Below are 144179 nucleotides of genomic sequence, written 5' to 3'. Positions count from 1 at the left end.
AACACTTCCCTGGATCTACATCCCCAGCGGGCAGAGGCCCCAGTAGGCTAATTCAGCATCTCCTCGTGAGTCCCCTTTGAAATTACTCCCAAGGACTACAGGCTGATCCTTCACTACTGCAGGGTCTGCCCAGGAGAGGAAACACTGTCTCTGCATGGATCTTCAGGGTCTGTTGGTAGGGCCCTAAGTTGGACCTGTAAGAAATCATTATGTCCACTGAGGGATGACATGAGTCAATGGCATGAGATGTCTGTGGGGTTGGGAAGGGGTGTGTGTTTTATTCAGGGCAGGAAGCACGGGGAAAGGCAGGCTACAACGTGAGAAACAATCAGCCACAAGGGAGGGGTTGACCAAGAGGAACGACCATGTCAACTGTGTTACTGTCCCGTCATTCTCCTGAACCCAGAATGGAAACTTCCAAGTGCTCTTCATGAGCTTACGTTTATTAGAAAACTATTCCTGGGTGTTAAAGGTTGTTTTCTAATGAAAATATACATAATAAAAAAAAAAGGAAATGAATGAACCTTGTCAATCTTTTCCTCTCCTTCTGCAACACACACTGTGAAACATACCTCCTTCCTTGTTTGTTTACTGCCATTCCTGATCAATAAAATCTCTTTCTTTCTGGTCATGACCCACACAGGGCCCCATACAGTAAACTTTCATCTTCTGCCTACGCATCAGAGGACGTATGGGATTTGAAAAGAAGTATGTATTAGTGTACATAACACAGTGTGTTAGCACTTCAACTTATCATTTGTTTGTGGCATTAAACAGCAAAAATCATTTGCCAAACATCACTGTAAGGTTCGTGTGTAGTGCCTTCCCTGTGTGCAAGGGAGAACCTCGAGGCAACCACGGTAAGTACAGGCAAGCACCAAAAAAACACTGCTGTTTTCAGAGTACCTGCTCTGGGGTCCTGGGTCCCTCCCAGGGGAAATACAGAGCTGCCCTTGACAACACTCAGCTCCCATCTAAGCAGTACTAGAGTCAGCCCTTACTCCAGGGTTTATCTTCTGCAAATGACTGTGTGAACTTCAAGACACAGGGAACGCAGAGAGTGAGCGTGCACAGAGCGTCCTGAAATTGCCATGGTAGGAAGGTAGTGGTAAAGTGCTGGGCTAGATCCGCAGCTCCTCTCCTCAGTGCTGGGCACATGACAGCAAGGTGTACCCCAGGACACCTTTTGAGGCTGACCCTTGTTTCTGTGGTGCTCACTGAATGCCTGGAACATGGCTTTTTCACATGATGGGCCCAGCAGCCCAGCACAACCACCTGCACACCCTTCCGCTCTCAGGAGGAAAGCGGGGGCAGTGTTTCACCAGCCAAACACAGGGGCTCACAGAAGATGGTCTCAAGAAGCTCTGAAGGCTATTCTTTCTGCTGAACAGTCTCAGAACTTTCCCATGGTTGCATATGCAAGAATCCTGCCTTGGAGAGAAACTGGAGATACAGGCAGAGTCCATTCCTCTCCCTTACCCTGGAAACCAGATAAATCCTTTTCTTCTCTACTTTTTTTTTTTTTTTGTATAGTCAGTGGACCAATAAGTCCATGGAAATACACAGAGAAACAGAGAGGTAGAAAGGAAAAGTGGAGATAAAGAAATGGGCAGGACAAGGAGCTAATTTGAAAGAAACAGCTGTGTTAATTGGAAATGGAGGACAAAAAACGAGCAGCAGGGATACGACAGGAGGAGCAGGGACTGAGGACAGGAGATAGAGAGCAGGGATAGTACTGTCAGAGTAAAGGGAGACTTGTGGTGTGAAGAGGCTGGTGGCAGCTTTTGATTACTGCAGCATTAACACCAGAGAAAAGAGGACAGGTGGGCCCTAAGAGCATCCTCCAGGAAAGAGGAAGGAGCTATGAAACACTGGTAGACTAGACTTCATGGAATTCTCCCCAGCCAGCCTTTTCATGAGTCCAGGACCTAGACTGGGTCTCTCACATACTGCAACTGAAAAGCAACCCTTTTGTTAGATTATATCCCCCAATCAGCAAAAAACGGCATCACCCATGCTATGTAAACACAAAGTACCACACACATCATCTCACCTGTAACTCATTTATTCTGCACAAGGAGTATTATTCTTGATTCAAGGAGGTCTCCAAGGGTTTCTTTTATTCTGTGCTAAAAAACCATATAAAGCATATTGTGCTCTGTACCTGCCTAGTCCAAAGGTGATTTCCTACACCAGCCAGGCAGGGCTCTGCTACAACACACTCTGGTCTTAGCCAGCTCGGCAGATTTCAGGAGAACAGGGATGCTGAAACACCAGGTTGCTCTAGAAAGATAGAAGGTTGTCTGTAAAGGTTTGAGTGATACTGCAGCCTGGATTCCCTCACACACAGACAGGAGTGTTACCAAAACATTGGGATCTGAGCTCAAGCTGCAAAATTCACAACAGAATTGCAAAAATCACAGGCTTGAGAGTAAAAGAATTTCAGGCAGGCTGATGGCAGGAAGAGTTTTTAACCACTGGGAACATGTAACTATTTTGGTTTAGAAAAGGGTGAAAATTTCAAAACCCAACCTACAGTGAATGTAGGTGTATCTGCATGGGAAACATACTGACCTGAATCTTAAAGACAAAACGATCTGTCTGGAGAACTTCAAACAGCAAACCCTGTCTCCCATCCAGAAGTTACTGGCTACTTCCAAAAGCAATTCGACAGCTGTCTGATCGACATCCAGAGGATGCCAATCCCTGACGATGGCAAACTGTGTCTGCAAGTGCAGTGATAACATTCCCAATGTAATACAGGTCTATCAGACAACTGGTTTATTAATTTTGAACAAGATCACCTAAGGGTCTGACATAAACCTGACTGAAATCAGCAGGATGTTTCCTCAGGCTCGAGAAGGCACATGGTATCCGGACTGTGCCCTCGAAGCACTTTTGTGCTCCCAGCTCCTCAGTACCAGCACCTTCTGGTTTGACAGCCCAGAGACAAAAGCACAGGAGAGCATTTCTGCAAGGCCAACCAAGTCAATCTTGCTGCTGTGTTTACAAAAGTCACCATTTTTAGCATCCACCACCAAAAAAGCCTCATCTCCCCATCATGAATTAGTAGCTGTTCATTTCTTTAAAAACAGCTTTGTGTTAAAGTTTGCATGAATCTGCACACCTATGGCCAGTCATGCTTACAGTTGTAAATATATTCCTGTGTAAGATGGCACTAAAACTGCTATGGGCACAGACATAATTAGTGCAAGGCAAGCCCAGGATGTGCACCAGCCATGTGCTGATGACTTCTGATGTGCATGGTCCTACCGCCCAGCTTTGGCATCAGCCAAAGTGGAAAATTAGTGAGCTGCCTTGTATCTGCAGGGGAAAACAGCCTGCTCACAGGCAGGTATGGTAGATTAGCTGAAACACTGGGAGTTCCTTACTCAGACCGGTTACTCACAAACCTGTAAACAAGGCCTAACATCCCCCAGAACAGCCACTAGTAGCCCCACGCGTCCAGGGAAGACACGGTCAGAGCTACACATCTTACAGGGAATAATTCAAATATTCCCTTCCCTCTCATCCTGCATTAAGCTGGGAGCAAGAAGAAATGATTACTTAAAGAGTGCCCTGGTTATTTAATGTACCAGGTAGCAAGAGACGTGCATAAACTCATTTATTTTATGTATTTTTGAATGCCTGCAGCCTTCCCTAGTTTGTGGTCTCTGTAAACTTTACAGCCACTAAAGACTTGTCATCCTTTGGAGCAGCCTCAGGTCAGAGCATAATGGATCATTTCCAGGGCTATAGCAGAGTAAAGGCAGGCTGAATCATTTCACTGGATTCCCACCTTCATGTGCAATACACGTGCTTGTCCTTTCAACCCAGGTAGCCTTTCATGGTGGTGAAAGACACCAGATCTGGAGTGGTTTCTGTTCACAGCACATGGAGTGTCCCTGGAATGTATGTCTGTCCTCGATCTCCAGTAAGAACTTCTACAAGTTGAGTAAGGCTTATTTCAACCTGCCTATGTAGGCATTTAGTGTAGGCATCTACAGCTATGGCTCACCCAACTTCATACATCCAAAAGCCACTTCTAAAATTCTAAGATGTGTTAGTACTATCATCAGAAAAAAACAGGTACCTTCTAGGAATTACTCATTCCAGTTGTGTTCAGAACCAAACTGCCTGCACAGTTGCCTAGAGTGATTGGAGATGCTTGGCTCCAGCATCTCAGTTTTAAATTGATGCCCAACTCTAATGTCAGGAGAAAAGCACCCACACCTCTTTGCATGCACATATTGAGTAGCCAGCAGTAGAAACAGTCATCTCTCCCCCGACTTTATTAGAGGAAGTAAGTTAAGCTGCCCAGGCTGAGTACAAGAAGTGGTCCCCAGAACATTGGCAATTTCACTCATCTTACTGGAAAAGGGAGAAGGAACTTAGGGGATTTGTGAGGCTTGTCTATCATCCACAGTCATTATGAGGCTCCAGCCACCAAATATCTTGGCCCTGCCGTTAACAGTGCTTATGGCCTACAGGTCATGACACCTGTTGCTTGCAACCATCTCCAGTTCTCAAGTTTTCCTCTGAATTTGCAAAACAGATTAAGTAATTCAGGGTGCTCAATTCAGGGGAGTTTTTGAATTGGAATCCAAAAATACTGTTCCCTTTTCCCAAAACCAAGAAATTCCTTCCGAGGCAAACTTAGAGCCCTCAAACTACTGCTGCTTCCTGAAAATTCAGGCCTGAATTTATAAACTCCATGGGAAAATGTATTTAAACAGCAAACTGCAAGGCTGTGACTGAAGCTTGGTGAAAAACCTGTTCTCTAAACAGCAAGGCAGCTAGTCCTACCACTGTCACCATTTGTGGCTGGTGATACTGCAGAGACCTCTAATCCTTACAGTGCATATTGTATCAGAAGCATCTTTCAGAGCTTTGGGGAACTATTTGTTTTCTTGCTTAAAGCCTGCAGGGGAGAGGAAAAAAATCCTGAAGAAAAACAACAGAAAAGGGAACGTAGGGAGAGACTGAGCACTCAGGAAAAGTGGACAAAGTACAGTCACCATTGTCAAGAAGCTGGCCTGACGGAAAGAACAGCCTCCTGCTAACAGACAGCCCCAGGATTAGAAATCATCCCTGAAAGTGTTTAACATTTAACTAAGGTATTTGCTTTCCAGTCAAAGCAAACAAGAAGCATAGAGGTGCGTTGAGGCTTTAAAACACTTTTTGCAAGGTTGAAGGAGGTCAGGGGATCAACAAGCCAAAGCTGTTGGTGCCCATTATATTTTCCAAAGTAAATGACCTATGAAATGGAATCACCCATGACCCCTCACAAGCAATTGATGTTTTATAGGGAGAGCTCCACATCCAGGAGACCTTCTTTGAACTGCATTTCTCAGCTACTGAAACAGCAGTGCTTCTCTCCCATCGCTTGACCTGCAGCCGGGTCTCAGTCTCCCCTTCTGGAAGGCCAAGACTTGCTATTCTTCTGCAGAGCAGGGGCAGATGTCACTTCCCATTAGCACTGTGTTCCCCCCAGTAAGTGGGCCACCAGGCCTGAGCTCACAAGCATCAGCAACTATGAGGGAGATCACCCATATACCTCATACAGACACCATCAAAGAGGATCAACAACCCTGTCCCTTGTCCTGGGCTTGGCTTGAACCCATCCTGTTAGACTAACAGTACATCCCAGGAGGCACTAGAAACATTCACAGTACATTTCTGAGCACACTGCTTCTGAGCATGTGTAAAAAAATCCCATTGTTTTACTTCTCTGGAAAAAAATCCACTGTTGCCTTTGGCATCTGTCTCCACACTTCTTCCTGGGCTTGTGGTAGTGGTATCTGCTGCTGTTACTGAGATTATTCAACTGTCTAGCATTTTGATTTAATCAACTAGGGGAAAAAAAACCTGTTCCAAATTCTATTAATAACTAGCAGCCAACTCCCTCCTTCCCTCCCTCCCCAAATTCCTACAGAAGGAGGATCACAGGCAGATCCCTGCAAGCACAAGCTCGCAGCCTGACTGGATCAATAACATCCACGGAGCCAGAGATTTGCAAAGAACTCTGGGTAATTAATCTTCCAGGGAAAGACAATCTTAATTAAGAAAAGCCAAGCTGTTCTTTTCCAAACCTTTTGATTAATAAAGTCACAGTATTGGTTTGGCTGATGATTTTGGTCTAAATTGTAATAGGTTTTGTGTTCGTACCAAATGTTTTGAAAGCAACCACACAGACAGCAGCAGAGTCTTCAACCAGCAGCCAGAGATGTAAACTCTTTGCCTTCCTGACACCTCATTAAAGGTGAATGATCTCATCATTTACAGTAGCCTCAGTACTCGGGAGAAGCACTGGCTTCACAGCTTGGATGGACAGGGTCATGGTGAGGTTGGCTCCACCCTCATGTCAAGGGGGCTACTGTTGGGATAAGGTGTTGACTCTCCCTCTCCTTCTCAGACACAGCATCCAGGACAAAAGGTTTCCTCAGAAGGCCAAAGCTCCTGCTTTCACATGCCATTTAGGGAATCCTGGAAACATCATTTGGAAGCAAAGGCACCTTGCCAGCACCCATGTGAGGCTGCAAACAACCATTTGGATGTGAACAGTTGTACAATTCACTCCAAAGTTCCCAAAGCAGCTCTTGTCATGAGTCCTCCCCAGACACCACATCAAGATTTAGGAGCACAGTGTATATTTCAGAGACATGGGATTTAAGCTCTTTGTTCTTATGGTTCTACTTCAAACTCCTCATTTCATGTGTGACAAGTATCTATGAGAACACCTGCACTAGTATGCTCATGTCCTTTCTCTGGTGCTGATGCCAAATGGTACAGATTCACCTGAGTCCAAACTCTTATTCCTCAGGGCAAAAAAGGCCAAAGGGTGGCCACATCCAAACTGTCTATTAATCCTGACCTGTGTTAACTCCTGAACCATGCCTGGGCCAAAAGCATGTCAAAAGCTATACAATATCTTATGAAGGAAGCTCCAGTGTCAGAGACTATTTCCTGGGCATCTATTCATGATGGAGGACATGTCTCAAACCACTTTGATAGGTATTTTCAGAAAGACCAAAAAAATGGCCCCTGAAGTGACCCTATTCCCCAACAAGGACTTGGACAAGTTGGACAAGACCTTCTTGCAGCAATTAGCACATCCAGCCTTGAGGGCCTAAGAAGATGTGTTCTTTTTATTTCCCTAAGGTAAGAAGGCTCTTTTGGTCTGTGAAAAACATGACAGTTCATCACATTTCTGTCTTGACATGGCACAAAGAGCCAGGAGACCAGAAAGTTCAGGACAAAATGTTTCTGGAGGCACTGATTGAGTCGCAAAGAAATTCCAAAGAATTTCAAAGGCAAGTTTAATCTCTTCAGCCCTGCTCATCTTTGCAGGTCACACTCTACTCACCTATCTGAAGCCAAGTATGGCCTACATATTTATTGGCAAAGACTAGCGTTTTCCCTGATGGTATCCTGGATACAGGGTAATTATGGTAGGCTGATGAAAATCATTTAACTCCTGCTATGGGGACAGCATGATGGCAGCTAGATTAAAGATGTCCTTTATAAACCGTCACAGAGCAAGAGAACATGATAATGAATGAGTTAATTACACCAGCATTTGAGGTTGATACTACCCATCTGCCGCTTTGATTAATTAAAACTCTGACGGACGACAATGAGGCCCTTCTCAGGTCTGAAAGCAATTAATTGCCAAAGTCCTCAATAAATCTTAACAGCATCGCTGACTGTACTGGCAGAAGAGACCACTTTGAACAGCCCCAGAACAGAGGCAGCGAAGCAGATTATGGAGTTTGAAGCATCCCCAGCATGATGCATTAATCTTTTGATGCAACACTGGGAGCTGGGGCCTAGTAATTTTAACATTGAATTTAATCTCCTTCTCACACCCCTTTCTTTCCTTCTTCCCTCTCAAGATCAGAGGAAGGGAGAGTCTCAGCAAAGGAGATGACTTGCTGCGTGGATTGTTAAAATGATATCAGTTCTTTCTGTCCTTTGTCTGGACTTTCTGAGCTGTAATGAATGGGTTAAAGTGTTTGCTCTTGAGCATCTGTTCTCCTCAGACCAGCTGAAACCAGTGCTGACAAAAAGGAGTTTTGGAAATGCAACGGGGAAACAAACTCTTCCAATGCTTTCTCTGTTCAGCATGCAAAGAATGACAAAAAGCAAGAGCAGTTGCCCAGAATCTGGTGGCAAATCAAATCCCCCAATGGCACAAGCCAAGGTAAGTCTCTAGTGCTGAGCTGGAGACTGAGAGACCAGGCACAGATTGTGGGGTTCAGGAGCAAAGGCAAGGCATAGAGAAGATGAAGGGGATCAAAGGACTTCCTGCTGTGAGAAATCCTAGGATCCAGAACCACTTTCCGAGGTAAAGAAAAAGGGGAAAGTCCTAGTGCACAGCTGAGAGAAAAAAATATTGTCCTTCTACTGCAGGAAAAAATGGCCACAGCCAGCAGAGAGGGGATAAATCAGTGCTTTCCACTTTTCACCTTCTGTCTAGGCTGAGCATGAGTCTCACAAACAAAGCCCAGGTAGGAGACAATGGTGTTTTTGGGGAACACCATGAAAGATCACTTTCTTTAGCAGCAAACTGGGTCAGAGATCAACACACCATCCTTGGAGCCAGTACAGCTCAAACACATAGAGACCTTGCACTTCGAGGTGCTGCTTTTTCAAAGGTATGGGGGCGGGGGGAAAAGCCTTTCCTTCCATTTTTATCCTACTTATGCATTGTTAAGCAGCTCTCGCATTTCACCTCGAACAGCTACAATTTGGAACTAAAGCTTCTTCATACCCCAGATCCAAGACAATGATTAATAACAATTATCAGCAGCGATTAGCTAATACGACCATAATACAACAATCCCACTGCCTGCCAGTCAATTGCAGGCATCAGTGCATTGAAGCATGACAGCTGTTCTCATTAAACACTGCCTCGCTCCTCCGGGCAAGAGGAGAATCCTCTTCACAGCAGCAGCCTCACCGAGCATCGTGATGCAGGCGGCAGCTTCCCATGCTGGAATGGGGCATTCAGACATGTCGGACTCAATACAGAGATCATCGCTCTGTGAGTATATCCCAGGCACGTGGCTTTCCCTCATTGCTGGGTCTTTACATCAGTAATTGAAGGAGAACCATGGATGAAAGGGTTAAAAACTGGGGTAACTGCGGAGGACAACAGGGTGGGTTTACTTGCAGGGGTCCCATTTTAAATTAGAAAAGCTGGTTCTTCCAGTGTTGCTAAAGGGTTTGCTATGGAAGGGAACTTGTAACACGCAAGTGTGATAAACAACAGACCCCTCTTCCAGTTGCAGAACAAGAGGAAACTAGTCAAGGAAGGAAATGGACCTGAAAGGGGGGTGAGTAGGAAGGCACTTTCCAACAGATTAAGTGGCCATTTGCAAATACTAATAACTCTTTGTCTCCATCTAAACAAAGGAGAATGAGAGGCAGATGCCACATACCTACCTAGATTTCCCTGGAGAAGAACAGAAGAGAAATTAGGACAGACCAGATGTTCAAGAATTAAAATTTCTGAATAGCAACCCAAACACACAAGGAGCTGGTAGTGCTCAGGTGAGCTCCAGCTGCCTCAAGGTGTGTCTGTATCATGCAGTTGAGAAGCATGCAGATCTGCCCTAAGCATCTCAAAAAGCCAGCTAGGTCAGAGTCATGCAAGTATCTCTTCAGAGCACTGCGCTCCCCTGAGCCCAAAGGGTGAGAAGAGGCTAATGTTCTGCCAGTGCATTTTAAGCCATCTTTGGGAAGCAGATAAGGCGACATGTCTCTGCGGATTAGTTGACGTGACAGATATGTACAGACGTGTGCATCCACTGTGGAGTGAATCCATCATTCAACCTAAGATTTGGGTCAGATTTTCTGAATCCACCTGCAACTCAACTAAAGATCACTCAAAGAAACAGAGGTATGAGGACAGGGCAGGGTGAATGCCTTTTTTCACAGGTTTCTTTTCTAACCCTTCCAAGTAGCATGCACATAACTCATGTTGCTCTCCAAAAATCCTTTCCCTGTCACCTAACCCAAAAAGGCTGCACATTCTGGGAGGCAACTGAGAAACCTCTCTCCAAGGGCTCCAAGGGCAGGGATTTTTGTGTCCCAGTTTTAGTGTTAAGTCTATTTTAATGCCAGTTAGAAAAAAACACCTTCTTTTAACAATGCTAAAGCCTTACAGCATACTGCAAGAAGAACCATCGTCCCAGGCTCTCAGCAGTGTTTGGCCATGGAAAACAGGAATGGAATGTGGGTATAACTTCAGCTTTTAATTTCTTTCTTACCACTATCATTTCCAGGTAAGCCTCAGAGTTATTTTTATCCTCTGTACAGGCCAGGTGCTACAGAAGAACGTGGTGGAACCTGCCACACTGCAAAACAAGTGTCATATTGAATTAGCGATTCTCTACTACATCTCGGTCCTGTTCCTCCACAAAGAGACATGTAGTAGATGTGCGATGGAAAGAAACCCGTATCACTTTCTAACTCTTATTTTATAAGCCAACTAATACCTCCACAGCAGCATTGTCACAGACAGTCAAGAGAAGCACTAATTAGACTGGCACATTAGACACTTGTTAATTACATTCTCAGTTCTCAATGTCAGGAGAGCGTCTCGTCGGTACCTTTAGAAGGTGTGAGAGGAGGGAGAGGGGGAAAGAAAAACAGCTCTTCTCTGATGCTGTGTAGTCTAACCAGATATGGCACCGTAGTTGCCTTACCCTGGTCACAGACCAACATATGGGTATGCAGATGGACCGACATTACCATGGGAATGGACAAAATAAGCATCTTTCTGCTGAAGTCAATGAGTCTGTATATAAACCAGGAAAAAGAAACCCCAAAATGCAACACCTACTCCTAGCATTTCGATCTTGGTCAGGGATCTGCATCCACAGGCTTTCCAAATATTAACACATGTCTGGAGTTGAGCATTCGGTTTGATCCAGATCAGCTGGTAAGAACTCAGTTCAGGAGACAAAAACACCATCTAGGTATGAAGGAATTAGAGCTAATATTTCTGATTCAGGCTCAGCTCCAACTTGAACTGATTTCTCCCTCACCCATGTAATATCTTTTAATAATTTCCCCCCCACACCAAAAAAAAAAAAATTATTACCTTTTCTCACCTCTCCATCTCATGTACCTGACAGGGCATCTTCACAGCTCTTTCAGAGGTTGTCTCTGAGCCAAATATCCCTTTTGAAGCACAGAAAGTGGAAGGGTGGCTGTCCAAGAAAGTGTAAAAGATGTGTTGAAACTACCAAAAGGGTCAAGAACTGGCCATTGAGTTTTTCCTCAAACAAGGGAGGACTGAAAGGAAGATGAATCTCGGACTAGAGTCAGCATTCCTCTCACACAAAACCTGAACAAAGCAAAGGGTGTATCAGCCACGACAACAAGCTCACGCACTGAGCATCACTGAAAGATGCAGTTTAAGTCCTGCTCAAAGCTCTTCACAGACAGTTGACCTGAGCCACGTGCTGTGGGGGTAAAGGTTGATCCCACAGCAGGACTAAAAGTAGAACCCAGAAGCCCTAATGACAAATATCTCCAGTTAACTACCAGCACATAAAATACGGCTGCTAGCACGTAAGATCTTTGATCTGCTTTCTTATGCTTTGTTTTGCCAGGTAGAAAGCAAGACCAACTCCAACACCACATTTCTGCTTTGTCTTCTCCACCAGCCAGGCGGCAGCAGACAGCAAATAGCACACGAACAACCTCTTCCACCAAAATCCTTGTGTCTGGAGCCTTCTTGAAAGCTCCCACGGAATTAGGCGTAAATAGATCATTAGATTCCTTTGATAGTTTTGGAAATGTTCTTTTAGACATCTATAAAAGCCATCAAGGGAGCACCAGCCTAGTTGAAAGGGAGTATGTTAGTTCCCTTTGGAGTGAGGATCACAGGCATGAGACAGCAAACCCCTGCACGCTGGGCTATGGCAGTCACCAGGGAGCAGCTGTAGGGACATGCCCCGAGCAGAGAGCGACACAGGCCTGCTGTACCTATTGCTTTTTAAACTGCTGCATCTTTCCTCAGCGTGAAGGGTCACACCCCCCTTGGTTGGCTTTTGCTGACACAGCAATCCACTTAAGATGCTTTACAAAGGATCGGTGGGCCTGCCTTGAATAAAAATGAGACATTTGTTCTTTCTCCATTGATAGCATGGGGGGAAAGCTGCCCTTTCCCCAGATTCAAGACTTTGCATTACCCTCAGCCAATCCATGCCTGTGAAGGGGAGGAAAGTATTGCTCTGTTTTACAGGGCAAAAGAAACCCCTTAATATGTCCCATCCTCTTCCTTCCACGCCCTAGCATGCAAGCAAAAGTTCATGCAGTGACAGATTTCTAGCTGGAGAGGCAATGATTGGAACATTTGCTCTGTCTTCTCCCACCCCTTACCTCCTTTGGCCAATGATGAGTTTCCCAGAAAGCTATCCATAGCACCGATTTGAAGGCTTAAGGACACAGGAAAATCCACACATTTCCTCAGTATTCTGATGTAAACTGTCAGAGCAGGGAATCAGCTCTCTCCATGTCTGCTGCTGTTACTGCCTTTAATTATGTGACCTGGAGCAAATCACTTAACTACACACTATAAACCTCAAAACCCAGTCAAAAAGGTTACTGCCAGTCCACCAAAGTGCAGTGAGATCATCAGAAGAAAAGTGGTGCTGATTAAAAGCAGACCTGCCAGAGTTCAAGCACTGTCTGCTTGAACTCTTAGGGGTGTTACTGCAGACAGATGTATGCCATAAATATCAGAATTTTTCTGGCTATGTCAACTGTCCCTCACAGTGACAGCCCAGATTTAACAAGGGGGGGCAGGAAACTTTCAAACTGCAGCTCATAGCAATTTGCTATGCCACCCCTTCTATGAGTGCTTAGATAGCAGCAACAAGAAGAGCTGGTAGAAAAGTTTGGCCTATATTAGGCTCAATAAGATTAGACTGGAGAGTTCCTGAAGGCTGGATTTTGACAGGAGACAACAGGACAACACACAGGCCCATTCTGAACCCACAGAGACACACCTGCTACCAGGAACAGCAAGGGTATTTTTGGAATCGTTCAGAATCCACCTTTTGGCATGTCTGCCTTGTCATGCTCCTCCTCATCCTCCCACACTTTCTCTACCTTCTCTCCCTCCCTGTGGTGCAGGTAAGGACTGGAGCTTTGCATCATTGGTACCCCTGAAGGAACAAGGTTTTCCAGCTGCCCCTTTCTGCAGCTTTCCACTGAGAAACCAGCTCTGGAAAGCATTTGCTGGTAGAGCAAAGCCCACTGCTAAACACAGTGACCCCAGAGAAAGGGTTCTGGAGGTGGCCCAGTTGCTTGTCTTACAATTCAAATGGACCTTAAAAAGCTCCTTGAAGCTTTTGTCACCACATATGATGTTGGGTCAGGTATGACTCTGCATCAGTGGCACACAGGAAGATGTGTCACCAGCATCACTTCCTCACTGGCTTTGCCTTGCCCAGTTCAAGTGTGCAGAACCAGTCCAGAAAGGTCTGAGGCAAGGGCACATCTTTGCGAGCTTAGAACCCTGCCTGAAGATGCGCCCTCTCCTGACAGGTATGGCTGGAGTAACAGTTGCACAGGATGACTGTGCTGAAGTTGTGGTGTTTCAGGTCCCCACTGTTGTTTCTAACACTGAGTTGTGTACAAGCCAACTTGGTGCCAACTTGGTTTTCTTAGTGTACCAGACCACCACCTCGCTCTCTGCTCAATCAACCAAGTGCAGGTGCTCTCTCAGTTGCACCACACAAATCAGACACAGCTCCTTCCAGCCAACCCAGTGACCCCAGAAGCCTGGTGGCATGGGCATAGCTCAATGCCATCCCCTTTGCTGAGCAGGAGGAGCCAGTATCAGATGAGCTGGCTGGAGCTTTTGCTTCAGGATCAACATCCTGTGTTGACTTCTCTGCGGCCTGCACTAGCTTTCAGTCTTGAAAGCTTACATGGGTGATGCTCTTTCCTTCCTCCTGCTGATCTACAGATCAATATGAACCTCTTTATTCATCTAATTATAGCTGCAGGGGGCTCTTCACAGCTCAAGTACATTTGTCTCCCTGTGATGTTAATACAATCAGGCACAAAGATCACTTCATTAAAAGATCATCTATGCTTGATCTTATTCGAGCTATAAAAATCACTCCTTTGTCATACAAACTGCATGGTGAAAAGTGCAAAGCTGGATGAGTCGCTTTAGCCCAGGGAGCGGAGTTCAGCTCCACAGAGCAGCTGGAAGAGGAGCTGTCACCAAGAAACACAGCGCTTCCACCACGATTCAGATGGAGCTACAGGCATCACGCTCCGAGCCCCAGTCAGACGTCTACTAAAGCCCCAAAGCAGCCAGTATTTACACACTGGTTTACAACACCGCTGCCTGCCCTGTGCTCGAGTTGGTGGGATGGGTATGTGAGCACCCCTCAAAGCCAGCCCACAGAGGTGACTGACTATAACCTGGCTGGGTTTGCAAAGTGAGGAGCCAGGTTGCAGCTCTCATGTCCTTCCTAGCTGCTGGTGGGAAGGACAAGCCTCCAGCAAAGCAACAGTCCCACAGGAAAGCAGCAGCAGTCTTCACCACCTCAGTCGGATCCAGGAAAGATGCCTATCTGTGCCCACTGCACAGATAAATGGGCACCCTGCAGTCAGGTACAGGGAGGAAATGAGAAGTAGCTTGAATGTAAGGTGATAGAGTATCTGTGGCAGAACCCAGAACAGACTCTTAACTCTCTTGTACTGTAAAATGACATCCTTTTCATGCTTTCAGTCCATCCCCCTCTGCCTTTCTATTACATATCCCCCCGAAATGCAAAAGGCAGGGTTTGCTTATTTGGGCTGCGGTCAGACAGGCACCAGCCTCAAAGCAAAGGGGCTCTTTCCTAAGCAGCTGATTCCTTTGAGGTGATGTTGCTGGCAACTGAGGCTGTCCCAGCAAATGCAGCTCGAGGTTGGTACTTAGTAATTGTCTGACAGATGCAGCTTCCACCCATTCCCTGGTGGATATCACCCTTACACAGAAGCAGCAAGGACTAAGATTTAAGATTAACAGCCAAGAGGAATCAAGCAGAGGAAGGATTTGAATTTGAGACTCCGGTATTGCTAGAAAATGCTTTAACATTTTGACTAGGACAGGCAAGAAGGGGGTAGGGAAAGAGCACGATCAGCCTGTCTCCACTAGGGTTTTTTTCAGATCTAACCTATTTTCTCAGACATCATCTGAGGACACCTACCCTCGGGCCTGTGGGTGAAGAACACTTCCTTTGTTAATTCTGCAAGGAAAGTGATGCAGCCTTGGGACACTGCAGCACGCGCACAGAAACTACGGGCAGAGCACAGCCTTTGCTGCTGACTGCGTCCTGGTCCAAAGGCAACATCTTCAAAATCCTCCACAACAGCAAACCCTGCCCGGCCAACATCTATATTTCTACCAGTACTGACCCAGCTGCGTGGATAATGCCTCTCTACGTTTTAAATCACTCAGCTGAAAAAGGGGAGCAACAACGTTCTTTTGAAAACCTCGGGGTGAAAGTCAGCTATTACGGCCACCGAGTTATTGATAAACACACAAAGTGTCCTGAAGTCCTTTTAGCAGATTCTCACTGAAGAATGAAACCAAACCCACCTGTAAGTGCTGGAAATTCAGCAGCATGGGCAAACCTGAAGCCTTCATTCATCATTCATAGTCATTTCTGGAATTGAATTAACCACATACGCTTAACACGGGAAGCGCTCGTATAGCGGCATCATAGTGCCAATCCTTCTCACCTAATGGGCCAGAACGATATCCTGGAAGTACTGACCACAAGAAAATTCACAGAGAGATAATTATAGGTCACCAGGTTGACACTTACCCCAGAAAGCAGAGCTGTACAGCAGGAACAAGATTAAAAACTATAATGGAGCATCCTGGCACTAAAGAAGACAAATTGGCACGAGGTCTGCCGCACACAACTGCAAAGAACAGTGGTTTGAACTCTCTCAGTACCCTGCTGGGGAGGAGAATTTAGAAAAGCCATTAAGGCAGAAGGATTCAAGGCATCTCATTCCCACCCCTGGGAGTCAGAATCAGATGGCAGGTTCCTGCAATCAGTAGTTTTTCCTCCCAAACCTGGAAATGGAGCAGACAGCGCTGAATTCAGCTCAAGGGAAAAGGTGACAATAAAGCACGGCAGCAAAAGAGGCTCGAGGGAGCAGCTGTGGTATTGGAACTGGAAACAGCCAAAAAGGTAAAAGTGAGAGTAAGTGGGTGAAGCTGGATGGACACTTGAAAACCAAACAGCCAAGTTCTGAACTGCTTTGTTGGCAGCACACATGGCACACAGAGGAGGCAGGGAAACACACGGAGAAGGCATGGTGCACAGGAGGAGACGGGAAAAGAAAAGTTATGGTATGTCTGTGTGGGCTCCCCTCCCCAGAATCCATCACATCTTGGCTTCCCGCTGCCCAGCAAGGTGGTGATGGTTACAGCAGGAGCCTCCATATGCACAAACCAGCTGCTGCTGCTTGTGCCACATGACACCACTGACCCCGCACTCCCAAACGCCCGGGCAGAAGCGGTGTGGCAGCAGCTGTGCAAGGGGCCTAACGCGCTGACCATAACAGGCAGGCAGCAGTCCCACATCACCCGTGAGGGAGGAAAGAGAAGACATTAGAGGCAGCACACAGAGCCAGGCCGGCTCACTCCCAGCCCACCTCCGCCAGTTTGGAGTGATGGCATTTCCCTGCCTCTTCACATTAAAGCATTAAAGCCTGGAGCTGCTCAAACACCAGCCAGCAAAGCCACTGTCACTCAACAAATTGCTTCTCCTTTAAAACCTCCCAGAGAAGCATCACCCCATTGAAGGGGCTGCTTTGTTGTCTGTTCCCTGTACAAGAGGAGAAGTACATGAGCACATTTCGCGCCCAAAGGCCTGCTGAGCTAGAGATAATTGAGACTGTATCTCTGAGTTCCATTAGTAAACATAAAATACGCATTTCCTCCCAGGGTATTAACAGTCAGCTGGTCAGCAAATGAGGCTGTTAATGATCTCAGGGCATCACTAAAGAAATAAAAGTCATACACTCAGCCTGTGGTACCTCATAAACCACTCAGTACTTCTTACCCTGGATTACACCGACATGCAAAGACAGGGGAAGGGTATCACCCACCCTTTTCACGTTTTAAAAATTAATGGTGAGGATATCAGTATTTCTGTTCTGTGCTGCTATGGAGCCCCGTGCTTGCATCTGAACACCTCTCATGTACATTCCCATGTCCACAGGCATTATAGACCCCATAGAGTCAACCTTTCCCAAAGGAAGTGAAGAAGAAACTAAGAACCTGACATGGGTCACCAAAAAGTTCCCACTCTATCAAACTCATGAAAGCCAACTGCACAGGGAGCGAAGGCTGCTTACATTGTTCTGATAAACCTTTTTCTATACGCTAGTCTTGTCTTGCTGGGAGGACTAGCTTCCCAGGGGTGGCTGTGCAGGCAGGCAGGCATGCCAGCCATCATAGTGGCAGCAGGCCATCAGCACCATGGGACAAAGCTACGGGGTTCCTCAGTCCCGACACCTCACCCTGCACCCCCGTAACTACACCTGTGGTACAGACAGGCCAGATGCACCTTTTAAGGCTTCTACAGCAATGCTAAGGAGTGGCAAACTTGCCTTGAATCAGCCAATGGATAATGGAGCTGTCTTGTCCAGAAAGCACCACTACTTATAAGCGTCCGATGGATTAGAGAGAGTGTTGTGACTTGCTGTTGCACAATGCCCTAAGTAAGCAATGCAAGCCTCAGTAACCATTGTTAAAAGCATCCCATTAGGGGACTGCAGCTCTAGGACACAAGAGTGTCACCTAAAAACAGCTAATGTGCATTAATACAAGCTGGTTCATACATTACAAATATTGACAAGCTCCATGCATAGCAGCTACAAGAGTTCCCGATCACCGAGTAGGATTTTGATGCACAGTTAAATCCTGAAAGCCATGCAAAGTCCAAGAAATCATCGTTTTTTGAGGTAGTACTGTGTTCCTTAGGGCCTCTGTGTGTCCATTTAAATGAATCCTAAGGGAATATGCTTGTTGATATCATTTGCACACTTCTCATAGCAAATAATGTGCCCTCATCTATTCAATTTCCTCCCTCCTTGTCTTGAAGCACTATTTTTTCAGCTAATCTCTGATCCCGAACTGTGCAGATGTGCTTTGAGTCACTTTTCCTTTCTTGTCTCTCAGTTCCCTTGCTGCCTTTAACTCATGCAGGGAGCAATGCACGCTACACAGACATGGCTGGCTTGCTGAGTACCCAACAAACGCCCAAGGGTGCGTAGAGGAACAACATTCTCAGCAGTCGTGCAAGCTTCCCTGTGCCCCAGTGCCAGATCACTTTGTAGCTGGTGATTTTGCCTTAGTATCCTCTGCACATTCATCACTATCCAGAGGAAAACTGGTGCTGCCCAAGGTAACTGTGGTGCAGTGAAGACATCGACTTCTGTCCCGTCAGCTGGTTTCATGCCATCTCTGAAAGTACATGGGAAATCTTTGGAGACTTCACAAAATCTGTGTACAGAGTAGACTAAGGACATGAGTAAGCTATTGTCAGATGCATTTGCTCTTCTAAGATTTGGACAGTGAGGTTGAGTGTTTCTCTAAAGCCAAACAAAATACAGAATTGCAGTTTTGATCATTCTGCAGCTAATTGGAGAATCACAGCAGCTTATCTTCTTCTGTCCCACCTATCTTATGGGTTTCAATCTTGAAGCTTTTGCTGTCTGGCCTAGAGTAATTTCCAGGAACAGACACTGGCAACCTAAAGGCCAAATCCTATCACATGGAAATTCCCATTGAAAAACTTTAGTTAAGCTTGATAAAGAGACAGTTTGCTTTGTGTACCTAATACACACTTCTCCATGCAGCTGGGATCTGCCCCTCAATTCTCTTTATCCCACAGTAAATCTCTGCAACAACCTGCAGCTCTTCTGTGAAGAACTAGATTCTGCAGAGTCATCTTCCCTTGCAGAATACGCAGCTGTCCAGAAGGTGAACCTGGACCTGCCTTCCAGCACACTCACTCTGTAACACACATGTAAGGATCTGGTTCCCTTGATCTCCAGAGGCTCCCCTGGGTACGTATGGCTCTTGTGTTTTGAGTTACAAGGGACCCGTGGTAGGGAAAGGTCATTCCCACATGTTTTTTTCTGCCTTCACGTTTGTTCTTTTTCACTTGTCCTCTATCTCACTGTTCTTACACCTGAGTCATCACCAGTTTCAGAGTAATGGGGATTATGTACAATCTCACACGTAAACCTTCAGCTGCGAGTCATTCAGATGCTAAAGCCTCTGTTGCTCCCATCTCCTGAGGCCTGCAGAGAAATCTCGGCTGGACAAGCTACAACCCAATTACATATTGTCCTGCTGGACTAACCCTATTCTTTCTACATTGATTTTGTCACTGCTGCCTGAAGGGAACTCTGTGACTATTTGCATTTTTAAATAGGTCAGTGTGTGTGTGTGTGTCTGGGAGAACAATAAGTAAATGTTCATTATGTAAAACAGCTCATTCTTTCTGGATTGTGAAGAGATATAGGAAGGCTGTTCTTGCCAATAAGCAGCTTTGAAACCTCATCTGTTTCCTTTCTTTGCTTTTGAAAGTCATTAAGTGGAATAAGGGATCCTCCATCTCTCCAGAATACCTCAGTCTTTGTCTGTTTAATGTCTGTCTCTCACATATTCCTGCTGCCTGAGAGACACTTAATGGAATTCCCATTACTCCACTTCTCCTCAAGACCAATGATCACGTTCTTTTCATGTCCCAGGGAGCATCACAATAAACTTACTTTTTGACTTCATTTACTCCCTACCTCCTTCCCAATCTTTGGCTATAAAACCTCTGCACTTGCATATCCTCTCTATATGAAGTCTCATCCAGCCAAAGTCCCACAAAAGTCTTTCAGCTGCCTTCTCAGTGAGATACCATGAGTAAACCACTTTCCCCAATTGCAAAGGGAGGGTAATCAAGAGGCAAAGAGATTAAGTGGCCCCAAATGAGTCTTCAGCAGAGCTAGGAATAAAATCGTACTGCTGTTCTCCTCCACTACTGAACTGGAAGACTAGCTCTCTCTTTCTCAAGACAATGAACAATTTTTAAATGAAACTGTGGGGGGGACAGCCTGCTTCTCTGATTCTTTAACTTACAGGTTGGTTCAGTGTTACTACATCACCAAGAGACTCTACCTGTTAAAGAACATACCTTGTCTGGAGTACCTTCTTCATCTCCCAAGAATCCTGAAGACCAGATCTTCTTAGAAAGTTTTGAATCATCCCTTTTGATAGCGCCACAGACCCCTTACAAACAATGTGCAATGAATCCAACCAGCTGTGATACAAATGGTCCATCTAAGTGCAGATGTCCTCAAGTTTTTCTTGTTTGCTAGCAAATTACTAAAGACAGAAGCCTTCCCACCTTTTTGTTCCTTCAAGAGCTTTCTGCAGTAAGTGCATATGCTTCTGTGTGTAACGCCTGCAAAGCACAACCCATACCCAAGAAACATGGCTTAATAAGCTACAGATCACACAGACAGCTCTGCTACTTCCAGTGGTAGAACACTGGCAGGAGAAAGTTCATTAAACATATGCAACTTCCATATCACTAAAAATGCTTTCTTCCCCAAGCTCCTGTGTCTCCTTTCCTCCCTTTCCTTAGGGAGAAGAATATACCAGCTGGCTGATGTTATCTTTGATAAACTCCACAAGAAAACAAAGTGAATCAGTAAGTTTAAGCTCTAGAGGATGATCAAAATATTAGTCACTGGTGGGAGTCAGATGATATACAAACTTGTATGCTGCTCAGCACGGTGTTGTGAAAGGTGGATTGATATTGTTTATGCCAAGCTCTTCCTGGAGAGTATGCAGACTTCCAAACCTTGGTGCCAAACTGAAACATGGCACCTGTTGTGATACTGTGGTTGGGAACTGCTCAAGGTTCACAAGGAATACTAGAAGACCAGATGCCAAGTACCAAAGGAGGACAACAAGGAAAAGCTGCTTACCCATTCAGATGAGGGCTTTCCATGCTGGCCTACTTGGGATAAAAAAAAAAAAAACTGCTGTTTTTTCTCCCCTCCTTTTATAAAGTAAAAGGTCCCTAAGCATCCTGATAGAGCTGCTGTAATCCCCGTGATAAGACAACATGGTGAGGTGGCTACATGCTATTCCTTCACATTGCATGTGTACCTCACGCAGTGGGGAGAGAGTATTTGTCATCTGATTACTGCCCTTAGGAGGCTGGGGAAGGAATTCTCCTACATTTGAGCCATACAAAACTCCAGTAGTCAGGGATTACAGCTATTTTACCTTAATTTACCTAGCACTATGCCTGATCCACCTGCTTTAGGCAAAAATACCTGCACCACAGTTGGTCTCCTTAGGGACTTGTGCTCCCTTTATGCGTTGTCTCAGAGAGCAGATAGAAAATGTTTCTAGTTATACCCTACATTGGAGGTATGCCTGTTTCCTGTTAGTGTCTTGAAAGCTGCAAGATTCGCTCCCTTCGGAAGAAGAGGAAATGACAGTTATTACTGCCCATTATTGCACATCAAAATAGGAAGAAAGGATGAGACAGGGTTGGAACTCAGTAAAAAATAAGGATGAAAGAAAAGTCCTTCAGTTTGATACATTGAAAGCAACATTCAATAGATTTCTACAGTCCACCTACCAATTCCATCACAGACTCGCCAGACTCTTGCAGGAGTCCATACAGCTGACTTGGTGCATACAGAAGAATCAGTACACTGGTAAACACATGCAGAACCAAACTGATGTCCTTTTTAGCATTGTGAAGCAATTCTTAATTTGGCAACAGCAAAAAGCACTGTGAGTACCTCAGGCTGCTGGTAAAAGAGGTGCTTTTGATGGTCAATAGCTGAGCATTGTACTGGTGAGGCACCAGAAGGAACAAGATTCATTTCCCTGTGCCTTAGTCACACTGGCTTCACCAAGTTATTGGGAAGAAGCAGCAGGTTACTTTCTGTCCAACTTAAATGACTGAAGTACAGTAAGTGTGTGCAGGGAGAAGTCAGATGTTTCACAGTACTTAGCTCACAGATGCACTAAAATTACGTCAGGTCTATAAAAACTAGAGGAAGGGGCAGGTTTTCTAGCTCTTGTCTAGTTCTTTTATTTTTATAAATGCAAGTATTATTTCAAACCAGCAAGAGGGTGAGTCGGGGAATAGAGAGGGACACTAATCTTTCCACTTATCTAATCCTGCTGCACATAAAAATATAGTCAAACATTAAGCTTTCTTTGCAGTTAAAAACCATTACTTTCCAGGTAATGTTCTGAAAGTAAAGAATATCTCTGCATCTATGCAAAATTTTTATGCAGAGTTCAATTTGGTTTTTCATCCTGTGGGAAAGGTAAGAGGTTAAAAATCACAGCCTTGACTTTTTAAACCTATCTACTTGAGTTCATATCAGACTAAGACAGTATTACAAAATGAGACTTCACCTATTCTGGTTTCCTTTACTTTTCTTAGTATGTGGTCATATATTTTTCTAAAACTTTCAGGTTCACTTGCAAGAAACTAAGAGCACAAACCAATGCAGAGCTTCTCCCAAAGCTGCTTGGCAGAATATTTATGTAGCTCACCAAGGGACCACTCTGCCTTCATGCAGTGCCCAGAAATGCTATGTACATACACTCCACCTCCAAGAAAGACAAGGAGCCTCTTTCAGAAGTCCATGCTGCGTTTCCAATGGTGGGGCTTCCAAAGAAAACTTACAAAGAAAATTCTTTTCTATGCAGGAGTTCTTCAAAGAATTTAGAATAATAATCTTTTTAACTTGGATCTCAGAAGAAGGATGAGAAAATGTCAGAGGTTTTCTACAGCCAACACTTCCTCTTGTCAATGCTGCCACATGCTGCACTCCATGTTGTCTAATGCTGTACAAGTACCAAGGAAAGAGGCATGAAGACAGAAGGGAAAAGGAAGCAAGACTGAAAGTTTGACAAAAATAAGTTTTCCCCTGTCACAAATCAACAGCTAAAGTTAACTGTTTATTTCATGGCAGGGTGGAACAAAATGGAAACAGCTCTATTGCAGAAGAGGAATATCCACCAGTATATCTGCAAGTTTAACAAATACAAGGCAAACACTTCCTCTTTCCACATCACACCCAACCCAACTAAGATCACAAGGGAACTCCTCCCATACCTTCTATATTCTGACTTGTGGTAGTGGCAAGCGGCCTCATCCTAAGAGCAGGATCTGCTATAGTAAGCAATATGCAAATGGAGAATATAATATGGGCTCTTTCTGCAGAATTTGCAGCCTAAACAACCTCTCCAGTCTTCCACAGATGACTGTGAATTTCCTTCCTCATGTGGACCCTGCCCCAACACCACACAGACAATTCTGCCAAAACAAAGCCATCAGGAAGAGTTAGGAGGAAATCTACCCAGGCAACTAAGAGACCAGAGTGCAGCAGAACAGATCTCCTCTCATTTAGTGATTTTGATGGTGTGTGTCATACTTTCCTGCCACACTGCAAGGAGAGAGATGGAGCCTGGCTTCCAGAACTCCCCCAAGAGGCTGACACACTGCTGACCCGACAGTTCATTTCAAGCCAACCTAGTATCCCACAAACCACAAGCTTTCACCTATGCAACATTTGGAAGTTATCTTCCCCTACTTCTGTGACATTTCCACAACTGTCCAAGAGCACAAATTGGGTTTCTGAGTACAAAAATGAATGAGACAAGACTTGAGAACTGCGTTAAAGAGTCAGCAAACCCCACTAAGTGACAGGGCAGCCCACTTCATTAGCAGAAGCAATACATCTTACCTGCTTACACATTCTCAGTACACTGTTACTGGAAGAGCTTCTTTCTCCTCTATGGCTCCCAAAACCAGTATTTTGTCCTCTCTGGAGTATTTCATGCTATGACATCAGCTTCCTCCCATATTAGTTACACTTCCTGGTATAAAACCTCTGGATACCTTCCACCTCCCAAAAATCTTCTCATCCTCATTTAGAAGAGGAATGTGGAAGGAAGAGGACCTGCAGACTCGGCAATACATGATACTGCTGATGTGATGTGATGTGCTGATCAGCCTGCTGGCTGGTACCCGCAGCTGCCAGAACAGTCCAGTGGGAAAAAGCACTGAACTTTTCATTTTTCATTCCTTTCCCTTTCACCTCTTCCCATCATCAACTTTCACAAAATCTTTTAAAACATAATGCTGAAATCATTACCCCTCCCCAAAAGCTGACTGATACTGCCCAGTGAGATAAAGACGTATCAGAGCAGCAGATTAACAGAAAGACAACAATCATAAGCTTTGATCTCTCAGCAAACAAGGATAACCATACCCCCCCATACAATTAGCACCCAAGGAACTTTCCAGATAGGCATTCCTTCCAGGGTAAAAAGAAAATAAATCAGTAACATATAACAAAGTCACAGCCATTATTTTTTTCTTTTCTTTAGACAGGTTGGTAATTTCTCTGGCTGTGAAGTACAGGACAGGGGATGTTCTGCTGCTTGCAAGGAAACAGATTTGCGTGGCATTTTCTGCATCTCTGCCTTTGAAGTGGGTGCTCTGTTGCTTCTGAAGACTGGCCAGTATTGCGACTCAGAACAAGTATCCTCCATGTTAGTAACTAGGTCAGACTTTGTAACCAAAAATGTGAGTCAGGCTAAGGGAAAGTCCTCTTCCAGACATTTAATAAGAACATGAGAGGTGGCCCTTTGCCAAAGAACAAGTAAAAATCAGGTTCCCATCTGATAGACTCTTAGCATAAGACATATCACAAGCTTCTGATGACCAATACCCATGGGGCTGGACAGAATGAAAGACACTTCGCTTGCCTTCTAAGAATTTGCTTTAATTTATTTTAATTAGGCCTTATAAATTCCCATTCCCCTCTTCAGTACTAGTAACTCAGTTACCTTACTGAGCCCAAACATGCAGTACAGGTAACAGGAAGATCAATGAAGTAATACTCCATGAACTAAATGTTTATTGCTGGACAGAAGCAATAATCTCTTCTTCAGAAGAAACAGAAAGCCCAAATCCTTACTTTGATTTGCAAGGTAATACTGTCTGGTCTTAACCAAGGCTCCTCATAATCTTTACCAAATAGTAAAAATTATTTGGTAGGGGGTGGGGATGTTTTATTCTTTACAAACTCTAAACCTCACAAGTAATTACACTTGGCTTCTGTGGAGGGATTTTGGTATTTAGCATTTGCATCGCATGCCCAGAAAAGGGTTTTTCATAGGCTCTCTTAGGTACTGCATCAGTAGTTAATCATCTGACTAGAGCAAACATAGTTCTGAAGAAAACAAAAGAAAATTTATAATATTTTATTAATCAATTTATTTAATAAAATGTAAAAACAAACCCCAGCCATTGCTATACTCTATAAATTGGCCTTAAAAGACATACAAAACATTGATAGACCAAATATTTCTTATTTACAGTTCCAAAAAATATCTTCTGGTGATAAATGCTCTAAATGGCTGTAAAGATCACTTACTCCTGCCATCGGCATTTGAGAATCCTTTTCTAAGACTGCATGTACTCAACCAGGATAGGATGCAAGAGAGGAGGTCGCTGTGTAGGGGCAAAAAGCAATTGCTGTTTCCCACATGGGAGCTGTTCTTCAGCATAAAATGCAGATATTAAAAAATATTTTTTGATTACAGCTCATGATTTTTTCTTTTTTATGCTCTTAATACCATTTTGTACAGTACATTTATACGTTTGCAATAATGAAAGAAGAGCTTTTAAAGGAATGAATCTGGTTGTAACAAACACATTAGCGTCTCTGCAGATCTGTAATCAAATTTGAGCATCTCTAAGCTGTATTTGATTGCTTTGGATTGCTCTGTGTAGACAGCACTCTGTTTTGGTTACCGGTGTTAACTATTATCAGTTCTCTATCATAGCTGTCAGTGTACAGCTTTCCTGGATTCCTCTGCTCCGTGCTAGCAGTTACCTGCAGTGTATGAAATGGGGATACAATCAATTCATTCATCCTTTTAGCATCAGGTGTATCGACAGTAACTGCACTACTTAAAGTCTAAAAAATGAAACAGGAAAATCTCCAGAGACAGAGACTGTTGAGCTGCTGCTGAGCTGACAGGACAGAGTACCTGTAGTACAGACACAACCCTTATTTGAGTACTGTGTGGCAAAACCAGCAGATTTGGCTTTGCTGTGTTATTTTGGATTCTGTTCTGTATTTTAAACTATTACTTTGTGTCTCCCTGGTCCAGAATTTTTACCTATAACATTTGAGGTGGGTTTTTTCTCCCCCTTTTTTTTTAATAGGAAAAAAGCATGAAAATACTTTTTCCTTGTGTAACAATAATGCTATGGAGTTACCTCCTCTAAAGATTCAGCATTACCTGGTAACCTCACTGTGACATTTCTATTTTCCTTCCCAGGCAAGGTAACAAGAACTCCAGGTGCCAGTGCAGATTCTCATTAAATTTAGTAGTGTTTAGCTGAAAGCAAAACCAAGGATAAGCTAGATTCAGTGTACTAAAGAGAAAAAAAAAAAAGAAGAGATGCCTTAAAGGTATCATTACTTCGCAAATACTTCAGATTATTTCAATCTTCTGTTCTAGTTTTGAAACGTCAGATGACATCCATATCAACTGGAAATGTCCCTGGGCACTTCTGCGTTGTTCAAGGAAATAAAAATGGATATACTGTCTTCTCATTAGCATCCTGTTTTGTGCCCCATCTCACAGGGGCATCTCTTCCAAAACTTTGCTTGTACAGTTGTCATGTATCACCCAGTCACATCATGTCCAGCTGCAAATAGAAGAAACACATTTGGGTGAGTTCAAGCTATTTCTTATGTGTGTTTAGTGCTTAGAAAAAGTAAATTCAGAAATCCTTATCGTGTAACATAAGTGGGCTCCACAGAAATTAGTATTAAGCTGCTATAAAGTACAAAACCAAACAAAAAAAATCTCTTATCTGCACATAATCACATGTGCAATTTATAGATTTATAAAAGAAATCTGCCTGCTATTGAAGCTGCTTTAAAACTGTCTACACTATCAGCTTAAACCTTGGAGACAGATTTGTAATGACTCAGCCTGTAAAAAAATGGATAAAATATTTATTAAAAAAGCTCTTGAAATTTTAGCTAGCCTACATAGAGAAGGTTAATTGAGAAGATTAAAGCATCTTTTTAAAAATTATTTTCAGTTTTCAACCCACATATATAGCTATTCTAGATCTACAAGCTTTGTTAAATGCTATTATAGTAAATTATAACAATCTGTTATCAAATGAGCAGTCTCACTGGCTCCTTTGAAACACTCTAAAGGACATGTTCAACTTATGTAAACAACCATGTTACTACATAACATAGTATTTGCCATCATGAAATTACACACCTGGTTATGTTTTACAATGGCAAGTAAGTAATTTCATGCGGCTCTTTCCTGACCCCATTTCTTAGGTGTTTTCTAAGCTCTGATCTACTGCTTTAAGAAGCACTTGCTGCTCTCTCCCTGCACCTTTCAGTTACTGTTTAATTCTACAGTCACATCATGTCTGTATGGTACTCACCAAATCATCCACATCACCACCTTCATCTGTGGGAGGCAGAGTTTCATTTTTCTTTTCTTTCGGAGCCAAGAACTGAAAATACAAATGTATTTATATAGGGTACTGACAAAACTCAGACACTTAGTGATAAATGAATAGAATGTCTCCTTTGCATATCAAAAGAAATCCACTTGTAACTAAAAATTAAGTCTGCTCTGGTTTCCACCCTCAAAAATCTTCTTGAAGTACAGGAAATTTCATAAGATTTCATTTTAAAGGACTTTATGGTGAGATGTGTTGAGTAACAGGCAAAAGAAAATGGTTCTTCAGACAACATACTGTTAAGCTGCAGAACACCCTGGAATAAGGATGCTGCAAATATTAGTCCCTAGTCTCATGAGGAGATGGGGTAAGCTCATAGAAGACAAATCCTTTGAGGTCTAAATCCACAGAAAAAACCTCAAGCACAAGAAACACTTGACACATCAGTGCCTGAAGCCTGGGACTGTGCACTTCTCCCTGCCCATCTGTTATTGTCCACTGTCAACCATGGGATTCTGGGCCAGATGGAAGTTTTGTGTGTTACAGTATGACCATGCCTATGTACCTAAAAAAAGAAATTTTAAAAGTAATATTGCTTGCAGCTACAAAATGCTAAAAGGCCACAAACATCCCCCCCCACTGACATGAATACACACGTAAGCCAACCCATGGCTTGTTTAGGAAAGTTCTTCAGTGCGACATTCTAGGTCTGTGTGGAACTTAGAAGTTTCCCATTTAATTCAATTAACATTTAACAAATGAACAAAGACATGAATTTAAAAAAACCCACTCAAACACTCAAGATGGTTAGAATGCCAGTCTTTAAAAATAGAAAATGCATTACGTAAAATTCTATTGCCGTAGCTGCTGATACAACTCACCATATGCCCTTCACTAAAAGCGTGGCATAGAGAAACAGAAGATAAAGGTAAGTTGCTCAGATGCTATAACAACTGAAATCAAACACACAGGCAATATCTGAAGTACAGCCACCTCCAAATTATTTTTTTTCCTTAGCCTAACAGTGGAGGAAAAAAATTATCTACACCAGTAGGAAAAGATACAAATTTTTTTTACTTTTCCCTAAAATGTATGCAGTTTTAGTTTTACAAGTTTTAGTTACTGTTGCTTTACCAATATCTTTATTATAAAATAATAAATTTTCTTTTACTTATTAGAATGCCCAGAACAAGTACACTGAGTCAGGAACAACCCTGCCCCACATAAAAATTTGGCTTTAAAAGCTGTGGAGGAAGAAAAGCTGCATTCCATGACTTTGAGTTCCATCATCTTTAATTCAGAATCAACTTTGCTATAATACTAGATGATGAAAGAGAACAGCTAGTTTGAACAAAAACCCTGCTATAAATAGTGGCTATAAATACCTGTTCAGAGTTTAGGTAACTCTTTTGTGCAAACAGCAGGCTCCTGAAAGCAAGCTACTGTTTACCTGAGCACTTCAACTCTTAACAGCCCTGGAGGCTGTGGAAAAGGACACGAGATCCCTATCTAAAAATTCTACCAATCTCTGAGGCAATAGACTTGTACTGGAAAAGCTTAAGTGTTATCTAAATAAAATGTTCTGAGCAACAGTGACAGCTTTAGACAAGGGGTAAGACACTGAAGTTTCCTGCTGCATCCTGTATGTGGGAAAGTACCAGATACTGTATCGACTAGGATTGAAAGCAAATACACCAAAGACAACCTCTGCCCAGCTGTCTCACTACCCAAAGGTCAGACCTTCCCTACATCCTAAGCAGCAACATCCAAGATGAAAGTAGAAAGCTCACTCCACAGACAACACTCGTGTTTTAACACACAGGCTTCAACTTCTGCAGCTGCAAAAAAAAAAATAATTTAGAAGGTCACTGGGCCAGAAGGAATTAGAATTTTGAGATGCTGTATGTCTGTGTATCTTTTTTTGCTGGAAAAGTTCTCAATCTAGTAGTAATATAAAGCACATCCAATGAAAATTAAAAGCTAATGACATTGTCAGCTCTGAAAGGCTTTTTGTGCCAGATCAAATTTTATTTTATCCCGTTATTTGAGTCAAATAGAAATGGTATTTCTGAAAGTAGCACATTTTTCAAAGTTTTCAAAATTAGCTTTCCCACACTAAATTAGGTAAAGAAAGCTAAAAGCTACAAAAATTGTATGATGATAATTTGCAGTAAATTGAAACTTGAAGTTTCCATCAAATGCTGAAAATCCAAAGTTGGGTTTCTTTTCAGAAAATCTGCTTTACATTTATGCAAAAGCAAATTACATATAATAGTTGTGCTGGAATCCATTATCTTCCCCAAAGCAACCAGAAAATGCACTTGACATCTCTGCTCCTTTAACCTATCATCCTCTAAAAAAAGTATCTTCACTATTACAGGGAGAAAAAAACCTGACAACCAACCCTACCTAAACCCATTTTTCTCCCTGGTCGGGAAACATGCATGGACAACCTGGCTCAATCAAAAAGAAATGTTTTGTGTGTTGCCTCTCTAATAAGCAGCCTTGTAATTCTCACTTTCTCCTTCAAACAGCAACCCTATAAACCTGAAATCTTATATCCAAAACAGTCCTGAAACTGCTACCAGCTAGTGATATGCACACAAGAGAGAAGTCTTTGTGTCACGTAGGGCCAGATGGTCAATCTCTCGACCTACACACCTGCATGTGACCTATCACAGAGGTGAAGAAAAATTACTCTGTTGTGTGATATTTTAAAAGATCCAACATAACCCATCAGTGAAGGGTATCACCTGCAGTATAGAAAACAAATGAACCATTTTTGGAAACTACTATAGACCTCAGAAAGTGCTGGGTTTGCATCACACAGGAAACGTGTGGCAGAGTTTAACTGGATGAGAGAGGACTAGATTTTATAGCAGCTCCATAACCTCGTGAGATTTTACTCCAAGAACATGAAGTCTTCCAGTTTAAGAAAAAAGTCATATACACCCTCTACAGACGACAGCAAATCAGGGTTCTGGTTCTACGTCTAGAGAGTGTGTGGGCAGACGGTTATCTACTGAATAACTAGGACTGCCAACTGCCTAGTTAGCAGAGAGATGCAACCCATTTATTCCCAAACCCAAGGTTTAACTGTCACGTTACAGAACTGTTGCAGAGCTGATTTCATACAATCTCTCTTATTCCCCTATTTGAAAGGGAAGTTATGGCTGTTGTAGGACCTTCAAACAATCACAAAAGAATTTTGTGTATTGTGACATCTGTCTGATTGTAGAATAATGTTAAAACAGTAAAGTTATTTTGAAGTCAGTCTACAAATGCTTTGCTCCAGCTTACCCTGGCAGCTGTATATCTAATCCTTGGTACTCTGTGATTTGTGCTGCATTCCTCTGCAGGCACAGTATTTTTTAGCAACCACAAGCTCATGGTTAAGGCAACAATATGCTATAAGGTCTTTGTGGCTAGTAGGGATTTCCTTATGGAATAAGGACTGTTTCATACAGCATTAGCACATTTTGAGGTAGTTTCAGACAAGAAAGCCAAGTTCTCAAGCAGCACATAGTCTCAGGAAGTTTCCAAGCAAATTCATAGCATTCAGAGTTCATAATAAAAACTGATAACTCTTCAAAACCACCGCTGGGGGAAAAAAGTTGCTCTATACAATTATGTGTGATGAGAAACAGCCAGTAGGTCCTTCATGTCTAGAAAAAAACATCATAATCTGTCATTTGTACCCTGCACATGTGCTTTGCTTTCTGGACTCTCAGTTTGTTAGCTTTTCATTTTCATGACATTTCTGTGCCTTCTTCACCTTGAGGTAAATTGTTACAGATGAAAAAAGCAGCTTCTAAAATACAGCCTTTTACACACTCCTTAATTTACTCACAGAGAACTTACTTCTACCCCCTTCTGGTTATTGCTAATGTAAGGCCTGGAAGTTGCAGAAATCAATGTGGCACCTTTTAGAAAAGCTGCTTCCCTGCAAAGTACTTTTGAGATTTTAACCACAGGTCTACCTTGAAGGGTCTGTAATACAAAGATCTTCTTTCTCCTAAACTAATGAAAATCATGGCTAGCAGCCTGATACAAGAATGCCCATCTTACTGTCTCCACCCAAATACAATTTTTGGCAGCAACTCTAAATTCTGCTTTCAAACAGAAGACACCATTCTGCCTGTTAGAACTGACTCCTTTATAACTGTGACATCCTTCACTCATCAGTGCAGTTACTGACGTGTTATATTTCTGTACAGAGAATACCTGAAAATACTCAGAAACTTTTCAAAAGGATCTAGTATGATCACCAATAATAAAAGCAGCAGCATCTGTGATGCCCATCCATCAACAAGAGCTGTATAATGTGGAAAACACCGATATTGTTGCATGCATGGTGAAAACTAGCTATAACAACTTTGAATTGCTAGAGTTCACAATGCCTTTACGCAAAGATGGTCCTGATTTCTGAACTCGTGTGCTAACAATGAAATAACAGTTCTATGAAACTCAAATAATGAACTTGCATAGTTAAATAGCCTAGTTCTGTTCCACTACACTGAGTTTCTCAAGTTCCTATTCTTTGTAGAGAATATTCAGACAGTGATGCCAACACATGCTACTTTCCAAAGACCAATTAAGGCAAAATGCTATGGTACATGCTAGGGAATTATTTTTGCTTCGATTGAGGCAATTTCAACTGTGTGAAAAAAGGACACACTTACTCCTTCATACGGATCCTATTTCATTCACCTAAAGCTTTATACACATAAGAAAGAATCTTTTGTTTCATAGCGTGGACTTTATACAACTAGATGCTCATTAAAAAGCCCATACCTTTTCAGCCTCTTCACTAGTCACCAAACTTCCCCCTGCTTCATCCTTAGTGATCAAAGAAATTCTGTCTAAAAAAAGAAAAAAAAAAAGAGAGAAAAGATATAAAAATATCATTAGAAGGTTTCCCAAAAACACGTTTAATGTTAGAAATGAAAAAAGTCTTCCAAATTCCAATTTCTGAATGTGTCATCATCACCAGCAAAAATAAAAAAACATTGCTCAAAGGAAAATGTGACTTGCATAAATGAGTCAACTGTGATACAAAAATAAATTAATGAGCATATTCATAAGCTTGTGGAAGTATCCATTTAGGAAACCGCTAATATTATGACAATCAAACTAATGAGACACTGAAATCATAGATCACAGATGAAATACTGAAAATCTATCAGAAATTACACTTTTAGTCATTCACAGCATGCTCTTAGGTCCTTAATAGCCTTAGAGAAATTAACTCCTAACATATAAACACTTGTGCTGTGACTACTTCAGTCTGACTACCAAAGTGCTGGTCCTGCCCCCACTTTGCTCCTTGGTTGTGCCTGCACCACTACCCTGTGCAGTGACCCTCCCAGTAAACCCCCCCCCCCCCCCCCAAAACCACCTCAGTTTTTACCTCAATACTTTTTCCACTTGGCTACATGCACACTTATGCCTGAATAAAGCAGCTGCAGGTGTGACAGCAAAGAACAGCAGGCCTGTAAAGGTTTCAGCAGCAGCAGCACAAGTGTAATGCCACCTAAATGTGCCCAAAGCGCTATATAGCAGGGTTTCATGAGGCAAGTGAACCTGTCAAACAGATCTGCCTTGCTTCTGAGCCACTAGTAACTCATTAACTCACATCCATCCTCTTTTGGTGACTGCAGTTACTCATGACAAAGCCCAGTGCCTGTGCCACATCTGGTAGAAAAGAGGGGATGGGTCATGTGGAATGAAGCAGGAACAAAAGGACTTTTGCTTTCGGCAGCAGCAAGCAAAAAGCAATTTCAGCTACCTAATGAGAGCAGCTAGCTTATGCATAAAGCATCATGATTTTATCATCTTCACACAAGATGATAATCTATTTTGTATGAAAGTATCATCATTGTTCAATTTGTAATTTTTTTCTTTCCCCTCAAAAATCTAACCCAGTTTGTTGAAAACTCTGGTTCTTACCAGCTAAACATTATTGAAACAGCATTCTAACATGGCTTTGGAAGATGCAAGTTTCCTACTTTCAAAGTTTGTTTGGTTTTGTCTTTCCAAATTTCTTCAGAGAATGTTCCCCACAATGCTACTGAAAGTAATATTCGTTCAGTGTTGCCTTGTGCTGTTGTTTTGGGTTGCTGTACCAATTCCCATCTTGTAGTTTGAAAACACTGGATGAAGTAGATATTACAGTGTGTCTGCAGTTTGTCACTTTGAAAGGCACTATGCAAAAGCATATCACATCTTATTGCATGACCACTTAAGAGATACAGCTGGGCATTTAGTAGAGTTTCTTAGCACTGGTTCCAATTAAATGCAAGAGTATGACATAAAGGTTTTGAGGGTTTTTTTTAAGTCCATGGTGTTTCATATTTGTGAAAGTGTTTATTTATCACTTGCATAGTCTCTGAATGTCTTCTGGAGTCACACTGCATTGCATCTCCCAGTTCAGTCACAGGTAGATGTCATATTACCACAAATTCTGTCCTTTGAATTGTTCAAACACAAAATGATCAGCCACATTACAATGCTTTCCATGCCTTTTTTGAAGCTTAACATGGATGAATCTTTTTATATTTCTCCTGCGTGGGTTTCTTCTGTTTGTTTGGAAATTCAACTGAAATCATATCTCCTCCTTCCCCTGTAACATTTGTCTCTCTTCTTCCACAATTAAGTTGCCATTTCAACAACACTTGGTAAGGAATTGTGAATACCGCAAATAAAAACCATTAGTGCAAAAAAAAATTGCATTTTATTTATTATTTTTATTTTGAAAATGCTGTCCTGGGGTTAATTTAAGTGTTGCACTGCTAACAAAGCTTTCTCTTACATAATGGATTAATATAACTAGAAATACTGCCCCCTTTCCTGCCCCCAAATGCCATCCTACCTTGTACCATGATCTCCCAGAAATCAGCTAAGCCTTTATCTTCCACCTTTGATTTCAGGGCTTGCAGAAAACCATTAAAGCACTGCACCTTGGACAGCTGGAAAAAAAAAAAAAGCAGTGATGATACCTGAGAAATATTAGAGCAGCTTACTAAAGAGCACAGCAAACTTAAGTCATTCAACATAGTGAACACTAAATTCAGTAGATACCTTGGTTTTTATCTCCACAAAAACATGAAGGGTTCTAAGGAGAGGCAAGAGACACAAAAACTGCCTTCAGAAAGCTAGAAAGACTTTCTCATAACCAGATTTGTGAAGAAATTTGTTGGTTTGCTTATTTTTCTTTTACCAGCATCTGGTACCAGGCCATGTGTTTTTATTTCTAAAAGCAAACAAACAGTAGAAAATAATACCAGAGGAGCTAGCTCCTATTCTAGTAAGAATAAAGAAACATAAAATGCAAATGCATGTCTAAACTTTCAAAGAGCATAACAGAAATTTAATCTACAAATCAATTCTTTTTCCTGTAGCAAGAAATTACCAAGTTTCTAATATAGCAAACAGGCCCATCATGTGATTAATTTGGAAAAGATGAGAGCTTTCACATATGAACATTACCTTTATGGCCTCTTCTCTGAAAGCTCTAATACAATTGATCCCTTTCATGTAGTACTGTGAACCTTTATTTTCCAGGAACTGATCGATGCGGTTTATCAGCTGCTGACTCACTGAAAGACAAGGAGAAAGAAAGAAAGAAAGAAATCAAAGAATGCAAAATTTCAAGGAAAGGAAAAAACATTTCCTTTACATCTCTATTCCACAGGCATGGGGTTAATCATACCCACACTGCCTCAAGCTACTAAAGTCGATAATTGTTATCTAAGCTACTGACAATTGCTTCCGTCTCTCTGGAAAACCTAGATACCGTAGGAAGGAACCCAAGCATGGCCAAGGAAGAAGTCTTTCCATGAAAGCCAAGAAAAAAAAATAATCACTCCCTTAGCTTGTTTGATAGAAAGTAAACCCACAACATTTGGGATCCTAAAGTTGAGGGAGGTTATGTTCTACAACACAAAGCACATCCCCTAAACATCCTTCGAAATACACGCATGTTCCAATGAAAGTGTTAAATCTACAAAGAAGGTGTAATAACATTAAAACAACAGCTGTAGGGGGATTGCAGTTAAAAGACTAGTTTGTTATTGACAGTTGAGTATATCTTGTGTCTGTACAGGTAGTTTGATGAGTTTTCATCAGGGCAATGCTGTTTATAATTATGGAAATAAGGATTATAAACTGTGCGTCTGACAGAGAAGCTGAGGCAAACAGTGAGACTCATACCAAGGGGAACACCAGTTTCACCCCCACTGTTGAGCTCCTAAAAGTTAAGCAGCTGTAAAACACCACAAATGTGACAAGTGAAAATGCCACCAAGAACTCTGCAAGCCAAATGAAATTCTGCTGGATTTTAGTACTTTATTTTCTTCACGTTTAATTACAGGTGAGGAATTGTCCTATTTTACCCTCTGGCAGACACCTCTAGCCTGGGAAAAGGCAAATGGGAAGAGCATACGACAGTGATCTATTAACTCTGAAGCACTGTGAAAAGGATAAATAAGCAGTGGTAGTCCACTGCCTCTCTCAAAACAAGAGCCAACAGTTGGGTTAAGAGCAAATGAAAAATGACCACCTCTTCAAACAAAAACCGTTAAGCTCTTTACCACAGGCTGCTGTGGGATGCTAGAAGTCTTAACAGCTTCAAAAAATAAATCTTGAGAAAACTTAGAATTCTTAATAGAGGAAATTTATCAATAGAGATTAAAGATGACGTTGCCACTGAGAAAGAGTATGCGGGAAAGCATTCTGGACAGGTCACAGCATCAGCTTGTCCTGTTCCTGTACTGTTAATGATGGCTTACTGGATTATAGCAGAACCTCAAGCCTGACCTATAGACTTCCCTGTGTTCAGAAGGTACAGGCATAGAAATCACTGCCACTATTTCATCCATGGAAACAGCAACATGTGCCAGAGTGACTGAAGAGACAAGGATAAGTCAACACACCGAGAAGAGGACATCATTTAAATACCGTATTCCGCTCTGCTCAATGCAGGCATATGAAGTACTAGCTGTTATATTTACTTTCCATAAAACGACTAACTGAACTGAATCTGAAGGACATCATCTCTGAAAAGCGAAACAATATGTTTGATACCTTCCCACCAGCTTTTGACTCCACAGAGCTTCTAGAAAAGGAGGCGGATACTGTTCTGTCCAACATCAGCTACCACCCAAGAAAGCGTGATGGAATGCCTACTGCTCCAGAGGTGATCAGCTCCATTTTTATTTATTTTACCAGTAGCTGACAAACTAAAATGAAATCTTACTACTTAAGCTCCCCAAGTTAAGTCAGTCCATTTTTTTCATGGTTAACGATTTTCTCATTAAATGTTCTAATTTCTTACGAATTGCCCTAATAAAAGCAAGTCCTGCTGGTATTTTCAGTGGTGTTGGTGGTTTTTTTTAAACGCAGCCTTTTCATTGATGTGTTAAATTAAAACCCCAGGCACTACAAGGGTGCAATAAAAGTCTTTATTGTCAGAATGATTCCAGCACACTGTTTGAATTATCAGGCACTCTACTACTTTTGCATTTAATTTTTTTAAAATCCCTTTCCATTTGATTGCACTGGCAGGCATCAGAAGAAAAGACTTTTTCTTGCTACTACTGACTGTGAGCTGCCTCCTCTTGAAATCTGTAGTAAGGAATGAAAAAACCCTACGATGTTTTACTAGGCACTGAAAACCCATAAGATATGCAGGAAACGGGTTACATGGCAACAACGTTTTAAGTCAAGTTCTTCTAACATGTTGAAACAGCTTGGCTAAAATCAGTTTTGTACACTGGGTCCCCCCTTCAACAACAGGCCAGTGACTAATTAATCTAATACAGATAAAATTCCTATGTGCTGAGTAGACTACCAAATTACTTCAGGGGGCAAAGACAATACCAGAGATGGCAGATCAGGATTGCAACTGGAAGTTCTTTGAAGTGGATTCCATTCCTTTAAACTTCTAGATCTGAGAATTTTCTTCCCTTCCCATTCCCTGCTTTTCCATTAGTGGGAAACTTTGGCTTTTTGAGTGCTGCAAAAAAGTTGATCACTTTTGCAAACTGGCATGCTGTGCATAAAGACCCAGTTCTAACATCAGCATTCTGTGTCTGATGTGTCCCAGACAAATCTCAAGCACTGAGGTAGTGCAGGTCTGAGATCTACAAACTGACAGACTGCGTAAGAATAACCTTTTTCTTCTCTCCCAAACCCCTTCTTTCCCTCATACGTTTAAGTAAAATGAGCTAATGAACTTCCACATCTTGCACAAACTGGAATTCCAGCACTACTAACCACCACGTCCCATAGGTCATCTCAACAAATTTTAACCTCCTGCTTCCTCCTGCTACTGTACCTCATATTCTAGGTAACAAACACAGTGAATAAAGGACGGTAAACTACAGGTTAAAAAAACCATCCCAAACATGTTTAAATAGAAGATCTTTCATTTCTAAAAGAATTTAATTGCTTCCCCACTGGCATTTAGACACATTCTCTACACTAAATACATTCAGCAGTCCTGTTGCTTCTCGTGAAGCATGTCATGAACAATTATATCCACTTGTTATCTCTGAGTATTTACAGTACTAAAGTATAGTTGTATTTTTGTGTTTGTTCAGTTCAGTTCTTGGTCTGGATTACTAGGCCAACCAGATTACAGAACAATAATAGATAAAAATGACTTATTGTTCAAGTTCAGTTCCTCGAGGATGGTTTTTTTTCCCCTCCCCTCAAAAAATCTATCTGGTTAAAACCCAGTTATTTATGTAGATGAAAAAGTGCTACTGTTACCAATGTTTTGATTTATCCACTGGTGGTGGTGATGATTCGTATTAAAGAAAATCAGTTAAACCACCTAATAATTAAACTCCTGCTCTCTAAGTACCATCTTTTTATAACTGAAAAAGAAGATAGTCTATCCGAATGGGAAATTGTCCTAATTTTTAAGAACTTGATCATTAAGAAAAGAAATAAGGATTTTAGGATCAAGAGCTGTTGATCTACTCCAGTGTCATAAAAGGTGATGTTCAGTTTTGAAAGTTTCTCTCAATGGCCTGTGGGTATGGATCACAATGATTTAGGTTGGTTGTCTAAAGGACACATAGTCCAAATACCCACTTGAAAACAGGATCACTGTAGGTGAGGAGGCTCAGTGCTCCACAGACTTGAGTTCCAAGCAGCTCCAAACATGGAGAGTCTCGAAGTTCCCAGGGCCCCTTTTTCCATGTTTGACTACCACCACTGTGATTTTTAATTTTTTTCCCTGTAACATCTAATCCAAATTCTGTTTGTTGCAACTCCGAGCTTTGCCTCTCCCCGAGTCACTATGCCCTTCAAAGATGAATCTGGCTTCATCTTCCCTGTGAAGCAGACGTACAGAAAACTTCAAAGTGATTTTATATACTCAAGTATTTGGTTTGCAAATAGTCTTCTAATGACTGAATCGTTTTCATCAAACCAGCCATTGCATTTAGCCTACCTAGCAGTAGAGCATGAAATACACAAAAACATCCAGTAAGATAACAACGCAGGAGAACTGCAATGACATATGCCAACAAAAAGTGAAAGTAAGTAAAAGGAAGGTAGTTAACTCTGCACATTTCTACAAAAATTTTGCAATAAAGCATCATCCTTGTTGCAACTTTCTAATAAATAAATTCCCATTGAAAATCTCTTCTACACAATTCTTTTTTGCATACGAAGCATCCAGTACAAAACCAGTGTTCTACATCTTACTTAAGAAGCTACCTACATGCCATGGCAAAAACGTGATGCCTCAAGGCACAACCAAATATCTGCTGAAATCTACATGTGCAATTACTGATTTCTAACTTTATTTTTCTAGAAATGCCTAAGAATAAAAATATTAACAAATGTGTCAAATATAAACATGAGTGGTTGGTACAATTTGTCTTTGGACATTTTTTCTTATGTCCAGAGACTGTACAGTTGTCAGTACGGATTTCTCTCTTCATGACAACCAGTAAAATTAAAAAACCCCACAAAAAACTACAGGACTTCAGGCACCATGTTTCCAGAAAGGAGTCCTGTAAGATATGATGCCATCTGGCCTATAAACTTGCATTAGAAATTATACAAAGCAAAGAAAATACTATGTATGTGTCAGTATCTTTTTTTACCCCCCATTAAACCATCCTACCTTCTACAGAAGCCAATGAAAACACAACACCCCGTATCAGACACCTTCTGCTCTGCAGAAATGCAGACATGAATGAAAATCTATAAACAGCCAAACAGGATGACCTGGTAGACATGTGGCTACTCCTCTGGCATTACTAAGATGGCAAGTGATCTCTGTATTTGAGCTTTCTCTGCAGCCACAGCAACGAAGAAACTCATTGTATCCCCTCGGGAGTAATGATTAGATTCCACACAGGCAAACTAATCTATTTTATTTGCATTCATTGACAAAAATGTCAGAAGCTGTTATTAGAAGACTGCTCTTTGTGATGACTATGCACTTGTAACCTGCTCAAAATAAGACCTGCATAAAATGACATCTCTCTGGCCATGAATACAAACAAGAAAGTAAAGATATCTGGAGGGAAAACACAACACTAGCTACATGAGCAATCAACATTAACCAGTAAATTGACACCATGACACACAACTCATCACATAAGCTGTTAAGTGGGTCCCTACTGTAATAAACTACACAGATGTCAATTAAAAACAAAGTTGATTACTGCTTCAGGATTGAGTTGCCAGTCTCAGAAAGCCTATCCCTGAGACTCTTGTCAATTTGAAACGCTTAGCTTTCTTCTTTAAAAAAATAAATAAATAAAAGCATTTACACATTAGTGACCCAGTTCCCACTCACAGCAAATGCATCATTTCCCCTGCTCTTGTCTGTTGTGGGACACGGGACCAAACACAGGCTGGCTAACTTGCAGTTAGGCTTCTCCTATGAATGTCTTAAACCCCATTCACCAAATCCCAGTGAGGTCACTGCAGGAAATGCACTGGTACTTCCTACAAGCCATTTTTTAAAAATATAATTTCCCCTTGTCATACTTTGGTCTTGGTAACTTTATTATTATAGTGAGAGACTTACCGACTGAACATGTGTGTCATTAATCTGCAGCTTAATTAAAAAGCCACTGTCAGTATTTAAAGTACAATACTCTCTATTTCTACAACTTTCCTAACTACAAAAAAGCAAACTCCCAGTCAAGCAGCTGAAAGGCCTTTCTCCTCCCTGTGGAGGGACTCTTGCTATTTTGTTTTAAAATGAGAGTAGGACCTATTTAGTTTGCAAGACAACACTGAATGCTCTTTTTATGCAAGAGACAAACAAATCAGGATCCAATCTAGCAGCTCACGTGTCTGCATCACGGCAGATAAAACATACTTTATTTATTTTTAAAATAATTACATATTTGAACGCCAGATATTATCCTTTCCTGCAAAGACACTTCCGTGTTCTAGCACAGGCAAAATAGGTTTCATCATTCAGTATGATATAAAATTATACTAAATTATATTAAAAAAAACCCTCAGAACCACTGAATAGTTTTAAGGCTGAATTTACTACTTATATAACCAGAATGCAATACAGCAAGGCATTAAAAACATGCCTGTAATGTTTTATGTATTAAGCTACCTACAAGTCTGTAAAGCAGAAAAAGGATTATTTTTTCTTCCACATAATATGCAAAGCATGTTTTTATTTATAGTGGCTTCATGTCTCCTTTAAATGGGTGACTGCACTACATTCTGTCTAACTACACCTCATAATTACAGAGGAGACCTCTCATAAAATAAAAGCAGATTGCTTAAAATTTCAAAAGCTATCCAAACATATACTGCAGTTATCTCCAGCACAGCTACCAAGTGGACGTATTTAAGCACACTCTACTTAAGCCATCTTCAAGGGTAATCACTATACTTATTTCTGCCTTAAAGCCTTTCTACATGATAAAGTTAATTACCATTATAAAGTAGTCAACTGTTTCAGAGTTTCTGCATTCTAGTATCTTGTACAATGCTTTTTAAGTGCACCCTGTTATCTGAGATTTGAGAACACAGTAACAAATATTTTTTTCAATAAACAATTTCTTCTGGATCTAATGTAAAATCCATGTATAAAGCTGGCTGGTTTACAGGTCTGGAAATTCTGGAGAGAAATAGCTATGCTGGCTTTAACAGAACGTATCGTAAATCAATACACTACTCACCACATTCCTCAAACCATTCCAAAAGGACCAAAGGCTGGTTGAAACACTCAGTATCTCACTCCAGCCCCTCCACAATTTTTTCTTTAAAGAAAAATGCTACATAAGTGACTATTCAGCAGATGAGGTTTATCTTGCTAGAACCTTCAAACCAGCCTTTAAAAGGAAAAAGGACCTCATCTGTCTTGTGCATTCTGTTTAATATGTGTCTTGAATATCTGTAGAGCTATTCTAGTAGGGAATCATCATACAAACAGTCATTTCTTTGCATTTTCAGACTTGGAGCATGCAAGACAGTGGCTGACCTGTGCTTTGTACTCTTCCTCGCCTCTGCATGAAAACCCTGTCTTGCCCTACTCTGAGAATAGCTTCAGTGCACACAAAGAGTCACAGACTGCCTGCTTATTACACCCTAAATTCACCCATGCTTTCTTTTGCTCACAACAAGCAGTAAGAAGCTATCTTTGCATGCAAAGATTTAAAATGCCAGTCATCAGATTCTTATTCCTTCATAGCACAAAGTAAACAGCAGAAGACAGGTTTTTCACACTGTGTGCAGCCAACAGCCCTCCATTTCAAGCCAGAAAGATACCATGAAGCCGGATGAGAAGATGATGCCCAGTCTGAACGAGGCAGGCAGCTGGTACCAAGGGATCTTCTGTCAGAATCACCCAATGAGTTGCTCAGATGCCTCAATGTAGCTGCCTATTGCCATCTGACACAAACAGTTAACTGAGACTTTCAAATGGGGAAGGAAAATTTTGCCTGGGGAATGATGAGTGACACCTTTCTTAGTGCTGAGTGGCACTGGAAGCTAGGCAGTGAACTGTAGAGCATCTCACACAGACAAATGGACTGCATTTACTGAACCTTGAAGATGCTACCAAACATAATTAAGATAGATAAAAGTTGCTTACCATCTTTGAAGTCAGCATTTTCCCGTCTCACCAGAATTCGGAAATCTTCTGCTGGGTTAACACTGCCAACCTACAAAAGGTCCAAAAATGATATGATCATCTGCCAAGATCCACCTCTTTCCTCTTGTGAGCCAACAAGAATCTTTAAGTTTGTTTATTTTCATATGGAAGCAGAAGTTCCACATTTCTCTGCACGTAGACTGATAAAATAGAAGTCTCACAGTGTGTGTTAACACACAGTACTCCTAGCAAAGGTTAGTTATGACATGAGCAAGATGAACATACAGACACTATGCCACACTCTCATAAGCCAACCATACTCTCTGGGGTTTAGAGGTCAGCCTGAATTATACTCTGCTTCTATCTCCTAGTTCAGCTTTGAGACTCTGTAGCACAGACCTCTCACTGATCTTGACAGACACTTAATGAGGAACGGGAGCTCCCAGACAAGTGAGTATGGAATCATTGGTTTGCCCCTCCAATAGGAAACTCAGAATCAAAAGCTTGTTCTCAGTTCATCTACCCTTTCTGGCCCAGCCTAACATCTTAAACCTGAAGCTCTTAATGGGCATACAAGTACAGAAAATTTTACAAAGGAACTAAAAACCAGGTGAAATATAAAGAAGCACTTGCTGAAAAATGCAGTAACAATGTAAAACATTACCTCTCAGGAATCAAAATTATCTGAAATTTATTTGAAAATGTTATGTTTTGCAGTGAAAATTAAATATTCAGTGTTTTAATAAGCTGGATTGTACTCTGTGTTTCTATTAAATATGGCATTGTCACTTTTCAGGAAAAATCCTAAGTGCATATTACAGGTATAAAATATTTAAATGTTTTTAGATTTTAATTTTTTTTTTTAATTCTCAATCATGCATTTTAAAAACCAACCTTAAAAGATAATTTGAAAACAAGTGAAGTTACCTCATTTAATATTAAATCACCTTCTTTCCTGTAACCCAAATAAAGGAAGGTGCACAGCTATGATACAAGTGTCTTTTACCCATGCACAGGGTACCTGGAATTTAAATGTTTAACCTATTAACCTAAAATGAAACATAATAAATGAAGCACAACAATACCTCTGATTAAATACAGGGAGGTAATTTCACGTTGCAGATGATATGAAAGAGAGCAAGAACAAAATTCAACCACTGAACCCCAAATCTGAAATTTTGTTTTCTTCAGATCCTCAGGCTCTACAGTGCTAGACAGCAGGGCAGAATTTAGCTGACGGAATTAAACTATCCAGGACTGACAGAAACTTGTGCTAACATACACCCAAAGGAAGATACAGTTGTCTTTACAATCTCTAGCAGTCTGCAATCTAGAAGTAGACAATATTTTAGTCAGGTTTCAGCTAAAGCCTGTCCTGTTTTCAGGAATACTGTGAGAAAAACTAATCTTCCCCTTTAACAATCAGATTGCTTACAGAGGTGACACTGCCTTCAGCAAGTTTTATGATGCTAAAGACACCTTCATCATCTTCAAGTTTTGGTTTCTTAGGGTTGAGTCCATCTTCAATGCTGCAAATAAGGACAAAAATGAATATAAACACCTAAACTGTCCAGCCTAAGTAGAGAGTCAGTAAATCAATGAAATGTAGACTGAACACACGTCATTTTACAACTGTTCCCAATTTAACACTAACACATACCTCATTTATTCCCCGGGGCTCCACAAAACAGGCAGTAGAAACAGACAAGAAACTTTATCTTAGCATAAAGCAAAGGCACTCCTTGTTGAAGGAGCTCATTTCAGGTTGGAATTTGTTCATACCCATCTCCACCTTTCTAAATACATATTATCACCAGTCACTTTATTTGCAACCCATATATTGAGTTAACCTTGATAATTTACAGTATATTACATGACATTTGGTATTCTCACTGGATCTTCTATACATGAAACAGGAATGAAACTTAACATTTAAGTACAAAATTCATTTAGTCTTCAAAAATTACCTGCTAGTTCCTGTCTTGAATTGATAGCTACTACAAAACCTGTTTACACAGCGGCTTTTAGTCTAACGACCCATACTCTCTATCACAAGAGCCTTATAAATTCCACTTACTGCAGTAAAAACCTGCTAGACAAACACCAATTAAGTATGTAAAAACTCTCTTAGGACATTTCAAACTAAAACTCAAAATTATATCAAAAGCCTATTTGTTATTTTTAAAAGGTGAATTGTGATTTTAGGCTACTTTCTAGCTTTGCCCTCACAGGTAACATATACCAAGGTGTACATTCAAGACAGGGATGTAACTGTAACATTTAACATGTCAAACTTGAGCATATCTTGGCAAGAGAAGAAAATCCAGCTGATCACAAAAAAGGAAGAAAATTAGACACCCTGTTCTGTGTCACTTAAGGTGACAGATACTGACACAAAAGAATCCATTTCAGCTCAAGAATGACTGAAAGCTACTGAGCAATCTAAATGGGAGTATCTGTGTTTGAGGGATCCCAAACCAAACTAAGAAGTTAGTTATTAAAAATTTTACTATTGCAGTAGAAAGAAGGAACCGCTTGATGATGTAGGGACACAGCCAGAGATCCTGGACTAGATGCCAATTCACATTCTACAAGGTTAGAACTGATCTGAAAAATCATACTGCCTGTTACAGAACCAATCAACTACTAGAAAGACCTTGTACAATCTTTCTTTCTATTTTCTATAGCACACTCCGCCCCTACTTTACAATCAGTGTCTCTCCTGCTTTGTTTCAGCAGTCTTCTTTGTCCTTTACTTAATTTTGTCACTACTGAAATGAAATCCCCTCTCCTCAGCAACTCCTGTCATCCAACATAACCTTACTTATCACTCCAGGAGAAATGATGACTTTGGTTATGCCGCAGGACAAGGAGAGGTTACTTTGCTTCATTCCCAACTCTGATGACTTTCTGGCTGACCTTGAACAAGTTGCTTGATTGTTCTGGACAGCCAATATGCCTGTCTGCAAAATGGAGGAACCGATACTGATCTAACACCAGTGTTAGATAGTTTAGAACTATTTGAATCAGAATTCTTGTATATTGACCTGGCTTGATGAAAGGTGCAAAGAGCAATGAAAAAATCTCTTTTAGAATATTTTTCCCCAAAGGTATTTTCCACTTGATTGCAATGTCTTGAAATCTTTTTCTTCCTGTATTATTTCTACTGATTCAAAATGCTTTGAGATTGGAGGAAGGAGAAGAACATAAATGATGATGCTGGATTTAACTGCTTAGGACCAAATCTATAGATGTCATTAATCAGAGCAGAACAGCAGAAACTAATGAATCCATACCCATTTACAGCAGCCAAGGGTCTGACATTTAGAATCTGTTAGTGGTAAAGCACTGATTAGCCGTATTTTTAAACTGTAAAACATGCAGCCACTATTTGAGAAAAATTAACAAATTACGAGTTTAATTTGAAACACCCACTTCTACATTCATATAGAAGCAGCTCACATGCTGCAAACCTGGATGAGATAGAGAAATAGAGAAAACGGGGCACAGAGCAAGGACATGAGAATTTAATCAGTATGAATTTAGAGACACACTAAGACAAGACAGGCACACACAGCAATGAACAAAATAAAAAGCTAGGTGTTTCCCAGTCTGTATACAGAAACACAGTCATTATTTCAGAGCAGTAATGTAAGAAGTCCTACGTCATGTCTTCCCAAAGATAACACGCTGAGAAGCCTCCAGCCAACACAAGGTAAAGACACGGTTAAGCAAGGTCTCAAAATGGCTCAAATACGTTCCCAGCACTGAAAGGACTGAGCTAAAATGACAAAAGGTGGAGAAGGAGCTAACGGAACTCTCCAACATCCCAGAGGGTACACTAATTATATAATGGGCATTCAATAAATTAAGCTCTAAGAAGCAAATTTTGTTTGGGCAAATGGAGTTGGCTGGGGTGACAGTACCAATGCAAGAGCAATTAAGCATTAATTCTTCGTATGTGCAGTATAAATAAGCACAGTAGATGTAATAACAAAAAGTAACAAAGAAATTGTATCTCAAAAACTATTCAGACAATAGATACTCCAGGGAAAATCTGTAATGGTTTGATTTTTCAAGACATCCACATTTATTGCACAGCAGATAATAACAAAGTCGCTTTTCTTTTGATTTGGTATTCAAAATGAAAGTTACAGAACAACCTAAACAGAGCATGCTGAGAAGAAAGACTGATCTTTCCAGCTAATTTAAAGCTCCACAGCATTGATTCTAAACTAAACTGGACCCACTGTCGTTCCTACTTGAACCATTTTGTAACTGCCAGTAGGACAAACTGTCCAGGAGACGAAGACCCGAGTTACCTGTTTGGATACCAAAGGCGATTCTGTTTTTAGCGGCAGGTTGAACAAAAAATCTCCTGAGGTCCCTTTCAACCTGAAGGATTCTATCATTTTGTGATAACAGACACGAGGAAGCTACAAGACTGGTTCCTGGTAAGACCTGTCCCACAGTAGTAAGATCACCACTATTCACAAAATACCCCAGACGTACCATAGCGCCACAACATTCTCCACTCATCAGTGTTTTTTTCATCATGTAACTTATTGATCATAGGTTCAAAAGACTCTGAGCCTGTTACTTCCAGCAAAAACAATCTGAAGTTTAAAAAAATTCATAATACATCTCCAACTTACTTGTCTTTGAAGATGTCTTGAGCAGTCTTCTCTTCTTTTTTCTTGGAAACTTCCTTTAGGGGGAAAAGTGCTTTTACTTTTTCAAGAGGAGCCTGACACCTTTCTTTTACCACATGGGGCATCTCCAGCATCTCTAAAAGGTGCTGTTCAATGGGTGGCAATGGATCATTGGGGTGAAAAGCCTTATGCTGCAAACACTGTAAGAAACAGATTGAGAAAAATAAAAAAATCCAACTTTCTGTTTACATGCTTTTAATGAAAATTATTAGGAAAATTCCAGGAATGAAGCTATTCAGGTTTTTAACTTTGCTTTACCTTTGAAATGCAATTCTACCTTTAAAATACAGTTCTCTTATAAAGCAATTACATGGGAGAGGTTTCTGTACACTCAAAAATTAGGCAACGAGTTATATACCCCAACCATATATTCCAGTTACTGTCACAGTTTGTTGTCCCTCAAAGAAAATATTTCTTTGTCAATAAAACTCAGTACGCATACAAGAGACATTTTCCCTAGTTTAAGAGCAAAGGGAAAGAGGAAAGTTAAACATGCACAGATGAGGCTCAGAATAGATGTATGGTTTTGAAAATCAGCTTTGAAAAGAGTGAGGGAATGAAGGGGCTTGACAGACATACATCAAAGCTGGAACAGATGGTAGGACCTACAGAGGAGAAGGCTTTTTCACCAGAATGTAAGGAGAGTGCACACAGTCAGGGAGCCAGGCAGAGAGAGGGAGATGAGGTTAATGAAGGATGAGGTAGACTACAGAAATTCCATTAAGAATTTCAAAACCAAAAGTGAGTATCTCTTGGATTCTGTGAAGAGTGGGAGAGCAGTACGGGTGTATGTGTATGTGCATATATATACACACCCAAGTACCAGTGCGTGCACATACATACATAAAAACATGATATATGTGGGAAAGCAATTTTTCCAAGCCCATTGTACCAGGTGAATTAGATAAAAGGATGAAGGTAACTACTCTGTAAACTAGCTATATAGCAGAGATTTTTCCTTCCTGTTGGCTGTCAGATAAGACATTAATCTAAAAAACAAAACCAAACAAAAAAAAAATCCCTCTGTTCATGCTGAAAAGTTGCCAATAAAGAAAATCCAGACCATATGTTACACATCAATACTGATGTGTTTTCATGGTGCCATTAAGATTCCAATCCATATTAGAGCATAATTTCAAAAGGAGGCAGTCATACAAGGCTACTGATTTGGAAACACTTCTAATGATTTAAGACATAGTTATTTTGAAAGAGAATAAAAATGTTGCTGGAAGCTGCAGTAATGGCTCTTGTGATACAAAAACCCAATATTAAAACAACATTAGGGGATTGAATTAATCTCACAAAGAAAAACAAAACAAAACAAACCAACCCAAAACCCGCCAACCCTAAGACCCCTGCTGTGAACATGTTTCTCAGGCTTTTACATCTGACATCTCTATGTGTGCAGCTGCAAGAGCTGAGACTGAGTAGCCACAGTCTCCATTTGTTCCTGTTCTTATAGAATCATAGAATCCTAGAATGTGTAAGGTTGGAAGGGACCTTTAGAGGTCATCTAGTCCAACCCCCCTGCAGTAAGCAGGGACATCTTCACCAGATCAGGTCACTCAGAGCCCCATCAAGCCTGACCTTGAATATCTCCAGGGGCGGGTCCTCCACTACATCTCTAGGCAACCTCTTCCAGTGATCCACCACCCTCATACTGAAGAAACTTTTCCTAACATCCAACCTAAATCCCCCCCTTTTCAAGTTTAAAACCGTTACCCCTTGGTCCTACTGCTACATGCCCTCGTGAACAGTTCTTCCCCAGCTTCTTTAGAGTAGATGATGACCTCTGAAACATGAGATGGCAGGTAACACCAAAAGTCAGGTGCCACATGGAGATGAAGTTGAACAGATTTAACCCAAAGTTTCTAATTCTTTTAACCTTGCTGCTTCTTCTTTCTGTGCCCAGCAGGAAGCACTCCTACCTTCACTGGCTAGCACGCAACCCAAACCGCCACTGGCTTCCTGACTCAACATTCTATTCATGTTGTCAGCAATGTACTAGCTCCTCCTTGCTCTTCCTAATTTTCTTACATTTCCAGCCTGGAAAATTAGCCAGCTTTCAGGAAGCGTGATCACACTAAGATACTGATTGATGGATGTAATTAAGTGAGCTTTTCACATACTAACTCTGTGATAAGCAATGCCATAAATGCATGAATAGACAGGAATTCACTGCAATAAAGTATCTGCCTTCTTCCCTTCCATGCAACCTCTAGGAATGCACTTTTGCAAGAACACGATTTAGCAAATCTATAAATCTTACAGGAATGTATTAGGATTTAAAACCTTAGCTGAACCTGTCTGCTGTATCTAAAAGATACAGTCTATACCAGTCCTCTACTCACTCTGCACACCCACTATCATCATGTACCTATGATCTCTGAATCAAGAACTTTCCAAAGGCTTTTTTTACATAAATTGGACAATTCTGCATACACTAGTTAGCTAGCTCTACAGTGTTAAAGTCTGTGTGAACTGAATCCCAACACAAGTGTCTTTGAGTTCAGTTTACACCTAGTTTGTGATAATTCCAAAATAACCTTCCCACAGATCCACTACATTCAACCACAGGCAAGATTACCTGTTGGTGACAGCCCTTACAGAGTCCTGAGAGCTACCTCCTGTCCCCTCACTGCTCTGCTTTTTGAAAGAATAGTCCAACCACTTACAAACAAGCTCAGACCTTCACAGTTGCTTGCATGTGGTCCATCAAAAGTCATTCCAACATATTTAGATGAAGGCTCTACAGCTGGATCCCACAAACTATGTGATGCTGCAGGCCACTGTCCCACAGGTCTGTCTTGGTACAGAGCAATCACTGTTTAGCAATTTGTTTATTTGGGTACCACATATAATGTACTGCATTCTCCAAATGTCTTATGTACTTCAAATGCCAGTAATTAGGAGGAACAACTTAATGATGTTCAAAGTCTGCCACAACAAAAAGCTATGGAAGTTCACTTAGGTTTTTCTGGAAGCAAGGAATAAAAGTTGAAACTCTGGATATTCCTCATCTTCCACTCCAGCAAGCATTAACAACTCCTTTCCACCCACTCTGTCATTTCCTGATGCCTACCACTACTTCCAGAGATATAATTTAGCTTGATGTTTCTGTTTAAATTCTGGCTCTTGTCACTTATCATTCCAAATATCTTCATGAAGCAACAGAGCAAGGAAATGAAGGGGGAGTTCATCCTTTCTTCAGTGTTATTTTTCCAAATCATCTATAGGTCCTGTTCAGCCAAATCAATTTACTGGCTACATTCAAAAGATGATGTGCAATTTTTTCTTCATAGTTCTTAGGAAACCAGCAGCACCACTTGGTCTAAGAGCAAAACATTAAGAATCTGAAACATGTTTGCAGCAAAGGAGAGAATCTTTCTGCATCTTACAGGGGTTAATAGGAGTTTTGTGACCAAGACAAAATAATTGGGGCTGTGCATGGGCAAAAGAAAGCACTAAAAGAACTGGCAATATATGACTATATAAACAGCAGGCACTGTGGACAGGAACTGTACATTACCTAGTACACTGAAACAGTCAATAAATACTGTTTTTGCACCAGTACCATTCGCCCTCACAAAGCCTGTTATGCTCTAAGGAAACCAGTGAGTTATGCAGTTACTCTATTATAGCAGCACTTAAGCTGCTGGGACAACAGCATCATACTGTTTCACAAGATAAATGGCACACCTTAAGAAACATCTCTGTTGATAGGCAACATCCGCTGAACCAAAAGGATACAGAACTGTATCTAGCAAAATACAAGAGGAAATTCAATCCCCCATGTGTTTAATTTACAAGCAAACCCCACATTTCTTTTGTAATACCCAAGCTCTACAATCCTTCCTAAAATACAAGTCATGCAGAGGTCAATCCATTTCAAGCTCTTGCCCAGCAATAACTTTCTACTGACCAAATCTTGCATTCAGTCACACACTGTCTTGTCAATATGACTGGCTGAATTTGAAGGGAACACTGAGTTCTTCAGGTGTCAATCAGAGTAGGATTTGAAGCCAGTGGGCTTAGATGTGTTCCTGAAACATAAACATGACCTTCAGATCCTTTGCTTTGTGACAATACTGAGGCAGCATGGCTTTTGGAAGCTAGGGTAAATTTTCTTAATTTAAAAAAGCAAAACCCATCTTCTTCCTACTTGTAAACTGCAAAAAGTTCATTTGGAATTGTTGAGACTGGTATTATAGCATCCATGTTCATCCTTTTTCGATCAGTTTTCAGAGTGGAGTCACGCACTCTGAAAATCTCCATGGCACTGTATATAACAATTCCACAGCTGCATAAATTGCATCATAATTTTCCTTATTTTTGAATTTGCTGTGTCATTTTTTTTTTTGAACACTTGCATTCCAATGTATAATTAAGTCTCTCATCCTCACAGTTGCAATGAAAATCTTCATGATATGAAAGGAATGTAAATCAAAATGTAGACAGCTTGATACAATCACTGCACAAAGTGTGAACTGTTCTGCTTGCTTGTAAAATGCGTCAGCTCAGACACTCGAATGGAGTATTTTAAGTGTCAGCAATGTTAACCATTTACTCCTGATCAAGTTCACCTCAGACTGACCTGTTCTGAAACCACTGCTAAATTCAACAATGCACAGAAAAGGATTAGGTGGGACACAAAAGGAGGAGCTAAAAAGATCCCAAGTTTTCAGTCCATTTCTGTCTTGCCCAGAAGCCAAAGACTGAGTCTATAAATACACTAAGTTCCTGGCAGTACAGTGTTGAGACACCCAAGCAAGTTTTAACTTGCCTAGTCTAAGTGGCCGTGGGTATCACTGATACTGTTGCAGCCACCTCAGCACAATATCCCTTGATTCTGGGAAAATGGAAATTTGAAGACTAAAATCTCTGTCAGGGACAACACAGAAACCACTGACTCCCATATACCTAAATGCAAAAGAATTTATATTCCCATCTTTACAATGCAGATCTTTCCAATGTGAATCAGAAAAAGACAGAAAAGTGAAAAGTCTTAACAAAACACAGATTTTAAAAATGCCAGATAGTTCATCTTACCTGATACAACCTCTGAAAATGAGGGTTTGGGATTTTGCTGGGCTTAAACAGGTCCTTAAAAGTTCCTCCATCACCATCTTCATAAATCAAATTCATAGAATCGATCAAAGAGTCAACAGCAGATAACTGATCCGCTACAGCAGCAATTACATATGAAGAAAAATTAAATACACTTGCAGATGGATGCATTTGTTGAAACAATTTATAAATGAAGATTCACTTCACAATGCTATTTTGACCAAGTCATTGCATGCCACAGAATACATGACAGCTATAAACATGCTGATAAAGAATACGGATAATGGACACAGTAATAAAACCCCTGCTTTATTTAAGGACTACAATATAAAGTCATAAAACCTTTAGGTTTTTTTTCCCTTGAGACCTCAATTATTGCTGCCTTTCTACTTCCATTTTTCTTCTTTTTCAAGATGTTTTTATTTGCAACAGAAGGTTTATAGGCCACTTAGAAAATGAAGAGAACAGTTGGCTTGAAAAACTAAATGGCACAATATAAATTTTAAAAGTTATGATTGCAAATTAACACAGTTCACAATAGGCAACTATTGCTTTGGTAAAACAGGTTTTAGATTTGTTCTCAAACTGCTGATTACATGCAAGAAAATAGAAACTGTTTCAGAAACAACTCAGCATGCTTTATATCCCCTGACGTGCAGATGCCCATTCAATGGATCTCGTAACAAATTAAAGAAGTGGGAGTGGATTTTAAACTGCATCCCCTTACGCTCATTGCTGTGCAAAGTTCTCACAACAGTGAGTCAAGCTTCGTATGGCTGCGTGTTCTATGGCTCTCCAAAGACAGCCTCCATCAGAGTCTGGACACTGGGAAGAGCACGCTTTAAAATGCAACACAGTGCAGAAAATGCAGTCCTTGCCTTTGGACACTATATTAACAGATCATACTGCAACCTGTCTACAGGACAAACTTTGTATGAATAGAGCTGATGCCTCTATTCTAATTCTGGCTAGCTAATCACATATTGTAGCTCCCATGAGGTCTGGCCATTTAGTCTCACAAATGAGTTCAAAGATCAAAGGGTATGAAGGACTAAATCTCAGATGTCTATCATAAAGATCCTGGGAGACTATTAACACCATAACCCGAGCCAGAAGTCATTTAACAGGGAAGTTTTAAAAGACTGCCTGCAAACCACAAGTCTGCTCAGCTGGCAAAGCTGACAAAGTTTTGATACAGGCTTTACACTTCAAGATGACATCACCATAATGTATTCCCAAAGGGATGTGGGGTTTTTTTTGTAAGCCAAAATAATGTCAAAGCTTATGTTTTCATTGGAAAGACAAATATTCTAGCTCTTGTAGAGTGTCTTAAAGCAAAGTAGGTTACTTTGTCAGGTTGCCCAGCAAAGGACTATCTTACCTGTAGGAATGCATTTTTTATTATTTTTCAAGGATGAAAATATGTATGGTCTTAAGTCTTCCATGTAGGGTAGTTGCACATAAATAAGACACTGAAGAAGACAAAAGAAGAAAGAAACAACTGAGCCTGAAATAAAAAAATCCTAAAAGTATCCCAAAGTGCCCTACCAGGGCAATATAAACATAAGAAAAATCCAAAGGTCTAATATCTGTGCACATCAAAATACTTAAATAAAATATTTACAGCAACACAGTTTTAAACACAAAAAGGCACAACATTATATTTTAGCATATTGATGGCTACACTTGTTTTTCTGCTGGTGGAATAAAGGACATCTGATCCCTTTTTCTTGTGCAGAGCCAAGCTTTAAATACCCCAACGTGCCAATGTATGGGAAGTTTTATCATCATTTACTGTTTTTCTTTCAAAGTCAAAAGTTGGTCCTGTTTTGAGGGTTTTTTTAAACACTCTCAACCTAATTTTTTCTTTATTTAAATACCTCCTCCAGTTCATACCACCCTAAATAATTCCTTTCCATCCTTTATGTTTATACCCTTCAAAAGTCTAAAGATTATTATGTCCGCCCCCACCTTCGTCATTGCTTAGCCATGCTATACATATTTAGCTCTTTCAATAGTCTCTCATAAGTAAAATCAGTGGAAACATATGCTGCAAAAATTCTGACATACTGTGTTGCTTCTGGGTCTCTCCTAATTAAAAAAAAAAATTCAAATACAATTCTACTGTGTACAGAACTTTTTCTTTTTTTTTTCCCTAAAACACAGGTTTCATTTTTTTTAAATATCTTTTTCAAGTAAAGAAATATATTACAGTCTTCCTAACTCTCATATGATTTTAAACAACAGCTTTAAATGATGTGAGCTCGTCCCCATAGTTGCAGTTGAGGTGGAAACCTAATGACAACAGCATTGTTGATGCCACACCAACTATCCAAGTCAACGTTTTGAAAACTGCAGTTTAAGAATATTAAAGAATACAGCATAACTTTGGATTGTAAGCAGAGAGGTACATAGTAACACAGCAAGTAACACGGTGGTAACATTACATAACTGTGATTACACTATTTCTAGATACCAAAAAAAATCTGAGATCTCCAGGATAACAAAATTATATAATTACTACGCTATTGAAATAAAAGTTAGCACTATTTAAATCTGTAATACAGAGGATGCTAATAGAAACATATGGCATATTTTTTTTCCATGTTTTTTCTAGGGAATTTTCTTTAAACTATTTATTACATCCTTGTCCTAAGATTTGGTACCATGTCCTAAAATCATTCTGAAAAGTCACATTGGTTTCCTGTGGTATTACACAACAATGCAAATTAAAATAGAATCATAGGGGTTGGAAGGGACCTCGAGAGACCATGGGGTCCAACCCTCCTGCCAAAGCAGCTCCCCAGCTCATATTGCACAGGGAGGCGTCCAGACGGGTCCTGAATATCTCCAGAGATGGAGACTCCACCACCTCCCTGGGCAGCCTGTCCCAGGGCTCTGTCACCCTCACTGTGAAAAAGTTCCTTCGAGTGTTGGTGTGGAACTTCCTGTGTTCCAACTTGCAGCCATTGCCCCTTGTCTTGTCTCCACAGACCATGCTTCAAAGATAGTCATTTACTAATTGGTATTTTTAAAGCACCAATATGTAAACTCTCTACAGAATGGTAAGAGTGAAAAAATTACCTCATATGCATCCTTAATATATGGAAATGCTACCCCGACTTGTGGGTTGCATCTTCTATCATAAGCATAACGCACTATAGCTACCACATCCAACTCATCCAATGCACGAACAAGGGCAGAAAAAGCAACTGCTGCATTCTGGAGAAGAAAGAAAGGGAAAAAAAAAAGTCTTGAGAGTTATAAAAGTTCTCCTTACTCTGCTGAAATACATATTTCACAGTTATTTCAACAGCACTGATTTAGTCAAGACTAGTTACCATTTCAGCTATAATGGCAACACAAGCATTTTTCATGTTCAAAAAACAAAGGAGCAGGAAAGTCAAATCTCATCACAATGGTGGATCCACTCAAAGCTGAGCAAACTTTAGATCCAGTACATTCTACCTCTTCCACTAGGTGTGGAGAGCTCAGAAGTATTATGAGAGAAAGAAAGGCAGGGAAGTCAAACATCTCAGAGCACTACAGTGAGGATTTTACCTCTTAATATTTAAAAAAAAATTGGAGGTCTGTTTTAAATAACACAGTGATAGTGCATGCTGCTGCTCTGCAAGAGGATAGACTTAAGCACCAATTCCAGGTTTCCTGCGCCTTTGCACAAACATAATTTACTAGTTTCTCATTATTCATGAGGTAGAGTATTCATGTGGGGTTTAATCCAACTTCTTTTCTTCCAAATAGACAATGGAAGAAGACTTCTGTAAGCTGCATTAAGAATATCTGTTTTATTAACACAGAAAGAAGGGACAGTTTCAAGCACCACTACTATTCTTTTCTGTTCCACAGCAAACACCTTCAGCATTAAGCTGTAATTCACCTTACCTCATCATCTTTTGCCGCAAAGACCTTCAGAACCTGGTTGCCCATATAGTAATGCCTCTGGATCTACAGATTCAAACAGTCAAGAGTTAGCCTGATTAAAACTAAGTACCATTAAAGTGCCTGGACCCATGAAATTATTAAACAACTAATACATTATTCCAGTGAGATACCACAAAATTTTAATTACAGGATATTAACTTCTGTGGACAGTATGTGTTTCATATCTAATATCACCCAATATCATTATTCAGTCATATTCACTTTCCTACTGATGGGCAGGAATGAAAGACTATGATACTCACAGCTGTTACCAGTCTGAATAATACCACAGCAATTCACAAGTCAATATGGAAACCCACAGGAGTTAACTGAAGACCTAAACCTAAATGTCACCACTTCAATGCTATTCAATTTTCCTAGCAAAGACAGGTCAAAAGGAGCTGAAAAAAGTCACATCCTAATCAATAAAGCTACTTCAACAGCATCCTGGAGTATATATACAGCTGTACCAGCAAAGGACAACAACTTTGATAGCAGTTTATGCTCTTCACAAACACAGCTGACCCAAAAAACTCAATGAACCCGTTTCATTAAGGGGCATTGCTGGAATAGCCGGAGCTACAGAGGCAGAGACGCACACCCAGAGAAACACTGCAATAGAGGAAAGCCTGTCACAGAGACTGCACACTGCTATGAACGCTGGTTAAAGTGACCTTTCTCTGTTAAAGAAAAATCCCTTCAAATTACACTGCCTCCAAACTAACTTGAGAGTTCCATTAGTTAGTAAATTACAGCAACAACTTGCAGCAGAGCAGATCTTTTTAATGCATCACAGCACAACTCTCCAACTCCAATTATTCTACCTGCAATTACTCTTTACTGTTCAGACTTTAAAAGCTCAGGAAGTTTTATGTTCAGAATATTACAAATATCTAGATGTGTGTATCACTACACCTTTTTTTGTTTAGGGAAAAAAAGTCCCTTTGTAATATTTTCAAGTATTATTTCTTGATTTACATGGCATTGCTTATAAATTAAAAATCAAAGTATAAGCGGCCTCTGATCTTCTTTCCTGAGGGATGTGAACTACACAGAAAAATAGTATGAGGTGGTTCTGTGGTTCTATTCCCTCTTTAATTATGTATTTGGAGCTGTTCCAGTTTCTCTGGTTAATAATAAATTATCTTTTCTCCAAAGTTTTTAAAAGAAACAATTTAATATAAAACATATATTTGAATAATGTCAGTATTATGATTCCAAACAATAAAATTCAGGAGCCAAAACATAAGGCAAGCATGGGTCTTGAAAATCCCAGCTGTAGTTTAAAGCTTCCTGATGTCATTACCTACAAAGTATAATTTTAATCCTGCCATCATATCTGAATAATAACTGAGGTCTATGCAACTACTATTGAGCATAATGACTCATGCTCCTAGTTACAGGACCAAAGCACACTTTAAGATGTAATTCCTACATGTTATGAAATCTACAGACAAGAGAAGCACATAATAAAAATTATTGAAAGCAATAAATATATTGTGCATTGAAAAAATACAAACCCAGTTTGTTAATTCTTTGAGGCATATTTATGTGACTCACAAGCATTGCTATAACTAATTATATTCCTACAGTTAATTATTAACTATGTAGTTTTTTTTTATTTTAAAGTATTACCACACTATATGATCAATGGCTGCAAAAAAAAAAAAAATCCATGCCAAATAAGAGTTCACTTACAGGGGCACAATGCTTCTCATCAGCTTTCCTCCCAGTTTCTCTTTTCAATAAAAGCTATGCTCCAGCATGAGAAAACACTGCACATCTTACAGAATTAAATGAAGTCAGTAAGACCCAGCTGCGGGCTAGTAATGCATGAAAAGATGCAAGAAATTGTCTTGTTGAACCACTGGGTTCAGACACATTTCCCTTGTTACACCCAGTTTCTACAAGATTTAGCAGTCCCTAACACCTCTTTGCCCTGGCCGATTTAGGGCATATAAGCTCAAGCATGATATGTTTCCTCAATCAATCACTTTCAGTGCTCAAACTCCTGTGTTGCTTTATGTCCTGAACATCCTCAAGAAGCAAACAGGTTACAGTTCCCATTTAGGTTGGCTTCTCTTTTCAATAATTTAACGTTAATAAGATTCAGTTAACAAGATGCTTTGGACCACCGCACTGCAGTAGCCTAAGGGCATATCCAGTGACATGCAGGGGCCTGTGCCACCTGTACTATAAAGTGAAAATATGTTTAGTTACATCCACTTGGGAGTAAGCTCCCACAGATGCTTCCTATTTCATGAGGATCTTCCATCATATGAAGTTCCTCTGCCTTTGCCAAGGGTTCTATTTTGTTCAGGCAGCAGGACATTTCAAAGAAGCGTGTGAGGGCTGAGAGCTCTCAGAACAGAAGGGAGAGAGCTGCCCTACCATTTCCTTTCAGGTCTGAGGAGTGAACAGGACTGGGTCCAGTCCAAGAGTAAAGTTTCAGTCACCCTGTGAAATAACCCACAGAAGAAAGAGTGAGAGCAGCTTAACATTTCTCCTCATGTATTGTGTTTCAAGAAGGGTTTGTTAAGCCTTTTCCTAAGGCTTTCCTGATGCACAAGTGCTGAATTTTCTGCAGGAAATCACCTTGTGCTGGATAGCTTTTATTAAGGTACTTACTCAATGTCAGTTTCTTACAACTTCCAGGTAAAATGAATTACACAGTTAATGCCACAAGTACAGGCAAGTGCATACAAACACCAAGCATCTCATTGAAATATCGAGATTTTTTGAACAAGGTTATCTTCATCTCAGTTCTATGAAGTCTTCACCACATTTAGGTTTTGTTATAGTAGAAACAAGTATTAAGTCACAGCTCATAAGCTAATGCTTATGGAAAGGAGAATGAATGCAGACAATCCACAGACTTTCTTTAACATTTATTTAATGTTGAGGAGCAGGCTGCTTCTGTTGAACACGCTCACACATAGACAAAGCCAGAAAGGCTTCTGCATAACCCAAACAGAAGACAGACCACCTTCTGTTGCAGACCTGTCATCACTACCTAAGTTAATGAGGTGTAATGAAGCTAAAATCCCCCTGTCTGCACTCTGCAGAGAAGCGAGTTCAATGGCTCTTGCTTCACTTGAGGGCCCAATGGCCACATTTACAAGTGTGTCTCCTATACAAGACTACAGACTGTTTACAGGTACTAGAACCAGTAAGTAATGTTAGTTAAGTCCTGTATACGCAACTGCAGGTGCCTCATTCCCAATACTGGAACCCAGTACAACACCTCAACTGTGGCGAATTCAAACTGAAATAAATTGTCTTGAACAACCCTGGAAGCTGAATGGGAAAAAGTTTAGTTCTGTACCTGTGAGGATCTGCTGAACCCCAAAACAGAAAAACACTTCCCTTCTGTTTTGTATTTCATTTGCTCTTCATCTTCCTTGGAAAAAGGGACTATATCACTCCCATAGCGAAACCCTGGAGAACAAGAGGAGAGCATCTGGTAAGCATATGGGCCTACAACTCCAACACCCAAATTAGCTCTCTGAATATTTTAACAACGCATGCATGCCCCACAGCTACACTCCACACACACTCATCAAACTACTTTCCCTGTTAACAAAAAAATCCCACACCCCATAGACACATTTTGAACTTCACAAACAGCAGCTACACTCCTCATACATCATTTTATGTAACACAGCTAACCTCAGAGAGCAGGAAAGAAAATAAGGGAACTGAACATCTTGCCCAAGGTTATGCTCACAGAATAATTTGTGTGAATTATTATCAGAATGGATTTCAGCACATACACTGCAACACTCCCTGCAAATGCAACACAAAAGCCCCTAAACATACCATAAATCATGGACAGGGAACGATACCAGAAGGGATTCAGAGAACAAAATGTATTAATGATGGAAGTGAGATACACCCTCATGTACAGTGGAACACCAAAACACTCCTGCATGCAGAAGTGGTCTTTCTATACATTTCTGTGGTTTACTTCCCATGCCTTACATTACTGGGATATCTCCACAAAACAGGAAGCTGTTGGTTTCTCAGTGGTACCATCTGTTCCAACTGCTTATTCCCCCACCTCAAGCTACACTATCCTCCCTGTAACATCACCACTTCATTATACTGTCACAGAGCAAAGATGATATCCTCAGGTGTGAAGAAAGCAGAGGAAGAGAGGTAAATCCTGCATGAAAAACCTATATGCAGACACATCTTCCTGGAAGCTGAAAAGCAAACACACAGGCAGAATGTAAGAAGTATGGGTGCTTCAAATGCAAAAATATTGTTCTATTATGACATTTCTCAAAACATCCACAAAAGTCCATGAGGCATTAGCAGCTCTTTAACTGCAAGAAATACCACAGCACTGACAGAAAAAATTTTGTTGATACTGAACTGTTCATTGCTTCTTTTTCCCCACAACCACTCACCACCTTAGGCAGTCAGGACACCTTAGAGAATGGTCACAAGTGTCTCAAATATATTCACTATAAAAAGTGGTTTTGGTATTTTTATTTTACTAAGTTTTGAACCTAAACCAAACAGACTATTCACTTTTTCTTTAAAGAAACATAGAACATCAGACTGTTCTAGGGACATTTTTATCTGCTACTGCTACAAAACACCTATGATTGCTACAATTGAAATAGGTTAAAAAAATACAGTATTTATCTTAATTTTCCCATTAATTTTATTCATTTGACAGCACTTTCTATACTGTTATCTGAATGGTTCTGTCCTTTATAGTTCATACACTTGCCCTACTTTTGTGGGATTGAAACAGTAAAGCAAAGAACCAAAATACATCTATAGAATTGCAAAACAATTAAATGTATTTGCTTAACTCCATTTTTAAAAAGTAGATTATTTTATACTGTTTCTGGGGTCTTTGGTCTGCTAAGGAATTTAACTCAGAAAGAAGCTGACGGTTATAAAAGAAGTATTCTGCATACCACTAATTCACACTGAATCTGTTAAGGGATTTAAACAAAGCTAACAATCTTGAACACTAAGCCTTCCTTCAATGGCTTCATCTTCCCAGTTGCAGAATATCCAGAGCTGTTGCTTATCTGGAAAAAAGTGTTATGAAAGCATTCATGTTATCAGCACAACTGGAGATTTGGAAACAGAAGAGAGGTAGCAGCACTACGCACTAAAGAGCTGTAGTCTTCCACAGAATACAGTATTGGAAGCTGCAGTGCCTTCCAAGTTCCACCTGCTGGTCTTATTCCTATTACTGGCAAAAGTAAGAATTTAAAAAATCCATGAAGACAAAGAGCCTCACCTAACCACCTCAGTGTTCCATCAGCCTACAGAGCTTACATTTTCCAAGTATAAAACTAAAAAGCACTTAGGTGATTTAAGTGTAAGCCATTATATTTGGTTTGTCTTTAGGGTGCACATAAAGAAATTATACCTTGAATAGTATCATCTTTCTGAACCTCTGTCTCATCATCATCATTCAAGCAGTAAACAGTTTCTTTCTGCACATCATCTTTTCTGAGGGTTTTCGCATCCACAACTGTCCACATTTTTTTCACCTTCTCTTCTGTGACCTTATATTAGAATTGAAAGAAAAGGAACGTTGAAAATTTCAGTGGGATCCAGAGTGCTTACCAGAACATGCAAAAAATTCTTAGACCAAGTGCTGCATTACTTTGCCAAGAAGGGATTAGTGATGACAGGCCAAATACACACCCCTTATGGCTACCACAGTGCTTTCAGCACACTGTTTCATCTACAGGAGACCTAACCCCTGAACTATAACATTCTGACTGCATACCTGTGTTGGTTATTCATTCAAGCCATGGGCTAAGTCATTCCTAGTCCTTGAGTCTTGAGTGAGGGTAACACATGACTTACTATGCATTTTACTTACTCTACCTTTTGACAAAGGATTGTTATTTGTTAAAGATACAAGAATACTCAATACTCATTCAGCTTGTTTACCCAGGTTTTGCACCAAGCTTGCTACACTACAGTATAAAAATCCCCTATCTTAGTTACTGCAACTTCCCTAAAAGGCAGAAAAAGATCTCAGCTGCGTTGTGGGGCTGGGAGTGGAAGGAAGGAAGGAATAAATATCTGTAATGAGTGAGTACTTGTCAACTACAGAGAAACAAAAATGCCTCCTTCTCTCTGTAGTTAAGCAAAGCTGATGGCATACTTAGTGAACAAGGAGAAAAATGGAGAACTGGGCAGAAAACAGAAAAGATGCAATCAATTACGTCAGTATGTCTCATAAGCCTATTCCTAGCTCTGACCCAACTGCTGTATGACCACAGGCTAGGCATTTGGGTCATGTTGCTTATTCCCCCAAATTTCATTTATTTTGTGTGCAAACACCTTTGGGAGGGGACCCTTACTGCATATTTGTACAGGTCTGGCACAGTATCCTAACCAAAAAACCCCAAATTATTAATATGTATAAATAGAAAGCTGGCAGCAGAGATCTCTTTCAAGGCTAGTACGTCTATCTCTCAAAAATCAGATATATTTGAACTTCCTGAAACCTTGCAATACTGGCCAGACTTAGTCTTATGTTCAAATAGCAAACCAGTTAATTCCCATGTCACCAGATCCACCAATGCTGCCACAATTACTTATTCAATATCTGGAATTTTGCACATCTTCCTGTGTTTAAGTACTCTCATTTCTTCCTAGTGCTGTTTGAAGGATCCATATAAAGTGTAAGGGAAACACACCATGCACAAGCTCTGCTGAACAGTCTAACGCAAACAAGCTGAAAAAAATATACCTTTTTTCCCCAAGTCTGAAGTAACAATAGATGCAATTCAAAACAATAGCTGGTAAAACATTTACACCCACCATTTTACATACACATGTGCACAATTCCTCTCTCACGCCTAGGGCTTAAGAAATATATATTAAGTCTCATTGAGCTGCAGACATATCACTGATGCCAAATGGAAAGCTTCACACAAGCACAGCCTTCTTAATCAGGTTCATCAACTTCAACACCACTAAGTGTCACAGCGTAGATAGCAATTACTTCTATTTCTGTATGTTGTGAATTTTAGTTCTTTAACATGTGTACAATATGGTGAAGTTAAGAGTTGCTGTGGGAACCACAGTTTTAGATGCACTGGCGTCTATGCACATAAAATCTCTACGATAATTATTTTGGATGTTGTTTTATTTTCTTAGCTTTAAGGAAAATCATGCAGCTGCACTTAACTTGCTGCCAAAATATACCAAAAGACATGATTTCATGCACTTACTGATTTGTAGGCCAGAATCCTTATAGACAAATTAGAACCAATAGTGAGCTGGCAGGGCCAAGCCATAGGTCTTCTTTCTATTTTCTTAAACATCGAAAGACGCTCCAGGCTCTCTCTAAATGAAGGAATGGGGAAAACACAAATGAACTCTGGTGAACTGTAATATTTTATTACAGACAATATGCTCTCTTCAAGGAGAAGCAGGAGTCCGATTGTTTCAGTTTAGACTGCATAAAGCACCAGAAAACAAGCTGTATGAATAATCTCATCATTAAGTATTGTCAGAAAAGAGAATTAAAAAAAGAGGTGGTAAAGTAGATTATTCCTATCTCAAGCCTTTGTGATGGTGTGACATTAGGGCTTAAAGGCAATATGTCTTTATGTGATGGAACTACACAATTGCTTATTAAGTATTTTCCATTTATCTGTGCTCACCCAATTAGGGCATACAGTTAACTGAACAACTCACATTAGAAAAGGCCTCACTAAGTGGTAAAATGTTTTCTGCAGTAAAGGTGAAGAAAGGAAAGATCCCATTTCAATTAACAGGATTTTGTTTGTGTGGTAATTAACTTTTGACAGTTGTTTTGGCTTTTTTTTTAATACAGTACTAATGAACTCATTATTTTCAGGGCATTCTGTCAGAATGAATCCAGTTACTCTGAGTATTTCTAGCAAGTTCATAAAGCATGATAAAAGGATCCGTAATGATTTTCTACTAAAGACTGTTAACATAATTACACAACTTTAAACAACGGGGGCCAAAAATTAAAAATATGCAATAAAAAGTAATTTATAATATATTATTGTGAAATCAAATACTCTTGCACCCAAGAACAGCTTTCAGCTAATAGCAATCGTATCAGCTATTTTGCTGATTCCAGCACAGAGCAAGTGGTCGTGATTCTTTTTTAATGCATGATAAGGCAAAGATAAAAGAGTGTTGACCTCACCTTTTTCACATGATGATAAAACCCAAAAATCTACCTCTCTCTTGATTAAAGCACTTGTCTGGCAGAAACTAAGATCAAATCCTAAAAACATTCATACAGCATTCAACTTGGTGTTCTACTTTTCAACTTCCTTAGGATAAGCAGGGTTTTCTTGAAAATTGTAAGAAAAGCACAATGAAAGCAAAAAACACACTGGGATTTTAATGAGATAAATGCTGCTTTTCTGTTTGTTTGTTTGTTTTCCTTAGGGAAAGGAAGGAAGGGAGGGAGGAAAAATTACTTTTTCTGGCAATAGACACATCAATATTGGATATTTAAAAAGAACTTGTTACTACATCATTATAGCTACTGGAACACAAACATTCAAGGATGAATGCAAAGATCAAATACCTCATTTAAGATCAATTAACTCAATCCTTTAATTTCTTATATTTACAGAAGAAAAATGCTCCCTGTTATTGAATAAGACTCAGCCAATAAAATCCTAGCAAATGCACATTTCAACTTGTATTTTAAAAACATATTTCTATCCCTTTCCAGTCCCTTCCCCCAAAACCAGAGGCAGCAGAAGTATCTACCATCAGACAGTCAGGACATTAAACCCTAAAACAATACAACAAAATTCCCTCTCTTAGTTTCCTGTCATGACTAATTTATTTTCACCAGAGTTGAAATATTTTTACCAGCAGGAATAATGAACATAGGAAAACAGAGAGTGTATCTGAGTTGGTAAATTATCATGACAGATTTGCGAGGCTAACTTCTTAAAGCTTGATAAGCAACTTAACTGCATCTAAAACCTCACATATTCCTAAACAGCTTTAATCTATTAGCCAAATGCCTATTTAACTGAAGATTTTGGATTTCCCCTGAAAGCATGGCACAAAGACAGATAATACAGCAGCAAGAGCCTGTGATAAAATAAAAAAGGGGCCAAGCTACACAGCAGCTTCATGCATATGGATTATCCTAAAGGATAAATGGGGGCAGAAAGACACTGCTTTTCTGTGCAGTCTGCTGAGGCAATGGCAAAGCCTGCTTTTTCTCTAAAGATTCAGACTGCTCTGTTGACTAGTGTGGAATACACACACAGTGATGCAAGTTTCTTCACTAATCCAATACTAATGCTCAACCATCAGCCTAAGTGGCTGCTGAGGTGCAAAGCAGATCAGTTGGGCAGTGTGAGGGAAGGAAATCCAACAAAGAAAACGATGAATAATGGCATGTTAACCTCACCTAAAAATTATATTTGTGATCACATTAGAATCACAGAATCATAGAACATATTGAGTTACAGCTGTGGTCTACTAAGTTTCCTGAAAAACACGTTGTCTAAAAGGTGACACTTCATAACTGTAAAACAGAACTACCAAGACAATAAAATCAGACTTTTATAAGGTGTGTTTTGCTTGTTTCCCAACTGAGACACCACATATGTGGAAAAGTCTTGGCTAGATTATTAGCTACAGTTTCAGAGAAACATGTATATTTTTATCCTATCACTGGATAAACATGAAGTGAAAAGCCGTCTCTCAATTCTTGCATTAGGAACACTGCTAAAAACATACCTTGCTTGGCACAGTAGTCTGTGACTAAAGAGCAGAATCCAACAAACAACATTACTCAAAACATTTGCATGAGTTTGATAAACTGGTGAGCTAAGGAAGTCTGAGACCAAGGAACAAAGACTACCATTAAAAGCAAATGTTCTACCTATACTGTCGCTAATTCCAACTCTCTCCAAAATATGCTTTTGAAATCTCATTTATAGACTTCCCTCTCCCCCAAATCCACCAAAGAAGAAAGAAAACTCATTTTTTTCCATTAAATACAAATAATGAGAATTTATTTTCTACTGAAAGATGTACACTTTTCTACCTATTCTAATGCCACTGAAGGAGCTGATTGAAATGGACTGAGTATATGGTAGTTGTAAAATTCACTGACTTAGTGAAACTGGAAGCCAAGGGACTGATTACTTAACCCATTGCATCTTTTGGAGAAGAAATCAGAAAGTAAATGTACAGTGTAATAAAGAGGAATAGCCAAGTTTTACCTGAAAGTGTAAATTTCTTCCAGGCCTCCTACTTCATCCAAAGTATACATCATTTTCCTCACCACATCTACACCTTTCTTCTGTTGCACAGTTAAACCCTTTCTGGGAAAAGAGTTTCTGTGCATTTGAGAATGCCCACTGGCACTTGTACCTCCACCTCCATCATCAACATCCACTGGAAACGGCAGGCTAAAGACACAAGCAGAAGCAGTTAGTTTGACTTTCTTCTTAATTAAAATAACCAACCAAAACAAAGAATTTTATCAGGATCAACAATTTTCATCTAGCCACAATCAGATGTCAGAACTTCAGGGCTTGAAAAACATATGAAGTAGTATTTTAGGGTAACTTGGCATTGGTAACAGCTTGACCATAGAGTTGCACCCGTTCTGGGCATCAGAATTGTAGGGGTTGGAAGGGACCTCAAGAGATCACAGAGTCCAACCCCCAAATCATACATAAATAAAGACATCTGCATACAGAAAGAGATTAGGGAGTAAAGACAATGATGATTAGAAAACAAGATCTATGAAAAAAGACTGAACACATAAAGCCTGTTGAGAAGGGAGTCAGAGGGCAAGTCAGTCTTAAATGTAAAAGGTTGTTGCAGAAAGGAAGGGAACAATTGGTTCTTCATTTTCAGCCTGCACTCAAATTACATCATGGAGTCAGGTCAGATATTCAAAAAACAGATAAAGGCACTTCAAACCGTAATCCCTAAAACCAACTGCCTGAGGAGACAGAAGAGTCCCCATCACTGGAAATCTTTTCTATAAAGATTAGACAAGCGCCGCTCAGCCATGACATACATACAACTGGTCCAGTCTGAAGTAGGGGATTGCTCTAGATGACTTGTTAAAGGCCATTCCAGGCCTGTGATTCTGTATCAGCTCAAATGCCAGCGAATGGGACTAGCTCTGCAGTAGTGCTATCAGGTATTCCTGGAATAAATGTGACACTTTGATATTTTAATAGCTTACACCACCAGGTGAATTTCTTACTGAAGATGTCACATGTTCCTGCACTTCCAGAGTCGGATTTAAAAATTTAGCCAGGGGTTACAGATAAAATGATTTTGCTGCTCTTCAAAATGTAACAGTTAACTAAGTATAATAACCACAGAAGAGAGAGATGTGCAAGATCCTCTACTTTGTTGCCTGACAAAGCCTGCAGATTTTTCAAACCTTCTGTCTGATCCAATTTTGAATGAATCACATGGTACCTTTTACCACATTTTCACAAAGTAGAAGAATTTTTGCATTGTATTCTGTTTTCAAAAAAGCAGCCTACAGATCACTACCTTACTTTCACCTCATTAGTTCTCACTAAACTCATCTGTGGAGCAACGTATAATAAGCAGAGTTAACAATATGCATAACAATGTCACATACAGCAGAATTAAGATCAAATCAGCAGTGTTTGGTACCTTTTTAAGAAGCAGCAACCACTGGCAAATAGAGCTGTTATGAGAGCAAAAAGCTTCAACCCTCTGATACATAAAAGTTAGATTACTTTCATTATACAGTGCTTTGAGACTCCTGTGAGGATAACCATATAATACCTGAAGCTACACAGTGCTCAGCATGTGCTTGGCACTTGGTAACAGGGAGGAAAAGCAACTATCTGCTGTAAGTTACAACCTAATCAATCAACAGAGAGATGTAAGAGATGGGTCCATGGACAAGTATCCTGAATATTTTACATTTTTACATCTATTTCTCAAAACATTTGCTCTTGTGGCTGGGAGACAGAGTGTGAATCTGCAGCTAATGCTGTAAGAGCAACATTTCCCTAGTGCTTCTATTAGCCATGGGGCTTCTCCTTTGTTACGTTACAGCCAAAGAACACGTAAACTATCAGAAATCTCACGGAATGAAACTGCAATGTTAACTTGTGGTGGTAACATCTGTGCTAGTCTGCACAAGCACATACTACAGGTACAGAGACAAGGTAGCAGGGGCTAAATACAAGGTCTCTGAAATACCTACTTTGGCTGGCAGCATGTACCCACGTTCACGTGCTGTATTTTCACTGCCTGCAGTGCCAACGCTAGCTCAAATAAGCCAGAAGGGTCATATCAAAGCATGCTGCAAGCATTACCTTCCCCTGCTGCACGCTTGAGAGTAGTCTGATGTTTTTTGATTCAGCCTCTCCCAAGCTTCTGCCACTGTTTCCTACCTAACCCCTCTGCTACCTTGCAGGCAGGTCCACAAATGGCTTTAATGAATTCTAACAAGCTGACAACATTGCTCCTTACTGAACACTGGATCTCGGTGAAATTAAACATTAAAATGGTCAGAAGTGATACTGAGGCTTTAACTTTCTCTTGTGAAACTATTTGTTATAACAGCAAACATTAACATTCACCAAAAATTTTGCTTTTAAACTCCTACTAGAAGGCCTAGAGCTTCATATGTTTCCATCGTGTGCAACAGCTAATGCAAATCTTTGCACCACCATCAGGTCTTCAGATGCCTATACCAGGACAGCCAAGGGATTCCTGTCATGACACTGAAGGCGTGGCTTCCATTTGCCACTTCTATTTGCCAAGCCCATCACTATGAATTTAACCCTTCTCTTCAGACTTGCTTTCCTACTGACACCAGAACTGGGCTACAAACATCTGCAACCATATTGTTTCTTCCCAGTAACTCCCTTCCTTAAAAGGATCCAGGATGTTGCTGACAAAACCACTGTTTCTGAGGCTGTTCCCAGCTCATTGCTTCCCAGCTCTCTGCCTACATAGACATTTTGTCTCCTGGTTTAGGTTTTGGCTCTAGCCATCCTCCTTCTGTGTATTTGCATATCACTCAATCAAGGGGATTTGGTTCACAATTGGAATTCATAGCATGAGTAATTGATATAAGTGCTTACAACAATCATATTGCATACTGGTACATGTCTATAGAAACAATACTTCAACAGATCACCAGCTCTTTCAAGATCATTATTAAGAAATAATAATGATTTCCATTTAAAAAATGGCACACTGTAGCAGCCACTTCCATACTCACAAGAACTGAAGTGAAATTCCTGTTTTCTTCAAGTTATCAATGATAATTCCCAGTTGATCCTCACTCACAGGACTACTCAGGTCTGTGAACAGTTCAATGTGTCTCTTCTCATATTTCTTTCCTCTTAAATTAGAAAAAACCCCACATTTACTGATATTGGAAATATTATCTATAAGCCCTTTTACTAATTCTTTACTTACAAAACTGAAGCTTTACCAAAGTACTATGTTTGCAAAAAAAGGGAAACAAACTTACTAAGTAAAAGTTGTTCTATCATTGATCATTTTAATTATGGTAAAATTTTTACCTTTTTATGATTCCCTCTACTTACTCCTACCCCTAAAATTGAGGGCTGTAGCCCTGTGACTGTGTAAATCACTAAACATATCTAAATGAATGGACTCTGCCAATTTTCACCAATGTAGATCAAATGCTTAAACAATATGTTGGGTTGTTTATTGATTGTACTGGATGTTTCCTTTGCAGCTCTAATGTTGTCCTTGTAAAAATGGAAAACATATTTTGAATTACTGCTGCTGGCAGGGGTTCTATCTTAGTAACGAATTCACTAGATTCATTAGATAACGTGGACTTTAAAGCCTACTTAATACACTAAGAAGCAGTAACATGAAGCATCAGAAAGTTCTGTCAGCTACAGAACAAAATTCACTTAAACTGATAGAGTTTGTATCTGGATATGCAAGCATAAGGGTGTGTTTACTGAACTTTTTACCCGGTATTATTTTTTCAACTGAAGGTAAACTCTGTATCAGAGTTTGGTGCATACAACCACTTACCCACAAGATAACAAGAGCAGTTGCTCTGCAAGTATTCAAGGCTATACTGCCATGAATACAGTGATTTTAATTCACATCTCAGTTTTAACCATTACATTGATACAGCTTTCCACATCGATTAGGCTTTATTCATAAAAATACAAATTGTATCACCAAGTCTAGTTTCTGTGTTCACAATTACATCACACAATCTTTTTAACAACATGTTAAATCTCTGTTTTGAGAGGAAGTAAGTTTATCTTCCCTTCCCCAGACCATCAGTTCACTGTTAGTCACATTTCTAGTCTTAAATACATTCACTGACAACTGTGTAACACTTAAGCCAGCATTTCCTATCAGGAAAACAGTGCTTTGTTTTCCTACTGCACGTTTATCTCTCACAGCCTGTGTATTTACCAACAGCCACCTTATTTCCCACAGCCTTTAATTTGCTAGGCTGAACAAACTCACATTTCCAGTTTTGTTTGGGTTTGGTTTTTCCTTTGTAAGATATGCCATCACCCCTGTACATTTGGTAGCTCTTTTCTATGCATTTTAACATCTGAATTAATGCTTTTTGAAAACAGATCACAAGAAATGCAACACTAAGTGAAGCCTCTGTGCCTTGTATAATAGCTTTAATATTCCCATGAATCTACTGCAAAGTTCCCAGTTGCATCAGAAAGCTCTGATTGTCTGCAAAAGCTAGATGCCTCCTGGGGATTCTTCAAGGACAGATTCATGTAGTGTGTTGTTTGTTTTTAATGGTTGTTTTTTTAAAAAACCATATTTTTCATATATATACAATGCTAGGAATGTGATACTGACAAGAAATCAGATCAGCTCCGAAGTGCAAGGTTAGAATTCTGTAAAAGGCTTTTGGTTACACACTCACATTGTCTCCTTCTGAAGCAAGTCCATACACACGATAATTGCATCCAGAACTACGCAAATTTAAGAAAAATTTCATTTAGAACATGAATCACGTCACAAAAGTGCTTTTCCTATTAAAAAGATCTTGTTTTCACCTCGTCCCAAATACTGACAAATGTGTTTGAGTTAACAAGCTAACAAATTTTTTTAGACAATTAGTCTTCAAATACCGACTGTGCAAAAAGCTCCTATATAACTTGTCTGGCTTGTGATCTTGGTTCTTCCCCAATTATCCAATGACTGTTTCAGGGCCCATTCTATTAACTGTCACTCAGGAGGGTCAAGTCCAATGAAAAAGCAATCTAATCTTCATAGTGTTACTTTGAATCCACAAACAAAATTCACTTGCACTTTCAATACAAGGTACCATTTTTTCATGCAAGTTTTCATTCAGAACACCTGCACCTGGCAATCTCCTGATAGTTTCTTCCACATCACAGTTCTCATTGGGAACATGTTTATATCCCTGTGCACAAACCTGCCCACCCATCGGAGAGGACACATGAGTGCTCCTGCTAAGATACCGCTGGCTGGCCGCAGGCTTCCCTGAAGCAGCTCTGACACTCTGAGAGTAGAGCTCACCACATTCATTTTATGGCCAGAAAGAGGGAAGGCAACACAGAAGTTGAACTGTTATATAAGTGAAACACACAAAAGGACATGATGCAGATCGCCTTCTTTTAAATCTCTTCACCTTATGCAACTAACAAGAGAATACCTTCAAGCATGAAACACTCCAGCCAGCCAGTGATATTTAGCAATGATAGAAATGTTTCATAGAAATCAATCTAATAAACCTCTATTCTCTTTTGTCTGGTTTCTGGTCCTTCTGCTGACATATTTCATAAATATTAGTTTTATTTGATGAAAAAGCACAAACCAAATTCTGCAACACTGTTTTTAAAAGCACATGCCTTATTTGAGGCTTAAAATTATATTTTTACTACTGTTGGTCTCTTTATTTAAAAGAACCCTTCATAAAAGCAGTAATTCCTTAAGGCCAAGACTCCATCCACTAGCCTAAAAGAATGTAAAAGACCAGCTAATCGGCCCTTGAACAAACTTAAAACCACAAATTAGCTGAACTCTGGCAGCAGTTAAAATCTGAGCCCATTTTGCAATGCTAACTTCCTGTGTCCTATGCAGCTGAATCAGTTCAAGAAGTGCTCTACAACAAAAGGATACAGTCTGCTTGTTCAGAGCCTGGTTTAATCACATCTTGGATATCTTCCAGCAGATCAAAATCTGGCAGCATTAGTGACCTATGTACAGTAATGTTCCGGTATTGATCCCCACTGGCGAGGTCATTCTTAGTACCATCAGTGCCAAACAAAACTACAGCGACCTCATCTTTACTTTCAGCAAAAACCTGGAAACAGAGAAAATATGAATCAGGAATAAACAGACAGGCAGATTCATACTCAACGATGTTAGGAAGGCTCCAGCAAACCAAACTGATTTTGAAACAATGCCAAGTACACTGGGTTTATTCTTTTCTTACTTCTTCAGTGCTATCCTACTGAAATGTAATCTTACAGAGATTTAGACATCATTAAACTAACAAATTGACACGAGGATATCTGGGATAAAACAAGTAAAATTGACTGACTCGGTCCATGAAATGAGTCTTCAGTGTGATAAACCTTAAGAGCACCAAAACGTTTTAGAGAAAGATAAAGGTATCTGTTTTCCCTAGAAGTTTCTACCACTCTGAAGAGAGTGACCAATCCAACTGCCACATGTCATCCAGAGTACAGCTGAAAAAATCACTACTACTCCTGCATAAATACAGACTAATTCTAACTAGTCTCTTATTTATTTCACTTATTAGTAAACGAGGAAAAGAACTTCACAGACGTTATCGCTTCCTCTCCCTTTTTAAAGGTTATCACACACAAAGCCACACGTACTTGTCGCTGCACAAACTTTGTCATAATCTTCTTGGCTTGTTCAAGTGAAGTCTCTTCATCAGGGGGAGAACTGTTCATTGTAAAGCCTACATCCAGGCACAGGACTATGGCCACCTGGAAAGGAAAGACAATACTAAATAGGAATGCAAAAGGGCCAGTATACATTTAATTACTTAAAAGGCTACATAGAAAACCTAAAAATCAACCTACATCACTACTGGTTTCTTCTACAGTAGCTGTTAATATGAACCAATGGTGAAGGTCAGCACCAACCAGTACAGCTGCACTGAACTGAGAATCATTTAATCCTGTACCATGTTCCAGGCATCTCAGAAGAAAATACAAACAAGTCCTATGTTATACAATAACCTGTCAAGAGGGGCAATTTCTATAAATCCTTGTGAAGATATTAGGATCTAAGGGCTCTTCTACTCTTGAAAATAAAACAGATATTTTGGTTGACAAGTATAAACACAACACAATAGAGCACATTTGCACAACACCAAACAAGCTTGTTCCCTCAACTCTACAGCTACATCCACCCCTTGCAATAGCTGTGGAAACCACTCTGGTGTAACCCAAGAACATTATAAATTAGATATGAGTAGAACTGCTTCTTGTAATTTCTCTCATTCAACTCTTGCTAATTTCCTTTAAAGCTCTTCCACAGACTCTACCCTACCTTGATCAACACAGGTAATTTTACCATCCAGTTGAAGAAGCTACAAAAGGCATTCAGCAAAATTATGCTCTGCATCTCCAAGGACACTAACAAAAAGCCAGCTCAAATTTATTATCACTGATTAAAATAGGGTTCTTCAAATATACATCAAAATCTTGCCTGGTGGACTGCCAGTAGCTTAAATTACACTGCCTGCAAAGTGTACACTGCGAGAGCAGAGGATAGTTAGGGATTACTTAGGCTGGAGCCAGTCATCTTGTTTCAAAATAAAAAATATATCCAATTTTCTAAGAAGTGAAGCTGCCAAAAGGATGTGGGCAATAAAGCAGGAAGCTGTCAAGTGACATGAGATGGATAGTCTGCTTTTGCAAAGAAAAAGGGATGAACAGAAAGAAAAGGTGATGGTCTAAGCTCTTTTGCATATGGCCACACAAATAACCCCAAGTACCTTTTTAAACATCAATCAAAAGATCCTGGTTCTTTCTGTCACCCAAATTGATACTTCTTAATATCAGGTATATAAGAATAATTTGCCCAGATTAGCTTTCTAATGCTCTGTGTATTAGCTGCTCTCAAACTATTTCCTTATCTTTCTCCTTTTCCCAAAATATATCATGCACCTCCTCTGTCACTTTCATAAGCACAAGTTTAACTGCTTGAATCCTCCTGGGACAGGACAAGATGGAGGAAGGGAGGGAGAAGGCCGAGCAACAGAGCTCCACAAGACATCCAGGAGGTTACGCTCAGTCTCAGCACTCTATTCCTCACACTGTCTTCACTGCTGGCTTGCCAGGGATCCAAAAATTAATGTGTCCAAGTGAGCCAGGTCAGCAGAAGCTTGGAGTGAAATAGAGGCAGTAACTGAAGGCACACTAGGTTCTCTCACAAAAGCCTTGTTACTGCTCACCTGCCAACCTGAGGAATTACTCTACCAGCGTCAGCAACCAGACCCTCAGCTTGTTGCTGTCCTGGCCAGCAGGGACAAGGAGGTGATTGTCCTTCTCTACACTGCCCTCGTGAGGCCCCATCTGGAGTCCTGTGTCCAGATCTGGGGACCCCAATACAAGAAAGATGTGGAACTGTTGGAGAGGGCTCAGAGGAAGACCACAGATCAGAGGGCTGGAGCATCTCCCCTGTGATGGGAGGCTGAAGAAGCTGGGCTTGTTCAGCCTAGAGAAGAAAAAGCTACAGGGGACATCACTGCAGCCTTCCAGTACCTGAAGGGACCAGAGAAACAGGAAGGGAATCAACTTTTTAAAAGGGTAGATAACAGCAGGACACGGGGGAATGGATGGAAGCTAAAGGAGGGAAGGTTTAGATTAGATATTAGGGGGAAGTTTTTTTACAGAGAGTGTGGTGAGGTGCTGGAATGGGCTGCCCAGAGAAGTGGTGGATGCCCCGTCCCTGGAGGTGTTCAAGGCCAGTTTGGATGGGGCCCTGGACAACCTTGTCTAGATCACACCTGGAGGTTGGTGGCCATGCCTGTGGCAGGGGAGTTGGAACTCTATGATCCTTGGGGTCCATTCCAACCCAGACCATTCTGCGGTTGGCAGTTGAATTAACCCTGTTGTCCAAAACAGACAAAATGCTCTTCACAGCTGGCAAGATGAGAGCAAGGAAACCAAACAGGTACAGAAGTGAAGAGGTGCTTTTTGCTTAAGAAATGACCAAGTACTAACACACTCTTCTGGCAGGCAGCAAACCCCAAGCCCCGTGCCAATTCAGGTACATGAAATCCTCCCTCAGGAAGAAGTCAGGTCTCTCTTTTGTTAGTCCTCCTCCCCATGTCTCTTTGTCATCATTAACTAGCCTCTGTGCATTCACCTCTGAGCGCCCAGCACTGCCATTTGCAGGTGCACTACACCAAGGGATGCTTTTAAGATACTCAGCGTGTGTGACTGTACGACAACACTGTCACACCTGAGCTAACAGCAACCTGCTTTGCTCGGGTGCTGATAAGGGTGAAAATGGATCACACCTGCCTTTATCTCCAACCTCTCTGTGCCGGAGCGAGTTAGGATAACGCCAGGAGAGGCACAGCCACAACTGCCCTGGGCCACAACAGACCTTTAACGCAACTTTTCATCTTAAACACACCAGACTACGTTTTTAACAGCACAAAACCGGTCCTGCTATTATTTTAGCCAAAGCAATGGAACTACTGCCGCGGTGGCTGCGCCGTACCGAGAGCCACAGCCGCGCCCCGAGGGGAAAGCTGAAGCCCCGAGGGGAAAGCTGAAGCCCCACGGCATCAGCCAGCTTCCCGGCGGCAGCGAGCCGGTCGGCACGGGGAGGAGCCACTCGGTCTCTGAGCTGGGTGCTGCAGCTCTCGGGGCCGCTTCCCAGCAGTGCCGAAGGCAGCTCCCCGGAGTGCCGGCTGCCTCCCGCTGGCCGCCAGACATACCGGCCACCTCACAGCAGCAACACCAACCCCCCACCCCGGGGGAGCGCGGCCGCATTCAGCCCGCCTAAGGCACTACCGAGCATACCCGAGGCACCGGCGGGCGTCCCCCGACGCCCACCGCCCCCAGCAGCCCCCGGACCACAGCGGAACCGGCGGCTCCATCCCGCAGAGGAGGGACCCGTTGTCACGGCCGGACCCAAGCGGGCAGCGTTCCCTACGCGGCTCCCCACCCCTGCGGTACACCCGCCGCCGGGACACAAGACGACCCCTCTCCGCTCACCTTGCCGCCCCGCGCCATCTCGCCCAGCCCGGGACGCGGTAATGCCGCTCTCAGCGCTCCGCCCGGCGACGTGCCCGTTCCTTCCTGCGTCCCCCCGGGAACACGGCGGCGGCGCCTCGCGTTCCGCAGGAGGGGCAGCGGCACCCAGCGGCGGGAAGGAGACAAAGGAAGGGCGGGGGAGTGGCACTGCGGGGCGGTCGGAGGGTCCTGTCCCGGTACTGCCCGAGCCCCAGGCTTCAGCATTGAAGAGAGGTCCCATCCCCGCTCTGTCTCTGAGGCCGGGGGTGACGCAGTACTGTGAGGGGACGCGGCCTTCTCAGCCACGGCCACGAGTAGGGCTGAGGTCTGTGGAGGGGAGGCCAGGCTGGGTATGGCCTAGGTGGGTGAGGGGATCTTTCTCCTCAGGTCATTTCCTGGCCCTCCCACAAAGTAGCACATCTCACGGCCATGACTGCATCCGTGATTTTATCCACAGCATAGCAGTGCTTAGACAGGGACAAGCCCTGTTTGGGTGGCCCACTGTCCTCAAGGAGAGGTGACAGGGCTCTGGAGCCAGAGAGGCCCACCTGTCCTCTTCTGCTCAGAGCATCTCCTGCTTCACCTCACCCCATCTGTCACCCACCCCCTAGGGCTCTCCAGCCTCCACCGGGAGTCTCACACAAGCCACTCTCCTTCACCACCAGGACGGAGCTTTGGGCTGGATGAAGCATCTGCTAAGCAGCATTTTGCCTGTGGATCAGCAGTGGAGCATGATTTATTAATTAAGCATTGACACAACACTAGCTTTCTCTCAGCATTAACAACAAATAATTTCTCAACCAGATTACATACAGGTGCTTTGAAGAAACTAAAACCTGCTGATTTTATAATAGATGCTTTATTATATATCTTGGCACCTGTTGGATATCAAATAAGCAGAGATACATTGAGAATGACAATGTTTTATCACATATATTGAATACTTCTTGTTCTGCATTACCTTCCCTGTATCCTTTGAGGATATTGTTACCAATGTTCTTTCTAGTCTCAGTGTATCTCAAAAAACACATCTAGAATCATTCTCCAAACAGTGTAAAGTGGTAACACTAGTATAGCCACAAGAGTAAATCTCACATGAACACTCCAAAAACCTTGTACCAGGAGACTGACCCTGCAAACATGAGGATTTTCTTTTTATATTGAGCAATGACTGAAGACAAAAAAATCCTTACTACATCACCATGCTTTGGGAATATTGGTAATTGAGGGATTCTCTCTGCAAAGCACTTCACATGTCAAAGGAACAGAGCAGCTTGGCACCATGACAAACATTTTATGGGAAACCTGTAGGAAAAAAAAAAACACCAACTGCAAGAGAGCTGTTTATTTTCTTCCTGAGTATCCCTAAGGAGATTTCAGATTAATCATCCAAGGAAATCAGGTCTGCTTACTATTAGTATTATTGTTCCTGATGTTATTTTAGTCCCCAGGAGTGCTCACCACAGACCCAAAGCCCTTCCTTGGGTTAGCAGTCAAGCAATCCCCCACCTCACCTGATTTTTGACATAGCTTGTGGTATGGGCATAAGGCAAGAGATGTACACATACATACAGAAATGTAAAGAACAGAGAAACCAGAATTGATCAACTTCATCAGCAATGGCTTTTCACACACCAGCAGAAAAGCATTTTGCAAGGCATCATAATCAATGAACACTTTATTTTTATGCCAGGGTTGGGAAGTACATCCCCAGCCCTTACTGCTGGCACACTGTATTGACAAAAAAACCTTTCATAGCCCTCTCCAAATCCTACATTTGACACAAAAGCTGAAACCCAGGCTTTGGTATAAATTCTTATAGCTCAAGCAGTGATTATAAACATTACCCAGAGAAACCTAGTTTGGGCATGAGCTAGGAACCTCTGCTCAGTTGGTGTGACTGAGCCAGGTACAACACCCTATTCCCTTACAAAGTCTAAGTAAAACTACACCTGTAGCCATAACATGCCATCCATGATCTTCCTATCCATTAGCTCTCAGTCTGGCATAAATAGGGTCTTAACAAATCTCTCCGCAAAACACACAAACAATAAACCCAAACATTCTCCCTTTGTGCAACTGAATTTCCTTAGAGCTATTTCTACCATCCAAAGGAAAACTGCTTAATCATTTCTGAAACAAACTTTAATTCCCATTTCCTTTTCCTTTGCAAGTCTGCACAGAGCTCCCTTATAGGCAATCATCAGATCTGTCAATTTAACTCCATCCAGGGGCACTGGGGCTTTGTTAGCCAGGATTAAGACTTGAAGGTCTTCATAAATGCCTGCCAAAAGATGCTTGTGATTAATTGGCCATTTCCATTGTACAGAAAGTCAGTTTCTGGATATAACCAATAAATGTGACATCTCCGAGGATACAGCATCCAGGGTGATCAGCTGCAATCTCATTTGCAACAAAGTGAGTCAGGCTTCAACCCCAGTGAGGTTCTCACTCATTGTTTTGCTTACTGCTTTTTTGGGTACTTTTCCTTAAAAATCTAAGCCTGGATTAAATGAACAGGCTCATGGGAAGTATTAATGAGGTGCCTGCCTTGTGTTTAACTTCACTGGATGCCTTTACAAGGCAGCAAGGAAAATGGCTTCCCTGTTTTGTTGCAGGAAGGAATGCCTTATCCAGAGAGTTGCAGCTGGGACCCAGCTGCTTATTGGCAGCTCTGAGTAAATGTGAATAGCTTCGACATAAAAGTAGAAAGATGACTTGGCCTTTCTCCCTCTTGGAGCAATTGCCCACAGGGTAAAACTTTGGATAAATGCCTGATGGAAAGAGCAATAGTGTAGCCATCTGGCATCTAGCCCAATAGTTTTATTGGAATAAGTCCATGAAGCAGAACTTTCCGCAGAAGAATTGACTCTGCAATCGTTACCTAGTCTTTGCCAGGGTTCACACTTAGAAGTGGGCACCAGTAAGAAACTGAGGAATTATAAACTGAATTTCCTACAGAGATAAACAAAGCAGGACAAGGACACTGCGACCCCAATCAGCCTCGTATTTCTACCAGTATAAGCTTGGCAGCAAGCAGAAAGATGAAGTAGACAGGAAACTGGCACCCAAAGCAGAGCTTAGAAGCACATCTGCTAGCATCTTCCCTCACTGGGCTTCATGAGGTACACACTGTTATTGTCTCCCAAGGGACCTTTCCAAACACCTGCTTAAGAGCACAAGCAGACCAGCACTTCTATTTATGTTGTCTGCTTGGTGATTCCTCTCCAGAGATGCAAGCCTAAAACACTGTCTTTGTGTAGATGCTTCTCTGGAATACACCTGCAGGAAAAAGAATCTCAAATGTTGGTTTCCCTCTCTGAAGTAAAATCTGGTTTTGACTTTGAGGATCAGATATAAGCCCACAGGGCTGGTCCTCTGGCCATCTGTGACTCGTGAACACTTGGCACACTACAAAACTGTGCCTGTAATAAACTTAAAAATAATGTAATAATCCTTCTGGGGATTTAATAGTTCCCAGCTGCTGGTCTACCTGCCCAGTCCATTTTTTGTTTAGTTCATGCAATGGAAATAAATTAATCTACTAGGAAACATAAGGCAGTTATTGTGCTAGGAAAATTAGAAAGCTAAATGGGAAGGATTATACCACACCATCCAAAAGTCCTTCAGCAGGGAGCTAAGACTCTAAGGCCCAATGTTTATAGCTCCTCTTCCAGAAGAGGACAGCATCACTTGTTGCTCTCCCTCCTCACTGCCCCTCAACCTCAGGGTGCTGGATTTATACACTCATTTTTCTCCTCTGATGGGTCCCTTTCTATTCTCCAACACACTTCTCAGAGTAAAAATTTCCACTGGCACTGCAATACACCAGCAGAAGCATTACTGAGTGCTACAGAGAGACAAAGCACAAAGTGACAAGCCAACTCTGTTTAAAACTCCTTTTCCCCCATGTGATACTTACCTTTTTCACACTATGACAGAAACCACATGGAGAATCAGTCTTCTGTAGCACATACATGCAGCCCTTCAGAATTGCTGCCCACCCAGTAATTCTTCCACCTGTTCATTATTTTTATATATTTGCCTGAAAATTTACATCCCATTCTTTTTTTTTTTAGGCCATTTATGAAGCTTGCAACAGTAATTTCTTAGCTCTAATCTTCTCAGCTGTTATTCTCGCCATCTTTCTCAGTTTGGGGTCATTTCCAGTTTCCATGAAAGAACAGCACACAGCCTGAAATGACCACCCCTGGGAACAACTACTAGACATGGCTCTGTATATAACATTTTAGCTGCTTTTACACTTATTTCACCATACATTAAAATACACAACAGCTTCCAAGCCTGCTTACAAGAACATTATGTAAAACAGCATCAAAGTCTTACTAAACCCAGGATTTAAAAAAAAAAAAAAGCTAACCCCCCCCACCTGTTTCTTTCTCACAAAAGGTTGATTTAGGACCCTTTGTTCTTTTAAAAAAAAAGCCACAAACAACACACCAAGCTGATTTTCCTTTGCTTAATATCTTCTGAGCTCCTATTATTGATTTGATTACTTGCTATGGCAGTGTCCTGTACCTCTAGTAACTGGAGCACAAATAGTCTATAACTCCCTAGCAGCTTTACACTCCCTCACCCCTTTTAAAAAAGAAGATGCTATAGTTGCAATCTGACCCATCTTTTAAAGATGGGTCTCCTGAGATCCTTTACCCAGTTTTATATCTGCTTTGGATTAAATCCACCTGGCTCAACTGATTTGGAAACATCTCCACTCTTTAAGTACAGTCTGACTTTTCCTGGTTTATCTCAAATCACCTTTTGCTGCTGGTGTTAATTATGGCACTGCCTGATTGCAGGTGACCTTTGTAAGTGGACAGTATTCCACAGATGTCAATTATTTAAATAGCTCAAAAAGGCAGAAGCATATGCAGCAAGTCCAAAGGTTTCAGCCCAGGTGAAAACCATGTAGCTCTCAGGAGGAGTCTATGTAATGGAATTTCATTGCGTTCCTTTAATGTGGTTTTCTTTAAGAAGTAAAGAGAATATTCAAACAGCAAAAATTCTAAAAAATGTGAGGCAATTCTGACATTAAAGTTTGTCTTGCAACCATAGAAATAGTACTTTGCATCTCTATGTTATGATACAATTTAACTACAAGAGCAGGTATGTTTTTGTCCTGTAATGTTGTGGTCTCTTGTGCTGGTTTTTCATGGGATAAATTTCATTTTCTTCTCAGTAGCTGGTATAGAGCAATGTTTTGGATTTGTGCTGAAAGCAGTGCTGATGATACAGAGGTGTTTTCATTACTGCTAAGCAGTGCTTACACAGAGCTGAAGGTTTTTCTGCTTCTCACTTCACTAGCAAGTAGCTGGGGGTACACTAGGAGTTGGGAGGGGGCATGGTTGGGACAGCTGATCCCACCTGATTGAAGGGATATTCCATACTATATGATGTCATATTCAGCATACAAGGGGCTGAGGGAAGAAGAAGGAAGGAGGATGTTTTTGGATTAATGTTTTTTGCCTTTCCAACTAACAATTATGTGTGACGGAGCCCTGCTTTCCTGGGGATGGCTGAGCACCTGTCTGCCTGGGGGAAGTGGAGGATGAATTCCTTGGTTTGCTTTGCTTGTGTGTACAGTTCTTGCTTTGCCTATGATTCTTGCCTCATTTGTTACAAAAGTTGGGGGACATAAAGCAAAAGAGGAAATTTTTATGATTATGGTAACTGAATGGCACTTTAAGAATGAAATGCTGTGGTTTTGTTCAGCAGGTTGCCTGTGTTCTGATTTAGAGACCACTTGAACTCAAGTCTCTCACTAGTAGACACTGGTTATGTGAGTCACACTTTCTTAGTGCTGAGGTTGAGATACAGGTAGAGCTGCCTAAGTGCTGAGCACTCGCAGGTGCTCATGAAATGAGCTTCACTTTCAACACAGAAAATGCCTTATTAATCTCAGCATTCTGAAAAAAAACCCAGCTGCAAAGCATCTCATGGGGGCACAGAGGCTTCATAGGCAGTTGTAGCTTTTAAAATCCTTGTGCCTTTGTTGCCACGTGTAAGTTTATCAGCATTTATGTTGCGTGTTCTTGCAAAAATGAGCAAGTATTTCTGTGCAGCACTTACACGTTACGGTGGGCGTGTTACTGAGAGGCTGCTTCGCACAAGCTGTGGCAATGGGGTTTGGCCACGCTTTGAAATACAAGGGCAAAACAAAATACTGGATTGGACTGTCATTAAAGGCTTTCTGGCCTAGTGCATCAGCCTGGCACAGCACAGAGTGGTGTGAACCCCCGGGACCGAAGCCCGCCTCAGGTTGTGCACCTGTGAGGAGCAGGAAGGGAGCCTTAGTTCTATGCCAGTATGTTAAAAACTGGCCTGTTTTAATAGCCTAGCGTGTGCTGTTACTCTTTTATGGTACTTAGGCTTTGTAGGATGCATTTCTAGGACGGAATAAGATCCAGCAGTGTGCTTTTTTCCCCCCTCGTTTTTCGGTTCAGCCACTGGAGGGCAACGCGGTGCCGGTCACGGCGGCAGAGGCAGCGCCGCCTCACCGGGAGGCGGGCACCCGGCAGCACCGCTGGGCTGCGGAGGGACCCCCGCATCCCGCTGTGGCAGGTACCGGGCAGTTTAGAAAGCAAAAGAAAGCTTTAACATTGCACTCTCTTTGAAAGGTAGATTTTTATTGTTTTTTTTTTTTTTCTCCCTCCATTTAGCTAGGGCCAGGACAAGGGGAAAGGGTCTGAAGTTGCTTCTGGGAAATTTAGGATGGATATGAGGAAAAATGTCTTTACTGAAAGGGTTGTCAGATACTGGAACAGGCTGCCCAGGGAGGTGGTTGGGTCAAAATCCCTGGAGGTGTTCCAAAGAAGAGTGGATGTTGTACTTGGTGACACGGTCTAGTGTTGGACCTAGTAGGGCTGGATAGACGGTTGGGCTTGATGATCTTGAAGGTCTTTGCTAACCAAAACCATTCTGTGATGATCTAAAAACCTGTTAATAGGGGTGTCTGCTTAGGATGTTTGCGAGAGTTCTAAATCCATGGATTAGCCAGAGGATTTCTGAATTGAGGGGGTGTGAGGGGTCCTCAGCCTGATATCACAAGAGGTGAGGTATTTCCCACTGCTAGATAACTGAAAACCTGACATGCATTTCTACTCCTGAAATAACTCCGGCAGATTTTTTTCATTAGTTGTTAAATCTATTACAACAGATGACTTCTTTAATACATTTCAGAGAACTATCAGCAGTGTAGGCTCTGATTTTTCTTTAAAATTAATAGAAATAGTTTGGCCCAACTAAATTCCAGAGCGCCTGGGTTCCTAGAGAGGCCCAGAGAGTTCATGTCACATATGCTTGCTTCGGGGAAAGCAACAGCCCAGCAAGAGAGTAACAAATAGTGTTTAAAAAAGAAAAGCTAGAGCCAGTGTTTTAGGAAGAGATAGTGTAAATTAGATGTAAATAAAATTAAATGGAACCTTAGAAACTGGGGGAAATGTAGACTGCATTACAAGACACACCAAAGCAACAACACTTTCCCCAGAAGTCTCATACTGGTTGCTACAGTTTCAGACTGGGTTATCACAGAAGCACATCCATCTTGTTCTCCACATGCTCTTCACTTCACAGTCTTTCTCTCACCTCTCTCTGTGCGGTAACTCTTTGTTTGCAGCTGTTAGCAATCCAGCTGTGTTTTCAGCATCTCTGGAAAGGGCTTTCATGCAGAGGGATTGTTCTGGATGAGCTAACTAGGATAACTCGCTGTGTGAAGGATTTCCTTTGTGGATGCACAGGATAAGCCTTTAGTATCCTCCCCTCACCAGCATCATGCACGTATGCATGCACACACATACGCTTGCTGGCTAATGGCCTGATTTAATCTTCATAGCACAGGATTTGTTCCTTAGCCAGCCAGCCTGTGGGAGGGGACAGGAAAGTCTTCATCTGCCAAATAAGGCTCTTGCAGAGCTGGGGGAGAGGATCCTATTTAAAATCCTTATTTCTTTGTCTGCACCTGGAAGCAGATTGAAATCAGACTGAAGGGATGGAAGTTTGGATCTTTAGAGAAATATCAGCCTTAATGCACTCTTTAAATGGAGTATTGAAACACAGAGGATGGGATGTCATATTTTAAAGCTTTTAATTCTTGTGAGTTGCCAGTTTGTACAGCTCTGGGGGACAAAGCAGCAGTATGAAGGAGGGAGCCGCTATATGAAAGAAGGGATTAAATTGGGGTTTTATTTGCATAACTGGATGCTAACCCATGACACTAGCAGATACATGACAGTGTCAGATGTAAAGGCAGGCAAAGAATAATTTCAAGTTTTCCCTGTCAGTTAATTTTTGGAGGAATTCCTTGGAGGGAAGGGAGTCATCAAGATGACAACTGCTGATTTCTGAAGGTTCTTTGTATTAGACAAGGCAGATGTTCAGATTTTTATAACTTTCTAGTGAAATAAATGCCAAATTTAGCCATCCAGAGAGACTTGATTTCAGGGTGGAATTGAAGCCTCAGAGCAATCCTGATGTAGCTGCAAGGCTGGCTGAAGTCCCCACCACAAGAAACTCTTGCCTTAGAGCCTCTTTCAATATTAGAGTTCATTGTTTCATTGGTGTGTAATTGCATTGTGGAGGAGTGGGTTTATTGTCTGCTTGGAGTCACTAAAAGTAGCTCTCCCAACACATTGTTGGTTAGAACTGAGAAGTCATTTAGCAGTAATGCTACAGGTGCCTTGGGATGATGCTGCTTACTATATTAAATATTTCACTTTATTTCTTATTACAGGCAGGTACTAGGAATTATTTCTGCTCATTTATTAAGTCACAGGGGAGCTCATTTGAATAAATTAAGGAAGGTTAAAATTGCTGGTGTTTATTAATTCCGTGTGCAAGTTTTACATGGTTAAGGTAAATCTCCATGATGATAGAAGGATATTCTAGTAATTGCCTGTAATTATAAGGGTGGCTCACTACAAATACAATTAAATAAATCACAGTGAAAGACATTAGAACCTGACACTTCCATAGTTTAGGATAAGAAATGTATTTCAGAAAGAAGGACTGAATAAATGACATGCTTTCCTCAGGCCGACTACCCCAGAGGCTGCTGGATTCATGCCCAGCATTGGCACTGTAAAAGCCATTCACTTTACTTATGGTATTTGGGGTTGTTACGATCACAACTGCAGGCGATTCAGAAAACCAGGCTAGAATAAATTAAGCTATGCTTGTGTTATATCACAATAAGCCAGTTTGCTGTTATTTTGTACTAGAAATAATTGATTCACTTGCCTTATCACTATAGAAGCAGAAAAGATTTGGTGTATATATGAAGACAGTCAAAGGCACCTTGAAATATATTGGTCTTAATATACATTACTGATGGAGGAACTTGTAATAAACCAAGGCCTGAGGGAACATGTTGCCTGGCAGGTGGGTTTTTATCATATTTGCCAGGCAGAACATACTATCGAATTCAGTAGTTATCCTTTGTTGTCTTGTGAAGTTAAACTTTCAGCTGGAAGATATGCTTGGGAAAAGGAGCACAGAGATAGGGAGATCACATCTGGGCAAAAACTCTGTATCTTGGCTCCGGGTCAGATTCATCCACAGCATACCTAATTTCAGTAGATGCAAACCACAATGGGTTTTAGCTGCTCTGGTTTTGGATGAAGGTTTTATGATTTAGCACACTAAAAGCAAGGACATTTTTTTTAACAGAGACAAATGTATTGTTGGGCTGACTGAGTCATTCTCTTTATTCTAATATGTTCTGACAGACTTCACCTACCGTGTAATGATAAGAAATTAGAGAGACTGGAAGTTAATGGAACTAGATGACCAAAGGGGATCCATGAGAGCCCCTTAAGCCTTGTTTCTCTGGACTGTTTGTTCACATGCAGCCACACTTCACCTGTTTATGTGAAAGGATGTGTAGGGGGCTTTTTGAACCCCCTGGCAACTTACCCTGATCAAACACACAACCACAAGCCCTCCCTCATCATTAAGTGGCTACCTTTGGGAATAGAAAACAAGCAAACACTATGTCCCTTCAAATTCACCAAATTAATTGAAAAGTTGAGTTTCAAGTGGATTAATGCCCTGAATTTGCTTCAACCTCTCTCATTTTGTGAGTTCCCATTACCATACAGGAAATAAATTTGGATGGACTAATCTATTCAGAAATGGATCCACATTAATCTAACTGCCTCCACACTGACAAGTCTTTGGGAAGAAGCAGGAAGGGCACTGGTCCCATGGATAATTCACTGCCAAGGACAAAAAGGGCTTGAGCAAAATTGTGTACATCACAGAGGCAGGAGTGTGGGCTGTGCATCCTTATTTTCTCTCTATTGCTAGTGTAATTGCACCCTTTGTGCAAGAGTGGATTGGATTGGCTTTTCTTAACTAGTGGTTGCAGCTTCAAAAAGGTATCTATGTGGGGTGGCCATGTGGATCCATGGAGCCACCCCTGCTGATAGTCTAGGAGTGAGGAATGGCAGGATCCCAGCCTCATGATTCAAAGCACTGGACTGAGGGATTAGAAGGGTGAATTCAAGGGACTAATTGTGGTCAGAAGCACAGTTTACGCTGTGATTGTTTCAGTTACCCATCCCATTGAGTTTTTTTGGGAAGTCAGCAGATAGAATTGGTGGCACCTCTTCCCCAGTGAAATACATGGTGCAGTCACAGAGGCATGTTTTGCTGGGTACAAAGGTCTCCAATAGAAATCTCTGCCCTTCTCTTACAAAATTATTGCCTTGTACCTTTAAAGGTGAGAACTGCAAAGGCTAATGAGCTATTCTTTGGGCCCACTAACTCCATCCCACCGTGCCACACCAGGAGGTGAGTGTCCTTCACAAGGTTCTTTGATGGGGGTGGGAAGTCCCCAACATCATCTGCCACATAGGGAATCCTGTTCCCTTGGCAATGCTTGCAGCAAGCGTCACACCAACAGCACCTTCCTGGTATTTCCAGCTGTTGCATTGGACACAGCACTGCAAGTTTGAGGAAATCACCTGCAGGTAGCCTTTTGGCTCGAAGAGCTGTTACACCAAAGCTGTACTAGCACTGAGCTGGGAATTTCCTTTGTGTTTTCTAAAGATCCATGTCTTTTCCTTAGAAGAAAAAACTGTCAAGTAAGCGTTTGTCCTGTGCTAGGTGGGACTGTAGTATGACACTGTGGGAGAGCACCGAGGGTGTAATTCAATATTTAGACACCTTGAAGAACTGTATTGGTGGATTCTCCTTTGACTTATCAGAGATATATCTGGAATACTTATGGGTTGTAATAAATCTTCCCAGCACAGCTGTAAATAGCAGCTCCAAGTCTCAGACACTCCGGCTGTATTTGTAGAGATAAATATACATTCTGTTTTGGTATGGAAGAGTGTCCTTCCCTACAGATCCTTGTGACTAAAGCCAAACAGATACCCAACAAGTGAAATTAAATCAAAAAGTTTTAATTTGTGTGTTATGAAGTAAAACAAAAGAAGAACCTGGAGCCCAGAGATCTGACAGTCTTGGATAGGCACAGGTTAATGAGAGGCAAAACTGAGACCCATTTCAGACACACTTTCAAGTGGGTCTTCAAAGATAATGACTTGTAATCAATTACCAGCATAGAATGACTGTGTCCATCCCACAGGACTGTTTTTTAACACAAAGTCAAGCAGAAGCATGAGACCAACACTCTTCTAAAGCCATGTACATCTTTATTCTCCACCCAGGCCAGCAAGGATGGGAAAAGGGAATGCAATTAAAAATAACAATCAGCAAACACACACTATCTTTACTTTTAAAAAAACATCCAAAGTAGAGCAGCCAGAAACACACTCAACAATCAGAATAACTGGAATTCCCTGCAGTTTGGCAGTGGCATATAAGCAGAAATTATTTGTGGGTTTCTGAAAGCAGGGGTAGAACAAGACAAACTTGTGCTTTTTTTTTTTTTCATTATTACAACAATTGATGATTATATATTTTGCAGCAGGCAAACCGATCTGGGAGAGTAACGGGTAAGAGAGGAAGCTATCCAGAGTTGTTTTGAGAAAAGTTTGAATAAAATCTTTACAAATAGCACCAGAACTAACCCCAAACTTAAACTGCCCCTCACCAAAATCAGAACACCGACTTTGGCAGGAGCAGAGGCAAGCTTGGTTAAGTCTAAAGAAGTAGAAAACACATGATGAATTGTTCCAGAAGCATAGCTGCTACGGCAGAGGGAGGTTACTACAACTTCTCTGATACTCCTTTGTGTCTACATAGCAGTAAGAGGCACAGATTTGGTTTTGTCTCCACTCTGGCAGGCTGTTTGCAACCCTGAAAGCAAATCCTACATCTCAGCAGACATTTCACATGGCTGTATTCTGTAATGAGCAAGTATTCATCATTCAAGCCCTCTGTAAGCTGGAGACTCTTTGTGCTGCTGACCCCAGCCTTTCGTCTAGCCTTGAACAGCTGCTGTTTGGCAGTGACAGCTGAATTGGGTTTTCTCCCTCTGCAGCAATGCACACTTGCCAGCCATCCTTTCCTCAAAACCACTTGTTTGCTGCCTGTTGGGGCCAAGATACACAATCCATTCCTTTCAGGCCAGCAGTGTCCCTCTAGGCAAAGCGTGAGAACAGTTGCTGGTGGCCCTTCCTTCCCATTAATGCTTGATAAGCATCACGTCTTCCCACCCTCCAGCCATGTGGGAGCCTGTGATTTCCATGTGGAGGACTGTTAAGCAGAGTGGCTGTGCTGGGCCACTACAGACTGCCAGCGCTGGCATGACCTGTCCTCAGCTTCTCTGTTAATTCTGAGGCCTGTCAAGCTCCCTGATTGAAACAGCCCTGTGAAAGGCATTTTGCTGCTTGAACCAGTCCCAGGCATGTCAGCCTCTTTGAACCCCATGGAATTGCCTGCCATTGCCTCACAGGCTGGGGTAAATTTTTCAATTCATTTATTTTTTCGTGGAAGTTAGTCATTGCCTTTAAAGACTTACCCAGTAAAAACTGAAAGCTGTGCATCAGGAAGCAGCAAACACAACCTGGCTGTACCTGTGAAGTGGCTTGTTCCTTATTCCCACTGTTAATCCTCAAGCCAGTGCTAAGAGGCTGCTTGGGCTGGAACTTCTGGAAGGGGATGGACCGACGATGCACAGAGACTTTACTTACTTCTCAGTGTCAGGCCTAGAAGATCAGATAGAGGATCAGATGGACTTGTTTAAAGGTTACAGGTTCCCAGATGTCCTAACCAGGACAGTCAGTCAGTGTAGTCTTGACTGCATCCTTGAAATGCAACATGAAGCATTATTTCTGGTGAAATCCAGCTTCTGAACGCTTCTCTATACCATCCTAAAGCTAGAGCAGCTCCCTGTCTGGCAGGGAGACTGGGGAGGTGAAGCACCTATACAGACATGGGTGACTGTGCAGCCCGACTGGCTGCACGCTATGAATTATCTACCTACACACATGCAAACGGTGGGCTCCTCTGGGTTGGGGCTGAGCCAGACTTTCTAGCAGCACCAGCTGAACTAGAGCACTCAGAAAATTAATCAAGTTTCAGACCTGTTAAGTCAGTCCCCATTAGAGCCCATTAGAGCTCTCTTTTATTTTCCTCACGCTCTCCTTAGGCCAGAACCCTGACAGTTAATCTAGAAAAAGAATTTTTCTGCTGGTCATTTTTTTAAAGAGACAGATTAAATTTATTCAGCCTAATGTGGCTGCCTCAGCCTGATCTGGGAGCCCACTAAGATGCCATGAAAAGTCCCAAAATAAGGGAAACCAATCATGAAAATGAGACATGAGGGGAGGAGGATGTATAATCCATTGCTCTTCCATCTAATTAACCAGGGAGTGTGTGTGGGGTGCAGGTTTCCAGAGCTGAGGCACTAATGCAGTTTGCTGCACTTGTTGGAAGGACTGGAAAAGGGCCCTTTCTAGGAAAACTGCAGGAACATCACATTTTGCAATTCAGCCTTCACCTCTGCATGATTTCCTAGTTTCTGAAGATAATACACTAGCAGAGACTTGCCTTTACTGAGTCCACGGGTCACTGTTATGTCCCATTCCCTAAAATCAAACTTTACAGAAGTGGACTTTTCAACATGTATCTCTGCTACCCCACAAACAGCTCAAGCCCCACAGACCTGGATCTTCTCACCATTCCCAGAAGTTGTAATTAGCTAAAACAGATGACAAATCCTTGGAGAGCCATGCACCTCCCCACCCAGACCCTTAAAGCTAACACACTTGCATTCTGTGACATTTAAAGAGCACTCCTAGCCCAATATTTTATTCATTAATTTATGTTTAAATATAGATAGATATGTATATATTTAAAAAACAGTGTGTTATTTTCTAGGTGAAAACCATTCACATATGACCAAAATAGCCAGGACAAAGGCTCAGACTGCCGAGGTTTCAACCCCTTGTGCAGAGCTCTTGCCAGAGAGACTACCTGAGATATTGTCAGAATCTAGCAGCTCAACAATGCTGTATGGAGAGCAATCTTCCAAACCCAGCTTGCTGCAGAGCCAGCCACAGAAGCCCTTCTCCATATCCCTGACAGCATGCCACCAGTACCCAAAGGACCATGCTACCTGGGCCACAGCCGAGTACAGGCCTAGGGAAAAAGACACAACCATAATTATAATTGGGTAGAAGATGATCAAAAAGGGACAGAAGGTGATTTTGTGCCAGAAGGTCCTCTCTTCGTTGTACACCAAGAAGATGTTGTACCATGTAATGGTTCCATAGTAGAATGAAACCACGAAGGACACTACAAAAATGATGGGGATGCAGATGATGGTCCAGAGGACGATGTGGGGTCCTCTGTCCAGCCCAACATCACATTTCTTTTTCTTCTCAGGTACATCCTCTTTAGGAGGCTCCTTTGACTTAGCCAGTTCCTGCAGCTCTTTGTCCGTTAGTGTGACGTGGATGTCCACCATCTGACCCTTCTTCTTTCCCCTGGTGATTGTTCCAGTCAAGGTGACATAGCGGCTGTCTAAAGGCATGTTCCAGACACCTACAAACACAGATAAACTCATCTACATTATATTTATTTTCTGTATGGAGTATTTTGTGTAAATCCCCAAAGACATTAAAGGCAATTAGATAGTGCACATGGAGTTATAGTTAAATTAAAAAAAGATGGAACACAAGAAACAGTGCAGTATAAAGAAAATTATCACGAAGACAATGGAAGAATAGCTAAAGAGGGAGAATATAGGAATTCCAGATGACAGAAATCCCAAGGGAGGAGAATGCAGCATCTGCACTGGGGACAATATGTGAAGGGATAGTACTGCAGGAGTATATGAGAAAAAGTGGCTGCAAGATGTCCCACAATGACCTTGCCAAATAATCACTCTTAAGGAGAAAGCTGTGCTGAGAATATGCAAACAGAAGGCAACAGCAAATCCTAGATAATGAGTAAAACTCCCGATCACAGGTAGATCCACTAAATCTATCAGCTTCCAGCCTTTCACTTAGCAGGCAGTTGTTTTAGACATGGACAGGGGCTTGATCACAGCATCATTGACTTAATGTATGGTCAGCATTTTTCTGGATCGACCCCAACCAGCACATGCATTTAAAACTAAGAATGCAGTAACAACCAACCTCTGCAAAGAACTGCAGGAGACACCCCAAATCAGCCTGTAATGCTTTTCATTTCAGTACATTTTCATGTGTGAACTCAAGCTCTCCTTGCCTACCGTCTTGGAGAGGATCGGTCTCACAGTCACTTCCATTTCACCTTAGTGCATGCTGGCATCAAAGCAAAGTTTATGGAAAGTGAGTGTTCCCAGCAATACCTACCATCTGTCATGGACTGACCAAGGAACTTGGAGCCTTCCTCAGAGCTCCTCTCCCCTCCTTCTTCATCTGCTTGTTCTTCTTCCACCTTATTCTCATTGTCCGAGCGATACACTATTATTGACTCTGGACGGGACTCTTTCTTCTTCTTTTTCCTCCGGTCCATAGTGGCTTCCCCATCAAAGGTGACAGTGGTTGCCACAGCCCTTCTCAGGGAGCTGCAGCGAGGGCTCTGGCTTCCAGACTTGCTCTCTTTCTGCACAGTCTCCTCCATCCCGCTGCTGCTCTCAAGCACTTCACTTGGCATCTTGTAGCACTCGTTTCTGATCTAACAGCTCCTGCACTTAGAAGTCATTGATTAGACAATGGTCCCAAGGATCCTTTGTTTTGATAAGATGTCCCACTGCTGACATCCAAACTATGCACTCCATTCCCAGCCTAAAATGAGAGAGAAGGCTGATAAAGTGTCGTCCTACTACCAAGCAGAAAAAATTGCCAGAATTTTCCCATAAAGGGTTACTTCCAACTGGTTTAAATGTCATCTGAAGATCCTTACTTCAGTCCTGAACAGCAATTTTATTACATGAATACATGTTTTATAATATCATCTAATCCTGATTCTCAGGTTCAAATTTTAAATATAACAAACCAAAGCTAGTGGAAAAGGAAAGGGTATTAACATTTGTAAGACGAGATTAAACACAGCTTACCGGGTGAATTTAACATTCCTCTGCGATGCTGGAAGCAAACAGTAGACAATAGTTTTGGCCCACATGCATGAGAATGAAGGAATGAAAAATAGATGAAAAAGGAGTTGACTGATTTAAGGGACTGGCCTGAATTAGAGGCAAGTGCAGCAGGAGCACCGTGCTCATCCTGCATTACAGCAGCTGTACAGGGGACAGCCTTTCTCAGCTTGGGTCTTCTGATTTACTGCCCATTGCAAGGGTATTACAGAAAGTAATCAAATGATGTCAACATGAATGAAGTTTCAAACCTTACCAATTTAGCATTATGTAGTGCTATCAAAACTTAAAATTACAGTATACACAGTGGATTCAAAGCAAAATTAATATTAAAAGGACTTCACTGGACGGGGAATTGGAAACAACAGCAAAGTCTTGTGATTGTGCAGGGAAAACAACCCAGATCTTTGGAAATCTTTGTAACAAATGTAAGGGTTCAGTTTTTCACTCCTCATTCCAGCAAAATTAACAGCAATATCAAGTGACACTGTTATCTTTGGAAAAGATACCTAAGCAAAAACCATATAATTAAAATGCACTGAGGCAGACAAATCCTGCTCCATGAACGTGGAAGAAGCTGGATTAATGGTTCTCCGATTTCATAACATTTAAGAAACCGACTGTGCCAGGTATTCATGGAGTATTTAGGTACAAATCTGAAGACACTGAATAACGTTTTAATAATGTTTTAAGAGCTCTGTTGAACATTTACATGAACATTAATGTTTAAAAGAATACATGACCAATAATTAAGCTTCTACCTAGTATCTGAGTCATCTCTTTAACGGGAAACTAAGAATCAGTTATAGGTTATAGCCCACACAGTGCTGTGGAAATTGTTTTACTTCAACAGGTGCTAAAAAAAATATTCAGGGTTTTTAGTCTTGGCAGTGTGATCCTGGTTTTCCCTCTGATAGAAAATTCTTTTGATTTGTTTTGAAATTTATTGCAGAACTTTAGATCAACTATCTATGCATCATAGACTCACACTCACATACACACACAATTTTGTTTGTTTTACTTGGACACCTAAGACCATGGCCAGTTGGCTCTATGTGGCATTAAAGAATTCAACAGTTCAAAATATTTTTTGCATTATAGAAAATAAATCTTCCCTGGTGATCAGAAGAGATAAAAAGGAATTGAATACCCCAGCATACCCTAGAAGTTGGACTACTTAAAAAGTATGGATAGGAACAGACTGTTTAGATTTCCATCTGAGTTGACACCTGCCGTGCAAAACTTTGTGCCTAAGTTTGCAGACATACTGGAAAACAGCTCTATAAAATACTAAATTTACTGCAACTTCCCCTCCAAAAGATACAGTCCTCAATATGGTTCTTGTACCTGGTCTGCCTGAGGAGCGTGGCCTTCACATCTGTTTGGAAGCATTGTGCAGATAGGCAGTTTTCCACATACCATAATGTAAAAGAGGAATGGGATATGCAAGAAACTTCACAGTGAAATCTAATGCTTTGCTTTCTGCTGCCCCTTCTGACTCCAAAGCAAACCATCCACTGACTTCAAAGACGAGTCCCTGAGGCAACAATGAGATTCCCCTCCCATAGGCGGTGAAAAGAAAGCAGGCCTGGAGCCCCAGCCAGAAGCATCGCTGCTGGGATCATCTACTAAAAGTCTGGATACGTAGAAGCTGATCTGTGATTAGATTCCCAAAGTTCCTGGCTGTAGTTCCACACTCAGTCCCTAGTGCCTTGAAAAGGGGATCAGTAGTAACATTTAAAAATAACCCAAAGTACAGGCAAAGATTTGTAGTTGGGCTTTTTTTTTCTTAGAAGTTCATCCAGCTGTGACCTTGGTTAAACTCACTGTAGAGGATAAACTGTTAGTTCTCAGTGTGATGCCAAAGCCTAAAGGACTATGTTAACTTTGACTATCCAAGGAGGAGCATGGTGATGTTACTTTTGAATCTGTTCCAGATAGGATTACTACTGGAAACCTGTTCTTGTGCTCACCAGGCAGGCAGGCAGGATGCTGATTAATGACCAGAAGGTGCCTATACCTGAATTATTTTACTAGGTCTGATGTTCTCACCCAAACTTGTTCCCACTGTGAGTAATCACCAGGACTAGAAAGGAATACCTCAACGGCAGGGGTATCAAGGGGTGGCAGTTCAGTTTCTTTTCCTCTTGCTCCTGACCTGAGGAGAGGTGAAGGAATGGGCAATGGGGGGCAAGCCCCTAAGAAGCACCATTGCTGATGCTGGGTCAAAGCCCCTGGGAAGTGAAGGAATCCAGATTATTCTTTTCAAGGCACAAGGAAGTAAAATCTGATGTCAAGTCTGTCTATATCAAGAGAAGATCCCTATTTCCAGCAGAGGAGGATGCAGGAAGATAAAAAGCTGAAGGATACAAATACAGGGCAGAAGTTGGGTAGGTGTTTTAACAAAGTGGGTAGGTGTCACTTGATATGCGTCATGAAGGGCTGTGGAGAGTTGTCCCATCACTGGAAACTTCCAAATCTGGACTGTGTGTCTTGGCAGCAGTTTGGTCACCAGAACTCGACCAGAAGAGGTGTTAATGTGGGAAAGTCCTCTGGCTTGTATTAGGGAGCAGTCGGATTAAAAGATCACAAAGACCCCTCCTGATCTGAAGTCTGTTTTCACAGCAGATGATTAATTTTTTTGCTCTCTGTCAAGGAGAGATCTGAGATACCCTCTGCCACCTGGTTCAGACCTTCTGAACAAAACTCTTTGAATCACCATCAGACCCACATCCCACTGGGATGCTGGTGAATCAACTAGATTCATGTCCCAGTCCCATTTCTCCTGGGAATATTTTCTCCATAACTGTGAAAAACAGGCTCTTGCAGAAATCACAGTAGTGCCTGCAAAGATTATTTTTTCTCTCTCATCCATTTCTTTACACCCTGTGAGAAGGCAGTCAGCCCTCAGCACTACACAGCTGTACACAGCAGCATCTCTTTCAGCCATACACCGAGATCTTCACCCCTGGAAAGCCTTGCTGTGAAGCTGAAGGATGGCAATTGCTGTGCCTGTAATATCAGTGATGTCTCCCATAAGGGAGCACAGGGGCAGACAGGAATCTAATAACTGTCCATGGGAGGGAGGGAAAAGAAATGGTCAAATTTCAGAGATAGCAGGGAGCAGTTTATTAGCCAAACAAATTGCTATTAATCTCCGTGTGAAAACAGATGGAGAACCCTGGGGAGGCGGCTCTGCAAAAACACTCTGTGGAGGAATTTTTAGAAGCATAGTGTCTTCTGTTACTATGCAGGAAAGCTACTGCTGCTTACACTTCCCATGACAGTATTAGTCTTTGACACACAAAATAGGAGCCTGAACGCTTGGCCTTGCACCATTTAGGTCAAAGGAAGTTTTTTTCCATTGGTTTTCAGGGCTCGATCCTGCTGCTAACAGAAAAGAAATGATCCGGTTTGAATGATCAGAGCAGACATGAGAGGAAAAAATGTAGACAGTACGCAGTGAGGAGCATCAATTTTTATTTTTATAGTCACATAAAATGTACAACACATAAGAAGAGCTGGCACTGTATCTTCACTCGCATCATGCAGGGGTTACCTGCAGAAACAAAAACCAGCCTGTGATTTAGAAGCACTGAGCATCACCCAGGACAGGGAAGACGTAAGGGGACATTTACCCCAGAGAATTACCTTGAGATAGAGCTCCCCAGCCACAGACCCTCCTCTGCCAGCTCCTTATACTCCATAGTCTCCCCATCTCAAATCCCTTCTCCACTCAACCCCACCTCTGATTTTGTGCGTGTGCCTGTGTGTGTTTCTGAGGATTCATGTTACCCAGAGGATTATTTCCAATCCCTAGTACTTTTACAGGGGTTATCTGCTGGCAGATTGTACACATGAAAAATAGACATTATCAGATACATCCAGCTGTTCAGGACAGATCTGATTGTCACCAACCATGTTATGACAAAACAGACTGGTCTAATGCAGGACTCTACAAAAACATGTGGCTCCAGACTCTACAAAAACATGTGGCAAGGCCTATATAGGAAAGCACATTTCATTCAGACCTCATGCTGGGAGAGGGTCAAATGATAGGGCGCCGTCAACAGCTTTGGATCTGTTTTAAATACCTAAATGACTCCACATGATCTTTCACATCCGCAGCCTCACCATACCCTGCTGAAACAGAGGACAACCTCTGTCTCCATTTCGTGGTGAAATAGCTCAAACTAGATTACACAGTTATCTCAATCTAGCAAATCCTCAAGGCTGTGATGAATGACATGTTAGAAGGCGAGGCAAGAACAGCCTCTCTCCATCAGTACTAGTGTCTGTGCAGCTTGTGGTGAGATTCACAGGGGGATTTATCTCACTGAAAATAACTCTTTTGCATTTTAAAAGAAAACAAAATGTTATTTTCAGCCAGACTGAAAAACTATCCCTCATGGCAGTTGCCCATTTCAAGGCTGCATTAAGTGTGTGTATAACAATATCAAGAAGCACAGAGAAACATCTGCCTATGCCATCGCAGCAAGGTAGGAGAAAGCAAATAGCAAAGTTCATACATCACACCCCTCTTTCCCTCCCCGCTTAATCCACAAGCTTCAAAACATTTTCATTTCTTGGAGAGAAACAAGAAAAATGGGTGTGCATCCAAGCAGGAGCAGATCTCAAGCTGGATTGCTGAAGGCAGAAGATGTTACCCGTCTGTGCACCAGAGCAGAGAGGATAACACAGTAAGGTGACTCGTGCCACTAAACCTTTATGGGTGCTTGCTAATGGAGCCCCTTTAGCCCCATACCTACCCTGGAGCAGAGGGTGCTAAAACCTCAAGCTAAAAGTGAAGGGAAGATTGGGCAAGCGACACAATCTTTGCAGGCAAGTGCCAACAGATCCAGGTTTGCCCAGTCCTTCAGATGTATCACTAGCACATGTCTCTTGCCTGTCAGCAGGTGGTATTAGTGCCAAAACAGCCCCACACTACTGCTGTAAAGCAGCTTCTGAAGCAATCCTGCTGGCACCATGAGCCTGACCTGCCCCAGCCAGCACAGGTTGACCATCACTGAAGGTGCAGCAAGAGTAGACTTGTTTGAATGTGGGCAGGGGCTTGCTGGCTCCTGGTGCTCCTGAGCCTTTGCTCTCCTTGCCGTCCTTCTGTGAGACATCCAAACACTTGCTGGCAGTATTCTGACAGATACAGCCAAAACAACAAAAAAAGTAGTGGGGAGAGGCGTTCCAAAGTATCACTAAATTTTTTCTGGATGACATTTTCAAAGTATTTTTTTAAAAGTCAAGGACATTTTACAGTGTCTGTTTTATGAATCAGGTTTTTTATTTTCCTCTGCTGTTCCATAACTTTTCCAAATGTCACAGAATAATAACTGCTGTGTAGATATTACTAAAGGCTGGAAAACAGCATACAAGAATAGCTGTGCATTTTTATTTTATTTCAAATGAAATCCCCAATCTGTTTTCTTGCATATCAACTCTTTCAAAATCCCCAAACGGTACTGTTGTACTTTTTTTTTTTTTTGGGCAAAAACCTGAAGTGCTGTCTTTCCATTTTGTCCCCACTCCTTTGTCCAGACTGCTAGAAGAGAAAATAAGACAAGGGACTCAAAACTTCCTACAGCCTCTACAGGATAAGATTTGCTTTTGTTTATTATATTATAGAGGGTAAACAGAGAGGAGTATATATTACTTAGCTTATATTTATTGTACTGTATTATAAAATGTTAATGAATGGCACATGCACGTTAGCTTTTAAAGACAAGCAGGGCTTTAAAAGGAGAATGATTTGGAAATAGAGGTTGGTTTGAACTCCTTGAAGCAAACCAAATGGTTTAGAGAAGAATGTTGGAACAACTTCCCTAAATCTTGTAGGAAAAACATCTCAATGATAAAGTGGAGACATGCTCTCTCTGTTCCCCTGCTCTACCCCTCACTTTGACATTTGTCAAAGCAGGCCATCCCATACCTTGACACAGCAGGTGTCCATTGTAATCCCCACTCCATCCACCAGGTCACTGCTGGATTACACAGTACGGTAGGAACAGCTGAACCAAGTGGGTCCCACCAATTTAAGCCCAGCATCCTGCTTCCACATCAGTGCCCTTAGCTGGGATCAGGTGCAGCATCTGTTTTTATTGGTATAATACCAGATCCATCCTCAGTTTGAAGCCTTCATATTACACGGGATTGGAAGATGCACAAGGAACTTGCTCCAAAAATTATGCCAGTGTTGTGCTCCCTCTAAGCACCCAAGCAAATGTGGAAAAAAGTAACCACAGAGCAAGCATGCAGTACATGAAAACTGTCCTGAGCCCCTCACCTCCCTTTCCAAAGTGCAGAGAAAACACCTTCTACACAGTGCACACCCGCACACATATGCAAGTGTGAAACACTGGGAATTGCTGTGTCTGAAGACTGGAGAGCCATGAAGCACCAGTGGTGGGTGTGAAGCGCTTGTGCTAATGCAAGACAGGGCAGTCCTAGCTCGCTAGAGATCCGACTGGCAGGTGATTATTGCAATGAAGGTTTGCAAGACCTCCACCTCCTTTCCTTAGGAAATCATACACAGCATTTGCCAGGATGTTTTAATGCATGATGACCTTTACAGTAACTGAAAACTAGGATGTGTATTAGCACCTTGGGGTTTCTTCCCTTCCTACTCCGATCTCTGATCAGCTTGGTCTTCTCTCCTTTCCTGCCCTGCCCTGTGCTGGGAAAATCAAGCACCCCAGTGCTCTACTCTACAAGGTAGGAAGAAATCACACATGTAATACCTGCAATTAGAGAGCAAGACTTTGCAGCCATGCAGGGCCATGGAAAACAGTTAATTGTAAATCCAATCCAAAAATTATTATCTGAAATATACCGACACCAAACTACATCCCACAGTTTTTATTTGGGCAAGATATTTGGGCGCTTCAGATCAGAGCTTTCTCAGAGTTACACCCAGCTGTAGCCCTGGGGTTGCTGAAGAGCCAAACTGCACAGAGAAAGAACTGTAAGATTCCCCTGGGAGTGATTCAGGATTGCTTAATGCATTGCACAGTAAATATAATCTAAGATATTTAGACACTATCTCCAGCAGCAAGAATTAGTTGGCTCAGGGGACTCTTGATTGGATACAAGCGCAGATACAAGTTCGTGGTGCCAAGGAACTAGAATTGCAGACAAGTGAATGCTTCAGTGTCATTAGTATGGCATTAGCTTGTTGTGTGATTCTTTAGCAAATCTGGCCACATACTAGTTTCCAACTGTTTGATGCTGATATTGTGCATCGTGCTCTGTTATAACTATGCTTTGAGTGGGGTGTCTGTCTTCAGTATCTCCTGTACTTTTTTTTAGTCATGTGAATGAAATTCCTAAGGAAAATTATGAAAGGTTATAAAATCCTGATTATCTCCTAATTAGACTGAAATCCTCCCAGATGTCACTGAGACTAAAGTACCATTCCAAAGGGGAAGTCCCTAAAGAGGCGAATTGACCAGAGAGCCTGACTGTCAGCTGGGGCTGACCAGGAGGTGTTCCTACATGGAAACCAGAAGCCATGAAACATAAAGGTTCTCACTTGCCAGTGAGAGGTGATGAAAGCAGAAACAGCCACAGGAAAGAATGCACAGACAGGAGGTGAAAGCAGTAGGGATTTCCCAAGAGGCCTTTTGTGTAATCCCACAGCAAGGTCCAGAGATGCAAGGTAACAGAAACTCACACTGTTTTTCATTGGGTCAATCCAGGCATTTCATGTCGTTGGGAGGCAGGGGGGAAGAAATTATTGTTGTTACACTTCATGCAATTTGGATTCCCAGAAGAAAGATACAAACCTGGACCATCCATGAGAGTGGGGATCTGGGAAAGCAAAGGCAGTTGGAATACAAGCCTGTTTTTTTTCTTCAGGCTAGCTATCAGAAACCCTCTGTCAGAAATCATCTTAAAATTTTCTTTCTCACATGGAGAAGCTTCTTATTAAACCTCCTCTGCTCCCACCAGCTTTTTGAGACTGCTGGCCCCAGGCACACCTCACCCAGTGCTTGGATGCTGTGGAGGTTCCTCTCCTGTTCGATGCCATCTGTTTACTCACATCAGGTTGGTATTTAACAACACAGAGACCTCCCCCCTTGCCAATATGGATTACGAGCTATAGGAGGGCACAGAGCCCCTGAAGGACAGCAGGCTGTAAGGAATTATTAAGATAGTACATATTGCAGCCAGGATTTTTAAAGCACAGCAGTGTGCTGGACTGGCAGGTGTGATCAGCTGAATAGCTGAGCCATAGGCTGGCAAAGCACAAAATCAGCTTTTGACAAAAGTAGCCCTTTCTGAAAACACAGAGCTTCCTATTCATCTCAACAAATTGAACTAGTTCATTCAAAGCCAAGACACAATCTGGGAGCTGTAAAAACAGGAAATCCAGTTTTTCCTCTTCAATCTATAAATAAAGAAGTAGATGCTGAAGAGTGACATGTGCTAATCCCACCACTCCAAAGAGGCTGACAACTGGGAAAAAAACATTGTTAAATTCTTTTTCCTAAATGTGTAATTTTGATTTTTGAATGATTAGTATTTTAAGTGGTAGATATACCAAGGAAAAAAAATGCAGATGTTTTTTAACTTCAAAAAATGAAAATGAAGACTCTGATGCTTTAAATGCAGATTTATTTTCTTTCAAATGCAAGCTGACACATACTGGAAAAAAGGAAAAACAAAACCAGCTGTCTAATCAGACACTATTTCCTAACACATAAAAATTAAGAGTCTGAACATTAAGTTTATAGAATAACATGAATATGTAAGAAGAGCCTTCTGCTTACCGAATTTACCACTATGGCTACATGTAGTGACATACCAACACGTTTTAGTGCTACCAATAAAAGAAAATGAACATTCCTTTGTGAATAAGAAAGTACAAGTGTACAAGATTAAAATTGATTTTAGTTAATAAGATTTTCTTCTTTCCAGCTTAAATAATTTTGAATTTCAACCACTGGAGTAAAATCGATTCACACAAAGGTACGCTTTGAGTCCTTGGTTGAAAGGCAACCCATGATAGTGAATAGAAGCCATTACCTTACTGGAAACATCTGTGAGCATTGGTTTTCTCAGCTCTGCCCTTTGTACTAGAAGGGGCTACTCTCCACTGAATGCCAAGGAATGGATGTCTCCTTGTCTCCTTACTCTCCAGTCTTTATGCCTTTCCTCATTCTCCTCTCACCCATCACTCACATTTATTTATGTTAAGCCTCTTAGTTGTGGCATTTCTGTGGCTACTGAGAAATTCCAAAACCCTCCAAAATTTATCCTGATAAAGAAGAAATGTCATTTGATAGTGCTTTGCAAGAAGAACACTGAAATCGAGCAAATCATATGAGCAGAGAGGCCCACTGGATTTTCCTTGGTGACCTGTGGCTCAGTTGGGATGGCGGGCAGGTTGGAATATGTAGATCTAGTTCACTAGCACAGATAAGTGCTTCTCCTTGGGATTAATTAATGATCACTCTGATTCAGCCTGCCTAAGATATGTAGGGCAGCCAGAGAGAGTTAATGGAGATACGTGGAGACTACAGATCATGGAGGATAATTGAAGCGGGAAAAAAAAATATACTTGCAGCGTCACCCACAGGCTTCACATTTTTGCCCCCAGAAAGTAATGCTGTGCTTCAAACCACTGAACTGTTTGAGGAACATTAACCCACCCAGAAGGCAACTGGGTTGTCTAACTGTTGCTTTACCAGTCCCAGTCGGCAGGCAGAAGTCCACTCCTGTCTCGTCACCTTTGCTATACGAGCCCGGACACACTGTTCATTTCTCTGTGCCTCCCCCTCCCTAGACTTAAAAGGAGGGTATACAGCTACCCTTGAAACACACTGAGCTTTCAGGATAAAGATGTTATCTTACAATTGCCTCTGATCTAAAGTATTAAACCTTAGAATATGTTTTGTGAAAAGTAAATAAATCAATTTAACAAATGAGAAAGCCAAACCAGACTCAATGATTCGCCTGCTTTACTTTGTCACTCTCTTCCCACATTAGCCATCCCCCGAGGCAAAAATAACAGGGCAAAACTGAGATATACTTTCAAACATCTCTTCTATTGGAAAGAACAGAGGAGATGCCTGGAAAGATACTGAACACACACACACAATCCTGGGCATCAGCACTGGTTAAAATCACCTGCAATGGACAAAGATGCTCTGTCACTTCACCGTGGGATAGAAAGGGCAGTAACGTTGGCTGCCCTCCGTGCTGACTGAACAACCAATACTGAGCTTATTGGGGGCGATTTTAAATCGGGGGAAAGCCTCCGGAAAGGCATTTTAGCACAAAATGGCTATGTTAGGGACACGGTAAATGGTATCACCTCAGCCTCCGCGGCCTCTTCCCGACAAAGTCCGCGCCTGGAGAGAGGATTCTCCGTCCGCGGGTCCCCGGCAGGAGAGCGGCAGCAGTTTTCTCTGCTATTTATCACACCTTACTGACTTCTCCTGGCCGGGGCTCCGCTCCCCTTGCTCCCGAAGGCGTCTTCCCGCGTCACTGTGGAAGGTGACCCGAAACAGGACAGAAAAATAACGGACCCTCCTCCCTCCCTTTGAAGCAGGTGATGGGGCCGGGGGGGCGGGGGGGGGGGTGTGGGTTGCTGCGAGGCTCCAGCAGGCAGAGCCCACCCTGGGGCTCCAGGACGCTACCTGAGGAGCCGATGCCTCCCCAGGAGCCGGACGACCGGTCTCTCTACCGCGGGAACAGACCCGGGCGTTACCGACCGTGGATAAACGCCCTTCTTACCTGCCGCCCGCGGGGCTCCGGCGCCGCGCTGTGCCGTGCCGGAGGCGATCCGGCTGGCCGAGGCCCCAGGCATCACCGGCACCACCGGCGCGGCCACCGCCTGCTCGCCGGCCACGGCGCGGGAGGGCGGGGCCGCTCGTCACGTGGCGGGCCCGTTGTGCGAGAGTGGGGGGAAAGATGGCGGCGGCGGCGCGCGGGCTGCTGGCGGCGGGGCTATTCCGCGGGCGGGTGGCTATCGTCACCGGCGGCGGCACCGGCATTGGCAAGGCCATCGCCGCCGACTTGCTGGCGCTAGGTGGGCGCAGGGGAATAGGGAGGTCCGGGGTAGGGCGACCGTCGGGGGCGTACGGCCGGGCGTGAGGCGGGGGCTGGAGGTTGAGGGGGTCGGGTCAGGGAGCGGTCCGGCGCTGTGGTGCCTTTTGGGGGTAGGCAGCGTTCTGGGAGCGCGCCTGTGAGGGGTTTATGGGTGGGACGGTGGAGCAGGAGTCAGCGGAAAGCGAGGAGAGGTTAGTGCGGGCTGTGTCTTTTGACCTGCTGGCACTTGAGGATGTGCTGTTTTAAATACAGCGCTCAAAGCCGGGTTCCGTTAAACCCCGGCCCTTTCTCTCGTGCTCCCTCTGAGGGGAGCTTTCTTCCCGCTTAGCTGGAGGATTGATCTCGTTGCTGAGAGGAGGCAGGGGGAGTAGTGTGGCTTGGGAGCTGCTGTTCGCGCAGCCAGCTTGGAGGAGCGGAGCTTCTCTCGTGCCTGTGACAGAAATACCCCAAGGCTGAGGTGTCCCTTCAGCCCGCGCTGTGTGGGCTTTCTGTCTCCGAACGGAATCTGGTGGTTACAGAGAAGTGGCACAACCTGGAGTGAAAGGTGGTCTTCTGCGCTGTCCACCTTGCAGCGCCTTTTCTGCAGGTTTCAACTCAAGGGCTAGTAGGGTAGGGGTCATCGGCGCCAGGCTGGTTTGTAACGATTCACGGGCTCCAAAATGCCAGCGGTGGCGTTATGCCTCAGGGCGCCGCGCTCCCCCGTGCCTTGCGCTGTTGAACCGCGCGCCGAGCAGCTTCACGGCAGCCTAAAGAGCTTCCTGCGTTCGGACTGCGTGCTGGGAGACACCTCTGCCTCTCCTTTGTCACCCTTGCTCCTGGAGCTGAAGTGAGGGCTGGTTCTGCTACCTTTGTGTTACCGAGGAACTCGGCGTTTTTTAGGGTGTCCTGTGCTGCCATAAAGAGGTGTTTTTTAAACATCACCACACCGTTGGTTACCCAGTTACCTTAAAATACTACTTAATGTCATCTGCATTATTTTTCTCAACCAAAACGCAGATAATAAAAGTGTGTGTCCAGAACATTTTAAATAGAAAACAAGGTTACAAATCTCTGCAGAGCACACATGAGAACATTAAGAAAGAACTGTGGCGTAAGTCTGAGTAACCTGCCTTACCTGCAGACTTGAGAGCTGCTCCTGATGAGATGACCAGGAGCTATTGCCATGCGTCCCTTGTGCTTTTGGTTGTATTTATTTTGAGGGGGGTTGGCTGGACAGAGAATGCCCATAAGAGCAGTGATAAATAATGCCAGTTATGATGTGCATTGCTTTTATAACCAGTCTCCTCTGAAGCATTCTGGGCAGATTTACACTTTTTTTATCTGGAAACTCACGCCCTTTTCCTCTGCTCCTATCAGGAAATGGTCTGGTCATTCTTTGTGGGGGAAAAATAAGTGATGTAGTGTCAACTTGTAGAGTAGGTGCCAAGCGTTCCTCAGTAAGCTAAAATCTCCCCTCTCAAATTAGCATATTTAGCAAAAATATAGTCTTTTACTGGACCTTATTCTCTATCAGTGAGTGCATTAATAAGCACTTGAGTTGATAAATATGGCTGTGGTACTGTGACTTGGTATTTTTTGTTAATCAGTAATTGTGTGTGCCATTTAATTAACTGTGTGTCAGGTGGTTGTGCAAGTGACTGGATTTCTTAATTTAAAAACATCTGGAGACCTCAGGGACTAATGTGTTTACATGTGATGTTTTAAGATGGCCACTGATTAAAGGTGAAGCTCCCATTCCTAGGGATATGTGGTTGCAGCATTTCCTTCTGGAAGAATTCAGCTGCTCTATTTATTTTAATTTTTTTTTTAAGCTTTATGTATAGTTTCATAAGACAGCCTGAGCCAAATGAACAGCTTGGTGCTCTTTACTCCCACTAGTTATTTTGAGTTGATTCTGGTGTTTGTTTGATCACATGAGAGGCCAAATTCCAGAATTCCAGTCAGTAAAATAGCAACAAAGAAAAAAAGAAAAAAACACCCACCTGGCAAGATGCTACCTTTTTTTTGGGTTTTTTCCCCTAGTTTAGGGTGTAGAATTGGTTTATATTAAAGCAGGTGAACACCAGAGCTGTTACAAGGAAGGGATGGCTTCTGCTGGGATGCTGAAAATATGGAAGGAAGGAACTGGGAGTAAGACCTCCTTGCCTGCTTGTCAGTGGAAGCTAGTAATTTGGTTATCCAAAGTATGAAATTGCACACCTACTGGATTTGCACTAGAAACTAATTTGGTGATGTCTGGTTTAGTCTGTGCAGTAGCAATTGCTGAAGCTGTAAAGCTGTCCTGAGCCTGCTGGTGTGACAGAAGAGACTAGACTGGTTGTAATGCCATTTATTTGGCACCTGCATTGTTTTTCTGTTTATAATGAGTCCTTCTGCCTCCAAATGCTGAAAAAAAAAAGCAAAAGATTTGAGCTCTTGACTATTTTTTCCCTCTCATTTCTGAGCTAGGATTCTACAGTGTGTGGCAGTTCCATGGGGAATCTTCTGCTCCTGCTGTCTGTAGTCTGCAGATAGGAATTAATCTCATAAGGCTGTCATCCTTTGCTTCAGACTCATAGGGTTAAAAAGCAAAGCATTACATTTGCTCGCTACTAGTCAAAATTCCAGCCAGGCATACAGTAAGAACATTTTTGTGGTTTTAGGAGCAAGCATTTTTTTGTAATCAAGACCTGCTGAAACATCTTTAAATCACATAATTGATAAATGGCAGCTGTGAGCAGAGGCAGCAAAAGTGATGTCTGAAAGCTACTTTGCTGACTCTGCAACTCAGAGGCTCTCTTCCCTTCTGCTCAGAGGAGAGAGAACCTTGTGGACGTTTTTTTTTGATTGTTCTTTTCCTGGCACAGTGGGATCTTGTTGCTAAGAAGCACCTGACACCAGTCATTTCTCTCTCTTGCAACAACTTCAACACTCTATCTTCTAGTCAGTGACTGATAAACACCCATCCCACAAGCTATCTCTGTGATGTTACAAAAAACTAGCACAACTGTAATTTTAACTAAGTTACCTCCAGGATGTTTTATTTTGTCTCTACAGGTTGCAATGTTGTTATTGCCTCTCGTAAATTTGACCGATTACAAGCTGCTGCAGAAGAACTGAATAACACGTTTTCTTCTATGAGCCCTGCCAAAGTGACTCCCATACAGTGCAATATCCGTCAAGAAGATGAGGTAAAGACTAGTGATCCTGTTCTGGGGTTTAGCATGTAAAAAGCATATTGTGTGTATTCTTAGATCTCCAAAGGTTGTTTCTGGCCCTCTCAAAAGTCACTTACTTCAGGGAAAACGTGCAGCGCTGTTTTGACCTAGATAAAGATGTGCTTTCTAAGGGAATACCATTTGTTAGCCACTGAAGCAAGAAAGCATTTATAATTCCATGTATGTTTCTGACCACACATACATATTTCAGGTATTTGTGGGAGAAGCAGCCCTTGTAACGGGCATGTTCTACAGCCAAGCAGGAGCCCACTTAGCATGGCTCTGTCACAGCAGTGAGGGGGTGTTAACTTGTCAAGATGGAGACCTCAGAATAGTTCCTTCGAACAGGAAGTCACAGCATGGAATCTCAATGCTTGTGGCTTGACACAGGTGTCTCTCGTTGTCAGGTTTTACTTGTACTAAAGAAAATCCCTCCACAGATAATTACTGTTTTCAGCCAGGTTTCAGATTTTGGTTACAGTTTGTTGCAAACTGTATTACTGTCACAGTTGAGCTTCTTTCTTCATATTAGAAAAAAGGGAAGATCAAGAGCAAAAGTGCTTAACTCAGACTCTTCAGAAGTCTGAATTCACCTCCTAATTTTTTAATCTGTGTAATTAAATATTTAGAAGTCCAGCATCAGGTTGGACTTACTGAAGACAGCTAGAAAATATTCCAGTAACTTCAGATTGCCATAGATTTCTTCACTTTGAAAGGTCTCTATTAAATTCTATCCTACATTAAAGAAATATTAATCACCTTCAGTAGCTATGCAGATTCTGGAAAAATCCTTATGTACAACCATAAAGCAAACAAAAAAAAAAATTCTTCCCTTGTGGAACAGCTCGTGCCATAAAATATTTATAGTGATATACTTAGACTTTCTCTCCTGAAGAAGATAACCCTGGGGCTGTGCGGTATGTCACTTCACCTACCAGTGAATTTTAGGTTTGTGTTTGCCAGCATCAGCAGTGTGATATAATAGGTTATGACAGATGTCAGAGGGCAACTTACATGATTAAAGCTACAGGAGAGAAAAGGGGTGCAGAGAGAAAAGAGGTTTAAGCCTTCTTTCACATCACTGTTCCTGCAGAAAATATTCTGGCATGCTTAATAACTTTCTGCAGGGGAATCTTAGTTCTGTGTCAGTTTAAAAATGATTTAGTGGTAACTGCTGTATTTTGTGAGATGGCAGAGGGCTTGGATGACAAAGTGAGGCAATCTCCACTAAACAAACTACCATTCCTTCTTAGTTTTGTGTTTATTAGGTGTGGTTAAATATATATTTGACAAAACAGTCTTAAATGGCTTTGGAAACTTTTGTGAAAGTGGTTATAAAGCCATTTCTGTGGTGCTGTGTAAAATGTTTACGCATTATTCTGTTGCAGGTAGCCGTGCTGATACTTGGAGAAACTTCTCTCTGATATTTTCTTGTGTCCAATTTAGTTTTAAGCTGCATACACACCAGAACATTCTTACAACTTTTCATATGATATTGAAGAAGCCTCTATCAGGTGTCTTCTGCCAGTTCTCATAAACCATTGTCATTTCATATCTGTATCTATTGAAGAGGTGGTTTAGTGGAATAAGATAAATTAAACTCCAGCCTTGAATTTTTCAGTCATTGACTCATTCTTATAGTTTGACTCAGTTCAGACCTCCAACTCTTACTTCCTTCTCTTGAAGTCTTTTTTAGAGAAAAATCACTGTGAACATTTTTAAGTCTTTTTGTGGACGGTTTTCTTACGCATGTTAACATGAGAAGTTACATGTACCTGCTAGGAAAATATTTATCCATTCCATATGCCCATCTTCAAGAGCAGATATTCCTAGTGGTTATACACATCCTGTGATTTTCATTCTTTAGCTCTTGCTTTTCTGGTTTTGTCATCCTCCATTAGTTCTTCAATGCTGCAATTCTCAACGTTGCTGAAATTCTCAAAGATATCAAAATCCTTCATTTCTAAAATGACTATTGGCCCAGAAACGTATGGATCACACTTTCAGCTTTTAGCTTTGTAGAGGTATTCCCTGTGAGCCATTGCATCCTCTTCTTCTGCTCTTATACCGGGACCGAAGAATGTGTGAAGGAAGAAGACCTTACGAATGTTTCATCAGGGGAAAAAACTTAGGAGTTCAAGCCTCCTTGATCAGTCAGAACTGATCCATCACAAATTGTAAAGCCCAGGAAGCTTCCAGAACAACTACATAATTCATTTAGTATATCCTTCTCTTTGATGTCTTACTGAAACCTTTCTAAGAGTAAATCATTCTCTTAAAGGAAGCCACCGTGATCACCTGTAGGAACAAGCCATCTGTTCTTACTGTAGCATGTCTTTTTGCTTTTTTTTATCCCTCCATCTCCTTCATTTATTCTGCATTTCTCTTGAGGCCCCTGTGAATTTTGTCCTGGTTTTAATTTTATAATCGGGAAAACTGGAGGGAGGGACTTTGAATAGAGGAGATCTAAGGAAGATGAAAGTGCTTTCAAAATTGCCAGATGATTTTTTTTCTTTTTTTTTTCCTCCTATTGCAAATTTTAAAGTAACTGACCTCTTTGAAGATGACATAGCTCATTCCTCTTGTGTACCCGAGTTTGGATCTGTGAAATGCAGGTATTTGAAGGTTCATCCTTCATCTTATAGTGCAACATGCCTGTTAGACGTCTTTCTGGCCTAGGAAGAGTCAAAGAAGGTGCAGTGAATTAATAGCTGCAGAAGCCTGATGGCAGATATCATGGGAATAGCTTAATGAAGTCACATTTTTAAGTCTTCATCCTTAGAGGCCCTGTTGCTTTCTAGCAAAGCTTACTTTCCCTCTAATGTGCAAAAAGTAATCTTGCTTGATGGAGGATTTTCAACTGCTGCATAATTTGTCAGGCTTATTTCTGTCAGGAGTTGCTCCTGCTACTTTTGGATCATTTTCCATTGAGTCTTTTGTAAAGGATAACATTGTTTTGTTTTTAAAGATGGAAGAGAGTAGAGGGTTCTGGGATACTGAACACCTGAGGTTTCTGTGTTCGGTCTTCGTGAGGCCTTCTCCTGAAGCAGATATTGTGCACCTGTCCCTTATCCTGTGGTCTGGAGTGTATGTAGTGATCAATATTGCTTCTTAATGATTATGAAGCTGAAGCGATTTTAATTATTTTGATATTTTTTAGCACTGCCCACATAGTGAATTGATTATAATGAGCAGGCCAGATTGCTCTTGCTGAGATGCAGGCCAGACATCTCTCTGTGTATGTCTTTTCAAACCAAGCTAATTTTTTAAATATCCGAGGATCTAGTTAATCAGTTTCAGTGCTTCAACATAGCAGTGGCCAGAATGGAGGAGAGAGATCCCGTCCTTTTACATTATAAAAAGAGCTTTCTGTTTGTCTCTGTAGGTGCTGTGAAGGAGAAGTGTGTTTTTGTCTGTCTGTATTGTTGAGCTACAGCAAATCTATTGATAGGGGAAAGAAGGAGGTGAGGAACTTTTTACCCTTGTAAAGCCTTTGTGCTTTATGCTCTGGACAAACATTTCTTTAGCTGACATCTGGAGAAGACATAGCTAGGTAAATGGAAGATAAAACCTTGTTCATCTAGTAGGCTCTTGCTTTTCTTGAAATCAGCAATTCAGATTTCTGTGCATGGTGTCACCTGTCCATGCTCAAGCTCCAGCCAGAATTGCTGCTCAACCAGACCATGAAGCTAAACCTGTCACTTGAACACTTGACAAACAAAGCTCCTTGAGACAGACTCAATGCAGTACTATTTAGGACTTGCTAGTGAGCTCAGACACAAGGTAGCTTTGTTTATAAATACTTAATGCCTGTCTCAGTATGGCTTGGTAGGGAGCTGTGGCTAAGAGATTCCTGTTGTCTTACTTTAAAATGACACAAGGTAAAAATAACCATTACTGCTGTGCCAGAATGTCTACTGCTTCTGGTGCCCAAATAGCAAATCTCAAGCAGTCTGGGGTAATTTGCCTGTTGAGTTTTACAAAAGCTTAAGGTGACCTGAATACAGGGGGACATTTGTCCCTTTACTCTGTGTTAGCGAGTACTGTCATTTTATGTATCTGTGAAAGTGTGCTACTGCATAATGCATTTGAGTTGCAATTACACACAAAAAAGTCCTTATTGAAGAGCTCCAGTCTTCTGCTTATGTCTGAAGTGCCCAAGTTTGTTCTTTTCAGTCTTTTTCAGAAGAATGTCTTAAACTGTTAACTCTGCCTTCTGCAGTTTTGATTTGTTTCCAGAGAGAGTCTTTAGGAGCTTTTTTACTAAGCTGTTTCTTTGGGAGTTTTGAATTTTTAGGGCTAGAGAGGAATCTTCTTTACTTCACACTGTGATTTAAACGTTTTCTACCAGACCCTTTCTCACTGTGCTGGTGGTTGCTGTCACTATGTTTACTGTAACTGGAAGAAGCACTGCGATGATGCTGCCTCTACAACACAGAAGACTTAGTGAAGATTGCTACAGTTGGAGCCATCTGAGCTGTCACTGGAGAGCCTGCCAGCCTTTGCTGGCTTTCCACAGCAGAACTGAGATGCAGGGTTTTTTTTTTCTTTGTTTGTTTTCTCTGTTGCCCTGTGAATATGGTGTGACAAGTAGGAACAGCAACAGAATTTCTTAAGGTACAGCATGTGAATCAATTTGAATTGATAGGTCACAGGAGGATTTGCCCACCTGTTAGAAAACTTTCTTGTAATGTCTTTTTTCTCGGTGGATTTTTCTTCTGGGTTTTTGTTTGGTTTGGGGTTTTTTGTTTGCTTATGATTCTTAGCATTTTCCCTGTCCTCTCTTAGTCTTTTCACATGCACCACCCGATCCCTTGCCCTGGCCTGAATAGCCTTAGTCTGTTCAAACACTCCTTGTACTGAAAGCATTTCTCTTCCATAAATGAGCCCATACTTACAGAGAACACTCTTCAAAACACATTTCTCAGGTTGACAGGGAGAAGAGTTTGATAGTGCTGAGCAAAGTGTAACATTTGCTGCCTAGTAGACATAACTTATTTTCCCTAGTTGTGTGCAAACCTGGCAGTCTTTGTGGCAAGGTGGTTCTCACAAGTCACGGGCTTGAGACTGCTGTCACAGATGTTTTGGTGGTTTCTTTCCTCAGATCCCACAAGCTGCAGTGACTGGTCTGAGGAGTGAGATGCTATTCAGAATGTTAAAATGGTGATGTAGTTACCAACATCATTTTCTTTTTTTCTCAGCAGGCATTAGTTTTAGTCAGGCTTCAGTCACTGTATTTTCATTTTTTCTTCTTCAGAGAGGTGCTTCCTCACAGGATCCATACTATCCTGTTAAAACTCCTGAACTGTTAGCAGGAAAAGCAGCTATTTGTGAAAATGAAATGGTGACCCTCTAGATGACATGCAGATCATGAATTCCTTTTTCATTTATTAAATCAACACAGAGAAAGGCTTACTGATACCATTCACCTAGTCAAATCTGTTTCAGCAGCTGCATTGCTCCTGCTGTTTGTTTTGGGGTGGCTTAGTCAAATATTCACCTTCATCTTGCTAAAGAAGACAAGTTGTAGTCTTTCCACTGCTTTTTAGAGTTCATGTTTTGTAGAGTAGCAAACTAACCTTGGTCTGTGTGAGAAGATTGGCTGTTCCTAACTCATGTATCAGAGCTCTAGTGAATATACAAATGTTCTTATGACTTAAGTTTTCTGTTTAAAATACAGGTATATGGGTCAAATGGAAAAAATTAGTATCTTCCTTATGTGGAACTCTTCCAGCATCTGATGTGAACCCTCATACCCTTGTGAAAATGTCAGGAGATTCCTAGTAGGTCTTAGGGAGCAGGCTTTTGTATGTGTGTGTTTTTACTGCTGAAGGTTTGTAAAATCCTCTCCTCCTTTCAGTGCTGATATTCCTAAGTAAACATGGACTCAGTCCAATCCTTCTTGGCTGACTAAACCTGTCGTACCAATCTTCCAGCCCCTCTGAAGGCTGGTACCTCCTCTTTATGTGTGGAAAAGAGAGAAAACACTGAGAATCAAATTCCATATATAGCTTAGTCAGCATACCTCACTAACATGTACTGTTGCAGGTAGAAGCTTTGGTGAAGTCTACGCTGAGTCTGCATGGGAAGATTGACTTCCTGGTGAATAATGGAGGGGGCCAATTTGCCAGTCTTTCTGAAGCCATCCGTGCAAAAGGCTGGAATGCTGTGATAGACACAAATCTGACAGGGACATTCTATTGCTGCAAAGCAGGTAAGGACTGAACAGTAACCTTCATTTGTTTATTTGTTTTGCTTTATAACAGCAATACCAGAAGACAAGAAATGCAAGGTTTCCCTACCTTCTTTTTGCACACACTTAACTGACAGTGGATGTTTGTTTTCATGAATCTCATCTAAAGCTTCACATTAAACTGTACATTATGTTTGTTCATATATACAAATATGTGTTTAGGCAAGTATGATCTTCTGGTTGAGGACAGGTTTGGGTAGTCAGTTGGCTTGGATACTCACTTAAACCACTATAGGAAAACCACTTAACTTCTGTGGTCTGTACTCACTGTATCTAACACAAGAAGAGACTTCTCTCCCATCAGGGATGTAAATTTAAAGTTAAATTTAAGTGAGTTACATGATTCTCAGATAGCATTAGGAATGTGGAAGCATGAAATCTTGATTTCCACCAAAATGCTTCTTGACAAACATTAAGGTTTTCCCAGACCACACCTGTTAGCTCACCAATCCAGTGATGATGCTGTAGTACAAAGAGCAGATTGTTTGTCTAAATCTGCACAGGAAACTTCTAGTGCAATTGGAGTTAAGACTCCAAATTTGGCTTCCAGTTGGCAAGTTCATTTGTATACATTTATTCTGATATTTATAGGTTATCTTCCTCCTTCATACAGTGTACAATGCCTGGATGCAGGAACATGGAGGAGTCATTGTCAACATTACTGCTGCCGTGAGAAATGGGTTTCCTGGAATGTCGTAATATATATTTCATTTTTATATTTTCTTATGTTTATCCTCTAGAAGTACTAATTGCTCCTAAATACTGCATTTTAGAAAGGTGTATACTGGGCAGCAGCAGAGTAGAAATACAGTAGTTAGGTCAGGAGAGAGTGAGAGTCTCACTTGGCTGTATGTGTGGGGACCTCCTATTAATTCAGTAGGCACTACAGGAGTAAATGGTGTCTCTGGTCTATCCTAACTATGAGAAACTATGAGGCAAGACCTGCCAGTGAAGCTTTCACTGGAAATGGTATGGTAGTGGGATTAGCTGCATTCTGGAGGATTTGTAAGAACTTTGCATCTGTTGTTTTGCTCTTCTACTGGCCGTTTATGGGTCTTGATGGTGTAATGTGTTATGGGTGTTTGTAGTTCTTTCATCACAGCTGTCTGTCTGAAAAGACAGCATCCTCTCCATATCCATATGTGTGCTATATTTGTTCTATTTTCATTACCCTCAAAATGGAGGTGAGGAGGTGTCTTCTGATTTGTTGAAAGATAAATAATATTCAGAAAGTTGTTTCAGTTATTTTCTTTTCAAAGGAAATTTTGAAGTTGTCCAAATGCCACATTTTGGAACTTTCTTAATTGAAAAAAAAATCCAAATTTCTTCTTTGAAACACTGTTTTTTAGCTTTGTATTTCTGTTGAAGTGGATACAAAAATATAATCTGAGCAAATGGTATGTTATCTCTCTTTGTCCTGATTCAGGGGGAAAGTTTACAGAATTTCAGATTTTGAAGGAACAGCAGAATATTTTCTCCCTAGCTTGTTCTTGACAATACAGAATAAATTTAGAGATCCACAGGGTGGTGCTGAAGCCACAGTCACTGAATTTCTCCACTCTGGTTAAGTCTTGTTGAATCCTCACAGTGAATAGGCTGAAGTTATGTTTGAGAATTGAACCAAAAGATTACACCTAATTAGGAATAAGAGTGGAAAACAGTTTCCCAAATAACTGTTGTATGTGGATGGACAGATAGATAAAACTACTTTCAAATTAAATTTCTGTTGCATTCATATTTGGTTTAAAAGGTACTATAGAAAAAGAACTGCCTTTACAAGTCTGGCCACTGCTCACATGCAAAATCACCTGATAGAGTTTTTCATAAGTATTAATTCTGAATATAAAACTAGAGTGAGTGAGTTTGCACATAGTGTGCCTGGAGGTTATTTTTTTCTGGCCTAGACATATGAGTAAGTTGGGTTTTCTTATGTTTTTCTTAAGTTATTCTTTTCCTGGTATTTGAGAAGCTCATCTGTCTGTCTGTATCTGTTTTTTGCTTGGCCAGAGGAACTACAGTACGTTAGTTTTCTGAGTTCCACTGTCCATTATTCATGGCTGCATTTGTATTCATTTCAGACTAGTTTCCTATAGCAGCAAGGTGTAGGAGATCACTGTGCCTGTGGTTGTCTCTAGCATCATCCACCTGTAGTAATTTTTGAATAGAGGCTTATTGTAATAAAGTTTTTTAGAAGATCTAAACTATTTTTAGACCACTGTCCTTCCAAGTGTCCATTTACCTGTGCAGCCTACCTTTCATAATTTTATATGGTTTGAACTTTACCTCCAGCTGGTTTTTATTTTATAAGCTGCTTCTGCTGTAGAATGTAGCTGACCTCATGTCATGCTGGGGAAGAGATAATTGTTTCCAGAAATGGCAGGTAATTCTATAGCTTGTTTAAAGTCATACTTACAGCCTAGAAACTCTCTCTCTCAGATGGTTGGTCCCATAAAAAGCTACTCTGACTGCTGTAGTGAAGCTGCAGTAGAATTAATGTTGGGTGCTGTTAGCTGAGGGAACAGATGCTTCTTTTCGTTTCTCAACAGGCACACAGGAGCTGCAAGAGCTGCAGTAAATAACCTAACCAAGAGTTTAGCCTTAGAATGGGCCCACAGTGGAGTAAGAATCAACTCTGTTGCTCCTGTAAGTAATGGCAAATGATTTGATTAAACTCAGCCATCATGCATGTTCAAGGTTAAAAACTTGCATACAAAAAGGGATTTAAAAATCTATAGCCTGTAACTGTTAGTGGATCATTTATTTATTTATGTTCTCTCACCTAGGTTTTTCAGGTTATTTGAGAGTGTTATGTACTGCTTGGATGAAAGCCAGAGGTGTGGGATAAAATTGCTTCTGCTTTGACTTGGCGCTCTTGGTTTTGGTTTTTTCCAGCTTAATGAAATGATTCATGTGAGGAGTTGGTGACCTGTTTTACAAACTTTGACATAAAATTACTGAATGCTTTGTGTTTAAGTAATGATTACATTATTTAAGAGCTTACAAAACTTCATAGTTGAAGTTCAGGTATGCTCATGGTTTCAAAATTATTTTGAAAATCTCTGAATGCATTACATAATTTTACTTTGCTGTTCTGCATGGTAAATTAGATTAGGTTTAGGCATAAAAAGATTGTATTTGAAGTGGATGTTCTCTCAAAGAAATTGTATGTAAAAATGTGTGTTCTGATTTTTTTTTTCTTTTTCCCTTATCAAATATGTGCAGACAGGAAACCACTGTACAGGACACCTGAAATATGCCTGCCACATTTCTGAGGAACTAGGTAGCATGTAGCAGTCTTTTTAAATTGCCATATAGAGACACGAGCTATATTTTCTAGTGCATGGTACTGCAGATACAGAGGGTACATAGAAGCCCTGGTTTTGATGTCTGAGGTTGTGTAATGTGTTGTGATTTGTGTAATCTTTACTCTTAACCACAATTCAGTTTGCACATTTACTCCCTTGAAAACAAAAGAGGGAAGGTAAGTTTTGTCCAGCTGTTTCTACATTCAGAATTTAGCTTACTTCACAGTGTAGTTGTCAGATTTGTTTAGCTGGTCCCTAGGAAGATCTTTCTACTCTTTTGTAGGATGTCTGTGTATCCTGTTGTGCCTCCTCTCCTAAAACATCTGGGTCACTTTCTTTGGTGTAGTGCAGAATGCTTAATGGTTGGTGTGTGATGTTCATTCAGTAGCTCATAGACAGATAGCCTCTGTGAGGTCCAACTCACCTGGAGACTTGCTAACTATTAAGATCTTCTGGCTTGTTTTTCCTGTTTTTTTGGGTTTTTTTTTCTGATTTATCAAGTCTTCAGGAAGTATGTAATTAAGATGGCATTATTATGTGACTATATTTTTCAGGCATTCTAATTAACTAATGAATCATACCAATTATACTTTATAGCACATGTCAAAAGAAGTTTTCTACAAACACTTCAATGGTTTGACTCTTTCAGAAGTATCTGGTAGCTGTGTTACTATGCTGGTAACAAGAACAACAACAATAACAAAAAAGAATCAATGTTATAGTTCCAGTAATACTTTATGTCCTTCTGTCACCTTTATGGATGCACTAAATCTGTGGTAACCGTAGGAAACTGTTAAGCTTTATAAAAGCAGAGTAACATGTAGGGACTAGGTACATATAGAGGGAAACATGCATTCTAAACACAATAGTTTCACAAAGGAGTTACTTCCCTAGCTCCCAGAATAATCACTTGCATTTCACATAAAACTCAGAAGAGAAATCTTGGCATGTGCTCCATGGATTAATTAAAAATTTGTTCTCTTACTTAAACTCGAGTCCCAATGCTTATGTCATAACTGATCTCTGTAACCCTGCGTTCCCATTGCTGTAGCCTTCATCTTCCCTCTCAAGTCTAAACTGGACTGTATAATCAATGGAGCAAAGACAGTCACCTCTTTCTATAGCAGCTAATTAGGAAGAGTCTGAATTCTGACTGTGAAATCTGTTTCCATAATTCACAATAAAATCAATCTGGTGTTTTTACAGATTACAAGAAAATGCTGAGAACTTGTTCTTGAGGTTTTTGTAGTTTTCTGCTGTATGTTAATGTGAAATGCTTGTAATTTCAAAAGAGTCTTTGAGTTTCTTCTTTATAGTTTCTATAGTTATGGAAGTGACAGTGGAGAATTGGAAGATCCTGAATCATTGGTCTTGAATACAGATGTGGGTAGTAGCCAAATTACCTTCTTGTATAGACTATTCCATTACATTTAAAAACTTGCATTCCAGTCTTAATTTAATCACACAGAAAATCCCAGTAATGGCAACTTCACACTTTTACAAGGAACACAGTTTAAAGATGTGCAAAACCCCTTAATTTTCCCTATGCTGTTTTAAAACAGGGATTAGTGTTTTCAGAAACTGCTGTTGCAAACTATGGAGAGCAAGGTATGACGATGTGGTTATCAAGCATACCAAAGGTTCCTGCCAAGAGGTCAGCAGTTCCTGAGGAGGTAATGTATTTCGGAACATTTCTGTTATTTATACTTCTGTGTGTCTATTTTTAAACTGCTTTATTACATGGAGGGGGGGGGAAAAAAGACTTCATTTTGTACTATGATGGAATATTAAAAAAGAAAAACGTTTGTAGTAAAGTGTAGTAGTGCCAAGTGGGAGGCTTTAACCAGTAGTCACTGTTACAACTGAAAATTTAATTCAGATGCCTCTTACAGCTCAAGTGTTTCATAATAGATATTAGTTCCTGAAAAGGTTGACTTCCAGCAGGGAGGATTGAAAGAATGAATATTAATGTGAAAAAAAAAAAGTATCTTAAAATTACTTACCTTACATCTTCGATAAATTTGGATTTTCAGCATCTGGTGCTTATCTTTAAGGGCTTATGGGTTTTCATCTGTTGTGTGCTTGATGTTTGTGGCTGGAAAGATGGCCTTTAGACTGTTACTGTTTACAGTACTGAGTAGAAAACCTTGCTAAGTCTTGCTTGTAAAAGGTTTTATGAACAATTGTTCATAAACATGAACATTACCCAGCAATTAAAGATTTAAATTCTTGTTCTTTTGCCAGATCTCTCCTGCTGTGTGTTTCTTACTATCTCCAGCTGCTTCTTTCATAACTGGGATAACCATGGTTGTGGATGGTGGGCAAAGTTTATATAGCCATATCCTAGAAATACCTGGTAAGAAATGGGCTAAAAAATAAAGCCCTTCAAGAGATTGTTGTTGGGAAATGGGAGGACACAAGTAGTATGCCTAGTTTCTCAGTCAACTAAGTATGTTGTTTTATTTGTTTTCTCCAGATCATGACAGATGGCCTGCACCACCAGAAGGAAAAAATTCTGAAATGCTTAAAAAGCTTCTTTCTGGCAAGTTAAAGCCAAAACTGTAAAAGAATTAGATTTCACCTTATTCCCAGTTGTACGCTTGCTGGTAATCTCACTCTGGGATGTGGGTTTATTATTCTCAGTAATACAGTCTTTTTGCTCGTACATAACTATAGTGAGTGCCTTGATTTTTGTTGGTCTATATTTAAAACTTGAAAGGCTGTACGTAGTAAATTTCTTCTCTGAAACATTCACTGCCCCGAAAGCATTCAGTCCCCTGTGAAGGGAACATAAAAAGACAAATCCTTAATTTGCACAGGCATGAAGTAATGAGGAATCTGAGTCAGAATGAAGAAAAAAAATACCCCTTTTGAAGGGAAGGGGACAGAGAGGGAATGTTTCAGAATCCTTCTATTCTATTTCTCTGAAAATAATTAAAAATAAGGCAGAATACTGTTATTAATGTTTCAAACTAACATGGCATAGCATATTGAATTGTTTGCAGATAAAACGATGTACTGGAGTTAAGGTGGCTGTACTTAAATTTGATGATAGAATGATCAGATAATAAACTTCAGCTTTAACATACAGTGATAGAAAACAGTATAAATTCAACAATTTAACGTGCCACATCTTGAAGCAAAAGCTCTCATCTGTATTGCAGTGCTTTCTGCAGTGTGCTGTTCTGTTAAAGGAGAAACTTGGAATCCTTCATTTGCCAGTTAAAATGCTTTCTGTCCATACTGTGTTGTCTTACAATGTTAGCACAATTTTGTTCATCAGTGTCTCTAAAAACAGATATGATTTTTGTGATCAATGCAGAGATTGCATTTAAAAAAAAAGAAATCTTGCAATAAATTGCTCAAGGAGGCTATCTTTGTCGTTATTCACTTTTTAAATTCACTTTAAGGCAATCATTCCCATGTCTGATAATTTAAATGAAAATATGAAATACAAGTGGTGACTGCTGTAACAACTGAAACTTGTGGAACCAAGTTGCTGCTATAGAAGTAACCTCTTTAATACTTCATTTTGGATTGAATGTAAGACTCCACCAGTTGTTTGTTCTCTGCAAAGACATTTGATTTTTGTTTCTTTCATTAAAATATAGGAACTTACATGGGATTTGCTTTTTCATGATAATCTGAATCCAGTTTTGTGGGGTTGAGCCAAAATGCCTTCTCCTTCTGATATATCCTCTTCCCTTAGTAACTGGGTGGTCACTTATATGGTTGTGAGAAACTTGTACAAAGGTTTGTTTTTTTTTTTTCCCCCTAAACCTCTTGTGCAAAGTGTGTTTTGATTATTTCAAACATTAGTTCAGGGTACACAGAAAGATTCATGAAGAAAATACACCTGATAAATGCCTAGTCTATTGCATTCAAATGAAATTATTTAGTTTGTGAAGAGATTAGTTCTATGTTCTTACTGTCTTTCTGTAAAAGAAGGTTAAACATGAACGGGTGAGATTTGTGGAATTTACTGTCTCTTTATGCTTGACTGTGAGCTGCTACGGTACATGGGATCTGTAGAAGTGATGTGACATGGAAGTGATTTGATAAAACTAAATTACTTTTATTATATCCCAGAGCTGTTCTCAACAAGATTCAAGCATAAACTTGGAAATAATTATTTTATAGTATTGCAGATTTCCTCTTTGACTTTGCTGGAGTCTGAATATTCATAAAGAGAAGTTTAAATGTAACGATGGTGAAATGTGCTGTTCATCTCAGTGAAGTTAAACATTAGAAAGGTGGCCATTCCCCTGTGTGGGAGACATGTCCTGCAATTAATAAACTCCTCCACAGGTAAGAACTATAACAAACATTTCCACTCACACTGAACATGAGGAACCTGTATCTGGCTTTGCTGCCTTAACCTGCCAGCAAAGCACTGGATGCATTCAGAAGATGTAGGGTAATTCTCTGGAACAGGCTTGTTACTGGGTGTGCTTTTTGCTGTGGCAAAGAGCTGAAACAGGCCGACCTTTATGGAGCCATAATGTGCTGCAGCTTAGTGCAATGGGAGAATATGTTCAGAATACACTAGGGGTGAGGATGATGTAAGAATACAGAAAATACGTCCTCAAAAGAGAAGGGAAGACAGGAATGTCCTCTGGTTTTTATTTATTTATCAGTAATAGTACTAATGTTTCCCATTGGTTGAGGCTTACTGTGCACAACATTAGAATGCTTATCACATTATATTAGCTATTAGGATAGTAACTCCTTTGTTGTTATGGTTTTGCAGTGATCACAGCCTCTTTTTTTTTTTTTTTTCTTTTTTGCATTTGCAGGGAGAGCACAAAAAGTTTACTTTTTGGAACAAAGGTTTTACTTGGGTCTTTTTCCCTTCAATGCATTTTTATGCAGATTAAAAGTATTTTAAAAGTTTTGCAGAGCCTTTCAGAAACCCTGTGTTGTGTCAGCTGGCAGCATGAGTGCTTCAAGGTTCTGCTGGTAGTGTTGCAGATAGTATCAGCTGTAGCAAAGCTCTTCCTATGTCGTCATAACAACAGCCTTTGATCAAAGGGCACTGAGAGGTTAAAAAAAAAAGGGTGTGGTAACAAAAACATCCTTGACCTGTGTAAGATTTGGTTGTCTGAAGTTCAGAGAGCAGGGTTTTATTTTATGTTAATTTATTATTTATTTTGCAAGGGAGGTGAATGCAACTGTGGGAAAAGGACTAAGGAACCTTAGGAGGATTTGCTGCACTGAATGACAGTTACATCTACCTTTCTGGTGGAAATATCCTTTTGGTTGCTTTAATATTTACCTCTGGCTAAAGCTGTACCTATTCTGCCTAGCCCTTATCAGATCAATAAATAGGTGCTTATCAACTGCTACTTTGCTCCACTGTCACAGAATTTTACATTTATGAAAACAGTGTAGTTCCATGAACGGGAATTTTTATCACCTGTACTTGCTTGTAAAGACAAACAAGACTTATGTCTTGTTTTACAGACACTCTATGTTAAGCAGAATATTGATTATGAGGGGTATTTGTTTAGTGTAAAGTGAAGTTTGATTATTATGGGGTTTTAATTAGTGTAAAATGAAGCCTGTGTTGTATAAAAAAAAATTTCATTCTTTAAAGATAGAAATTTGTCATGTTTGCCAAAGGGAATGCAGTCTGTGCAGTAAGGTCCTGCCTTAAGATATAAATGAATAAATATAAGGCCACAGTCAATTGTTACAGGCTTTTATGGCTATGTTCTATTTTCTGAATAGTTATATAGAATGTCCTTTATAATCTTTAAGAAAGCATGCAATTTGTCATAGTGTCATTTCATATACTTCTAATTGGCATCTCCTAGTTTACTCTTGCCATCTCCACTAACAGACTGTGTTAAATGGTTGCGTAATGTAGACATTAGGGGAATAGTCTTACTAGCAAAGTGCCTATGAGTTGCTGCATAAACTTCAGTCATGGGGTTGGAATAGACAAACCTGTCAGTACTGCTGCCCAGTCTTATGTATAGTGTGCTTTGTCTGGAGAAGCAACTACTGTATTTTTCATATACTTTGGTCTGTTTCAAGTTTGGTCTGCTCAGTATTTATTTTGTTCAGGAGTTAAACTTAAATGTCTTGGGCAATGGGAATGCATCCTGAAATGCAAAATATTCCAGTCTGGATAAGAAATTCAGTTGCTAGTGGGGGAAAGATGAAGCTTCTTATGAATTTTCTAGCAGTGGTTTAGGACTGCCCTTCCCAAGCTGTTTACTTTTCCTCTCTTTTGGCATCAGCCTCACGGGGATGATGCATTTGTATGGGGAAAAACTGGAACTACTGAGATGCAGGCGTGGGTTTCCTTCTGTTATGGCAGAGGAGTGTAGCAGGCAGGTAGGACTAGCAAAGGCTTAAAATAATACTGTTGTTTGCTTGAGGTGTGTGAGCTGCATTTAAATTTATAAACAGAATGTTGGCCCTCCTGCTGGTGAGGAAGGACTCTTGATCTTGTTAGAATATCCTGGCATCACAAACTTTACGCTACTGCTGTTCCCAAAAGAAGATGTTTTGCCTTCATTTATCTGCTCTGTCTCCAGCAGCTTGTTCCCTTGCCTGTTAAGCCATCTTTTGATTAAATATATATGAAATTAATCACTCAGCCAGATCCTTTTCTGGATGTAGTACAAAATGCAGTAGCATGGTAATATGATGCCAGTTATAGGAAGAAGTGATGTGGAAGCAAAGAAACTTATGGAGGAAAAGGAGGATGATGGCATTGCTGTGAAATGGGGCTGGTTTGTTCCCATTTCAAGTGTTTAGAAGCTATGGCTTTCCTGTTAAGTAATATAGGTACTTGTTAGCCTCAAGCAATATGTCTAGAAGGTGAGAACCACTTATTGCAATGAGGTATTGATTCTGGAATCCAGGGAGGGCCATACTGCCAGATATCAGTCAATTGCTTGAGTAGACTATCCTAAGATGTGCTTACCCTGTAATTTCCACCCACACTCCTCCCAACTTCCATTGCCTGTACAGGGCTTGTACTGAATGCATAAATAATTAATATGCTTTATTGCAACTTTAGTAATCTATTTTTATACTCTTTTCCATATCAGCAATTACACTGTTCTTATAAGCTTTATTTTGCTCCAGTAGCATGACATATGATCCCAGAACCATGCCTCTGGGTTTGGGTTGAGCTCAGTGTGAGCCAGCATCATAAATGCTGGTCCCTGGTGTAGATAGATATTTTTAATCTCAAAGTCAATATTTAGCTGTTTACCCTCATCCTGATACCAAAGATTCTCTGTTTTAGGGATTACGGCACAGTAGCGCTGATGCCTGTCAGGATGTTACACCACTCATGGGATGGTGCTCACCCTGCAGTGACAGCTCTGTGCTGTTCAGGCTTTGTGCAGAAATAAAGGACCACTGGGGCAGAGGAATGTGGAATGGTTTCCCACAACCTTTGCTAGCGTCTTCTGCAATGAAGGAAGTCTGACTACAAAACCTACTGTTCACTAACCCTTCCATCAGTGAAATGCATTTGTGAGATGCTAAAACTGACAAATGGCCATGAACTGGAACATTAAGGCAAGGGAAACACTGGATGTGTTTTCAAAGCTGTGTAAGCAGCTGTGGCTCATTGATCTTGCTTGATGGTGCAGGAGCATCATGTAACGTCAGCATTTTTCTTGGATCTTTCCCTATCATTTAGCAGAAAAGGTCACCTTTTTAACTTTCTGGTTAAAGAATCTTGGTCACAACAAGTGTCTTGTGAATGTGACTGACAGTTTTACCAACTGGGGAACAATGTGTCTCAGCTCTGAGGGATGACTCTGTCTCCTTCATGTTGGCTCTGGAGTTATTAATCAGTGTGATTCAGAGCCTTGTTCCTTTTTCAGATGTGCTTCATCATTCGGTCTTTCTTTAGCACAGTCCTCTACAATCCATTTTTTTAATGAAAAGATCATGATTCTTGTTTTTATCATTTTCTGCCGCCTATTTCAGTGGAGGATCTCAAAATACTCAGGTTATAGGCCTTCATGTGGTATTTTTTTTTTAGTTCCCTAGGTGGTTCCCACTTGAGTTGTCTGGGTATGCAGCTCAGGCTCCTGTCCCACTGAAGACTTGGCTGTTTGAAAGACCTTCCCTGCATTAATATGTATGACACTGCATATACGTCTATAATAATGATAAAGTCCTAAACATCCATTCAAGTAGGTGTGCCCAGATTTAAGGTGGCCCAAAAAAGCGCCCCCAACCCTTGTTTTAGGAAGATTTTGAGGGCTTGCCCGGGTTTTACAAACCTCTAATTGTCTCAAAAGTTATAAATACTTTTGGCCTCTCGGACAGAAAAGAGTGAGTGGCAGCTCAGCAGGGCCTGCTGTGCTGTGCAGGCAGGTGCAGCAGCACACATCCACCCCTCCCTCTCTGAACACACAGAGCCTGGCGCCTGTCACCGAGGGGGGTTTGCTAAACGTACACAGGTCAGTTGAGCATCTTTGTGCACACTGGTTCTGGCTGTAAGCTTTAAATTTCTACAGAAGTAATTATGCTGCCAAGCAACTATTTATGGTCATCTGCTACTTTGGCTTGGAGGGTGGTGGTGACAGCTGTCCCAGGTACCGGGGAGTGTTTCCTCACTGCTTAGGGTAGGGTAGCATCCGTCTTCCTAGCACGCATCGCCTTCCCGAGGGCAGAATGAATGGTCACCCCGTGCTGGGAGAAACAGCACCCTGAACGCACAGCGTTTTGGGCTGTCCCGAAAGGAGGGCGCAGCCGTGGGCTGAAAGCCGGCCCTACCTTGGGCCTGCCGCCCCGGGCTGCTCGGGCAGGCCGCGCAGCGGTGTGCAAGGGCAGAGAGTTCCCGTCCCCATCTCGTCCTGGAACAACAGGGCTCGCACGACGCCAGAAAAGCCACGGGCTGGGCCCAGCTGCCACTCGCCTGACACGGGACAGCGGCCGCTTCTCCGTGCGTGCGGCGCGGCCCTTGAGCTGCAAGAGCCGGCGCGCAGCCCTGTGCCGCTGGCCTGCCAGGGCACCGCGGAGGGGCCGGTACCACCGCGCCTGCAGGCGGGGCGGCAGCGCTTCTCTGCAGCAGCACCGGGAGAGGCGGGGCCTGGCCCCGGCCTCAGTCGGGCCGCCTTAGGGACGGCGCGTTCCGCAAGGTCGCCTCCCGCGCCGCCAGCCCCGGGGACCGTGAGGGAGGCGGCGGCCCCGCCCCCTAAAGAAAGGCGGGAGAGGTGCGCATGCGCCTCCGCAACCTCTAGCGCCTCCTCTGCGCGCGTGCGTACCGCCCGTGCACCGTGACGCTGCCGTAGTGACGTCCCGCGCTCCCCCGCCCTCGTCTCCCCCCCCCCCCCCGCTGGCGGTGGGGCCGACGTCACGAGTTTCGGCGGAGAAGGAGGCGGAGCTTTCGGTTGGCAGCAGAAGCGGCGGCGGCCGCCGGCGCCTCACGCCTGACGGGATCCCCCCGGCCCGGCCCGGCTCGGCCCGGCCGCAGCGCCAGCGCCCCGGGGGCGCCTTCCCCGCTCTCCCCCGCGCGGGCCCGCCTCGGCGCGCGGCCTCGGTGCCTCCTGTCACCCTCCCCGCCGTGCCCCCGCGCGGGCAGGCCCCGGGCCCCTTCCCCCCCGCCTCGGGGGGGGTGGGCTCCTCTCCGGAAACCTGGCCGCTCTCTCCGCGCCGCCTGCCCAGCCGGGCCTGCGCCCTCCGTCGCCGGGCGGCGCGGGGGGTCCCTCGCGGCCGCCCGGCCTCCGCTGTGACACAGGTCGGTGCCGGCGCGGCGGGCGGGGGCGGCGCTGGGAAAGGCCGGGCGGGGGGCGGCCCTCGGCTTCCCCGACGCGCGTGTGTTTCGGGGTCGGGTTTGTCCGTGCCCGTTGGAGGGGGCCGCCGGGTCGAGGGGACGGCTTCGGCATCCGGGAGGCGCCCGGGCTGGCGGGGGCAGCGCGCACCGCGCTGCTGGAAGCCGCCGGGGACACCGTTCCTGAGCAGGCGGAGGTACGCGGCGGTGGAGTGATTTGAGGTGCTGGGGGGGGGATATGACACGTTAGTGATCTGCGTTGTAACTGCAGGATCTTAAGGGTTTTTACGAGCTCTGCAAATGTTTGTGTGTCACCATAAACCTCGCTGCGTGCTGATGCTCTAGTCTCCTGTCTGAAAGCCGCTCCGCAGCGGTAGCAGAGCTGCGAATTGGGTATGTAGGTCAGATTCCGCGAGGTATTTTTGTCGGGGGAAAGCGTGAATGTTACATTACTGATGTTTTCCTTACTGCTTTTGAGGTGCATTGCAGTACCCACCAGGTTGTTGGGTGGGTTGGTTTTTTTTCTGGCTTCCTCCCATGCTTCATAAATCTGGTTTAGTTTTTGGCTGTGGAATTACTGAAGATCAAAGCGTTAAATAAGCTGAGCGTTTCTGAGCTGCATTGTATCGTGAAGCGTCCCCTAAGAGGGTGATAGAAGGTAATAGAAGCCTACCTTGAAATAAGGTGGATTACTAGTTCGTGCAGAAAAGGTTTCTCAGCTATTACAGTTGTTTTCTTTGAACAATGCAGCACGTTGCAGAGTGTAAGAGGCCTTCAGAAATGTGCTGCTGTGCGTATGGCAGAGACGTATTTGCAGAATGAATGTCTACATGCTTGTCTTGCACAACATCTTGGATTCTGTCGTGCCGTTTGGACTTGCTAGCAGAATACCCTATAAAGCATCCCTTCCTATGGAAATCCCTTATGGGTGGTAGTGAGGGAAGGGGCAGAGATGAAAAACCTTGGAAGATGTTTCTCGTTTAGCTTTAGTTTTGGTGGTTTGGTTCCCCTCACCCCACCCCCACTCTGTGTCTAAAAACCCTTCACTGTCATTTGAACACGCCAGAAATACTGTATGAGGAAATTCTACTTTTATGTATGCCTTTGCTTACAGTGGCTTTTAAAATAACTGCTTTTCTCAGAAATATATTAAAAAATGAGAACTTGCTGTAATTCCTGTTTTTTTACACCGTGTTCCGTCATGATTGCCACTGCAGTGTATTGAACCTGAATACTGAGTCAGACAATGAGGCTGTATGTAATTAATCCTATTTTTTTCCCAAGGTTTAACTGTATTTTGATAAAGCAGAACAGCAAGGTAATGCTTGTCAAACTGACTTGCTGCTGGAGAAAAATCTGCATACCGTTTGTCTTGATGAACCCTGTGTCAGTGGTTTACCTGACACTAATGGAAGAAAGAAAACAGATGTTTCTGAATTGCTTGTCTTGGCTTGCTGAGATTTCTAAACTGTCAGAAGAAACTTTCTCTAAGGTAGCTGTGGCGTTTGGGGATCTTGAGAGCTTTTGTAGTGTGTGTGAGTGGGCAGAATCTGCGACAGGTAGAGTTTTTTAACATAGTGTCACAAGAGCATTACCTTGTTTAATATTATGGTAGGGAAGCTTGTCTGGTTTTTTTTTTTTGTTATGCTGATAAAACTGAAAATAATTTATGGTAAAAATAAATAACCTTTTGAATTTGGTAGCGGACCCATGGGTGGTTCTTTGCTGTGGTTCTTGGGAAAGCCACTCAGTGTGCAGAGTTGTGGAATTTAAAAGCTGATTGAAGCTAAATGCAGAAGGCTTATTCTTGTATTATAAACACACAACATTCTTCTGGAGAAACTAAGAAAGATGGTTGTGCTGTAAAATTACTTCACATTTATAGGGTTTAGTTTGCGGTTTTTTCTTACAATCTACAGAAATGCTGTGTGAATATTTAGGTATGAATCAGAATCACTGGGGTTTTTTTAATCCTTGCCATTATTAGTAAGCATTTACGGAGAAATTCTTGAAAAAAGCTTTCATCTCTGTTATTACAGGCTGATGTTTTACATCATCAAGATAAGTCAAAAGTGATGAATAACATGTAATTGGTTTTTTGTGACACATTGTTCAGCCCTCAAACAGAGCGTTCTCTGAACTAAAAATAATGTTTTCTTATAAATTGCAACCTGAGAGTGATGAGAGAGTGATTTCCTTCATTGATTCCCCCTTTCCCACCAAATACACAGCCGAAGCATTCTGATCTGTCAAGGTACACTCTTGGCCTGGAGAAATGATTGCATTTCCGAATCATTTCCTTTTAGGCCTTTGCTGTTAATGTTATCCCATTTGCTATTTGGAGAAAAATGAATGATGATGATGTGACTCATCATTATAATTAAGTGCATCTTGTTACTTTTGCAAAGCTTATTTTCATATATATGGTCAACTAATGTAAATAAGTATATTGTCTAGTGACTCTCCCCCAGTTTATCTAATGAGTGAACAATTAAGTTTGCTATCCTGAGAGTTTAATTTCCAAACTTCAGCTGCTAAAATTCTGAAGTAGAACTGATGCAGTGTTAAATTTAAAACAAAAAACACCCCAAAACAGTGAATTTGATTAACCACACTATTTTTTTTTTTTTTGTGGGAGAGAAGTAAAGAAGTCTTTATTAAAAAATAAAAAAATACTGCATTTGCTATTTTAATATTCTGGTATTTTGTAGTGCTGAGGAATAGGTCAGAGTAGATCATGCATGCTATAATTGCACATATCTTGCAAAATAACTTTGTAAACATGTAACCGCGTGGTGGGAACGTGTTCAGAATGCAGGGCCTTAGCTCTGATTCTCACTTCTGGACCTTAGCATGAGGTCTTGATTTAGTAATATAGTACTAATGACAAATGCAGCTTATGGCTCCATGCTAAACTAGTTTCTTAGACTAAGCATGGTTGTTTACAGGTTTTTTTCTGAGGTGTTTTTAAATATATTTACCTTAAGTGTGTTTTTTGAGAAGCTGCAGAAGGTTTGGTGACAATTAGTGAAGGAAGGATGGAGTTCAGTGGTAGGATATTTTACCGACCTCCATCTGTGGGAACCACTGCTCTAGAGACACTTGAGCCACAAATATACATTTAGTGTCGTTTAAAGCCCAGTTTAGTGAGGCCATTTGAATCTGGACTTACCCCTGCTTTGGCCTTGCTTGAGTTATCTGCCGTGTGCTTTAAAAACTGTGAGACAAACTGGCCTGTAGAGATGTGACTTTTCTCCCTGTCTGTTTGCAAAATCTTTGACTTAGGTTTACTTCTGTATCTCACATTATTGCCTCTTTTTGAAATTACACCAACGAACTGTAACTTTTTCACATTAGAGGAAAATAGTTTTCTTTAGGCTAAAGGTTTTTTTCTTTGCTGTAGCTTTGTTTTCGGCCATTTTTTCTTCAAGACCTTCACTGTTTTTCCTCACTTGCTTCTCTTTCTGTATTTTCATTTAGTCATTTGTCCACTTCATCATCTGCAGTAGTAAAAGGTGCTGCTTTTGTGTTCCTGGGAGGTTTTGTGCTAAGCACACTAACAGTCTGAGAACAGTAATGTAAGAAAATCAAATGTTGGTGTTTCAAAGACTGTACTTTGGAAGCTCAGGTATGGTAACGCTGATAAACAGTTCTCATTTGGATAAATGAGGAAATAATAGATGTGTAAGTAGGGAAGGGATTTCCTGAGATCTCTGCTGTGAAGCAGAAGCAAATACACCTAAGTAACATCCAACAGACATTAGTCTGATCTATTCTTAAAAATCTCAAAAGAGGGGAATACCACACCTCTTCATTCGTCTATTTAGAGCTAGCACATAACTATCATTACAGTTAGAAGGCTTTTCTTAATGTTTAACTTCAGTCCCTGTCTTGGCGCTAGTTAAGCCAGTTAGTTCTTGTCCAACTATTACTAATTCATGCAGGTTGATGTCTGTACTCTTCTCACCAACTGGTTGCAGGCATGAAGGTTGTTCCTCCTTTTATGTCAGACTTCTCTCTGACTCTCACTGGACTCCCTGTGATTTGTCTGTATCTTTTGAAGTTCCCTGAAGTCTCACGGCAACAGAATAAATTAACTTTTAAGTTGCAGCAGAAGTGACAGGACAGTCTTATTAAAATCTCATTCTAGGGCTGTGTGTGTGTGCATCTATGGTTGGGTTTTGGTTTTATTTTTTTCAACATCATCAGTTTCTTGGCTTCTGTGTTTGTTAACACAAGGGATTTGGGTAAGCATTTGCTAAATCAGGTATCTCTTTCTTCATATATGTGAATTGGAGATACCTTTCTGAAGAATAGAACCTTTTACTGTATTAAATTCCATCTTTATTTCAGGTTAGAGTTCTTCCATTACCCATTTCTAGACTTAACAGGGTCACTGTTCTGTAAGTTACTCTGTAGGGAACTATGCAGTTTCTGCTCTTTGACGTTGATTTCTCAGCACATGCAATCCCTGTGGCATTGGAATGTAAGCCTGCTCTACAACACCAAACTTGATTGAGAACGAGTTCTCCTAAGGTTAGATGCAGCTTCAGTTGGGAAGAAATGTGTCTTTATCAGTCCATTTTATACATGTTCGGTCTCCGAAGTACCTTCTGTCTGTGTAACTGTACCTGAACAGGCCTTTTGCCATTTTGAGATGCCATATTGTCCAGTACCATATTATGAGAATTTTGATACTATAAATGTACTTCATTGGAAGAATTGCAGAGCTAGCTACAAAACAGATTTGTTCAACATGTTCCCTGGCTTTATTCCATTTTATCTGACTTATGTAAATGATTTTATCCGTAATTTTTGAGACTAGATCACAGATGGGACAAATTGTGCGATTCTTTCAGCAGCGCAGCCTTCACAAAAACAGAAACAGAAGCCAATATTAATTAGCAAAGAAGGATTTTAACTTCTTGCAGGAAGAAGTACTCAGTCAGTGTTGATTACTTCTTACCTATCCTCAAAATTATTTTAAAATCAGGTAGAGGAGAGAGTTCTGTAAATGTCAACAGTTTGAATGTCCTATTACCAAAGCAATAACAGTTGGAACTATAGTCTCCCCATTGAACAAAAGTTGAAATCTGAGAAATATCTGGGTCAAGCTGTTAATTACACTTACAAGGAAAATCAAAAGAAATGAAGATGTTGTATTGAAGAACATGAGAATTTTTCGCTCTAAATATTTTTTAAATCTAACTCCTGAAATGTCACTGGTAAAGTCAAACTGCATTAGTTGTTGTTTTGTCACACTGGCTGTGTGTGGTTCTACCAGTGACACAATAACTATAATTCTAGCATGTGGATTTTTATATTTAAAAAAATTGCAATGCTAAGTCCCCAGACCTTCAAGCACTGTTTTGTTTTTTCCATAGTGGCTTGATGATAACTGAATAGGTAGAAAGTAGTAGTTACAAAAAGAGTTTCTTGCACTGCTGATAACCAGCCAGTGCAGTAGCTTCTGGCAAGGATGAGGTAGAAGGTGTGATGAATGACTTTGTTAAGCTGCCGCTGCAGCAAGGTCCTTCAAGGAGTACCTATTAAGGCTCTGTGTCTGTGCTTTTGGCACTATTATGAGTGCCAACTGAGACTTTCAAATGAAAATTTAAATTTTTTGGTGAAGTTGCTGGCAAGTTTAGGTAAAATCTTAAACTGTAATGAAATCAGACAAGAAAAAAAAACATTGGTTTTCCTCCAGTGACAAACATGGATGGATGAGTATGGAAGAGTGAGAATACGACAAGTGTGTGTAATTCTTACCTTGAATATTCTTTCAATCCCTAACTACTTCCAATACAGATCTGTTCTTAATTTGGTGTGGGTTTTGTGTAGTTAGTAACCTTTAGGTTTTAATTGTCAAACTTGACCAGCTCATTTCTGAGTGCTGGCAGTATTCCGTGCAAAGCCCATTGGTTTGCTATGTGCAAAGTTCAAACTGCTTCTCTCCCTCCTTCCCTCTGTCCCCACAATTTGCATCACTTTCATCTGTGCTGGCTGTCCCTGCCTTGTTGCTCAGTCCCCATGTCTGATACAGGCCCCTTCCTACTGGAGTCAGCCCTTTCCTTGCTCTCCTAAACAACATAAAACTGATAGGCACAGCAGTGTCAGCAAACTTTTCACCTTGCTTCTGTTTCTTGGATAATTTAGAATATGTTGAACGCAGACTTGGGGACCCCCACTGGTATCTTCCTTCCATGTGAGAACACCAACTACATCTGTACAATGTTTTCTTTATTTTAACTAATGTATTCATGCAAAGGTCTGTCATTTGTGACTTGAAGAAAGCCTGTGGGGAGACTTGCCTAGCACTGGAAATTCAAGTAGACCATGATAGTGACTGAGTCTAGCTCTTCTTACACATCTTCACAATGCTCTTAGAGACTGGAAAGTGAGGATCTCTTTTTGGAACAGCCATATATACTCTTCCCTGCTCTGTCATAGTTTTCCATATGTCTGTTATTTCTAGTTTATTTCTTACAGGTCACGCTTAGCTGTAGTTGCCTAGAATCCCTGCATTACAGAATCACAGAATCATAAGGTTGGAAGAGACCTTTGAAGATCATCAAGTCCAACCATTCCCATCCTATGCTAAACCATATCCCTAAGTACCTCATCAACCCTTTTTTTGAACACATCCAGGGAAGGTCACTCAACCCCCTCCCTGGGCAGCCTGTTCCAGGCCCTGACAACTCTTTCAGGAATTTTTTTTTTCTAATATCCAATCTAAACCTGCCCTGGCACAGCTTCATGCCATTTCCCCTTGTCCTATCTCCTGTCACCTGGCTGAAGAGACTTTTGCCCACCTCTCTACAACCTCCCTTCAGGTAGCTATAGGTGGTGATAAGGTCTCCCCTCAGCCTCCTCTTCTCCAAGCTAAACAGCCCCAGCTCCCTCAGCTGCTCCTCATAGGATTTGCCCTCCAGCCCCTTCCCCAGCCTGGTTGCCCTTCTCTGCACTTGCTTGAGGATCTTAATGTCCTTCTTATGGTGGGGAGCCCAGAACTGCACACAGCACTCAAGGTGTGGCCTCACCAATGCCGAGTACAGGGGCACAGTTACCTCCCTAGACCTACTGGCCACACTGTTTTTGATACAAGCCAGGATACCACTGGTCTTCTTGGCCGTCCGGCCACACTGCTGGCTCATATTCAGCCTGCAGTCACCCAGCACCCACAGGTCCTTCACTTCCTGACAGCTCTCCAGCCAGTCTCCCCCAAGCCTGTAGCACTGCATGGGGTTGTTATGTCCCACTTGGCCATGTTGCCCATGACATCTTTTAAAAGATCTTTTTAAAAGATCCAAATCTCTGCAGAGGCCAAGAGGGTTGGTTCTGGCATGAGTTCTTGCTCCTTTCTTTGTGTTGGTATTAGTGCTATAGAAGTGTGAGGTCAGTTAGATGTGTCTTAATTAACCATCGGCCTAAAGTTAATCTTTTCAGCTGGGTCATGTTTGCTCTAGATCCCCTGCTTGCCACTGAGCTTCAGCTGGGAAGCAGCAGTAACTGCAGGAAAACAGACTGCTTCTGTGACAGAAATGCAACCTTAACAGTGGAACTGCAGTCTGAAAGGTGATGTTTGGATGTGGGCATGTACATTAGTATCCTTTTGTAATGAGTTTACCTTATTAGGTGTATTTATGAGGGTTCTTAGATTTTTATCACTTGAAGGAAAATTATAGTTGTGTCATTGTAAATGACTTGGTACCTGCTGCTGAAGGGTGTGCTATGGGAGATGCAGGAAGGAAACCTTATGAGGATATATATCTTCATATTTTGTTCTGGTTTGCAGGAAGCTAAAGATTGTTTACCAAAGCACAAAGTGGAAAAAAAACCCTGGTGTACTTGATAGCTTGGCAATATCTTAATGTGTTAGCCTATGTGGGTCATGCAGTTTGAAAGCAGTGCCTATGAATATGGGTTGGAACTTACAGTTTGACTCTTTAGAGTTGCTCAGTGAAACCTGCTGGGTACAGAAATAATGCACAATCATATTATCCATGTGATTTTAAAAACTTTATATTTTTCATATTTTACTTAAATATTCTGTGTTAGTGTACTGCAAAATACTTCTGTATTTTATGGGGGTTTTGTTGGTGCTAGAAACAGTGGAAGAAATGTCTGAGTAAATGTGCAGAGTTTGTTTGAGTTATATTGGGGAGAGAGCACATGGGGAGTTTTGAACCAGGAAGTGGAGCGTGGGCCACTAGAGACATTTTAGGCAGAAGCTCCAGGTGATGGTGTGTTTATGTGGTGGGAAAACTGGGTGGCAAGGTAGTAGATGATGATGAGAAAAGTCATATTATGTTGTCATACTCTGGATTTCATTGCTGTATTGCTGCCTTATGTGGTGTGCAGGAAGAGCTGTGCTTTGTGGAACAACTGTGCCTTGAGGAACAAGTAAGATGGTAAATAACAAAGGCTGGAGGATTCCTCCTTGATTTGATACAAAATTTGGAAGATTTAGCAAATGAGACTGAGATGTCATTACATCTTCTGTCCTTGTCAGTGTCACAGCAAGAAACTGGGCTGATCATGTTATACAGAAAGGTTTGGATGTATTGGTGTGTTCAGTTTTTGTGGTGCTTGATTTGACTTAGTAAGGCGATTTGCTTAAAACTCACAGTTGCAACTGCGAAATCAGTGAATTTTGCTTTGATTGGAAGATGCTGTCAAAGGTTATGGTTACATTGAAAACCAAACCTTCTCAGTTTTAGCACCAGAAGATAGATATTGAATCTAGCTGTAGAAATGGAGAATGTATTTATTTCTTTGGTTATTTCCCCAATCTTTCAACCCATCACAATCACAGGACTGGAAGATGAGCTGAAAAGGGTTGAACTAGTTACTGGAATATAAGAGTGTGCCTTCTTTATGTTCTCAAAAGCAAAATCTGATGAGTTGTATGTATTTGTTCTTGTACATGAACTGAAATGCTTCATTTGCTTACAATGTTCTTATTTTATTTTTACTTGAAGAATAGCATCCATGGATTATAGGTGGCTTGTGATAGGTTTGCTTGTGTAGCAAATAGTTGCTCCTAAAATTAATTTATTTGTCCCTGGTGGTAGCACAGTTTTCTATTGTTAGAGTAGTGAGTATTGCAGGAATTGCCAGCACCAGCAGTGCTAGGGAGAGTAGGTTGGCTTATGCGTGCCCCTAGTTGTTCAGCTTCACTGGTGATCTTGGATTCTGTCACAGAGACAGGCACTGTGTTCTTTTAACTTGTATGGAAACTGTGATCTTAAAAAAGGGGATGTGCAGTAACATTTGTAGTGGCGAGTGGTTTGCATAGTAACAGCCCCTTTTCACAACTATTTTGACTTGCTAGTCATAACTTAAGAGTAAAACCTAACAGTGATGCCACTCATGGCAGCTTCTGCGGAAGGCCTCCAAGCAACAGCAGCAGATGCTGAGCCAAGAGCACTGCTAAGATTTTTAGAAGGAGGAACAGAAGCACCTAAATCTGGTTATAACACTTGCTGTGGTGATTGTTCCATAGGATTGTATGGGTTAAAACTTCACACACCTGTTGTCTTTGAGATACCTTTTATGGGCTTACTCAGTTCACAAAGATAATAAATTAGGAAAAAGTACAACTGTCACAGAAGTGTTTTACTGTGTGTGTTTGTGGGTGCTAAGGTGTGATAAAATTTCGAAGGTGATAAATTTCTAAAGGTCCAGAATGATTTGGAGGCAGTCATGCAGTTATTTGTAGCCCAGTGAACTGCATCTATTACTTTTTAACATACTTTTGTGAGAGAATCTGGTCTGGGGTAAGAGTAGAGGACTATGAGCAGCCGATTTCTAGCCAGCGTGTTCTGTTGCAAAATCGGCAACATTAAAATGTTTTGCAAGGTGTCACTGCAGTGTCTGTCTGCAAGTTTCAGCTGTTGTGACCTTCAATTTAAAATGCATGTTTGCTTCATAATAGTTGTGGTTTCTTTTCTTGGAATAATGAACAGGTCTTAAGAAAACATTGTGACTTTCAAGGCAGATTTGCTTGATATATCAGCGAAGTTGTTCTTCAGATCTAGAAATGAGTGGTCGGTGTGCTTTGGCTGCTGCTGAGGCAATAGCAGATACAGGAAATGGAGAAGTTCTGTAAAAACTTGAATTAGGTGAAGAAAGAGACCTTGTTGAGGAAAGTAGATGCGGTTCTGTTTGAGGCTAATTACAATCTTATCTTTTTGTGTACTTGAAGTGGAGTGGGCTCATGAAGGGTTAGTCAACAGAGGCTCTTGATATCATTTGGAAAGAAGAGGTTCATTCAAAGCAGGAAACTGCTTTTAAAGGGTCTTGAAACTCTAAATGTGCTTATCACCCTATCAACTGTAAAGGAAGTGTAGGGAGATTAGCTTTCCTAGACTACAGTTACTCTTTTTGAATGTCACTGTAAGTGTTAAGATATTTATCTCAAAAGCATAATTTTGCTGTAAACTCATCTTGAACTAATTGTCTGCTACTTTGCATTTTTATGAGAACAATCTGTGTCCTGGCTGTTCTCAAACCTTCCAACACATTTTAACTTTTGCAAGTCAGGATCGTTGTTCATCAGCCTGACAAACGTTACATGAATGTGTCAAATCAGGGTTTGTGGAATGGTGGGAACTGAAGATTTAATAGGAGTAGGATGCAGTGTGACTTTTGTCACTGGGCATGTTGGATCCTTCAGTTCGTTGTGAAGTCTGTTTCTCTAAAGCACTTTGAGAGATGAGCTGCATTTAAGGTGCTAGAACGGACAGCGCTGCTGTTCGAAATTTTATCCTCCCAGTAACTGGGAGGGCATCATCCACAATTAGAGGTTGTATTTTATGAAAGTCTTTGTTTTGGCTTGGTGTTTTGATTGTTTGACTACACTCCTTTCAGAGTTCGATTAAAATAAAATTAAAAAAAAGTTGGCAGCAATTCTTTTCAGTAAATAAACAAATACCAAATCATGTCTGTAGCTGTACAGATGAGGTTAGCCTGGGTGGTCTTGTGTGGTAAGTTACAGAGATAAGTTCACCTCTTTTGCTCACCAGTAAGATTTCATTTCAAAGTCTTCACTTCAAGAGATTTCGAGTCTGCATGTATCTAGGTGATACATCTGTAACAGCAAAAGGACACTGATGCTTCAGCCATCCAACTGTTGCAGTCTGCAGTCTTCCTGATACACTGTTCAGCGCAGAGTATCTGGAGGTTGTGTGCTTCTACATACCCTCTTATTTATTTTACACTTATTTTACACTGTATTCCACTTATGTAATGTATTAATTGTGAATAATAATTCTTCTGAATTATCTCTTGCTAAGACTGTCTAATCTCACAGCTGCAACTTTTTTCTGGTTTCCTAAATTATTGTCTTTACATCAAAAGGCATTAAATGTAAACCCATTATGTAATAAATGTAACAAACCACAATATTTAGACTTCCACAAAATATAACTTCTAATTAGGGGTGGTGCTCTGCCAGTTGCAGGGAGGATAGAAGTTTAAAAGTCCTGTTGGCTTTAGCACCATAAATGCAGCTCATCTCTTAAAAAAGCCCAATTACTAAACACAATTAAAAGCAATGTTAAATGAAGGGGAAATAACAACAAATTACTGTATTTAAATCTCTTCCTGTCTTGAAATACATTTTGTTGGACTGTGACAATTTTTAAACACAATTCACATTATTTGCTTAAGCTGTAACTTGGGCATTTCATGGTGCCTACCTGATTGTCCCTGGTCTGTAGGAGGGTTGCACTAGGAATCGTTCTCATCGATGCTTTGTGCTAAATAAGGATGTGGATCTCAAAGTATTTTATTTTAATTCATCAACTGAGTTTCCTGTTATTTAATTGAGACTTTAAAGTGAATAATTAAAATATCATGTGACATTTAGCTAAATACATTGGAATAACCTAAGTAGAGTAATTGCAGTAGTTAGTTCTGCTGAGTAATCTGTAATCATTTCAAGAAGCTACGTTTTGCTTGGCAAATCAAGGCATTTACTGTGTTTTTGCGTTTCACTCCATTATAGAAACCAAGCTAAATATTACATTATTTTACTGGAGGTGACTAATCAACAGCTCTTTGATCTTTCATCCTTCTCAGTTATTTCTACAGTATTTACAATCCACTAGAATCTTCTTTTCTGAGTATTTCCAAACATTTGCAAGAATGGTCTGGAAAACTGAAGCACTGATTTTGGGAAGAGACTCAGAACATTACCAGTCTCTGGATCTTTTAAAATTGAAAATATTTGATCTGAAGCATATTACAAATAGTGCACTGTATCTCTCTGTTGTTGGGGATGGTGAAATTTCTATTCCAGTAACACTGCTGTGGTTTGGATACCTCCTCATTTTTTTGGTTTTTTTTTTTTTTGTCTGAAATCCAGAACAAATAATAGATAATCACTGTTTCTTCCTGGTTTTTATAATCACTGGCTGTTTTACAGGCTAAATTCAGTAAAACACATGTATCTAAAGGGTTGGGGTTTTCCCCCCTTTAATATGGTTCTATTTAAAAAAAAAAAAAAGTCTTATTAACTTCAAATGAGTTGGGTGCTATTGTTGTATAAAGCCCACTGTGCTGATCGGGGTAGTTGGCTCATGGTACTGTGTTTGTGCTTAGTCTCTGTACAGTAGGTGAAAATAGCTTAGGGTTCTGAATAAATTGATTTATTTACAAGAGAGTGAGAAATTCGGGGCAAAATTTAGATGCATACTGACCATAAGCTACATGTGATCAGAGAAAGACTGAAAATATTTTGAAAAATAAACCCACCTACTTTTAGCAGGAGTTAAAGCAGAAATGCTCTTCCTGCAAAGGAGTATTTGCTGTGTTTCTATTCCCTACTCTGTCAAACAGCCATCCTGGTGGTAGGAGGGTTTAGTTCAGCTGTGAAGGATAGTGGTTGAATGATGGTAACTGTGGGAAAGCAAGCAGTAAGGTGAAAAATAGAGGGGAATACAGTTTGCATCCAATGCTGCCTGAGCCTGGGACAGGGAGTTAGTCCTGAATCACTGCCTGGGTTTTGAGAGGTGATGTGCTAGGTTGTGTCTCTTTTCCTTGCTCTGGGGCATCAGCTGCCAGAGCTTGATGAACTCTGCTGCTTTGCCAGGCTTTCCTAGCCCAGCAGAATTAGGTGGGCCCCCTCAGTGTATTCTGTCCACTGCAATTAGTCTTAGTATTTATCACTATCAGGATAAATTGAGAGGTAAAGGAAGTGCTCCAGAATAGAAGGGGGTCACGTGAGAGAGGAAGAAATGAGGAGAATATTATTGCTCTGTGTCTTATGCCCTTGCTGCTGAATTGTTGATAGGCAAGATCCCTCCTACTGGCTTTCGGACCTTAAGATTCCTTGAGGTGTGCAAAGAAGGATCATTTGAAAAGATCAAATGTTTTTAACAACTTTTTTTTCTAAGGAACTTTTAGCCATTCAGTCCTTTCTAACACGTTTTCATTTTCAAAGTTCCTGTAGTAGTGTGACGTGAAGAATACTTGTTATTGTATTCACTGGTTAAACTTAATTTCTGAAGTCCCAAATTTGACCAACTGAGTCCTTTTCTGCTTGTTTTGTTTTTCACATTAATGTATTGGTATCATTTGTTTTTGATATGGATTGATATAATCTTTCTCCCTTTTCTGTTTTCCCTGTGAACACCTTTTCTTATGTATTGTTAAATATCTGAATTTTTTGAAAACTGAACTCACACCTGATGTGCTATTGTTGGACTCCAATAATAACGACCTTTCTGCTACCTCTTAAATATTCTTCTTGGTACTGGTCTTTGCTTCTCTTTTTTCTGTCCTTCATGATTTTGTTACCTCTGCTGCATTCATATTCTTTGAAAAGGGTTGCTTTTGTCCTGTGTGTATGTCCATATAAAATCTTTTAAACTCGTTTCTATGGAGTTACCTTTTTTTAGGTATCCACTAATGTAACAATACTAAATTTTCTGTTCCTGTCATTTATGCCAACAATTGCTTTGAGCTATGAAAAATCCTTCTATAGATGGTCAAGATTTAGGTATTACTGCTTGCTGGCTTGTTCACAAGCACTATTTTTATTTGATTTTTAGATTTAAAAAACCTAAACATGAACAGCAGTGCTGCACATCATTTTGGTTAAAGGTTAAGTAGGTGTATTTGACTAGGTGATCACATAGAAAACCTCAGCCTGCCTCAGTCTTCTTGCTGTGAAATAAATTTTATAGTCTTACTTTATATTCTAATTATCCATTTTACATTCTGAAAAGTTACCTGTGAACACTCACTCTTGATTACCTGGCTCTTTGTATTATCTATTTTTTTATAGACAAGTATGTGTCTGAATAGCAGTGGTAGCCAATATTGATTTCTTGTCATTTTGGTTTAACTTGCTTGTGCCTAATATAGTATAATCTCCAATTTAATCTTTACATGTGGTTGGGATGATAGTGCATCTTCTCTTGAGTTCACACTGAGTTGTTTTGCTTTGGTGGAAGAATGGGGAACTGTGTATCCTCAGATTGATTTCATTTTAGTGAAAATTTGTGGGGAATTGATATCCTGGAGATTCCTACCCTACTACTAGAACATGTTTGCACTCCAGATATGTAGGTAAAATGTTAGTGTGGAAGCCTGAATTCCTTTCAAAATCAAGCTCAGAAAAATTGCTTCACTGTGGGTTTTAAGGTTGCTTCACTGTGGTTTTTTTTTTCCTTGATTTTTAACATATGAGACAGCATGAAAGCTGGCTTATATCAAGTGCTTACATATTACCTTTGCTGTTCTCATATGATTAGTTTATGGCTCGCAGTGTAGCCATAGATAATTGTACTCTATGCATATTGTACTTCTGTTAGAAGGTTGGATGCCATAGAATTAATTTCATTTCTCTCCATATTCTGCAGAATTAAAGCATGCTTTCTAGGTTGCTTAATGAATATGCACCTCATGAAGCATCTGCTTGCTTTCTTTCTCTGCTGTGTGAGAGTAAAGGTGAGGGGTTTTTCCCTAACCTAGAAGTCTTTGATTGCGACCAGGTCTGTCATGAGAGATCATGTAATATGTGTGCTGGTGTTTGTGTACTTTTATCTCTCAGTAACTGAGAGGCAGCTCAACCCGGTTGGGTTTATTATAGGAGAAGTGTGTGCACATGGACAATTAGCACAGAGCACTTGAACTGCTAGATTGTCATCTGTATGACTTATTTGCCCTCAGGCTTTATTTCATTTGCTATGAGAAAGCTGAAAGTGATTTCTGAGAATCACCTGGTATTTTCTGCCTTCGGTGGCTTTCCGAGATTCAGAAAGACTTCCAAGCTCTGTGGAAGGTGGCTGATGGGACGTGAATCATGAATATGAATCAACATCTCTCCACCCTTATATCCAAAATGCTGTTGCTAGGATATTCTTCTTTGTTTGCTACTCTTATCACATCATCACCTTTTTGAAATTCACTGTCATCCCTTCTTTAATTACATTCAAATTCAAGCTGCTTGTGTTTCTCTGCAAGACGTTGGCATAATCTTATTCTACCTTTGCATCTGCTCTTGTGTTTTGCTGCCTTTTCTTACCATGATTTTGAGTTCCAGTTTCTCTGGTGTGCTTCCTTCTTGTCCTAGATTGTCACCTACTCTGTGTGTATGTGTTTTACCAGTTCTATTTTATAAAAATGGATTGGGTTTTGTTGGTATACTGAAAGTATATTTTTTTTAAAAATACTTATATTGATTTTTGTCAGGCTTGTTTTTGCTCTCTGCCCACCCCCGCCCCCATTGTTATACTCCAGTTGTGATAGTGAGAAGTTAAACTTCACAAAGGTTAAGCATTCATAAAGTTTGATCTGGGTCACTAGTTTAATTGACATGTTAATGTTGTTAGCTTACTTTTGAAGTGAAACTAAATGCTAATGAAAGGATTAAAATGTCTAGTGATTAATTATACTTGAGAATTTTGTTTAAAAGGGGTGATAAAGTGAGAAGTTCCAAAGTTATACAGAGAAACTTAGTTTTTCTCAGTTTATAGTTTATCAGTTATAGTGGGGTGGGGTTTTTTTCTTCTAAAGAATAAGAAGGAAGTGAAAAGTAAAAGAAACTGATGCTCACTCATTAGCTTATTCTTCTAAGGAGAAATACCACAGATGAATACTGAAGAATGAATTCTTGTACCTGGAGGAACTTGTGTTTCCTCAGATATTTCTTCTGTTTGCCTGCTCTATATGAGCCCTGTAGCTCAAATATATTAAGCTTCCAAGTTTGATTATTTAAGCTAGGTTGAGGAGGAACATCTGGGTATTTTTGTTTGGAGATATAACTTGTTCTTGGTTTCTTAAAGTGTGGCAGATTATTTTAAATGCCTCACAGGACTTCTGTATTTCTTTTGAAATGCTTACAAGGAAGTATTACAGAAAGTACTTGATCCAAATTCATGAGGCACATTTTTGTGTTTAATATATTAAGACAGCTAATTAAATCAGACATTTTTTGAAAACAACATGCATTTTAAGACTGTTGGATCAAATACAGAATTAAAAAATGCTTAATAAATACTTTAGTGAAAATTCTCTGGAAGATTCTCCCAAGATTGCTGCTGACAAAAAGGTAGTGTAGGAAATATTTTAATGTATTTTCTATTATGTTTGGGTTGGTGGTTGTTGGTTTTTTTACTCCTATAGATGCACAAAGACACAAAGAATCAGACGGGGAAAAAAGGTTACTTCTGACATTTAAGGCTATAAAGTTCACGAAGAAAACCAGATGTCCTGGCATCTTGCGTGAGAGCAAGGCCCAAAGACTCAGTCCTCATTTTGAGTGATCTTGGCTACTATAATTTGGCAAATAAATGAAAATTCAGCCTCTGTTTTCCTCTCTGAAGATTAGTACAAATCCCTTTTTTTTGTAACTTCACAGTTCTCTGTTATGGAGGAACAGAATTCTTTTATAATTTTCTTTTTTTTTTTTAAAGAGATTTTTCTGTCTCCTGCTGTGGTGGCATCAAGAGGCTGGAGACCATGTTAATAAAATTTGGGGTTGTGTCTTGAGACTGTGGGCAGCCCAGGCCAGATATGCTTCTCACACTCTTGCAGGCTTCAGTATTTTAGAAATCACTAGGCAGGAGGTTTTTTCCCTGCAACACTTGGAAGCTGTTTTAGGTCCTGTTTTGAGGCTGTCCTTAGACATGGGACTGTGTAACTCAGAATAGACTTGCAGTATATTTTCAACTCTATTTTGGTTCTCTTGTGTGCTCTTTCAACTGAAATGATTTCTGATTGCACAGTGGGACCTCCGCATCTTCTTTAAAAGCCCACTCTCTTCTTGGTTTTTGTGGAGCTTGAAATAGACAGTAGTAGATGAGTCATCTGATATGTAGGTAAAAGGCAATATACAGCAGAGACCTTTATATTGCTCTCAAGTCCAAATTTCTCTTGGAGAAATATGCCAGAAGTACTTGAAGCTTTCTAGTTCCACTG

At 41.2% G+C, this 144179-nt stretch overlaps 3 protein-coding genes across 3 annotated transcripts; 1 reads left to right on the top strand and 2 right to left on the bottom strand.

Annotated features, from left to right (window-relative positions):
- Positions 1-26470: 26470 nt before the first annotated feature.
- XRCC5 (X-ray repair cross complementing 5) lies at positions 26471-76681 on the bottom strand. Its single transcript, XM_084265602.1, has 21 exons — positions 76652-76681; positions 73286-73399; positions 72561-72744; positions 71338-71386; positions 69667-69789; positions 66653-66841; positions 63644-63758; positions 61819-61957; positions 59746-59858; positions 56382-56444; positions 55563-55700; positions 53860-53950; positions 52461-52594; positions 47355-47551; positions 44135-44228; positions 42700-42769; positions 35094-35203; positions 34477-34573; positions 32400-32467; positions 27585-27656; positions 26471-26816 (listed from the first exon to the last, which is right to left on the bottom strand). Exons 1-21 carry the CDS (start codon positions 76667-76669, stop codon positions 26802-26804), a joined length of 2193 nt encoding a protein of 730 aa, XP_084121728.1. The 5' UTR covers positions 76670-76681; the 3' UTR covers positions 26471-26801.
- A 14338-nt stretch (positions 76682-91019) lies between these two features.
- Positions 91020-92740, bottom strand: TMEM169 (transmembrane protein 169; the record flags this gene model as incomplete). Its single annotated transcript, XM_084264727.1, has 2 exons — positions 91020-91642; positions 92437-92740. The coding sequence occupies 2 exons, from the start codon at positions 92738-92740 to the stop codon at positions 91020-91022; spliced, it is 927 nt and encodes a 308-aa protein (XP_084120853.1).
- An 11365-nt stretch (positions 92741-104105) lies between these two features.
- On the top strand, positions 104106-120616 carry PECR (peroxisomal trans-2-enoyl-CoA reductase; the record flags this gene model as incomplete). The annotated part of the gene is made up of 8 exons (XM_084264744.1): positions 104106-104223; positions 107280-107413; positions 113489-113654; positions 114307-114388; positions 116240-116336; positions 118561-118671; positions 119243-119354; positions 119475-120616. The coding sequence occupies 8 exons, from the start codon at positions 104106-104108 to the stop codon at positions 119561-119563; spliced, it is 909 nt and encodes a 302-aa protein (XP_084120870.1). The 3' UTR covers positions 119564-120616.
- Positions 120617-144179: the final 23563 nt, after the last annotated feature.

The sequence above is a fragment of the Gallinula chloropus genome, assembly GCF_964237585.1.
Source record: "Gallinula chloropus genome assembly, chromosome: 5".
Lineage (NCBI taxonomy): Eukaryota > Metazoa > Chordata > Aves > Gruiformes > Rallidae > Gallinula > Gallinula chloropus.
This window is presented reverse-complemented; position numbering and strand designations above follow the sequence as displayed.

Excerpts from the sequence above, each read along its gene's own strand:
- XRCC5 (XM_084265602.1), bottom strand. Across the intron at positions 66,842-69,666 it reads GGAATTTCACTTCAGTTCTT|CCTGCCGTTTCCAGTGGATG; the intron begins GTGAGTATGGAA and ends TTGTGTCTTTAG. Across the intron at positions 35,204-42,699 it reads AAATGCTGACTTCAAAGATG|TGAGTCAGCAGCTGATAAAC; the intron begins GTAAGCAACTTT and ends CTTGTCTTTCAG.